The sequence below is a fragment of the Mauremys mutica genome, chromosome 3 (genome assembly GCF_020497125.1).
Source record: "Mauremys mutica isolate MM-2020 ecotype Southern chromosome 3, ASM2049712v1, whole genome shotgun sequence".
Classification (NCBI taxonomy): domain Eukaryota; kingdom Metazoa; phylum Chordata; order Testudines; family Geoemydidae; genus Mauremys; species Mauremys mutica.
The window spans coordinates 211,374,653-211,498,634 of NC_059074.1; the positions used below are offsets into that span (position 1 = coordinate 211,374,653).

At 53.0% G+C, this 123,982-nt stretch overlaps 1 protein-coding gene and 9 long non-coding RNA genes across 17 annotated transcripts; all 10 read left to right on the plus strand.

The window, feature by feature from the left end:
• The first annotated feature begins 5,814 nt into the window (after nucleotides 1–5,814).
• On the plus strand, nucleotides 5,815–7,601 carry LOC123366464. Its single transcript, XR_006578088.1, has 3 exons — nucleotides 5,815–5,872; nucleotides 6,257–6,376; nucleotides 7,543–7,601. It is a non-coding gene; the product is annotated as an uncharacterized LOC123366464 (long non-coding RNA).
• Nucleotides 7,602–7,620: 19 nt separating this feature from the next.
• On the plus strand, nucleotides 7,621–9,473 carry LOC123366463. The gene is made up of 3 exons (XR_006578087.1): nucleotides 7,621–7,674; nucleotides 8,014–8,296; nucleotides 9,423–9,473. It is a non-coding gene; the product is annotated as an uncharacterized LOC123366463 (long non-coding RNA).
• Nucleotides 9,474–16,283: 6,810 nt separating this feature from the next.
• On the plus strand, nucleotides 16,284–18,576 carry LOC123366459. Its single transcript, XR_006578083.1, has 3 exons — nucleotides 16,284–16,386; nucleotides 16,698–16,809; nucleotides 18,120–18,576. It is a non-coding gene; the product is annotated as an uncharacterized LOC123366459 (long non-coding RNA).
• A 5,316-nt stretch (nucleotides 18,577–23,892) lies between these two features.
• On the plus strand, nucleotides 23,893–26,195 carry LOC123366460. Its single transcript, XR_006578084.1, has 4 exons — nucleotides 23,893–24,338; nucleotides 24,735–24,883; nucleotides 25,441–25,576; nucleotides 25,888–26,195. It is a non-coding gene; the product is annotated as an uncharacterized LOC123366460 (long non-coding RNA).
• Nucleotides 26,196–33,138: 6,943 nt separating this feature from the next.
• LOC123366453 lies at nucleotides 33,139–34,558 on the plus strand. Its single transcript, XR_006578075.1, has 3 exons — nucleotides 33,139–33,684; nucleotides 33,849–34,130; nucleotides 34,501–34,558. It is a non-coding gene; the product is annotated as an uncharacterized LOC123366453 (long non-coding RNA).
• A 48-nt stretch (nucleotides 34,559–34,606) lies between these two features.
• On the plus strand, nucleotides 34,607–36,825 carry LOC123366455. Of its 2 annotated transcripts, none has more exons than XR_006578077.1 (4): nucleotides 34,607–34,632; nucleotides 34,937–35,126; nucleotides 35,259–35,292; nucleotides 35,654–36,825. It is a non-coding gene; the product is annotated as an uncharacterized LOC123366455 (long non-coding RNA). The 2 variants fall into 2 exon arrangements; XR_006578076.1 differs by having other exon boundaries at nucleotides 34,618–34,643.
• An 8,687-nt stretch (nucleotides 36,826–45,512) lies between these two features.
• LOC123366461 lies at nucleotides 45,513–61,809 on the plus strand. The gene is made up of 3 exons (XR_006578085.1): nucleotides 45,513–45,834; nucleotides 59,480–59,786; nucleotides 61,798–61,809. It is a non-coding gene; the product is annotated as an uncharacterized LOC123366461 (long non-coding RNA).
• Nucleotides 61,810–76,397: 14,588 nt separating this feature from the next.
• Nucleotides 76,398–80,733, plus strand: LOC123366462. Its single transcript, XR_006578086.1, has 3 exons — nucleotides 76,398–76,771; nucleotides 77,597–78,462; nucleotides 80,410–80,733. It is a non-coding gene; the product is annotated as an uncharacterized LOC123366462 (long non-coding RNA).
• Nucleotides 80,734–83,311: 2,578 nt separating this feature from the next.
• Nucleotides 83,312–84,676, plus strand: LOC123366465. Its single transcript, XR_006578089.1, has 3 exons — nucleotides 83,312–83,417; nucleotides 83,491–83,649; nucleotides 84,548–84,676. It is a non-coding gene; the product is annotated as an uncharacterized LOC123366465 (long non-coding RNA).
• A 7,994-nt stretch (nucleotides 84,677–92,670) lies between these two features.
• LOC123366452 (complement C3-like) lies at nucleotides 92,671–111,475 on the plus strand. Of its 7 annotated transcripts, none has more exons than XM_045009960.1 (11): nucleotides 92,990–93,094; nucleotides 95,508–95,559; nucleotides 95,763–95,850; nucleotides 98,569–98,658; nucleotides 99,104–99,209; nucleotides 100,562–100,651; nucleotides 102,403–102,489; nucleotides 104,621–104,704; nucleotides 105,648–105,783; nucleotides 108,499–108,570; nucleotides 109,609–109,666. In XM_045009960.1, the coding sequence occupies exons 1-11, from the start codon at nucleotides 93,055–93,057 to the stop codon at nucleotides 109,649–109,651; spliced, it is 888 nt and encodes a 295-aa protein (XP_044865895.1). In that variant the 5' UTR covers nucleotides 92,990–93,054; the 3' UTR covers nucleotides 109,652–109,666. The 7 variants fall into 7 exon arrangements, with proteins under 7 accessions (XP_044865898.1, XP_044865894.1, XP_044865895.1 ...); XM_045009964.1 differs by lacking the exon at nucleotides 109,609–109,666 and adding an exon at nucleotides 109,904–109,958 and having other exon boundaries at nucleotides 92,991–93,094; XM_045009963.1 differs by lacking the exons at nucleotides 108,499–108,570; nucleotides 109,609–109,666 and adding an exon at nucleotides 107,045–107,322 and having other exon boundaries at nucleotides 92,671–93,105.
• The last annotated feature ends 12,507 nt before the right edge of the window (nucleotides 111,476–123,982 follow it).

Here is a 123,982-nt window from a genome sequence, read left to right on the forward strand (position 1 = left end):
ATATTCCTATGTCCAGGCTGTAGAGGTCCCAGGGGGCTTCGGGGGTTTGTGGGGGCACAGATACATGAGTCCAGGCTGGAGGGCTCTTGGGAGCCTTAGGGTATTTGTGGGGGGCACAGATACCTACATACAAACTGTAGGGATCCCTTGGGGGGAGTCCTAGGGAGTCTGTTAGGAGCACATATTCCTACGTCTAGGTTGTAGGGGTCGCAGGGGCTCTTAGGGGGTTCATGGGGGGCACAGATACCTACGGCCAGGCTGTAGGGGAAGCTGGGGGTCTTACGGGGGTAGTGCAGGCACAGATACCTACGTACAGAGAAGAGTGGTCCCAGGGGGCTTTGGGGGTTTATGTGGGGGACAGATAGCAACATCCAGGCTGTAGAGATCCTTGGGAGGCTTACGGGGTTTGTGTGGGGGCACAGATACCTACGTCCAGGCTGGAGGGATCCCGGGAAGGATTAGGGAGTTTCTGGGGGGCAGAGATATCTACGTCCAGGCTGTAGGGTTCCCTTGGTTTCTTAGGGGGTCGTGGGGGGCACAGATACCTACGTACAGTGGGGAGCCGGAGATGGTTCGCTGGAACAGGTTGCTAAATTTGAAGTGGGTTTAGAACCTGTTGTTAGGGTTACCATACAGCGAGCAGCTGGGGGTGCTGCTGGGAGACAGGACCCCTGGCTCGGTGCAGCTAGAGCCTCCTTTTCCCGAGCGCTCCCTTCCCCCGGTTTGCCTGGCAGCCCCCCGAGCCTCGTCACCCCCGGATTCCTGCCCTCCGAGTCTCCTCTTACCTTGGGCTCCGGCTGGCTGATTGAATCAGGCTGCAGCTCTCAGCCTGCCGGAGCCCAAGGTAAGACGAGACTGGGAGAAGAGACTCTGGGGGTGACGGGGCTCTGGGGGGGGGGGGAGAGGAATTGGGGGTGACGAGGCTCGGGGGGCTGCGGGGCAAACCGGGGGAAGGTAGCGCTGGTGCAAAGGACGCTGGGCTGTGCAGCTGCAGTCTCCCAGCAGCAGCCGCCGCCCCCGCTGCAGGGGAATCACACTGCGGCTGGCAGCCTGCGGAGCCCCAGGTGAGCCGGGGAGGGGGAATCAGAGAGTGACGGGGCTGGGCAGGGGGAAGGAATCGGGGGGTGACGTGGCTCGTGGGGGGAGGAATTGGGGGGTGACGAGGCTGTGGGGGGGGGAGGATGGGATCCCAGGGGGAGGGGGAGTAATTAATAGCAGCTGTTCCCCTCGCAAAACCCTCCCCGCTACGTTCCCTCCCCAGTGTTGCCCCCTTGGCCCCAGTCTGTAGCTCGGTGTTTAAAGCCGATAGGATCGATCCGGGTCCATCTCTCTCTCCGGCACTGGTGGGTTTTGCAGAGTTCTGCGCACGGCCCCAGTCTCCAGCTGTTCAATCCTTCACCCGGGGCGGGGGAGGGTTAATAGCGGGGATCCCAGCCAGAGCCCCCAGCCCCCGCTGCGGGGCGGGGCGCAGGGTGGGAGGACGCAGGGGCTTGTGGGAGTGGCAGTGCGCCCCGGCCTACAACTCCCATCAGCCCCCGCGGACCCAGCGGGCGGTGCTTTGGGCGCGACGGGCAGCGCTCGCAGGGCGGGGCCTGGAACGGAAGTGACGTCAGCGGTATGGAGACCGCCCGTGGTAACCAGGGGACGCTGCGGCGCCGGGACGTGGGTTCCCCCCGCGACCCCGCCCCTCCCGCGGAGTGTTTGGGACCGGCCCCCCTGCCCCCCAAGTGCTTCCACAGCCCCCCCGGCACCACCGCCTCCCCGCCCGGCACCTCCAGCCACAGCCCCCCCGGCGCATCTTTCCTCCCCCCACGGGCTCCCACAGCCCCCTCCCGCCCTGCCCAGCCTCAGCCCCCTCCCCCCTCCCCCCCGGCACCTCCAGCCACAGCCCCCCCGGCGCATCTTTCCTCCCCCACGGCACCCTCAGCCCCCTCCCGCCCTGCCCAGCCTCAGCCCCCTCCCCCCTCCCCCCCGGCACCTCCAGCCACAGCCCCCCCGGCGCCTCTTTCCTCCCCCCCCCCACGGGCTCCCACAGCCCCCCCCCGCCTCCGCCCTAGCCTTTCCTCCCCCCTAGCACCCCTCACCCAGCCACAGCCCCCCCCGGCGCCTCTTTCCTCCCCCCCCCACGGGCTCCCACAGCGCCTCTTTCCTCCCCCCCGGCACCCCCAGCGCGCCTCTCGCGTAGCCACAGCCCGCTCCCCACCCCCCTCTCCCCCCCGGCACCCCCATAATCCTCCAGCCACAGCCCCCCCCATCTCCACTGCTTCCCTCACCCAGCCACAGCCCCCCCGGCTTGTCTTTCCTCCCCCCCACGGGATCCCACAGTCCCCTCCCCACCCCCAGCACGACTCTCCTCCCCCTCGCCTAGCCACAGCCTCCCCCAGCTTCCCTCACCCAGCCACAGCCCCCCACCCTCCTAGCGCGCCTTTCCTCCCCCCCCGACTCCCACAGCCCCTGCGACCTTCCCCAACCCCCCATGTCCCCCCCCCCGTGCCCCCACATTGCTGTGAGCTTCCCCAGCTCCTCATGGGCCACCCCCTTCCCCACACACCTTCAGTGTGCCACAAGCTTCCCTCCCCCGATGGGCCCCCACGGTGCCCCCCGGCACCCCCATCACCCCCAGCGCGTCTTTCCTCCCGCCCAGCCACAGCCCCCCCATCTCCACCGCTTCCCTCACCCAGCCCCAGCCCCCCCCAGCGTGTTTTTCCTCCCCGCCCCCCCGGGCTCCCGCAGCGCGCCTTTCCTCCCCCCCGCCTAACCAGAGCCCCCCCATCCCCACAGCTTCTCTCACCCAGCCACGCCCCCCACCCTCCCAGCGTGCCCTTCTTCCCCCCACAGCCCCCCGCCCAGCCACAGCCCCTGCAACCTTCCCCAACCCCCCATGCCCTGCCCCCGCACTGCTGTGAGCTTCCCCAGCTCCTCATGGGCCACCCCCTTCCCCACACACCTTCAGTGTGCCACAAGCTTCCCTCCCCCCATGGTGCCCCCAGCACACTGTGAATTTCCCAAGCCTCTTTGGTGTCCCCAGCCCCCCTGCATCCCTAGTGCGCCGCGACCTTTCCCACCCCCAACCTCCCCAGCTCCCCGTGACATTCTCTAACCCCCCTCAGCCCCCCACAACCTTCCTCTTCCCTCCCGCACCCCCTAGCCCTCCCTGACTTTCCTTGTTCCCCCTCTTTAACCCCCAGCCCACCCCAACCTTCCCCAACCTGCTTCCCCGGTCCCCAACCCACCCACCCTGCCCCCTATGCCTGCAGCCTTCTCTAATCTGAACGCCCGTTCCTCTAGCCGAAACCAGCCCGTGGCTGTCTATCCCCCCATCCGTTGGGCCCCTCAGTCCTTTCTTCTCCCTTCAACACCTCCTAGGCCACCCCAACCTGCACCCCATCCCTACTTTCCCCCGTACATGCCTTCTCCCATAGCCCCCTTCCGCCCCCCTCCCTCCCCAACACCCCCGAGCCTGCAACAACTTTCCCCAACCTACACGTCTGTATCCCCCAGTTCATTCCTCCATTCAAGGGACTCCTCAGACCCCATCTCTCTCCAACATCCTCCCAGCTCACCACAACCTGCGCCTCCATCCATGCCTCCACCTGTAGGGACTGCTCAGTGCCCCTTCCTCCCCAACAGCCCCCCCAGTTCATTCCCCCATCCATTGGGCCCCTCAGTCCCCTTTTTTCCTCCCTCCCACCGCAACCTGCACCCCACTCTGTCCCTAGATCTGTGGGCCCCCCAGTGCCCTTTTCTCCTTTGTCCAACATTCCCCAACCTGCACCCCCATTCCTCCCTCCACCCATGGGGCCCCTCAGCCCTTCTCTCTCCTTCCTGCCCAACACTCACCCTTCATAGCACACGGGCAGGCGAGCTAGGGGACGAAACCCGTGGGGAGCAGTGGATTGTAGAGTGGAGCGGTGACTGATAGTGTGGGCTCAGTCTCTGTTCCTCGACTGGGGCGGCTGGAGATGGGATGGGAGAGGGAGGCAGGGATGAGGGTGTTAATAGAGCGCTGTGTAGTGATAGTTCCTGTTTGTCTTTATTAGTTTCCAGAGGAATTGTCCAGGAGCTGGAGCCGGAGGAGAAACTGGAAGAAGTGAACCTGAGCAGCCTGGATATCCTTGTAAGCAGAGATGAAGAGTCCTCAGCTTTCTGCCTTCTCCATGACTGGCTGTGAGTGAACAATTATGGCCTCTATCCCTCATCCGTACCACTCAAGTTTTCTTCAGAGGCCGTGAGCCTCCTTGTTGGCCATGGGACTCTGTGGGATTACGACCAAGGGAAGGGACAACAGTCTCCTCTGCTCAGTGACTGTCTTGGATGCAGGTGCAACAGGCTGCTTAACATATGAACGTAAGAATGGCCAGACTGGGTCAGATCAAAGGTCCATCTAGCCTAGTATGCTGTCTACCGACAGTGGCTAATGTCAGGTGCCCCAGAAGGAATGAACAGAACAGGGAATTACCAAGTGATCCATCCACTGTCACCCATTCCCAGCTCCTGGCAAACAGAGGCCAGGGACACGATCCCTGCTCATCCTGACTCATAGGCGTTGATGGACTCATCCTCCATGAATTGACAGTAACTCTCCACTTAACATCCTCTCGCTTAACATTGTTTCAATCTTAGGTCCCTGGTCAATTACAGAACATGCTGTATTTAAAGTTGTGCAATGCTTGGCTATAACGGCGTTTGGCTGCCTGCTTTGTCCACAGTCGGCAGCCCCCCATCAGCTCTCCTATGCCCCCCAGCACTTCCCGTCCACCAGCAGACCCTGCGGATCAGTGCCTTCCCCCATGGCCTCCTGCCTGTGGCAATCAGCTGGCTTGTGGCGTCCGGGGGCGGGGAGTGAAGACTCGTTGTGCAGGCTCCCCCTCCCTCCCCTGCTTCCAAACGTCGCAAGCCAGCTGATGGCTGCGGGCAGGAGCGAGGACCCGGTGTGTGAAGTAAAGGGGAAGGAGGGGGGAGGAAGAGGCAGGTTAAGGGTCGGGGCTTGGGGGAAGAGGTTGAGGCCCCCACCCTGGTGCTCGCAGAGAGGGGAAGCTGCCGCTGCTCCTGTGCAACATGCTTCTCCTAGCCTACAGCATCTTCAGCCTCCTTGCCTGCCTCATTGTCGCCAGTGCCAGTGGGCTGTGCCCGTGTGGGGTAAGGCGGGGGCACCCCCCAACTATAGTACTGTCCTGTATGGCAAAAAATAATTCCCTGTAGCGTAACCCCCCATTTACATTCATTCTTATGGGGAAATTGGACTTGCTTAACATCGTTTCACTTAAAGTCGCATTTTTCAAGAACATAACGAGAACGTTAAGTGAGGAGTTACTGTACTTAGTTCTTACTTGAACCCCATTATAGTCTTGGCTTTCACAGCATTCTCTGGCCAGGAGCTCCAAAGGCTGAGTGTGCGTTGCGTGCTTTTTAATTGTATCTATAAAGGTGTGATGGGAGATGAAGAACCTACACAACACTGCAGATTCTGATGATAAGTTCTGTTTTTCCCTCTTGTGTTGTGCTTAGTACCACGGAGAAAGAAGTGAAGGGTAAGAGCCCACCCCAACTGTGAGATGGAAGGCGCCCAAGAGCCGTGAGACAGTGAGCGTTGTTGATTCCAGGCTATGCAGATGCCATGAAGCTGGGAGTGGAGCAGATGTCACCATCAGTGAGATAAGTGTCTGGTTTCGTGAGGACTCTTGTAACGGTGTACCTGCCTCCAGGCCAGGACTTGTCGTTAGCTGGGGCTGAGTTTGTAGGAAAAGGTTCCTGAATAGCTGTAGTTACGAGGGAGACAAGGTCCCCATTTTCAGGGGCTGGTCATTTCTCTGTCCACAAGCAGTGTGTTCTCTGCAGCAGAAGGTTGGATCCAGGGGGATGACTCCAGCTGGTGAGTTTCTTGACTTCCTCCCACGTTTTTCTCTCTCTCTCTCTCTCTCTCTCTTCTAATGTGTTGGCCAACACACTCTCTGTCTGTCTCTGTCCTTGCCTCTCCTTGTCCTGTCTCCTTTCGTAGGACATGGATAGGTGTGGTAGCTGTGCGTCCCCACAGGCTAGGTCTTGGGAGCGGTGAACAAGTAGGAGGGGACCAAAATCACACAGGGTGGTGGGCACTAGAGTGCAGCGGTGACTGTGGGTGTTGACGGAGTCTCTGCTCTAGTGGGGCTGATGTGGATGGCGTGGGACGGGGAGGTAGGGATGAGGGCAAGATTTCATGCACCAGTTGAATTTTGTGTAGTGAGGCTTTTTCTTGGGTTACGTCCTGCATTTGCAGAGGAATCATCCAGGAGCAGCAGCCGGAGGAGAAATTGGCGGAAGTGGACCTGAGCCACCTGGAAATCCTTCTAAGCAGACATGAACAGTCTTCAGCTTTCTGACTCCCGCGTAACTGCCTGTGAGTAAGAGGTCAGGGCTTGTAATTCCTCTTCTGTACTCACTGCAATTTTCTTCACACTCTGTTTGCTTCCTCATTGTCTATGGGGCTCTGTGTGATTAAGGCTTGAAGGGACCAGAATCTCTGGATCTCTCCTGGCATCTGCAGTCTGGGACTGTGGTGGGCCCGCTGTGCACCCCTGACTCTCGCCCCCCTTTGCCTCTGCTTGCTGGAAGCAACAAGCTACAGAAAGCAATAAGTTACAAGCCAAATCATGCTTATCCCCACAGGTGTGGTGTGTGTGACCAGAGTGTGCTGTGCGGAGTGACTGTTTAAGGTGTCATTCCAAGGGCTGCTTTCTACTTGTAGTCCTAAAGGTCTGATGGGATGAGGGTTCAGGGCAGAGCCTCACTGTGTGGGAGAGGCAAAAAGTAGAGCCTCCCCAACATTGCCCACTGAGATGGTAACTTACTTGTTTTTCCCCTGGTGCTGGGTTTAGTACCAAGGGAAAAGAAGTCACGTGTCTCTGTCTACTGCCTTCATGTCATGGAAAGCGAGCGAGAGCGATGGGACCTCAAGAACTACTGATGCCAAGGAAAAGCTGTCCTACTGGGAGTGGAACAGTCACCACTCTCAATGGGATAAGTGTCTGTTTTGGTGATTGCTCTGCTCCCGGCCCACCTTGCTCCTGGTAGGGATGCTCCATTTGCTGGGGCTGTGTTTGTAAGAAAGTGTTTTTGACTAGCTGTGTTTATGAGGGAGACAAGGTCCCCATTTTCAGGGGCTGCTCAGTTCTATGGCCAGTAGCAGTGTGTCCTCTGCATCAGAAGGTGAGATCCAGGGGGATGACTCCAGGTGACGAGTTGCTTCCCTTCCTCCCATGTTTCTCTCTCTCTGTCTGTCTCTTCTCTAGTATGTTGGCCAACACTCTCTTTCTCTCTCTGTCTCTGTCCTTGCCTCTCCTTCTCCCTTCTCCCTTCATAGCACATGGGCAGGTGTGCTAGGTGTGCATCCCCACAGGCCAGGTCTTGGGAGCTATGAACAAGTAGGAGAGGATGAAAATCGTGCTGGACAGTGGGTGCGAGAGTGGAGCGGTGACTCAGTGTTTACTCGGTCTGTATTCACTGAGTGGATTTTACGCACCAATAGAGCTGTATGTAGTGATGTCTCATGCTTGGCTTTTGCAGCTGCGCTTCTAAAGGAAGCATGGAGGAGCAGCAGCTGAAGGAGAAGGTGGCAGACGTGGACCTGAGCAGCTTGGACATTGTTCTAAGCAGAGATTAACAGTCCTCAGCTTTCTGCCTTGCACATAACTGGCTGTGAGTAAGCGATACTATATTCAAAGCACTGAACTCCTCACTTAAAGTTGCCCCGGTTAACTTTGTAACGTTGTTACATTGCTGATCAATTAGGGAACATGCTCGTTTAACATTGCGCAATGCTCTCTGTAGTGAGTCGGTGTGGCTCCCCTCCTGCCCAGCAGAGGGAGTGCCCTCGCAGACACCTAAGTGGGCGGAGCCACCACCACCTGTCCCCGCCCCCTGGAAGTCAAGGGGCGGGACAGGAAGTAGAAAAGCCGGCCGCCAGAGCTCAGTCAGAGCCCGGCCGCCGCAGGGAGCAGACGTGCTGTCGGGAGCTCCTGACTGGGAACTCTCCAGGGCCCGAGGCAGCTGTCCTGATTGGCCGGAGCTTCCTCGCGCCCGCTACGAAGAGGAACCACCGGAGCTTCCCTGGGCCCGGTACTGGGAGGAGCCGCCGGAACTCCCCCGCGCCCACTACGAAGAGGAGCTGTCAGAGCCTCCCCGTCCCTGCTGTTACCCAGAGGAGCCGCCCGAGCACGCCTGGCCGGACTTCCCCGAGTAGCTGCCGGACCTGCCACCAAGCCCTGGCCTTGAGGAGCCTATGCTGATTGACTGGCCTGGACCCGGTGCCCTGGACGAGGTAAGCCCTGAGGGGGAAAGTGGAAGTAGCCTGGGGGTAGCCGACCCTTGTCAGGCTGCAGACGCAGAGGTCCCGATGTCAGTGTGTTGCGGTCAGGACCCCACTGACCAGCAGCGATGACAGCTGCTGCTAGGGCCCCGGGCTAGGACACAGTGGAGTGAGTGGGCCTGTGTCCCCCCTGGCACCCCACTCACGGGTGGCAGTTTTCCCCCTCACCCAATGCTCCGGTCTAGGGACCTGGGCCTATATGACTACCGTTTGTTTGCTGCTGAGCCCCTTGTGCTGTTTGCTGCTGAGCCCCTGCACCCGAGGGCCTGAGCTCCTTGTGCTGGTTGCTGCTGAGCCCCTGCAACCGAGGGCCTGAGCTTCCTAACCCTGTTTACTGTTGTTCAGCCGGTTCCACAGAAGACGTGGAGTGAGTCGGCGTGGCTCCCCTCCTGCCCTCAGGAGGGTCGAGCCCCGGCGCGATAGATTACACTCCCTTATTATGTTGCTTGGCAGCTGCCTGGTTTATCCAGTCCTTGCAGGAAGAGCAGCCCGTTTCAGCTAGCTGGTGGGGGCTTGGAACCAGGGTGGATGGGCTCCCCATCAGCTCCCCGCCCCCCTAAGTTCCCTGTGCTCCGTTAGCTGGGGCTGGGTTTGTAAGAAAAGGTTCCCGACTAGTAGTTATGAGGGAGACAAGGTCTCCATTTTCAGGGGCTGCTCAGTTCTCTGGCCAGGAGCAGTGTGTCCTCTGCAGCAGAAGGTTAAATCCAGGAGAATGGCTGCAGGTGGAGAGTTGCTTGCCTTCCTCCTGTGTTTCTCTGTTCTCTAGTACGTTGGCCAACACACACCCTCTCTATGCTTGCCTTTCCTTATGCTGTCTCTCTTCTTAGGACATGGGCAGGTGTGCTAGGTGTGCATCCCCACAGGTTAGGTCTTGGAAGCCCTGGAGGAGTAGGAGGGGACGAAAACCATGTTGGGCAGTAGGTGTTAAAGTGGAGCGGTGACTGTTGGTGTTAACTCGGTCTCTGTTCGTCGAGTGGGGCCGATGTAGATGGGATGGAAGAGGGAGGCAGGGATGAGGCCAAGATTTCAAGCACCAATAGAGCTGTGTGTAGTTATGGCTCATGCTTGGCTTTTGCAGCTGCGCTTGCAGAGGAATTGTCCAGGAGCCCCAGCCCAAGGAGAAACTGGCAGAAGTGGATCTGAGCAGCCTGGACATCCTTCTAAGGAGACATGAACAGTCCTCAGCTTTCTGCCTTCTGAACAACTGGCTGTGAGTAAGCGGTCAGTGCTTTCAATTCCTTATCTGTACTTGCTGTAGTTTTCTTCACAGGCCATGTGCTTCCTCGTTGGGTACCGGGCACAGTGGTATTAAGGCTGGGGAAGGGACAGGAGTCTCCTGAGCAAAGTGACCATTTTGGGTGCAGTTACAATGGGTCCCTTCTAGTTGCAGGTGTAAAGTAGTAACGGGAGATGGTTTGAGGGCGGAGCTGTGGGATACAGGAGATGTGAAATGAAGAGACTACGCGACATTGCAGACTGAGATGCTATTTTTTTTTTTTGCTTTTTCTCCCCTCTGCTGGGTTTAGTACTAAGGAAAAAGAAGTCACACGTCAGAGTCTACTGCCCTCATGCGATGGCAAGTGAGTGAGAGCAGCGAGCCTGTGAGCATTGTTCAGGCCAGGCAAGAGCCGTCCATCTGGGAGCCGAGGAGATGCTACTGTCACTGAGATAAGTGTCTGTTTTGCTGAGGGTTCTGCTCACGGCAGATCTGACTCCAGGTAGAGACACCCTGTTAGCTGGGGCTGGGTTTGTAAGAAAAGGTTCCTGACTAGCTGTGGATACGAGGGAGACAAGGTCCCCGTTTTCAGGGGCTGGTCATTTTTCTATCCACAAGCAGTGTGTCCTCCGCAAGAGAAGGTTGGATCCAGGGGGATGCCTCGAGCTGGCGAGTTCCTTCCCCTCCTCCTGTGTTTTTCTCCCTCCCTCCCTCTCTCTTTTCTGTACTGTGTTGGCCAACACACACTCTCTTTCCCTCTGTCTGTGTCCTTGCCTCTCCCTGTGCTTTCTCCCTTTATAGGACACGGGTAGGTGTGGATCCCCACAGGCTGGGTCTCGGGAGCCAGGAAGAAGTAGGAGGGGATGAAAATTATGTGGGGTCATGGGTGCGAGAGTGGAGGCAGGTATTGTAAAATATCTAGCATGGTAGCATGTTGGATAGTGATGGCTCTTCCATAGGTGGTTTGCTGTTCTTGCAGAGGCCCGCTCAAGGCCAATGGAGCCGCCCCAGACAGAGGAGAAGCATCTGGAGGAACCAGACCTGCACAATCTAGATGTTTTTCACTTGGCAGTGGAGCTAAGAAGTGCTCTCGTGATATTGGAGGAGCAGGTGTGTGTTTTTGTGAAATCTCTCTCTATCCAGTATCTGCTGTGATAGACCCAGGCCAGTTGGGAACAGCAGAGTAGTAGAAGGGAGATAAACCTGCCACTGGATAAGTAGTTTTCTGTTCCCTGGGTGACCAGAGCAGGGGCTGCTCCAGGCTAATGAGAACACCTGACTCCAATTAACCTGCTAAGAGTCAGGTGAGGCTGTTAAGCATGTGACTCTAATTAAGCAGTCGGTGTTTGGAATCCCTCATCTGTACTCGCTTCAGTTTTGTTCAGAGGCTGTGAATTTCCTCGTTGAACACAGTGCTTTGTGGGTTTAGTACCAAGGGAAAAGAAGTGGAGGGTCAGAGTCTGCTCCCCTCATGCGATGGAAAGCAAGTAAGAGCGGGGAGACAGTGAACATTACTGATGCCAGGCAAGAGCCGTCCAGCTTGGAGCTGAGTAGCCGTCACTGTCAGTGAGATAAGTGTCTTGTTAGGTGAGGGCTCTGCTCACTTCCCGCTTGGCTTCAGGTACGGATGCCCAGTTAGCTATGGCTCGGTGTGTAACAAAATGAGCTGTGGATATGTGGGAGACAAGGTCCCCATTTTCAGCATCAGCTCATTTCTCTGTTCACAAGCGGTGTGTCCTCTGCAGAAAAGCTTGGATCCAGGAGGATGATTCCAGGTGAGGAGTTGCTTGCCTTCCTCCCGTGTTAATCTCTCTCTCTCTCTTTTCTCTGTGTGTTGGCCAACACACTTTCTCTAAATCTGTCCTTGCCTCATTTTGCGTTGTCTTGCTTCATGGCACATGGGCAGGTGTGCTAGGTGTGCTCCCCACAGGCTTGGGTCTCTGGAGTAATGAAGAAGTAGGAGGGGACAAAAATTATGTGGGGTAGAAGGGATGAGAGTGGATTGGAGACTGTCGGTTTTGAGTCGATCTGTGTTCATCAGGTGGGGCTGATGTAAATGGAATGGCAGAGGGAGCGAGAGATGAGGGCAAGATTTCACACACCTTCACAACTGTGTAATGCTGGATCATGCATGGCTTTTGCAGCTGCGCTGGTACAGGAATTGTCCAGGAACCCTACCCGGAGGAGAGACTCTCAGAAGTGAACCTGATCAGCCTGAACATTCTTCTAAGCAGACATGAACAGTCCTCAGCTTTCTGCCTCCTGCATAAATGGCTGTGAGTAAGTGCTGTACTTTTATTCACAGGCTGTGTGCTTCCTCGTTGGGTACAAGGCTCTGTGGGATTAAGGCTAGGGAGTGGCCAGAGTCTCCTGAGAAAGTGACTATTTTGGGTGCTGTTACAATGGGTATCTTCGACTTGCAGTTGTAAAGCAGTAATGGGAGATGGGTTGAGGGTGAAGCCCTGGGATACGGGAGATGGGAAATGAAGAGACTATGCGACATTGCAGATGGAGATGCTATTTTTTTTTGTTTTTCCCTCCTCTGCTGGATTTGATACCAAGAAAAAGAAGTCATTTGCCAGTCTACTGCCCTCATGTGATGGAAAGCGAGCGAGAGCGATGAGACCGTGAGCATGGCTGATGCCACGCAAAAGCCATCCATCTGGCAGCAGAAGAGCCGTCGCTGTCAGTGAGATAAGTGTCTGTTTTGGTGAGGGCTCTGCTCATGGCCCACGTTGATGCTGGTAGGGATGCCCTGTTAGCTAGGGCTGGGTTTGTAAGAAAAGGTTCCTGACTAGCTGTGGTTGTAAGAGAGACAAGGTTCCCAATTTCAGGGGCTGATGATTCCTCTGGTCAGGAGCAGTGTGACCTATGCAGCAGAAGGTAGCATCTAGAGGATGACTCCAGGTGTCGAGTTACTTGCCTTCCTCCCATGTTTCTCTGTCTTCTCTATTGTGTTGGCCAACACTCTCGCTCTTCCATTCTCCCTTCCTTGCCTTTCCTGGTGCCGTCTCCCTACGTAGGACGCGGGAAAAGGGTGCTCGGTGTGCATCCGCACAGTCTACGTCTTTGGGACCCATGAAAAATTAGGCAGGTATGAAAATCATGCATATTAGTGGGTGCCACAGTGGAGCAGTGCCTGTGGGTGTTGACTTGGTCTTTAATCATTGCCTGGGGCTGATGTAGACCAAATGAGAGAGGGAGGCAGAGATTAGGGCAAGATTTCACATACCTTCAGAGCTTTGTGTAATGCTGACTCACCCTTGGCTTTTGCAACTGCACTGGCAGAGGAATTGTCCAGGAGCGCTGTCTGGAGGAGAGACTCTCAAAAGTGGACCTGAACATCCTTCTAAGCAGACATGAACAGTCCTCAGCTTTCTGCCTCCTGCATAACTGGCTGTGAGTAAGCGGTCGGTGCCAGTGGAATACCTCATCTATACTCGGTGTAGTATTCTTCACAGGCCGTGTGTCTCCTTGTTGGGTGCAGGGCTCTGTGGTATTAAGGCTGGGGAGGGGCCAGAGTCTGGTACGCAGAGTGACTATGTCGGGTGCTGTTGCAAGGGCTGCTTTTTGGTTGTAATGCTAAAGGTGTAATGGGAAGAGTGTTGAGGGCGGAGCTCCCCCGTGTGGGAGAGGGGAAAAGAAGAGCCAATGTGACATTTGCCTACTGAGATGGTAACTTGCTTGGTTTTTCTCCTTGTGCAGGGTTTAGTACCAAGCGAAAAGAAGTCACGTATCAGTCTACTGTCCTCATGTGAAGGAAAGCGAGACCGACGAGACCGCGATCATTGTCGAAATCAGGCATTAGCTGTACATCTGGGAGCGGAGCAGTCACCGCTGTCAGTGAGATAAATGTCTGGTTTGGTGAGGGATCTGCTCATGGTCCACCTGGCTCCAGGTAGGGATGCCCCATTAGCTGGGGCTGGGTTTGTAAGAAAAGATTCCTGACTAGCTGCTGTTATGAGGGAGACAAGGTCCCCATTTTCAGGGGCTGGTTATTGGTCTGTTGACAAGCAGTGTGTCCTTTGCAGCAGAAGGTTGGATCCAGGGGGATGAATCCAGCTGGTGAGTTTCTTGCCTTGCTCTTTCTCTCTCTGTCTCTTCTCTAGTGTGTTGGCCAACACTTTTTCTCTCTCTGTCTATGTCCTTGCATCTCCTTGTGCTGTCTCCCCTCAAAGCACACGGGCAGGTGTGTTACGTGTGCATCCCCACAGGCTAGGTCTCGGGAGCTATGAACAAGTAAGAGGGGATGAAAATCATGCAGAGTAGTGGGCACTAGAGTGGAGTGTAGACTGTCGATGTTGACTTGGTTACTGTTCATCAAGTGGGGCTGATGTAGATGGGATGGGAGAGGGAGGTGGGCATGAGGGCAAGATTAAATGCACTAATAGAGCTCTGTGTAGTGATGATGGTACTTACTTGACTTTATTAGTTTGCAGAGGAATCATCCAGGAGCCCTCGCCGGACGAGAATATGCAGAAGTGGACCTCAGCAGCATGGACATCCTTCTAAGGAGACATGAAAATTCCTCATCATTCTGCCTTTTGCATAACTGCTTGTGAGTAAGAGATGAGCACTTTCAATTCCTCACCTCTGCTCGCTGTAGTTTTCTTCACAGGCCGTGTGCTTCCTCGTTTGTTATGAGACTCTGGGATTAAGGCTGGGGAAGGGACAAGAATCTCCGGGACAAAGTGTACTTAGATTTCCAGAAAGCCTTTGATAAGGTCCTTCACCAAAGGCTCTTATGAAAATAAAGTTATCACTGGAAAAGAGTGAAGATCCTTTCATGGATTGAGAACTGCTTAAGGGAACAAAGTGTAGGAATTAATGGTAAATTTTCAGAATGGAGAGAGGTAACTAGTTGTGTTCCCCAAGGGTCAATGCTAGGACAAATCCTATTCAATTTATTCATAAATAATCTGGAGAAAGGTGAGGTGGCAAAGATTGCAGATGATACTAAATTGCTCAAGATAGTTAAATCCAATGAACACTGTGAAGAACTTCAAAAAGTTCCCATAAACTAAGTGATTGGGCAACAAAATGGCAAATGAAATTTCATGTGGATAAATGTGAAGCAATGCACATTGGAAAAAACAACCCCAACTATACATAAAATATGATGGGGGCTAATTTAGCTACAACTAATCAGGAAAGAGATCTTAGGGTCATCGTGGATAGTTTTCCGAAGATGTCCACACAGTGTGCAGCGGCAGTCAAAAAAGCAAACAGGATGTTTGGAATCATTAAAAGAGGAATAGAGAATAAGGCAGAGAATATCTTACTGTCCTTGTATAAATCCATGGTACTCCCACATCTTGAATACTGGGTACAGATGTGGTCTCCTCATCTCAAAAAAGATATACTGGCATTAGAAAAGGTTCAGAGAAGGGCAACTAAAATGATTAGGGGTTCAGAATGGATCCCATATGAGGAGAGATTAAAGAGGCTAGGACTTTGCAGCTTGGAAAAGAGGAGATTAAGGGGGCATATGATAGAGGTATATAAAATCACGAGAGGTGTGGAAAAAGTGAATAAGGAAAAATAAGTTTACTTCCTATAATATAAGAACTAGGGGCCACCAAATGAAATTAATGGGCAGCAGGTTTAAAATAAATACAAGGAAGTTCTTCTTCACGCAGCGCACAGTCAACCTGTGGAACTCGTGAAGGCCAGGACTATAACAGGGTTTAAAAGAGAACTGGATAAATTCATAGAGGTTAGGTCCATTAATGGCTATTAGCCAGGATGGGTAAGGAATGATGTCCCTAGCCTCTGTTTTTCACAGGGTGGAGATGAATGGCAGGAGAGAGATCACTTGATCATTACCCGTTGGGTTAATTCCCTCTGGGGCACCTGGCAATGGCCAGGATACTGGGCTGGATGGATCTTTTGGTCTGAGCCAGTTTGGCCATTCTTATGTTTTTATGGGTGCCTTTACAATGGGTGCCTTCCAGTTGCAATTGTAAAGTAGTAAAGGGAGATGGGTTGAGGGCTGGGATACGGGAGACGTGAAATGAAGAGACTATGTGACATTGCAGTTGGAGATGCTAATTTTTTTTGGTTTCCCTCCCTCTGCTGAGATTAGTACCAAGGAAAAAGAAGTCACGGTCAGAGTCTACTGTCCTCATGCGATGGAAAGTGAGTGAGAGTGACGAGACCACGAGCATTGTCAAAATCAAGCATTAGGCATGCATCTGGGAGCGGAGCAGCTACTGCTGTCAGTGAGATAAGTGTCTGTTCTGGTGAGAGCTCTGCTCACGGCCCACCTGGCTCCAGGTAGGGACGTCTTGTTAGTTGGGCCTGGGTTTGTAACAAAATGTTCATGACTAGCTGTGGTTATGAGGGAGACTGGGTCCCCATTTTCAGGGTCTGCTCATTTCTCTGCTGACAAGCGATGTGTCCTCTGCAGAAAAGGTAGGTTCCAGGTGGCGAGTTGCTTGCCTTCCTCCCGTGTTTCTCTCTCTCTCTCTCTCTTCTCTAGTGTTGGCCAACACACTCTGTCAGTCTGTCCTTGCCTCTTTTTCTGCTGTTTCACTTCATTGCACACAGGCAGGTGAGTTAGCTGTGTATCCCCAGAGGCCAGTTCTCGGGAAGCATGGCGAAGTAGAGGAGGACGAAAATAATGCAGGGAAGTGGGTGTGAGAGTGGAGGCAGGTACTGGAAGGTCTTGTGCACCTGTAGTGTTTTTGGCAGTGATGGCTTTTCCATAGAGGTTTGCTGTTCTTGCAGAGGGCAGCGGAGCATCTGCAGGAAGCGGACCTGCACAATCTAGCTGTTTCGCTTTGCAGTGCAGACGAGGAGCGCTCTTGTAATGTTGGAGGAGCAGGTGCGTGTTTTTGTGAAATGATATTTCTCTATCCAGTATCTGCAGAGTGAGGTGCCTCATGGAGAGCAGAGAGATGCTTCTCCTATCCATGGGATGGGTCCTGGGGAAGGTCCAGCTCTGCCTGTGGCTGGCAGTGGTCTGGGATTGTCCCTTTCCTGGAGGGCTGTAGCTCCTTAGGAGTGGTGAGTATTTTAGGCCCTGGGTAAGCTGAAAAAGAATAAAGGAGGGAGCAGCAGCCAGTGACGTGTGTCTCCGTTGTTCTTCGATGCACAAGTGGTGACCTAGCTTACAAGTGTTCTCTCTCTCTTCAGTCATACTGAGATTGGTCAGATGAGAGATCGGCCAACCTGTGGCAGAGACCAAGGAAGGAACAGCCACCCAGAGCCCATCCCTAGGGATGGAAGCCAGACAATGATCTGCAGAGTAAGAGCAAATGGAAACTTGCTGAAGTTCAGTATTGAGGGAGGGCTACAAATACTCTTGTCAGTGGAGAGAATTTGTGAGTATGGGGAGGGCCCCTGAGGAAAGGTCTCAGCATCTCACAGGGGCACGATAATCTTGGGGGAATCCTTTGTGCCCTCTCAAGGAATTGTCAGGTGCTATGGAGTCTTCCCAAAGTGCGATAACTCTTTGTGGAGAGCCAGGAAGGTGACTAGAGGTGCTGAGTTTGCCTCCTTCCTGTACGTGTATCTCTGCTCTCATAGTTGGCCAACATGTGCGCGCTCTCTCTTTCTGTCTCTCCTTGCATAGAACATGGGCAATGGTGGATGCTCACAGTCTAGGGCTGGAGAGCCTGCATCCCACTGGGGCATTGGGAGGGGGAAGAGAAGCATGATGGGTACTAGATCCTCCATTGGTAGTGGTGGGGGTGAGTGTAGGAGTTGACTCTGACTCTGTTCATCAAGTGGGGCTGATGTACGGTGGGTGGGAGAGGGAGGGCGGCATCTCACACACCAATAGAACTTGGGGCAGTGACGGCCCCTGTGACGGGTTGGATCACAGACACCCCCCTGGGAGCTGCCAACTGATGTGCCAAGTCTACCTCTGCCCCTGCTTTCCCTGCTAGCTCAGGACTCTAGCACCCTCTCTTGCTGAGCCAGATACTCCCATCTGCTCCAACATAGACCCAGGGTCTGAATTACTTGCCCCAAAGCTGCAGGTTTACCTGAAAACAGCTCACAGAAGTGTGCTTCTCTTTAGCACTCAGATGCCCAACTTTAGCACTCAGATGTACAAACACAAATAAGTCCGTTTTACCCTGCATAAAGCTTATACGGAGTAAACTCATAAATTGTTCATCCTCTAACACTGATAGAGAGAGATGCACAGCTGTTTGCCCCCCCTCCAGATTAACTCTGGGTTAATTAATAAGTAAAAAGTGATTTTATCAATACGGAAAGTAGTATTTAAGTGGTTCCAAATAGTAACAGACAGAACAAAGTGAGTCACCAAGCGAATTAAAAAGCGCAAATCTATGTCTAGTCAAACTGAACACAGATAATCTCACCCTCAGAGATGCTTCAGTAAGTTTTTTCCTCAAACTGGACCCCATCCAGGCTTGGGCACAATTCTTTCCCTGGTACAGCTCTTGTTCCAGCTCAGGTGGTAGCTAGGGGATTCTTCATGACTCCATGGAGCTATAAAGGTGTAATGGGAGATGGGAGAACAACCACCTACACAACACTGCAGATTCCGATGATAACTTTTGTTTTTCCCTCTTCTGTTGTGCTTAGTACCACGGAGAAAGAAGTGAAGGGTAAGAGCCCACCCCCGTCGTGAGATGGAAAGCACCAAGAGCCGTGAGACCACAAGCGTTGTCGATGCCAGCCTATGGTGATGCCATCGATCTGGAAGTGGAGCAGCCGTCACCATCAGTGAGATAAGTGTCTGGTTTGGGGAGGACTCCGGTAACGGCCCACCTGCCTCCAGGCTGAGACTTGTCATTAGCTGGGGCTCGGTTTGTAGGGAAAGATTCCTGACCTGCTGTGGTTACGAGGGAGACAAGGTCCCCATTTTCAGGGGCAGGTCTTTTCTCTGTCCACAAACAGTGTGTCCTACGCAGCCGAAGGTTGGATCGAGGAGGATGACTCCAGCTGTTGAGTTTCTTGACTCCATCCCACATTTTTCTCTCTCTCTCCCCTAATGTGTTGGCCAACACACACTGTCTCTCTCTCTCTCTCTCTGTCCTTGCCTCTCCTTGTGCTGTCTCCCTTCGTAGGACACGGGCAGGTGTGTTAGGTGTGCATCCCCACAGGCTAGGTCTTGTGAGCTATGAACAAGTAGGGGACTGAAATGATGCAGGGCAGTGGGCGCTAGAGTGGAGCGGTGACTGTGGGTGTTGACTGAGTCTCTGCTCTAGTGGGGCTGATGTGGATGGGATGGGAGAGGGAGGCAGGGATGAGGGCAAGATTTCACGCATCAATTGTATTTTGTGTAGCGATGGCTCTTGCTTGGCTTATTTGCTGCACTTGCAGAGAAATCTTCGGGAGCAGCAGCAGGAGGAGAAACTAGCAGACGCGGACCTGAGCAGCCTGGACATCCTTCTAAGCACAGATTAACAGTCCTCAGCTTTCTGCCTTCCACGTAACTGGCTGTGAGTAAGCAGTCGGTGCTTCGAATTCCTCATCTGTTGTCGCTCCAGTTTTGTTCCTGGTCGGGTACATGGCTCTGTGGGGTTAAGAGGAGAGAGAGGCACAGGTCTCCTGTGCAGAGTGGCTGTTTTGAGTGTAAGTGCAACAGGCTGCTTTCTAGTTGTGGTCCTGAAGGTGTAACGGAAGAAGGGTTATGGGTGGAGGTCTGGGGTGCGGTAAATGGGAGAAGAACTTATGTGATGTTGCCAACTGAGATGCTAACTCGTTTGTTTCTCCTCCACCCCCTTGTGCTGGGTTCAGGACCAAGAGAAAAGAAGTGGAGGGTCAGCGTCGGCTCATCTCATGATACGGAAAGCGAGTGAGAGCAGCGAGCCTGTGAGCATTGTTCATGCCAGGCAAGAGCCGTCCAGCTGGGAGTTGAGCAGAGGCCACTGTCACTGAGATAAGTGTCTGGTTTGGTGATTGCTCTGCTCACGGCTCAGCTCCTGGTAGGGACGCCCCATTAACAAGATCTGGGTTTGTAAGAAAAGGTTCCTAACTAGTGGTTCTGAAGGAGACAAGGTCCCCATTTTCAGGGGCTGGTAATTTCTCTGGCCAGGAGGGGTGTGTCCTCTGCAGCAGAAGGTTGGATCCAGGGGGATGACTCCAGCTCGTGAGTTTCTTGACTCCCTCCCATGTTTTTTTTTCTCTCTCTCTCTCTCTCTCTCTCTCTCTCTCTCTCATGTGTTGGCCAACACACTGTCTGTCTGTCTTTCTCACTCTGTCTCTGTCCTTGCTTCTTCTTGTGCTGTCTTCCTTCATAGGACATGGATAGGAGTGCTAGGTATGCATCCCCACAGGCTAGATCTCAGGAGCTATGAACAAATAGGAGGAGATGAAAATCATGCGGGGCAGTGGGCGCTAGAGTGGAGCGGTGTCTGTGGATGTTGACTCAGTCTCTGTTCATCGAGTCGAGCGGATGTAGATGGGATGGGAGAGGGAGGCAGGGATGAGGGCAAGATTAAATGCACCAGTAGTGCTGTGTGTAGTGATGGTACTTGCTTGGCTTTATTAGTTTCCAGAGGAATCATCCAGGAGCCCTCGCTGGACGAGAATATGCAGAAGTGGATGTGAGCAGCCTGGGCATCCTTCTAAGGAGACATGAATAGTCCTCCGGTTCCTGCCTCCCGCTTAACTGGCTGTGAGTAAGAGGTCAGTGCTTTGAAATCCTCATCTGTACTCACTGTAGTATTCTTCACAGCACGTGTGCTTCCTCATTGGGTATGGGGCTCCGTGGTATTGAGGCTGGGGAGGGGCCAGAGTCTGCTGTGCAGAGTGACTATGTCGGGTGCCGTTGCAATGCTAAAGGTATAACGGGAAGAGGGTTGAGGGCAGAGCCGTGCCATGCGGGAGAGTTGAAAGGAAGAGCCTAGAAGACATTATGAACTAAGGTGGTAACTGATCTGTTTTCTCCCCTTGTGCTGGGTTTAGTACCAAGGGAAAATAAGTCACGTGCCAGAATCTACTGCCCTCATGTGATGGAAAGCGAAGGAGAGCGATGACACTGCGAGTATTGTCGATGCCACGCAAAAGCCGTCCAACTGGGAGCGGAACAGCTGCCACTCTCAATGCGATAAGTGTCTGTTTTGGTGATTGCTCTGCTCACGGCCCTCCCTGCTCCTGGTAGGGACGCCACATTAGCTGGGGCTGGATTTGTAAGAAAATGTTCTTGACTAGCTGTAGCCATTTTCAGAGGCTGCTCAGTTCTCTGGCCAGGAGCGGCGAGTTCTCTGCAGCAGAAGGTTGGATCCAGGAGGATGAGTGCAGGTGGTGAGTTGCTTGCCTTCCTCCTGTGTTTTTCTTTCTCTTCTAATGTGTTGGTGAACACTCTCTCCCTGTGTGTGTGTCTCTCTCTGTCCTTGCCTCTCCTTGTGCCGTTTCCCTTCATAGGACACGGACAGTGGTGCTAGCTGTGCATCCCCGCAGGCTAGGTCTCAGGAACCATGAAGAAGTAGGAGGGGATGACAATCATGCTGGACAGTGGGTGCAAGAGTGGAGCGGTGACTGTCAGTGTGTACTCGGTCTGTATTCATTGAGTGGATTTCACACAGCAATAGAGCTGTATGTAGTGATGTCTCATGCTTGGCTTTTGCAGCTGCGCTTCTAAAGGAAGCATGGAGGAGCAGCAGCTGAAGGAGAAGGTGGCAGAGGTGGACCTGAGCAGCTTGGGCATTCTTCTAAGCAGAGATTAACAGTCCTCAGCTTTCTGCCTTGCACATAACTGGCTGTGAGTAAGCGATACTGTATTCAAAGCACTGAACTCCTCACTTAGTCGCCCCGGTTAACGTTGTTACGTTGCTGATCAGTTAGGGAACATGCTTGTGTAACATTGCGCAATGCTCCCTTATAACGTTGCTTGTCAGCTGCCTGGTTTATCCAGTCCTTGCAGGAAGAGCAGCCCGTTTCAGCTAGCTGGTGGGGGCTTGGAACCAGGGTGGACCGGCAGCCCCCCATCAGCTCCCCGCCCCCCTAAGTTCCCTGTGCGGCAGCCACCCAGCAGGCTATCAATTGCCGGCAGTTCCTCCCCCCACTGCCATGTGCTGCTCCTGCCCTCTGCCTTGGAGCTGCTCCCCGGAGCCTCCTGCTTGCTGTGCAGGGGAGAGGGGAAAGGGGGGCTAATGTCAGGGTGTCCCCCTCCCCCTACTCCTGCCCCCCACTTATCCCTTCTCCATCTAGAGCAGGGTGGGGACAGGACAGGGCTCAGGGTGGAGAGAGTCTGTTGCCTGCAGCTGCTGTCTCAACTTCCTGACCTACTTAAAAAGGCAATGTCCTTAAAGTGGTGTCAGCGCACTTGAAGGGGCAATGTGCATCTCTCGCTCTTCCCCCCCCCCCCACACACACAGGGTGTATCTCTGTCTCTCTCTGCCATGCTGTCTGCCCTCCCTCCCTCCATTCGTGCTGCCTTGTAGAGTGTGAGGTTACATTAACAAAAATGCGTTAACCCTTGAGGGCTCAGCTGAGTGCTAGTTCATCATTTAGCAGTAAGGCATTCCCTGGGAAATATCCCACCCTCTGACTGCACCACCTCAACCAAGCTTCACAATCATCATTACTGGTTACAGTATTAAATTGTTTGTTTAAAACTTACACTTTTAATTTCTCCTCTTTACTTGCTCTAGTATTGTTCACAGGCCGTGTGCTTCCTCGTTGGGTACAGGACTCTGTGGTATTAAGGCTGGGGAGTGGCCAGAGTCTGCTGTTCAGAGTGACTGTCGGATGCTGTTGCAAGGGCTGCTTTTTGGCTGAAATGCTAAAGGTGTCATGGGAAGAGGGTGGAGCGCTGCCGTGTGGGAGAGGTGAAAAGAAGAGCTAATGCGATGTTGCCTGCTTAGATGGTAAGTTATTTTTTCCCCTTGTGCTGGCTTTAGTACCAAGGGAAAAGAAATCAGGCATCAGAGTCTACTCCCTTCATACGTTGGAAAGTGATCGGACCGCGAGAACTATTGATGCTATGGAAAAGCCGTCCAACTGGGAGTGGGAACAGCTGCTACTCTCAATGATAAGTGTCTGTTTTGGTGATTGCTCTGCTCATGGCCCCCTTGCTTCTGGTAGCGATGCTCCGTTAGCTGGGGCTGGGTTTGTAAGAAAAGGTTCCCAACTAGTGGTTATGAGGGAGACAAGGTCCCCATTTCCAGGGGCTGCTCAGTTCTCTGGCCAGGAGCAGTGTGTCCTCTGCAGCAGAAGGTTAGATCCAGGAGACTGGCTGGCTGCAGGTGGAGAGTTGCTTGCCTTCCTCCTGTGTTTATCTCTCTCTCTCTCTGTTCTCTAGTATGTTGGCCAACACACACCCTGTCTATATCCTTACCTTTCCTTATGCTGTCTCCCTTCTTAGGACACAGGCAGGCCTGTGAGGTGTGCATCCCCACAGGTTAGGTCTTGAAAGCCCTGGAGTAGTAGGAAGGGATGAAAACCATGTTGGGCAGTAGGTGCTAAAGTGGAGCGGTGACTGTTGGTGTTAACTCGGTCTCTGTTCGTCGAGTGGGGCCGATGCAGATGGGATGGAAGAGGGAGGCAGGGATGAGGCCAAGATTTCAAGCACCAATAGAGCTGTGTGTAGTTATGGCTCATGCTTGGCTTTTGCAGCTGTGCTTGCAGAGGAATTGTCCAGGAGTCCCAGCCCAAGGAGAAATTGGCAGAAGTGGATCTGAGCAGCCTGGACATCCTTCTAAGGAGACATGAACAGTCCTCAGCTTTCTGCCTTCTGAACAACTGGCTGTGAGTAAGCGGTCAGTGCTTTCAATTTCTTATCTGTACTTGCTGTAGTTTTCTTCACAGGCCATGTGCTTCCTCGTTGGGTACCGGGCACAGTGGTATTAAGGCTGGGGAAGGGACAGGAGTCTCCTGAGCAAAGTTGACCATTTTGGTTGCAGTTACAATGGGTCCCTTCTAGTTGCAGGTGTAAAGTAGTAACGGGAGATGGGTTGAGGGCAGAGCTGTGGGATACAGGAGATGTGAAATGAAGAGACTACGTGACATTGCAGACCGAGATGCTGCTATTTTTTTTCTTTTTCTCCCCTCTGCTGGGTTTAGTACCAAGGAAAAAGAAGTCACACGTCAGAGTCTACTGCCCTCATGCGATGGCAAGTGAGTGAGAGCAGCGAGCCTGTGAGCATTGTTCAGGCCAGGCAAGAGCCGTCCATCTGGGAGCCGAGGAGATGCTACTGTCAGTGAGATAAGTGTCTGTTTTGCTGAGGGTTCTGCTCACGGCCGATCTGACTCCAGGTAGAGACACTCTGTTAGCTGGGGCTGGGTTTGTAAGAAAAGGTTCCTGACTAGCTGTGCATACGAGGGAGACAAGGTCCCCATTTTCAGGGGCTGCTCATTTTTCCATCCACAAGCAGTGTGTCCTCCGCAAGAGAAGGTTGGATCCAGGGGGATGCCTCGAGCTGGCGAGTTCTTTCCCCTCCTCCTGCGTTTCTCTTTCTCTCTCTTTTCTGTACTGTGTTGGCCAACACACACTCTCTTTCTCTCTGTCTGTGCTCTTGCCTCTCCCTGTGCTTTCTCCCTTTATAGGACACGGGTAGGTGTGGATCCCCACAGGCTAGGTCTCGGGAGCCAGGAAGAAGTAGGAGGGGATGAAAATTATGTGGGGTTGTGGGTGCGAGAGTGGAGACAGATATTGTAAAATATCTAGCATGGTAGCATGTTGGACAGTGATGGCTCTTCCATAGGTGGTTTGCTGTTCTTGCAGAGGCCCGCTCAAGGCCAATGGAGCCGCCCCAGACAGAGGAGAAGCATCTGGAGGAACCAGACCTGCACAATCTAGATGTTTTTCACTTGGCAGTGGAGCTAAGAAGTGCTCTCGTGATATTGGAGGAGCAGGTGTGTGTTTTTGTGAAATCTCTCTCTATCCAGTATCTGCTGTGATAGACCCAGGCCAGGGAACAGCAGAGTAGTAGAAGGGAGATAAACCTGCCTCTGGATAAGTAGTTTTCTGTTCCCTGAGTGACCAGAGCAGGGGCTGCTCCAGGCTAATGAGAACACCTGACTCCAATTAACCTGCTAAGAGTCAGGTGAGGCTGTTAAGCATGTGACTCTAATTAAGCAGTCGGTGTTTGGAATCCCTCATCTGTAGTCGCTTCAGTTTGTGCTAAAGCTGTAATTGGAGGAGGGTTGAGGATGGAGCCCTGGGGTGCAGTAGATGCGAGAAGAAGAAACTATGCGTGTTGCTGACTGAGATGGTAACTGATTTGTTTTCCCCCCTTGTGCTGGGTTTAGTACCAAGGGAAAAGAAGTGGAGGGTCAGAGCTCGTGCGATGGAAAGCAAGTAAGAGCGGAGAGACAGCGAACGTTACTGATGCCAGGCAAGAGCTGTCCAGCTTGGAGCCGAGCAGCCGTCACCGTCAGTGAGATAAGTGTCTTGTTAGGTGAGGGCTCTGCTCACTTCCCACTTGGCTTCAGGTACGGATGCCCAGTTAGCTACGGCTGGGTGTGTAACAAAATGTTCCTGACGAGCTGTGGATATGTGGGAGACAAGGTCCCCATTTTCAGCATCAGCTCATTTCTCTGTTCACAAGCGGTGTGTCCTCTGCAGAAAAGCTTGGATCCAGGAGCATGATTCCAGGTGGCGAGTTGCTTGCCTTCCTCCCGTGTTAATCTCTCTCTCTCTTCTCTAGTGTTGGCCAACACACTCTCTCTGTCCTTGCCTCTCCTTCTGCTGTCTCCCTTCATGGCACACAGGCAGGTGAGCTAGCTGTGCGTCCCCAGAGGCCAGGTTTCGGTAAGCCTGGCGAAGTAGGAGGGGATGAAAATAATGCAGGGCAGTGGGTGTGAGAGTGGAGCGGTGATTGTCGCTATTAACTCGGTCTCTGTTCATCAAGGGGGGCCGATGCAGACGGAATGGAAGAGGGAGGCAGGGATGAGGGCAAGATTTCAAGCATCAACAGAGCTTTGTGTAGTGATTGCTCATGCTTGGTATTTGCAGCTGCTCTTGCAGAGGAATTGTCCAGGAGCCCTAGCTGGAGGAGGAAGAGGCAGAAGTGGACCTGAGCAGCTTGGACATCCTTTTAAGCAGACACGAACAGTCATCAGCTTTCTGTCTCCTACATAACTGGCTATGAGTACGTGGTCTGTACTTTGAATTCCTTCTCTGTACTTGCTGTCATAAGGCCATGTGCTTCCTCGTTGGGTACGTGACTATTTTAAGTGTAGGTGCAACAGGCTCTTTTTTCGCTGTAGTGCTAAAGGTGTGATGGAAAGAGTTGAGGGCGGAGCAACAGGCTGCTTTCTAGTTGTGCTCCTGAAGGTGTAACGGAAGAAGGGTTATGGGTGGAGGTCTGGGGTGCAGTAAATGGGAGAAGAACTTATGTGATGTTGCCAACTGAGATGCTAACTCGTTTGTTTCTCCTCCACCCCCTTGTGCTGGGTTCAGGACCAAGAGAAAAGAAGTGGAGGGTCAGCGTCGGCTCACCTCACATTACGGAAAGCGAGTGAGAGCGACGAGATCGCAAGCATTTTGGATGCCAGGCAAGAGCCGTCCAGCTGGGAGTGGAGCAGCCGCCACTGTCAATGAGATAAGTATCTGTTTTGGTGATTGCTCTGCTCACTGCCCACCTGAATCCAGATACAAACGCCCCATTAGCTGGGACTGGGTTTGTAACAAAATATTCCTGACAATGTGTGGGTTCTGAAGGAGACAAGGTCCCCATTTTCAGGGGCTGCTCATTTCTTTGTTCACAAGAGCTGTGTCCTCTGCAGAAAAAGTTGGATCCAGGAGGTTGATTCCAGGTGGCGAGTTGCTTGCCTTCCTCCTGTGTTTTTTTTCTCTCTCCCTTCTCCAGTACGTTGGCCAACACACACACTTTCTCTTTCTGTCCTTGCTTTTCCTTGTGCTGTCTCCCTTCGTACGACACGAGCACGTGTGCTCGGTGTGCACCCCCACAGGGTAGGTCTCGGGAGCCATGATGAAGTAGGAGGGGACGAAAATTGTGCAAGGTAGCGGGCGCGGGAGTGGAGGGGTGACTGTCAGTGTAAACTTGGTCTCTGTTCATCAATTGGGGCAGATATAGATGGGCTGGAAGAGGGAGGCAGGGATGAGGGCAAGATTTCAAGCATCAATAGAGATGTGTGTAGTGATGGCTCATGCTTGGCTTTTGCAGATCCATTTCCAGTTGAATTTCCCAGGAGCCGTAGCCGGAGGAGAGGTTGGCAGATGTGGACATGAGGAAACTGAACATCCTTCTGAGCAGACACGAACAGTCCTTGGCTTTCTGCTTCCCACATAACTGGCTGTGAGTTAGCTGTCGGTGCTTTGAATTCCTCATCTGTTCTTGCTGTACTTTTCTTCACATGCCATGTGCTTCCTTGTTGGGCATGAGGCTCTTTGGCATTAAGGTGGGGGAAGGGCCAAGAGTCTCCTGAGCAAAGTGACTATTTTGGGTGCAGTTACAATGGGTCCCTTCTAGTTGCAGGTGTAAAGTAGTGATGGGAGATGGGTTGAGGGCAGAACCGTGGGATACAGGAGCTGTGAAATGAAGAGACTACGCGACATTGCAGATGGAGATGCTGTTTTCTTTTTTTGCTTTTCTCCCCTCTGCTGGGTTTAGTACCAAGGAAAAAGAAGTCACACGTCGGAGTCTACTGCCCTCATGCAACGGACAGTGAGTGAGAGCAGCGAGCCTGTGAGCATTGTTCATGCCAGGCAAGAGCCGTCCATCTGGGAGGCGAGCAGAGGCCACTGTCACTGAGATAAGTGTCTGGTTTGGTGATTGCTCTGCTCACAGCTCAGCTCCTGGTAGGGACACCCCATTAGCAAGGTCTGGGTTTGTAAGAAAAGGTTCCTAAATAGTGGTTATGAAGGAGACAAGGTCCCCCATTTTCAGGGGCTGGTCATTTCTCTGGCCAGGAGGGGAGTGTCCTCTGCAGCAGAAGGTTGGATCCAGGGGGAAGACTCCAGCTCTTGAGTTTCTTGACTCCCTCCCTTGTTTTTTTCTCTCTCTCTCTCCTCTAATGTGTTGGCCAACACACACTCTGTCTCTCTCTCACTCTGTCTCTGTCCTTGCTTCTTCTTGTGCTGTCTCCCTTCATAGGACACGGATAGGAGTGCTAGGTGTGCATCCCCACAGGCTAGATCTCGGGAGCTATGAACAAATAGGAGGAGATGAAAATCATGCAGGGTATTGGGCACTAGAGTGGAGCGGTGTCTGTGGATGTTGACTCAGACTCTGTTCATTGAGCGGATGTAGATGGGATGGGAGAGGGAAGCAGGGATGAGGGCAAGATTAAATGCACCAGTAGTGCTGTGTGTAGTGATGGTACTTACTTGACTTCATTAGTTTGCAGAGGAATCATCCAGGAGCCCTCACCGAACGAGAATATGCAGAAGTGGATGTGAGCAGCCTGGACATCCTTCTAAGGAGACCTCAACAGTCCTCAGGTTTCTGCCTTCTGCCTAACTGGCTGTGAGTAAGCAGTGAGTGCTTGGAATTTTTGTACTCACTGTAATTTTCTTCATAGGCCATTTCCTTCCTTGTTTGGTATGGGGCACTGTGGGATTAAGGCTGGGGAAGAGACCGGAGTCATACTTGCCAACTTTCACTGGGTAGATAAGAACCCTGAATTCACAATATTCCAAAAATCAAGCTAATCCTATTTCAAATAAGGCCAAAAAAGCCAATTCCTAAGAACCCCAGCACTCAATGACTAGATCTCTCCTGGCGTGCAGTCTGGGACTGTGGTGGGTCCGCTGTGCTCCCCTGACTCTCTCTCCCCCCTTTGCCCCTGCTTGCCGGAAGTAGCAAGCTACAACGAGCAATAAGCTACAGGCCAAAACCAAGCCCGATTTGTATGTTTTATTTTCCCCCTTGAGATTTGGTGTGTGTGACCAGAGTCTGCTGTGCAAAGTGACTATTTCGGGCGTTGTTGCAAGGGGTGCTTTCTACTTGCAGTCCTACCCAGGGGCGGCTCTATAAAATACGGCGCCCCAAGCAGGGCGCCGCGCTGCGCCGCCTTTCCCCAGTCCCGCGGCCGGGGCAGAAGTGTCTGCGGCGGGTGTGGTGGTCCCGCGGCTCCGGTGGAGCATCCGCAGTCATGCCTGCGGGAGCTCAAGCAGAGCCGCGGGAAGAGGGGACCCGCCGCAGTCATGCCTGCGGCAGGTCCGCTCGTCCCGGGCTCCGGTGGACCTCCCGCAGGCATGACTGCGGAAGGTCCGCTGGAGCAAAATGCCGCCCTGCCCCGACAACGCCGCCCCACGCGCCTGCTTGGCGCGCTGGGCTCTGGAGCTGGCCCTGGTCCTACCGGTGTAATGGGAATAGGGTTGAGGGCGGAGCCCCACTGTGTGCGGGAGGGGAAAATAAGAGCCTACCCAAAGTTGCTGACTGAAAGGGTAACTGATTTGTTTTTCCCCCTTGTGCTGGGTTTAGTAGCAAGAGAAAAGAAGTCACAGGCCAGAGTCTACTGCCCTCGTGCAATGGAAAGAGAGCAAGAGCGATGAGTCTGCAAGCGTTGTTGATGCGACACAGAAGGCGTCCATCTGGGAGCGGAACCGCCACCACTCTCAATGAGATAAGTGTCTTCTTTGGTGATCGCTCTGCTCAAGGCCCATCTTGCTCCTGGTAGGGGCGCCCCGTTAGCTGGGGCTGGGTTTGTAAGAAAAGGTTCCTGACTAGTTGTGGTTACAAGGGAGACGATGTCCCCATTTTCAGGGGCTGCTCATGTCTCTGGCTAGGACCAGTGTGTCCTCCGCAGCATATTAGATCCAGGGGGATGACTCCAGCTGGTGAGTTTCTTGACTCCCTCCCACGTTTTTCTCTCTCTCTCCTCTAATGTGTTGGCCAACACACACTCTGTCTGTCTGTCTCTCACTCTCTCTCTGTCCTTGCCTCTTCTTGTGCTGTCTTCCTTCGTAGGACACGGGCAGGTGTGTTAGGTGTGCATCCCCACAGGCTAGGTCTTGTGAGCTATGAACAAGTAGGGGACCGAAATGAGCAGGGCAGTGGGCGCTAGAGTGAAGCGGTGACTGTGGGTGTTGACTGGGTCTCTGCTCTAGTAGGGCTGATGTGGGAGGCAGGGATGAGGGCAAGATTTCACGCACCAATTGAATTTTTTGTAGTGAGGGCTCTTGCTTGGCTTATTTGCTGCATTTGTAGAGGAATTGTCCAGGAGCAGCAGCCGGAGGAGAAATTGGCAGACGTGGGCCTGAGGAGCCTGGACATTCTTCTAAGGAGACATGAACAGTCCTCAGCTTTCTGCCTCATGCATAACTGGCTGTGGATAAGTGGTCAGTGCTTGGAATTCCTCATCTGTACTTGCTGTGATTTTCTTCACACTTCGTTTGCTTCCTTGTTGGGTGTGGGGCTCTTTGGGATTAAGGCTGGGGAAGGGACCAGAGTCACAATTGCTAACTTTCACTGGGGAAATAAGCACCCCGACTTTGACAATAAGCCAAAAATCAAGATAAACCCATTTGAAAACAAGGCTGAAACAAGCCAATCCCTAAGAACCCCAACATTCAATGACTAGATCTCCCCTGGCGTGCAGTCTGGGACTGTGGTGGGCCCGCTGTGCACCTCAACTAGCCGTCCCCTTTGCTCCTCCTTGTCCGTGCTTGCTGGAAGCAAAAAGCTACAAGAAGCAATAAGTTACAAGCCAAAAAGAAGCACAATTCTTCTTCGAGTGATTGCTCCTATGCATTCCATGTAGGTGTGCGCGCCGCGCACACCTACATGGAATGGATAGGAGCAACACATCTCGAAGAACACCAGTTACTACAGTGAGTAACCGCCTTTTTCTACGTGTTTTCCCCACAGGTTTGGTGTGTCTGACCAGAGTCATCTGTGCAGAGTGACTATTTCAGGTGTCGTAGCAAGGGGTGCTTTCTACTTGTAGTCATAAAGGCGTGATGGGAGGAGAGTTCAGGGCAGAATCCCACCATGTGGGAGAGGCAAAAAGAAGCGGCTACCCAACATTGCCAATTGAGATGGTGACTGACTTGTTTTTCCGCTGGATTTAGTACCAAGGGAAAAGAAGTGACAAGTCAGAGTCTACTGCCCTCATGCGATGGAAAGCGAGCGAGAGTGATGGGACTGCGAGAATTATTGATGCCTTGAAAAAGCCGTCCAACTGGGAATGGAACAGTCATCACTGTCAATGAGATAAGTGTCTGTTTTGGTGATAGCTCTGCTCACGGCCCACCTTGGTCCTGAAAGGGATGCCCCGTTTGCTGAGGCTGTTTGTAAGAAAAGGTTCCTGACTAGCTGTGGTTTTGAGAGAGAGAGAGAGAAGATCCCCATTTTTAGGGGCTGCTCAGTTTTCTGGCCAGGAGCGTGTGTCCTACGCAGCAGAAGGTTGCATCTAGGAGAATGAGTCCAGGTGGTGAATTGCTTGCCTTTCCCTCGTGTTTCTCTCTCTCTTCTCTAGTGTGTTGGCCAACACTCTTTCTCAATCTGTCCTTGCTTTTCCTTGTGCTGTCTCCCTTCTTAGGATATTGGCAGGCGAGCTAGGTGTACACCCCCACAGGTTGTGTCTTGGGAGCCATAAAGAAGTAGGAGGGGATGAAAATCATGCGGGGCAGTCGGTGCGAGACTGGAGCGATGACTGTTGGTGTTGTGGGGCTAAGACAGATCGAAAGCGAAGCAGGGAAGAGGGGCTTAATTGGGCTCTATGTAGTGCAGGAGTTCTCAAACTGGGGTTTAGGTCCTGTCAGGGGGCCGCAAGGTTGTTATTTGGGGGGTTGTGAAATGTCATCCTCCATCCTAAACATCACTTTGCTTCCAGCATTTATAATGGTGTTGAATATACAAAAAGTGTTTTTAATTTATAAGGGGAGGGTCACACTCAGAAGCTTGCTATGTAAAAGGGATCATCAGTACAAAAGGTTGAGAACCACTGGTGTAGTGATAGTTCTTGCTTGCCTTTATTAGTTTGCAGAGGAATTGTCCAGGAGTCTCAGCTGGAGAAGAAGCTGTCAGAAGTGGACCTGAGCTGCCTGGACATCCTTCTAAGGAGACAGAAAGTCCTCAGCTTTCTGCATTCTGGATAACTGGCTGTGAGTAAGAAGTCAGTGTTTGCAATTCCTTGTCTGTACTCACTCTTGTTTCCTTCATAGGCCATGTGCTTCCTCGTTGGGATTAAGGCTGGGGAAGGGACAAGAGTCTCCTGAGCAAAGTGACTATTTTGGGTGCAGTTAAAATGGGTCTCTTCTAGTTGCAGCTGTAAAGTAGTAATGGGAGATGGGTTGAGGGCGGAGCTGTGGGATACGGGAGATGTGAAATGAAGAGACTACGTGATATTGCAGACGGAGATGGTAATTTTATTTTTTTTTCTTCCTTTTACTTCTTCCTTGGTACTAAACCCAGCAGTCACACATCAGAGTCTACTGCCGTCATGCGATGGAAAGTGAGTGAGAGCAGCGAGCCTGTGAGCATTGTTCATGCCAGGCAACAGCCGTCAATGTGGGGGTCGAGCAGACGCCACTGTCAGAGAGATAAGTGTCTGTTTTGCTGAGGGTTCTGCTCACGGACCATATCAGTTTCTTGCCTTTCTCTGTGTTTCTCTTACTCTCTTCTCTAGTGTGTTGGCCAACACTCTCTGTCTCTGTCCTTGCCTCTCCTTGTGCTGTCTCCCTTCATAGGACACGGGCAGGAGTGCTAGGTGTGCATCCCCACAGGCTAGGTCTCAGGAGCTATGAAGAAGTAGGAGGGGATGAAAATAATGCAGGGTAGTGGGCGCTAGAGTGGAGCGGTGACCGTCAGTGTTGACTCAGTCTCTGTTCATCTAGTCGGGCTGATGTAGATGAGATGGGAGAGGGAGGCAGGGATGAGGGCATTCATAGAGCTCTGTGTAGTGACAGTTCTTGTTTGGCTTTATTAGTTTGCAGAGGAATCGTCCAGGAGCCCCAGCCGGATGAGAATGTCAGAAGTGGACCTGAGCAGCCTGGACATCCTTCTAAGGAAACAAGAATAGTTCTCAGGTTTCTGCCTTCTGCATAACTGGCTGTGAGTAAGGGCTCAGTGCTTTGAACTCAGTCATCTGTACTCACTGTAGTATTCTTCACTGACCGTGTGGTTTCTTGTTGGGTACAGGGCTCTGTGGGATTAAGGGTGAGGAGGGGCCAGAGTCTGCTGTGCAGAGTGACTGTGTTGGGTGGTGTTGTAAGAGGTGCTTTGTACTTTTAGTCCTAAAGGTGTAATGGGTAGAGGGCGGAACCCCGCCGTGCGTGAGAGGGGAAAAGAAGAGCCTAAGAGACATTTCTGACTGAGACGGTAGCTTACTTGTTTTATCCCCTGGTTTTAGTACCAAGCAAAAAGACGTCGCATGTCAAAGTCTACTGCCCTTATGAGTGAGAGTGACGAGACTGCGAGCGTTGTTGGTGCCAGGCAGGAGCCGTCCATCTGGGAGCGGAACAGCTGCTACTATCACTGAGATAAGTATCTGTTTTGCTGAGGGTTCTGCTCACGGCCCACCTGGCTACAGGTAGAGACACCCCGTTAGGTGGAGTGGGTTTGTAAGAAAAGGTTCCTGACTAGCTGTGGTTTTGAGGGAGACACAGTCCCCATTTTCAGGGGCTGATGATTTCTCTGGCCAGGATCGGTGTGTCCTCGGCAGGAGAAGGTTAGATCCATAAGGGATGACTCCAGGTGGTGAGTTGCTTGCCTTCCTCCTCTGTTTCTCTCTGTCTTCTCTACTCTACTGTGTTGGCCAACACACTCTCTCTTGGCTGTCTCCCTTCATAGGGCACGGGCAGGAGTGCTATGTGTGCATCCCCTCAGGCTAGGTCTCGGGAGCTATGAACAAGTAGGAGGGGACGGAAATCATGCATCGTAGTGGGTGCTAGAGTGGAGGGGTGACTGTGGATGTTGACTGTCTCTCTTCAAGTGGGCCTGATGTAGATAGGCAGGGATGAGGGCAAGATTACCTGCACCAATTGAATTTTGTGTAGTGATGGCTCATGCTTCGCTCATTTCCTGGGCTTGCAGAGGAATTGTCCAGGAGCAGCAGCTGAAGGAGAAAGTGGCAGACGCGGATCTGAGGAGCCTGGACATCCTTCTAAGCAGACATGAATGGTCCTCAGATTTCTGCCTCCCGCACAACTGGCTGTGAGTAAGCGGTCAGTGCTTGGAATCCCTCATCTGTTCTGGCTCCGGTTTTGTTCAGAGGCTCTGAATTTCTTCATTGGACACGGTGCTCTGTGGGATTCAGATGAGGCAAAGGCACAAGTCTCCTGTGCAGAGTGAGTATCTTGGATGTAGGTGCAGTGGGGTGCTTTTTAGTTGTAGTGCTAAAGCTGTAAGGGGAGGAGGGTTGAGGGCGGAGCCCTGAGGTGTGGTAGATGCGAGAAGAAGAACCTATGCACGTTGCAGACTGAGATGCTAACTGATTTGTTTTTCCCCCTAGTGCTGGGTTTAGTACCAAGTGCAGAGTCAGAGTCCACTCCGCACATGCCATGGAAAGGGAGCGAGAACTGGGAGATTCTAAGCATTGTTGATGCCAGGGAAGAGCCATCCAGCTGGGAGTGGAGCAAGGACCACTGTCCGTGAGATAAGTGTCTTGTTAGGTGAAGGCTCTGCTGTGGTTATGAGGGAGACAAGGTCCCTATTTTCAGGGGCTGCTCAGTCCTCTGGCCAGTACCGGTGAGTCCTCTGCAGCGGAAGGTTGGACCCAGGAGGATGACTCCAGGTGACAAGTTGCTTGCCTTCCTCCCGTGTTTCTCATTTTCTCGCTCTGTCTCTTTAGTGTGTTGGCCAACGCTCTCTCTTAATCTGTCCTTTCCTTTCCTTGTGCCATCTCCCTTCTTAGGACACAGGCAGGCCTGCGAGGTGTGCATCTCCACAGGTTAGGTCTTGAGAGCCCTGGAGTAGTAGGAGGGGATGAAAACCATGTGGGGTAGTGGGTGCGAGAGTGGAGCAGTGACTGTCAGTGTTGAATCGGTCTCTGTTCAAGTGGGGCTGATGTAGATGGGTGGAAGAGGGAGAGGGAGAGGGTGAGGGCAACATTTCAAGCACCGTTAGAACTGTGTGTAGAGATGGCGCATGCTTGGCTTTTGCAGCTGCATTTCCAGAGGAATTGTCCAGGAGCTCGAGCCGGAGGAGAAACTGGCAGAGGTGGATCTGAGCAGCTTGGACACGGTTCTAACCAGACAGGAACAGTCCTCAGCTTTCTGCCTTCTGAACAACTGGCTGTGAGTAAGCGGTCAGTGCTTTCAATTCCTTCTCTGTACTCGCTGTAGTTTACTTCACAGGCCTTGTGCTTCCTCGCTGGGTACAGGGCACTGTGGTATTAAGGCTGGGGAAGGGACAAGAGTCTCCCGAGCAAAGTGACTATTTTGGGTGCAGTTACAATGGATCCCTTCTAGTTGCAGATGTAAAGTAGTAATAGGAGATGGTTTGATGGCGGAGCCGTGGGATATGTGAGATGAAGAGACTACGTGACATTGCCGATGGAGATGCTAATTTGTTTGTTTTTCTCTCCTCTGCTGGGTTTAGTACCAAGGAAAAATAAGTCACATGTCAGAGTCTACTGCCCTCATGCAATGGAAAGTGAGTGAGAGCAGCAAGTCTGTGAGCATTGTTCATGCCAGGCAAGAGCCGTTCATTTGGGAGCCAAGCAGATGCCACTGTCAGTGAGAAGTGTCTGTTTTGCTGAGGGTTCTGTGAACAGCCCATCTGACTCCAGGTACAGACACCCTGTTAGCTGGGGCTGGTTTGTCAGAAGAGTTTCCTGACTAGCTGGGGATACAAGGGAGACAAGGTCCCCATTTTCAGGGGCTTGTCATTGCTCTGTTCACAAGCAGTGTGTCCTCCGCAGGAGAAGGTTGGATCGAGGAGGATGACTCCAGATGGTGAGTTACTTGCCTTTCTCCTGTGTTTTTCTCTCTCTCTCTCTTCTCTAGTGTGTTGGCCAACACTCTCTTTCTCTCTCTGTCTCTGTCCTTGCCTCTCCTTGTGTCTTCTCCCTTCATAGAACAGGGGCAGGAGTGCTAGGTGTGCATCCCCACAGGCTTGGTCTCGGGAGCTATGAACAAGTAGGAGGGGATGAAAATCATGCAGGATAGTGGGCGCTAGAGTGGGGCAGTGTCTGTGGATGTTGACTCAGTCTCTGTTCATTGAGTCGGGCGGATATAGATGGAATGGGAGAGGGAGGCAGGGATGAAGACATTAATAGAGCTCTGTGTAATGATGGTCCTTGCTTGGCTTTATTAGTTTGCAGAGGAATTGTCCAGGAGCCCTCGCCGGAGGAGAATATGTAGAAGTGGATCTGAGAAGCCTGGACATCCGTCTAAGGAGACATGAATAGTCCTCGGATTTCTGCATAACAGGCTGTTCCTCATCTGTACTTGCTGTAGTTTTCTTCATAGGCCGTGTGCTTCCTCCTTGGGTACGGGGCTCTGTGGCTGCGGAGGGGCCAGAATCTGCTCTGCAGAGTGACTATGTTGGGTGCCATTAAGAGGGCCAATGCAGAGAGGAGAAAAGGGGCCTGAACCCTGATTACAGGGTGGTCACCCTTTCTTTAGTAAAATATTCCTCCTTTAAACTCGCTGTGTGCAGGGGGCGGGAAGTCCCCAATGTGAAAAGATCTGGAAATGAACAGGTAAGGGAGGGATCCTCCTGAGTGTCTCCTTTCCGATCAATCCTCCATCTCTCAGCGACACTCTTCCGGACTTACCTTCCTATCTCACCAAGAAAATAACTTGGTGCTCCCTAACCTTTACCAGAAAAGACCCCTCGTCCTTGTGACGCAGTCCTGTTAGTAGGGTTAGGTGCACCCACGTGCTGGCTCTGAATACCACCGCATGTGATTACAACACCTGAACATCAACACATTTCAGAAAGGACCGCCACATCCCTTCGGACGTAGCCCTAGGAATCTCCTCTGTCTATCTCCAAAGAGACACAAGGCCTGGAATTTGGACACAGCTGAGGGAGCTGTCCGAATGTCTACAGTTGAACACTCATCAGTGCGATGGTGTCTTTCTTGTGCACAAGAAAACAAAGGGTCAAAGTTGTGGTTGGTTGAGCGGTGTAAATTGGGCAGGGCAAAAGGACTTGAGGAAGGATGAGGTGGAAGTGAGGGTCTGAAAGAAGCCCCCCACCTCACCTGTTCATTTCCAGACGGTGTGACATTTGCATGGTTGGGCCATTTCTTGGCTTTTTTGAGAAAAGGGGCAAATTTTCCCACGGCTTGCACCATCCTCCACAGCTGCCCCTTCGCCACACTATGTTGCATCTGACCTGGATAGGTCGCAAGTAAGATTTCACTTCAAATCTCAAAGTCCAGTAGAAATAATTGTGGGGGAATTTCCTGTCACTAAGAGAAACGGAAGCTCAAGCCTTCTCAAGGGGTGGGGTGTCGCTCAGCCACAGGCACAAAAAGGCTCCCCTAGTTTAAGCGTGCGAGGGATAAGACCTTACAGCCTGGTTACAGGGCAGTCATTTTGCCGGGCGTGTCAAAGTGACCTGTGGTTTAATTTGCTTGGCAAAGGAGACCCAAACCTTCCTTTCAGGGTGGTCCTTAAGCCAGGGGCGTTCGAATGGGGCAGAGAGAAAAGCGCTGTAAAGGAGAGACCTCCGTTCCCTCAGGAGAGCGTGGTCTCATTGCCCAGCAAGTGCCAGCGGCCCAAGAGGAGCTAGAAAGGGGAGACCTGCACCCTTCTCACAGGGATTGGTCAGAGGCAAAGAGCGTTTTAAAGGCTAGGTCCTAAGGAGCTCAAAGCCACAGAGACCTGGTGGTGATCTGCGTGTAATGTAATATCTCATTGTAAGGTGACGGGGCCTGCAAGAGTTAATTAACTCACAAACTGACCTTGACCCATGGCCGAACTTTAAAGACTGGTTAGGAAGATCTGTAAAGGAATAGAGGTTTGAAATGCAGCCTGCATTGTTAGAGATAGAAGGGTAAATGTTAGCTCGGGTCTTGTCTATTGCTATAGCTGTGATTCAAAGATCAAAAAAGCAATATTAATATTTAGAAAGACACTGGAGTGAGATCGCGTTATTGTCTATATCGGGGACGGCAACCTTTCACAAGTGGTGTGCTGAGTCTTGATTTATTCACTCTAAAATGTATTACTGGCACGCAAAACCTTAATGTTTTTCAGAAGGGCTCTTTACTGTCTATCTCTATATATTATATAACTAGTGTTGTATTGTAAAATAAACAAGGTTTTCAAAATGTTTAAGTAGCTTCATTTAAAATTAAATTAAAATGTTGATCTTACACCACTGGCCTGCTCCACCCACTGCTGGTCTGGGGTTCTGTTCCATTAGGCCGCCAGCAGGTTGGGCGGGGCCCTGCCCACATACAGCGGGTAGCTACCTTCTCCCTGGTTCTGGCCCATTCTCTTCCTCTCTCTGCACTGAGCTGAGGGTGGGAGTGGACCAAGCACAAGGCTGGGGCTGAAGGGTCTGGCCCAGGAGCTAGAATGAGGGAGGGGGCTCAGGGTTGGGGCAGGAGGTCCGGGTGTGGGAGCACTTACCTGGGCAGCTCCCATTTGATGTGAGGGGTGCAGGTGGGAATGTGAGTGGGGGTGCAGGGGTGCCCGTTTGGTGCTCGGGGGGGGGGATGTGCAGGGGTGCAAGATTAGGGCAGAGGACTGGGGCCATGTGAGGGGGGTGCAGGTGTCAGGGCGGGAGGGCTGGGTATGTGTGGGGGTGCCACAGTCAGGGCTGGGGTCGGTGGGGGGTGAAGGAGTCAACAGAGGGCTGGGTGTGTATGAGGGAGCTACAGGGCTCAGGGCAGGGGCCTGGGTGTGTGTGTGTGGGGGGGGGCGGTGTCAGGGCTCAGGGCAGAGGGCTGGGTGACTGCCCCCCTCAGAACCTCCAACCCCCTCTGCTCCTTGTCCCCTGACTACCCCCTCCTGGGACCTCTGCCCCTAACTGCCCCCCAGAACCCTATCCCCTATCTAAGCCTCCCTGTTCTTGTCCCCTGACTGCCCTCCTAGGAGCCTACCCCCTACCTGTCCCCTGACTGCCCCAATCCTTATCCACACCCCGAGACAGACCTCCGGACTCCCACACCCCATCCAACCACTCCCCACCCCCGACAGGACCCCCAGCACTCCCGACCTGTACAACCCTCCCCCTGCTTCCTGCCTGCTGCAACCCCCTCCACACCCCTGCCTCCTGACAGCCCCCCTCAAAACTCCTGACTCATCCAAACCCCCCAGCTCCTTGTCCCCTGACCACCTCCTCCAGAGACCCCCCACCCTAACTGTCCCCTGACCCCTATCCAGCTCCCACCTCCTGACAAACCCTGGACTTACCATGCCCCATCCACCCCCCTGTTCCCTGCCTGCTGCCTTCAGAGACCCCCACCCCCCCAGGATCCCACCCCCTATCCAACCAACCCTGCTCCCTATTCCCTGACTGCCCCCACCCCTTACCAAAGCCCCCCAGCCCCAGATCCCCTTACCATGAGCCTCCAAGCAGAGCCAGCCTATGCTGCCCCATGGGAGTGCAGAGCCCCGCCCCTCAGAGTGCTGTGCGCACAGGGGCAGGGCTCTCGATGAGTGGGGAGCGTCTTTGCCTCCCTGCAGAGCCAAACGCTGCCCCACAGGAGCACGCAGCCCCGGCCCCAGAGCTCTGCGCGTGGTGGCAGGGATCCGGGGGAGGGGGCGGTGGCTTGCTGCGCTGGGCCCTGTGCTCCAGCCTGCGAGCACGGACCCTGCGGCTGGCTGTGCTGGCAGGATTTTTAATGGCACCCTGGAATCTGGGCAGGCAGCCGCGTGCCATTGAAAATCGGCTCCCGTGACGTCTTTGGCACGCGGCTGCCGGAGGTTGCTGACCCCTGACCTAGTGTCTCTGTGGCTCCATGAGGGAAATCACTAATGAGAACGTGTGGCCATGTGGGGTAATGCGCAGAGCAGTTCCTGCATGGAGCAACAGTGACACCGTGTGGCCACGCAGGATAATGCACAGACCATTTCTCACGGAGCAACAGTGACACCGTGTGGCCACGCAGGGAAATGCAAAGAGCAGTTTCTGCATGGAGCAACAGTGACACCATGTGGCCACGCAGGGTATTGCACAGAAAACTTCTCTCAGAGGAACAGTGACACCATTACCCTGCGTGGCCACACGATGTCACTGTGGCTCCATGCAGGAACTGCTCTGTGCGTTACCGTGCGTGGCCACACGGTGTCAATGTTGCTTTGTGAAAAGTGCTTTGTGCATTACCCTGCGTGGCCAAACGATGTCACGGTTCCTCTGAGAGAAATGCTCTGTGCATTACCCTGCGTGGCCACACAATGTCACTGGAGCTGCATGCAGGAACTGTTCTGTGCATTACCCTGCGTGGCCACACAATGTCACTGTTCCTCAGAGAGAAATAATCTGTGCATTACCCTGCGTGGCCACATGGTGTCATTGTTCCTCTGAGAGAAATACTCTGTGCATTACCCTGCGTGGCCACATGGTGTCACTGTTGCTGAACGCAGGAACTGTTCTATGCATTACCCTTCTTGGCCACACGGTGTCACTATTCCTCGGAGAGAAATGCTCTGTGCATTACCCTGCGTGGCCACATGGTGTCACTGTTGCTACACGCAGGAACCTTTCTATGCATTACCCTTCTTGGCCACATGGTGTCACTGTTCCTCTGAGAGGAATGCTCTGTGCATTACACTGCGTGGCCACACAGTGTCACTGTTCCTCTGAGAGAAATACACTGTTCACTACCCTGCATGGCAACATGGTGTCACTGTAGCTGCATGCAGGAACTGCTCTGTGCATTACCCTGCGTGGCCACATGGTGTCACTGTAGCTGCACGCAGGAACTGTTCTATGCATTACCATTCTTGGCCACACGGTGTCACTGTTCCTCTGAGATAAATGCTCTGTGCATTACCCTGCGTGGCCACACGGTGTCACTGTGGCTCCATGCAGGAACTGCTCTGTGCGTTACCGTGCGTGGCCACACGGTGTCAATGTTGCTTTGTGAAAAGTGCTTTGTGCATTACCCTGCGTGGCCACACGATGTCACGGTTCCTCTGAGAGAAATGCTCTGTGCATTACCCTGCGTGGCCACACGATGTCACGGTTCCTCTGAGAGAAATGCTCTGTGCATTACCCTGCGTGGCCACACGATGTCACTGGAGCTGCATGCAGGAACTGTTCTGTGCATTACCCTGCGTGGCCACACAATGTCACTGTTCCTCAGAGAGAAATAATCTGTGCATTACCCTGCGTGGCCACATGGTGTCATTGTTCCTCTGAGAGAAATACTCTGTGCATTACCCTGCGTGGCCACATGGTGTCACTGTTGCTGAACGCAGGAACTGTTCTATGCATTACCCTTCTTGGCCACACGGTGTCACTATTCCTCGGAGAGAAATGCTCTGTGCATTACCCTGCGTGGCCACATGGTGTCACTGTTGCTACACGCAGGAACCTTTCTATGCATTACCCTTCTTGGCCACATGGTGTCACTGTTCCTCTGAGAGGAATGCTCTGTGCATTACACTGCGTGGCCACACAGTGTCACTGTTCCTCTGAGAGAAATACACTGTTCACTACCCTGCATGGCAACATGGTGTCACTGTAGCTGCATGCAGGAACTGCTCTGTGCATTACCCTGCGTGGCCACATGGTGTCACTGTAGCTGCACGCAGGAACTGTTCTATGCATTACCATTCTTGGCCACACGGTGTCACTGTTCCTCTGAGATAAATGCTCTGTGCATTACCCTGCGTGGCCACACGGTGTCACTGTAGCTGCACGCAGGAACTGCTCTGTGCATTACCCTGCGTGGCCACATGGTGTCACTGTAGATGCACGCAGGAACTGCTCTGTGCATTACCCTGCGTGGCCACATGGTGTCACTGTTCCTCTGAGAGAAATGCTCTGTGCATTACCCTGCGTGGCCACACGGTGTCACTGTAACTGCACGCAGGAACTGCTCTGTTCATTACCCTTCGTAGAACCACGATGTCACTGTAGCTCATGCAGGAACGGTTCTCTGCATTACCCTGCATTGCCACATGGTGTCACTGTTCCTCTGAGAGAAATGCTCTGTGCATTACCCTGTGTGGCCACATGGTGTCACTGTAGTTGCACGCAGGAACTGCTCTGTGCATTACCCTGTGTGGCCACACTGTGTCACTGTAGCTCCATGCAGGAACTGCTCTGAGCATTACCTTGCGTGGTCACATGGTGTCACTGTTCCTCTGAGAGAAATGCTCTGTGCATTACCCTGCGTGGCCACACGGTGTCACTGTAGCTGCACGCAGGAACTGCTCTGTGCATTACCCTGCGTGGCCACACGGTGTCACTGTTCCTCTGAGAGAAATTGTCTGTGCATTACCCTGCGTGGCCATACGGTGTCACTGTTCCTCTGAGAGAAATGCTCTGTGCATTACCCTTCGTGGCCACACGGTGTCACTGTAGCTGCACGCAGGAACTGCTCTGTGCATTACCCTGAGTGGCCACACTGTGTCACTGTAGCTGCACGCAGGAACTGCTCTGTCCATTACCCTTCGTGGCCACACGGTGTCACTATTCCTCTGTGAAAAATGCTCTGTGCATTACCCGTCATGGCCACACGGTGTCACTGTTGCTCCATGCAGGAACTGTTCTGTGCATTACCCCTCATGGCCACATGATGTCACTGTTGCTCCATGCAGGAACTGTTCTGTGCGTTACCCTTCGTAGCCACCTGGTGTCACTGTGGCTCCATGCAGGAACTGCTCTGTGCATTACCCGTCGTGGCCACACGGTGTCACTGTTGCTCCATGCAGGAACTGTTCTGTGCATTACTCTGGGTGGCCATATGGTGTCACTTTTCCTCTGAGAGAAATGCTCTGTGCATTACCCGTCGTGGCCACACGATGTCACTGTTGGCTCCATGCAGGAACTCCTCTGTGCATGACCCTTCATGGCCACCTGGTGTCACTGTTCCTCTGAGAGAAATGCAATGTGCATTACCCTGCGTGGCCACACGGTGTCACTGTAGCTGCACGCAGGAACTGCTCTGTGCATTACCCTTCATGGCCACACGATGTCACTGTTGCTCCATGAGGAATGCTCTGTGCATTACCCTTCGTGGCCACCTGGTGTCACTGTGGCTCCATGCAGGAACTGCTCTGTGCATTACCCTGCGTGGCCACATGGTGTAACTGTTCCTCTGAGAGAAATGCTCTGTGCATTACCCTGCGTGGCCACATGGTGTCACTGTAGCTGCACGCAGGAACTGCTCTGTGCATTACCCTGCGTGGACACATGGTGTCACTGTTCCTCTGAGAGAAATGCTCTGTGCATTACCCTGCGTGGCCACACGGTGTCACTGTAGCTGTACGCAGGAACTGCTCTGTGCATTACCCGTCGTGGCCACACGGTGTCACTGTTGCTCCATGCAGGAACTGTTCTGTGCATTACCCTGCGTGGCCACATGGTGTCACTGTAGCTGCATGCAGGAACTGCTCTGTGCATTACAATGCATGGCCACATGGTGTCACTGTTGCTCCATGCAGGAACTGTTCTGTGCATTACTCTGGGTGGCCATATGGTGTCACTGTGGCTCCATGCAGGAACTCCTCTGTGCATTACCCTGCGTCGCCACATGGTGTAACTGTTCCTCTGAGAGAAATGCTCTGTGCATTACTCGTCGTGGCCACACGATGTCACTGTTGCTCCATGCAGGAACTGCTCTGTGCATTACCCTTCATGGCCACATGGTGTCACTGTTCCTCTGAGAGAAATGCTCTGTGAATTACAATGCATGGCCACATGGTGTCACTGTTGCTCCATGAGAAATGCTCTGTGCATTACCCTGCGTGGCCACACGGTGTCACTGTAGCTGCATGCAGGAACTGCTCTGTGCATTACCCTGCGTGGCCATACAGAGTCACTATTCCTCTGTGAGAAATGCTCTGTGCATTACCCTGCGTGGCCACACGGTGTCAGTGTAGCTGCACGCTGGAACTGCTCTGTGCATTACCCTTCGTGACCACACTGTGTCACTATTCCTCAGTGAGAAATGCTCTGTGCATTACCCTGCGTGGCCACATGGTGTCACTGTTCCGCTGAGAGAAATGCTCTGTGCATTACAATGCATGGCCACATGGTGTCACTGTTGCTCCATGCAGGAACAGCTCTGTGCATTACCCTTCGTGGCCACACGGTGTCACTGCAGCCGTTACTGGGGCTTAGGAGGTTCCAGGGGCCCTCCCAGCCCTGTTTCCAGAATGTAGGCATCCCGATGGGGCTTAGGTGGTTTGGAGGGGCCCCCCAGCACTCTCTCCCTGCTGCAAGTGTCCCGGGGGGCCTTAGGGGGTTCCAGAGGGGCCCCCCAGGCCTCTCTCCAGGCTGTAGGTGTCCCAGGGGTCTTAGGGGTTTCCAGGACGCCCCTAGCCCTCTCTCCAGGCTCTTGGGGTTCCAGGGGGTATTATGGGGTTCTGGGGGGGCCTCCAGCCCACTCTCTAGGCTGTAGGGGTCCCTGGGGTGCTTTCAGGGTTCGGGGGGACCCCCCAGGCCTCTCTGCATGCTGTAGGGGTCCCTGGGGGGCTTAGGGGCTTGCGGGGGGACCCCCTAGGCTTCTGTAGGCTGTTGGGGTACAAGGGGGCTTACGGGGTTTGGGGGGAACCCCCCAGGCCTCTCTGCAGTCTGTAGGGGTCCCTGGGGGACTTACTGGGTTTGGAGAGACCCCCCAGGCTTCTGTAGGCTGTTGGGGTACAAGGGGGGTTAAGGGGTTTGGGGAGACCCCCCAGGCCTCTCTGTAGGCTGTTGGGGTCCCAGGGGGGTTAAGGGGTTCGGGCGGACCCCTCAGGCCTCTCTGCAGGCTGTAGGGGTCCCAGGGAGGCTTAGGGGCTTCTGGGGGACCCCGCAGGCCTTTCTGAGGCTGTAGGTGTCTCATGGGGGCTTACGGGGTTCGGGGGGACCCCCCCAGGCCTCTCTGCAGGCTGTAGGGCTCCCTAGGGGTCTTAAGGGGTTTGGGGGAACCCCCCAGGCATCTCTGCAGGCTATTGGGGTCCCAGGGGGGTTAAGGGGTTTGGGCAGACCCCTCAGGCCTCTCTGCAGGCTGTAGGGCTCCCTAGGGGGCTTAAGGGGTTTGGGGGGACCCCCCAGGCATCTCTGCAGGCTGTTGGGGTCCCAGGGGGGTTAAGGGGTTCGGGCAGACCCCTCAGGCCTCTCTGCAGGCTGTAGTGTTCCCGGGGGGGGGGCTTACGGTGTTCGTGGGGATTCCCCAGGCCTCTTTGCAGGCTGTAGGGGTCCCAGGGGGGCTTTGGGGTTTCGGGGGGACCCCCCAGATCTTTCTTCAGGCTGTAGGTGTCCAGGGGGAATTAGGGGTTTTGTGGGAGGCACAGATACCTATGTAAGCAGAGTCAGGATGTGCTCTACCCTGACATCTTAAGGGGTTCTGCCCCCCCCAGCCCTCTCTCCACGCTTTAGGTGTTCCAGGGGGGCAGGGGGATTTTGGTGGACCCCCAGCTCTCTCTCCAGGCTGTAGGGTTCCTGGGGGGGCTTAGGGGGTTCCGTGGGCTCCCCAGCCCTCTCTCCAAGGTGTAGGAGTTGCAGGGGGCTTAGGGGGATTCGGGGGGCCCCCGAGACCTCTCTCTAGGCTGTAGGGCTCCCGGGTGGACTTAGGGGTTCAGGGGAACCCCCAGACCTCTCTCCAGGCTGTAGGAGTCCCGGGGTGGCTTAGGGAGTTCCTCGGGGCCCCCTAGCCCTGTCTACAGGCTGTAGGCATCCCAGGGGGGGCTTGGGGGGTTCAGGTGGACCCTCCAGCCCTCTCTTCATTCTGTACGGTTCCTGGGGGGGCTTAGGGGGCTTGGGGGGGCTTTAGGGTTCCCACGTGTTCTGAGGGGATTTGTGGGGTGCAGAGATATCTATGTACAGGCTGGAGGGGTTCCAAGGGGATTAGTGGATTTGGGGCTGGGCACAGATACCTATATCCAGGCTGTAGCGGCCGGGGGGAATTAGGGGTTTCGTGGGAGGCACAGATACCTATGTAAGCAGAGTCAGGATGAGCTCTACCCTGACATCTGGTGGTTAATTATGGCGAGTGCGGAAAATAATTTCAGAGGCTGATCGTGTTTGCATAGGCACAGCCCACGGCATCCTGGGATGGTTGCTTTGGCAACTGTGGGATTCCCAGTTTCTTTGTTGTTAGGGTGGCAGAAGGGGAGTGTTGTCACCCTGAGTGTGGATGAGGAACTGTGAAACTGCTTTATGACAGGGAATCTCACCACGAATTGAGTGGCACTCGCTAGACAAGGGAGTGGGCTCCTTGGGTGAGCCAGAAACTCTGATTGCACCTGCTTTTCTTTCCAGTCTTGAATAGCAGAGCTCATTTATGGATTCTGACCTGAGCTGTTTTAAGTAGTGGGGGAGCCTGAAGCTATATTGCAGAGCAGAGCGGAGCAGTTTGTGGGACCGCTGGTGGAGCAGAGGTAAGTTCGTGGGGAAGGCGGAAGTAGAATCCCAGGGAGAGGTAGGCCAGTCAGCCCTGGACCACGTAAGGTTCCCCTTTCTACCCAGGCTGGCAGGGGGAAAACACTTGCAGAGAGACTCTGGGGCTGTGGGACTGTGGTTGATTTTTGGGTTGCTGGACTCGGGATATTTGAGGCATTGGACTTTGGAGTCTTGGGGTGATTTGGGGGTTGCTGGACTCAAGAGCCCAGGGAAAAGGACTCGGCCTAGTTGAGGTGTTTTCCCAATTTAATGCTATGTTGTTTATCTCATGTTATTAAACATTTTCTGCTACACCGAGACTCTGTGCTTGTGGGAGGGGAACTATTGCCTCTTTGCGGCGCCCAGAGGGGTGTGTGTGTAAGATTTTCCAGGTCACTGGTGTCGGAGAAAAACTCAGTTCTCGCTTTTTTGTTTGGGTGCAGCAAAATCAAATACTTTATTATTTCTCCAGTAATTACAATGGAGGGAGAGAGTGCCATAGGACACAGGGTCACCCCAGTCCCGGACAGGTCTCTCAACTGGTAAACAATTACAGCAAGCTTTATACCTTTGTTACAGACAATTTCTAGCAATAATACAGACGGTAAAAAGCAACAAATACATTTTGTTTATACATAAGCTTTTCTGCTATCTTATTTGTCTCACTCCTAAGAAAAAGCAAGACTGCATATTCGGTTATCTGAATTGCAAGGTCGTAATAACTTTTCACACAGTTCACTCTGTCTCACATTATCTTGCTTCTAGAAATCTCACGTCATTAGAGTCACAGCTAGCCTAACTCATGCTAAGTAACTGACATTCATTAAGATCCCTTCAAATCCTTGTTAATTATTTCCTGGCTTCCACACTCCCCCCTTTTGTACTTCTAGTACAACAAATATTTCAAATCCCAATTTGCATTAAACCATGGATTTCAGATTCTACAGCAGATATGTCAACCTTAGGGGTTTTCATGGGATGTAATGACAATGCATGATTAGCATGAACATGAAAGGTATTATTACTATCATTACATCTTTTACAACAACAACAACAACAACATAATCCTAAACTAACTAACAACACTACAAACAATAACATTCCCATAGAAATAAAATAATGGGGTTGTTATACAGTTTTGGTTACAAAGCACAATACATCATACGTAGTACATAAAGTAGACACTCTATAAGCTGTATGAAAGGCATTCTGTTCAGCATGATATATATTCTGAAGCATATGAATTTGCCATTGCAATTCAGAGATTCTTCGAACCTCTGGTAACAATGAAAGCAAATTTTGAAACCGATCAGGCACTACTCTAATCCAATTCAAATATACCTGAAATCTAAGAGCTACTTGCAACATTCTATCTGCAGGCCAGTAAATGATATGATCGCCTGCAGCAGTGGTAAGATTAATATGTATATCTTGTAATGTGGTGGCATTAACGTACACACAGCGATCATTAGCTTGAAAAAGTGGGTGTCCTGTAAGGGTAGTTCCTTGACCTCTACCCTCCCAGCAAATATCGTCATAAACAGTGACAACTTCCCCTGGCTTCAGTTTCCGTACACACTGAAGCTGTGGTGGTTCTAACGGCCAAAATGTCCATTGACTCTCTATTCTTATCCAAAATGTCAGGTGTTATTCTAGGGGTACTGTCTAGAAATCAGTTAGGTATACCAGGTGGTTTAATTTCCCAGATGTCTCGGTAAATAATTACAGTCCCACATGCATCCTCCCCATGGACCCGGCAGGATTCGGTATGTGGGAGCCCACACCCCCACTAACCGGTCCAAATGCTTGGAAGGAGCACTGTAAATGTTCACACTGCCATCCAGAAAGTGTCCAAGTATGTTTCCATGACCATAAATCAGATGGTACTCCTGATGTGTCTGTAAGGGCAGTGGGCCAAGTCTGGTCTAGATCCCACTGCAATGCCTTCCCAGCCTCAGTGATATTCAATACCATCTCTGTCAGCAACTTCTGGGTCATAGAACTAAGGGTGGAAATGACATGTAACTCACCAACTCCAGCCTGTACTTAAGATAGCTGAGCTTCAAAAATAAGGCTAGTGGCCTTTTCTAGTTGGCCCAATTTCTTATCACATTCTTGGCTTTTAAGATATTGGCCCTAGCCCACAGGGATCTGCTCAATTCTCTTCCTTTCCAGAGGAAATAACCCAGGCCCTCTGTTGTGCTAATCTAATGGCAGCCCCTTGTGAGCAATCTGGGTATGTAGAAGTGATCCGAAAACTGGATAAGGGCAATGTCATTTAAAATCCAATTAGGGAGGGCAATACATCCTGAAGGATTTATCCAAAACACAGGGCGCAGCCTGTAGATCAAACCCCAAAATCCAATTAATACCACATCCCCAAGCATGGGTCCCATAAATTTCTTCCTGCCAGTGTACAATTCTTTGTTTCTTCACCAGGGTCAGTTCTCAATTTCCTTTTTAGTCAGGAATTCCTGGACTTTGGCAATGTCAGTGGAGTGAGTGTTTCTTCTTCTTTCCCAAAACAATTGTGGTTTAGCATCCTACAGGGGAGAGGTTGACAGCACATATCACCCTGTAATGGCTTTGCTTCTTCTTGAAAAGTCTAAAGGCACAGTTGGTCTGTCAGTGGACAAGGGAGAGGTTGCCAGTACGTCACCTTGTCCTTTTTCCCTGCTGTCCAGAAGCACAGTAGAGCTAGAAGAAGAATAGGCTAATCATCAGTAGGAACATTCTTCTGATATGGAGGGGTCTTTTTGCAGTGAGAATCCTGGGTCCAGGCAGTCAGTCCTTGGCACTTCACAGCGGTGTTGGTAGACAGCAGGACTTGGAAAGGGCCTTTCCAGCGTGGAGCCAAGGCAGTCTTTCGTTGATGGATCTTTATGTAGAGCCAGTCTCCTGGTTTCAAGGAGTGGCAAGGTTGCACAGGATCCTTCGGTAGTGCTTCCTTCACCTGTGTATAAAAAGACTTAACACATTTCATTAGTGCCTGACAATACTTAAGCATTATGTTATCCATCAAATGAATGTCCATCTGAGCTGGGGTTAGTGGGGGTGCAGCTGGTAGTCACATTGGGCGTCCTGTCAAAATTGCATGAGGGCTGAGTCCAGTCTTTCGATTGGGAATGGCTCTCATACTCATCAGTGCCAAAGGAAGGGCATCTGGCCACTTTAAGTTTGTTTCAGCACAAATCTTAGCCAGTTTATTTTTTAAAATCCCGTTCTGGTGTTCCACTGTCCCAGCAGACTGTGGGTGGTGAGGGCAGTGAGCTGCACATAACTCCTTTACAATCTGTCCAGTAAAATGAGTTCCACGATCACTGTTGATACTCACAGGGATGCCAAAACGTGGCACAAATCTTTAAGCAAAATTTCACAACAGTCCTGACATCTGCTTTCCTGCAGGGAAAAGCTTCAACCCAAATGGTAAATACATCAACTAAAACTAATACATATCCATAACCACAACATTTAGACATTGAAATAAAATCAATCTGAATATTTACAAAAGGTCCCCAAGGAGGAGGGTGGGCTGCCCGCTGCACACCAACCTCGTTTAACTGCAGCAACCATCCCCCCTTTCCTAGACTGAGCATGTTAGCTATTCTCTTTTTCCTCCCTTCTTGGCTTTTTTTTTCGTTAACATACAAAGGAAACTTTTACTCTTTACTTATACACCTTCTTTTATACCATGAACACATAAACATTACTGTTATACAGTACATTAGTCTTATTATTCAATGTATGCCACATATACCCTTTCACTAAAATAACCTTATTACAGAACTTTGGAACAACAAGCCAGGACAAGCACACCCACTGTGAGAAGTTCACTTAATATAACCTCTAGTCCAATAGCTTTCCACCATCCCCAGCCCTCTGGCTAAAAGTCTGAGGTAGCCAGAAGGATCCCTTGTACAATATGGGGAGTGGGTTAACTTTTCATGTCCTTGCTTCCAAAGACTGTCAGTATGCAAATTTTAACAACAATTCTCAATTAAAAGATTTGGCCAATGTAGTTTCTTTCTCTTACTTAAGAAAATGTATTAGACTTTGGTATATCACATTTTTCTGATGTAACCAAACACTTTGTATTCTAAGTTGAACAAAACAAGTATCTGCATTTCAATCCAACACTTCCGCTTGATTTCAAATCAGACCATCTCATGAAAATATTAAACACAACAATTCTGGCCACGAGACAAACACCACAAGACAGAACATAGAACACACAACATAATTTTGACTGTGCCAGTAAATCATGGTACATTGAATGCTGTGCAGCTGGCATTAGTTTTCTTTGATTATCTGAAAGACAAAAACAGAGGTCCACCCCTTCTGGGCAGTTAAATACTTAAAATATACAAATACTCTTGTTGATTCTAGGCAAAACAGAGGAATTACCCCATATTTTCTCGTATGTGTTTCTTAGACAGCCCTGGTTCAGCGGCCTCTACCTTATCAGTTAGTTAATTTGCATTAATGCAGATGCTTTCTGGCTTGCTTTTTTTACTTTTAACTCCTGCTTTTAAACACTGAAAGAAAACATCACCACTTATAGTGCGTTTAGAGCCTAATAAAATTTTCATTACATAGCACTGTATACATTCTTCAACCGATTTAACAAAATTGTTCATAGTCAAACGATTGCAATCTAATAATTTCTTTGCCTGAATTTATCTACAAACATTTCAAAGACACCAAAAACTTTTCTCATTAGCATTTTTACAAAGTTCAACTGCCGTCCCCTCCAGCAACTACAGAGTCAACTTTTCACTTTCCTTAAAAATCACTTGCTTGTCTCCCAACAGTCACTTTTATCAACTCAAATCACCATTCCAAATATCCTCCTGAGTATTTGAAATCCTCATGCTTATATTCACTTACTCCTTCTTTCCACTACACCCTCAAAAGTTTCCAACCTGTTCTCCAATCTCTCTGTCTGTTGCCTGCCCGCCTGGGCCTGATCCTTTTTTTCTTGCTGAGCCGTCCCTTCCATTGGCACCAATTTGCTCCACTACCAGTTTAGCTAGGATGATGAGCTTCTCAACTAGCCCCACCCTTCTGGTCTTTTCCCCAAAACATTTCTACTCACAAGACTACCCGAGTCCTCCCTTGTAAGGCTTGCCACCTGGGCAAAAATACATGGCCATTGCGTAAAGGCCATTTACTCAACACACAATCCAAACCCCTTTAGGGGGTCTACCCAGAGACCCACCCATTTGTCTGCTGACACTTAAACAGAAAAGAAAATTACACAGAAAGCAGAGAAAATTACAGTCTAAGCCAGATTTTTCTACTTCTATTACATTGTCCGTTACAGGGGGCGGGACAGAAAGATCTCAATACAACCTCAGAGCTTCATCGCACAAATGGCTTCCACTCTGAGGAATTACTAACGAGAAGTTCAGTTCCGCTCACACACCCAACACCCAAATGAACAGAGCAGAAAAACAACAGTAACCGGTTAAACAAAACAGAACAAAACCAGATAGTGTTTCCTTATTCTATTAGGGCTTACCTTTAATCATGCTATTCTTAACATATAACACCAACAGCACCAAACAAAACAAACATAAAATAACAAGGGTAAAAGAGATAGATGGTGTACATTCTGCAGGGCTCCCCCATACATAATTGCTCACCAAACTGAGACAAATTCCTGTTACTAATTTATCCCTCATGTCAGGTGATCAGACTGACACTGCAGGAGGTTGAGGGAAGAAAACACACCATATAACCAAAGTTTAAAGCTTCATTAAAAATAATAAAACAACAATGGAGAGTGTTGGGAATGCTCCCACCTCACTCAGGAAAAATATGAATGCCCCAAGCCTTAAGCCACTTTAATACTCACACATGTCTCACTGGAAAGCTAAGCTTTGCAAATATAATTCCAATTCTGTAACTTGTACTGCCTTTGGTTTGCCTCTGTCTCTATTTTTCCACATCAGCTGAGGCTGAAAGCAGTTTTTCTTTGCACTTAGCATAGTCCGCGCTGATTCTTGACCTTGAACACAAAACAACTTCTCCTTTATCTCTGGGCTAAGCTGAATTTCAAATTAACCCGTTCCTAGACAAATTGCTCACACTGTGTCAGAGGCTTTTCTTTGGTGATTAACGGCTCCTCTGAGATATATGATCTTATCTAGATTGAAGGTACCTTCTAATGGGCATTGTTTAGATGGATTTTCACGCGTGTGAAGATTCCAATTCTCTAAATACCTGCAGGTTTTAGGACCATAATGTACGTACATGTAATATGCTGGGGTACCCTTAGGGGGTAAGGTGGAATGTTTAGACTGTCCCTTACCCATTTTCCACTTACACACACAGAGAGGGTGCCCTGTCCGCGCTAGCGGCTCAGAAACTAAGGATCTTTCCCTACAGGGCACTCACACAGGAGAGACTCACAAGGAAGACTACGACTCTCCTACATCTCCCTTCAGCAAAGAGTGTCGGCTAGTCTCTGGGAGACGGCGCCGCTTACTCTAATTGCATCCAGTGAGATGATCAGATTGTCAGTAGCCCACACGGAAGGGAAAGGGAGGGAAGATGGGGTCACACACGCCTAGACCCAGGCAGTTTCCTCGCCGGACTATGCCAGGCTGAGTCAGCCCACCGTGGGTCGGATCTCCTAAAGATCCACTAGTTACCGGGCTTGCGTTAGAGCAGTCCTGATCATGAGCTTCCGCTTCACAGGGTACTCTGGGCGTCTTCCGATAACGATCACTCACACTGGTGTACACACACACACACACACCAAGGCCTCTTTTTTTTATTTTTTTTTTAACCACGATGCATCTTTACCTGGTCCGGACCAATACCATGAGGCGGTATGACAACCCCTCTTGAGGCGGTAAAAACCCCTCAGCACCGGTGCATTCTAATGCATTTACCTATGCATTACCTTATGCATTTACCTATGCATTTACCTTGGCCAACTCAGCAGTTCCCAGTACTGCTATAAACTAACCTTATTGGGGCCTCTCCCCAATACCACTTTGCATCTGATCCTGCTGCACAGTCAATAAGTTCAGATGGCGTGAGCCCAACAGAGACAGACGTCCTCACGGAAAGTCCTCCTCCGATACCCCAATAGAGATTTCAAAAGGTCTCATACCTCTCATGTGGTGCCATGGGGTTCGAAGGGGAATGATCCGTAGTAGCCGTCTGTGGGTCCGTGGGCGTTGCCATCCCGGACGAGCCCCCAAATTGTCGGAGAAAAACTCAGTTCTCGCTTTTTTGTTTGGGTGCAGCAAAATCAAATACTTTATTATTTCTCCAGTAATTACAATGGAGGGAGAGAGTGCCATAGGACACAGGGTCACCCCAGTCCCGGACAGGTCTCTCAACTGGTAAACAATTACAGCAAGCTTTATACCTTTGTTACAGACAATTTCTAGCAATAATACAGACGGTAAAAAGCAACAAATACATTTTGTTTATACATAAGCTTTTCTGCTGTCTTATTTGTCTCACTCCTAAGAAAAAGCAAGACTGCATATTCGGTTATCTGAATTGCAAGGTCGTAATAACTTTTCACACAGTTCACTCTGTCTCACATTATCTTGCTTCTACAAATCTCACGTCATTAGGGTCACAGCTAGCCTAACTCATGCTAAGTAACTGACATTCATTAAGATCCCTTCAAATCCTTGTTAATTATTTCCTGGCTTCCACACTGGGTGGGAGCTCGAGCTGGTTTGCATTACGTTGTAAGGAAGGGACCCCTATGTATTGAACCCGGCCCTTGCTGCTCTCAGTTCAGCCTGGCAGAAGGGTTACAACTACATCCAGGCTGGAGGGTCCTAGGGGCGCTTATGGGGTTTGGGGTGGCACAGATACCTACGTCCCAGGCTGTAGGGGTCCCGGGTGGGCTTAGGAGGTTCGGGGGTGCACAGGTACCTCTGTCCAGGCTGTAGGGGTCCCAGAGCGGGGGCTTAGGGCAGGGCCGCCCAGAGGATTCTGGGGGCCCGGGGTCTTCGGTGGCGGGGGGCCCTTCCGTTCTGGGACCCGCCGCCGAAGTGCCCCAAAGACCCGCGGTGGGAGCCCCCCTCCGCCGAATTACCACCGAAGCGGGACCCGGCGCCCAAGTGCGGTGGGGGGGGTCCTCACCGCGGGTCTTCGGGGCACTTCAGTGGCGGGTCCCGGAACGGAAGGGCCCCCCGCCGCCGAAGACCAGGCTGCGCTTCGGCGGCGGGTCCCTCTTCCCCCCCACCCCGGCCCCAGCCCCAGCCTCTTACCCCCGGCTCCCTCCTCACCCGGAGCCTCAGCGCCTCGCTGGAACAGCCGCAGCGTGCCTCCGGCGGGGCCTGAGCTCCGTCCCGCTCAGAGCCGTGTGGTGAGGGGGCGGGGCTGGGAGCTCCATGCCGAGCGGAGGGAGCAGAGCTCAGCCCGGAGGGGCCAGCCTCGCCCCCTCACCACGTGGCTCTGAGCAGGGCGGGGCTCAGGGCCTCCGCCGGAGACATCAAGCGCTGAGGCTCCAGGAGAGGGGCGGAGGCGGGAGCCTCCGCTGTTCTCTTGGGGGCCCCTGCGGAGCCCGGAGCCCGGGGCAAATTGCCCCCTTTGCCCCCCCCTCTGGGCGGCCCTGGCTTAGGGTTTCGGGAGGAGGCACAGATTCCTATCTCCGAGCTGTAGGGTTTCCTCTGGGGTTTAGGGTTGTCGTAAACAGTTAGTTAAGGGTTAAGGTCTCTTTTACCTGTACTGGGTTAACAAGCAGTACCTGTGAACACCTGACCAGAGGACCAATCAGGGACAAGATAATTTAAAATCCCTGTGGAGGGAAGTTTTTTTTCCTGTATCCTTTGTTTTAGAGAGTCTCTCTTGGGAGTTAAGGGAGTCCAGACATCTTAATCAAGTCCTCCCAGGTTTCTGCAATAAATTCTTCTATTCAAGCTAGTGAGTATTAGCAAGGAACTAGTATTCTTATACTTTTATTTCTGTATTTGCAATTCTGTGTTTTGCTGTAAAATTTCTTTAATTCTATACTGTTGTTGCTTTTACTGAGAAAGAAAGGAGGGGGGATTCTCTCCAGAGATTGATAAGTTTAGACCCTGTGTATTGTTCCATCTTGGTATTACAGAGACAGTTACTTTCTTTTTATTCTTTAATAAATCTCTTCTGTTAAGGACTTGGTTGATCTTTCCTTGGGTGAATTCTCAGGGAAAGGGGAGGAGGGAGGAAGAAGGCATCCCTCTGTAGTTGGATCCCGGTATCTCTCCTAGGAAAAGGGAGGGGGAGGAAGCAGGGGGGAATGGTTTATTTCTCCTAGGTGTAAGAACTCTATGGATTTGGGGCTCTTGGGATCCCCAAGGATTTTGGGGAAGGACTGTGTCCCAATACACGTACATTATTGGGTGGTGGCAGCTTTTACCAGATCTAAACTAGGATTTTAGTTTAGGGGAGTCCATGCAGGTCCCCATATTGGAACCCAACAGCTCTAAATGGGGGTGAGACCTATGACAAGGGTGTTGGTGGGGAGCACATATTCCTACGTCCAGTCTGTAGGGGCCCCTGGAGGGCTTAGAATCTTTTTGGGGGGCACAGATAGCAACTTCTAGGGTTTAGGCAACCCTGGGGGACTTTGGGAAGGGCAGGGGTGGCTCTAGGAATTTGGTCGCCCCAAGCAGTCATGCCTGCAGGCGGTGCACCGGAGCCGCGGGACTAGAGGACCTCCCACATGACTGCGTAGGGTCCGCTGGTCCCCCAGCTCTAGTGGACCTCCCGCAGCTGGTGCGGCAGCTCCGGTGGAGTATCCACAGGCATGACTGCGGAAGGTCCGCCGGGCCCGCCTGCCGCCCTCCAGGGAAAATGCCGCCCCACGCGTGCGCTTGGCGCGCTTGGGTCTGGAGCCGGCCCTGGTAGGGGGCAGAAATACCTATGTCCAGGCTGTAGGGTTCCCTTTGGGGGTTCATGGGGAGCACATATTCCTATGTCCAGGCTGTAGAGGTCCCAGGGGGCTTCGGGAGTTTGTGGGGGCACACATACATGAGTCCAGGCTGGAGGGCTCTTGGGAGCCTTAGGGTATTTGTGGGGGGCACAGATACCTACGTCAAGGCTCTGGGGTCCTGGGGTGGGGCTTAGGGGCTCGTGGGGGGCACATATACCTGTATACAAACTGTAGGGATCCCTTGGGGGGAGTCCTAGGGGGTCCGTTAGGAGCACAAATTCCTACGTCTAGGTTGTAGAGGTCGCAGGGGCTCTTAGGGGGTTCATGGGGGGCACAGATACCTATGTCTAGGCTGTAGGGGAAGCTGGGGGTCTTATGGGGGTAGTGCAGGCACAGATACCTACGTACAGAGAAGAGGGGCCCCAGGGGGCTTACGGGGTTTGTGTGGGGGCACAGATACCTACGTCCAGGCTGGAGGGATCCCGGGAAGGATTAGGGAGTTTCTGGGGGGCAGAGATATCTACGTCCAGGCTGTAGGGTTCCCTTGGTTTCTTAGGGGGTCGTGGGGGGCACAGATACCTATGTACAGTGGTGAGCAGGAGACGGTTCGCTGGAACAGGTTGCTAAATTTGAAGTGGGTTTAGAACCTGTTGTTAGGGTTACCATACAGCGAGCAGCTGGGGGTGCTGCTGGGAGACAGGAGCCCTGGCTCTGTGCAGCTAGAGCCTCCTTTTCCTGAGCGCTGCCTTCCCCCGGTTTGCCTGGCAGCCCCCCGAGCCTTGTCACCCCCGGATTCCTGCCCTCCGAGTCTCCTGTTACCTTGGGCTCCGGCTGGCTGTTTGAATCAGACTGCAGCTCTCAGCCTGCCGGAGCCCAAGGTAAGACGAGACTGGGAGGAGAGACTCTGGGGTTGACGGGGCTCTGGGGGGGGGAGAGGAATTGGGGGTGACGAGGTTCGGGGGGCTGAGGGGCAAACCGGGGGAAGGTAGCGCTGGTGCAAAGGACGCTGGGCTGTGCAGCTGCAGTCTCCCAGCAGCAGCCGCCGCCCCCGCTGCAGGGGAATCACACTGCGGCTGGCAGCCTGCGGAGCCCCAGGTGAGACGGGGAGGGGGAATCAGAGAGTGACGGGGCTGGGGAGGGGGAAGGAATCGGGGGGTGACGTGGCTCGTGGGGGGAGGAATTGGGGGGTGACGAGGCGGGGGGGGAGAGGGAGGGGATCCCGGGGGGAGGGGGAGTAATTAATAGCAGCTGTTCCCCTAGCAAAACCCTCCCCGCTACGTTCCCTCCCCAGCGTTGCCCCCTTGGCTCCAGTCTGTAGCTCGGGGTTTAAAGCCGATAGGATCGAGCCGGGTCCAGCTCTCTCGGGCACCGGTGGGTTTTGCAGAGTTCTGCGCACGGCCCCGGTCTCCAGCTGTTCAACCCTTCACCGGGGCGGGGGAGGGTTAATAGCGGGGGTCCCAGCCAGAGCCCCCAGCCCCCGCTGCGGGGAGGGGCGCAGGGCGGGAGGACGCAGGGGCTTGTGGGAGTGGCAGTGCGCCCCGGCCTACAACTCCCATCAGCCCCCGCGGACCCAGCGGGCGGTGCTTTGGGCGCGACGGGCTGCGCTCGCAGGGCGGGGCCTGGAACGGAAGTGACGTCAGCGGTCTGGAGGCCGCCCGTGGTAACCGGGGGACGCTAGTGCGGTGGGCGGGAGGCGCCGGGACGTGGGGCCCCCCCCAGCGACCCCGCCCCCCCGCGGGGTGTTTGGGACCGGTCCCCCCGCCCCCCGAACTGCTCCCACAGCCCCCCCGGCGCGTCTTTCCCCCCCCGGCCTCCCACAGCCCCCTCCCCACCTCCCCCCCCGGCACCGCCGGCCACAGCCCCCCCGGCGCCTCTCCTCGCCTAGCCACAGCTCCCTCCTCCCCGGCACCCCCATAACCCTCCAGCCACAGCCCCCCCCCCGCATCTCCACCGCTTCCCTCACCCAGCCACAGCCCCCCCAGCGCGCCTCTCCCCCCCCCCCGGCACCCCCAGCGCACCTCTCCCCCCCCCCGGCACCCCCAGCGCACCTCTCCCCCCCCCCAGCGCGCCTTTCCTCCTTCTTGCCTAGCCACAGCCTCCCCCATCCCCACAGCTTCCTTTACCCAGCCACAGCCCCCCACCCTCCTAGCGCACCTTTCCTCCCCCCCAGGCTGCCACAGCCCCTGCGACCTTCCCCAACCCCCCATGTCTCCCCCCCGTGCCCCCGCACTGCTGTGAGCTTCCCCAGCTCCTCATGGGCCACCCCCTTCCCCACACACCTTCAGTGTGCCACAAGCTTCCCTCCCCCGACGGGCCCCCAGAGTGCCCCCCGGCACTCCCCAGCGCGTCTTTCCTCCCCCCCCCCTCCCAGCCACAGCCCCCCATCTCCACCGCTTCCCTCACCCAGCCACAGCCCCCCCGCGCGTCTTTCCTCCCCCCAGCGCGCCTTTCCTTCTCTCCGCCTGACCACAGCCCCCCCATCCCCACAGCTTCCCTCACCCAGCCACAGCCCCCTACCCTCCCAGCGTGCCTTTCCTGCCCCCCCAGGCTCCCCCTGCCCAGCCACAGCCCCTGCAATCTTCCCCAACCCCCCATGCCCTGCCCCCGCACTGCTGTGAGCTTCCCCAGCTCCTCATGGGCCACCCCCTTCCCCACACATCTGCAGTGTGCCGCAAGCTTCCCTCCCCCCATGGTGCCCCCAGCACACTGTGAATTTCCCAAGCCCCCTTGGTGCCCCCAGCCCCCCTGCATCCCTAGTGCGCTGCGACCTTCCCCACCCCCAACCTCCCCAGCTCCCCGTGACATTCTCTAATCCCCCTCAGCCCCCCACAACCTTCCTCTTCCCTCCCACACCCCCTAGCCCTCCCTGACTTTCCTTGTTCCCCCTCTTTAACCCCCAGCCCACCCCAACCTTCCCCAACCTGCTTCCCTGGTCCCCAACCCACCCACCCCGCCCCCTATGCCTGCAGCCTTCTCTAATCTGAACGCCCGTTCCTCTAGCCGAAACCAGCCCGTGCCTGTCTATCCCCCCATCCGTTGGGCCCCTCAGTCCTTTCTTCTCCCTTCAACACCTCCTAGGCCACCCCAACCTGCACCCCATCCCTACTTTCCCCCGTACATGCCTTCTCCCATAGCCCCCTTCCGCCCCCCTCCCTCCCCAACACCCCCGAGCCTGCAACAACTTTCCCCAACCTACACGTCTGTATCCCCCAGTTCATTCCTCCATTCAAGGGACTCCTCAGACCCCATCTCTCTCCAACATCCTCCCAGCTCACCACAACCTGCGCCTCCATCCATACCCCCACCTGTAGGGACTGCTCAGCGCCCATTCCTCCCCAACAGCCCCCCCAGTTCATTCCCCCATCCATTGGGCCCCTCAGTCCCCTTTTTTCCTCCCTCCCACCGCAACCTGCACCCCACTCTGTCCCTAGATCTGTGGGCCCCCCAGTGCCCTTTTCTCCTTTGTCCAACATTCCCCAACCTGCACCCCCATTCCTCCCTCCACCCATGGGGCCCCTCAGCCCTTCTCTCTCCTTCCTGCCCAACACTCACCCTTCATAGCACACGGGCAGGCGAGCTAGGGGACGAAACCCGTGGGGAGCAGTGGATTGTAGAGTGGAGCGGTGACTGATAGTGTGGGCTCAGTCTCTGTTCCTCGACTGGGGCGGCTGGAGATGGGATGGGAGAGGGAGGCAGGGATGAGGGTGTTAATAGAGCGCTGTGTAGTGATAGTTCCTGCTTGTCTTTATTAGTTTCCAGAGGAATTGTCCAGGAGCTGGAGCCGGAGGAGAAACTGGAAGAAGTGAACCTGAGCAGCCTGGATATCCTTGTAAGCAGAGATGAAGAGTCCTCAGCTTTCTGCCTTCTCCATGACTGGCTGTGAGTGAACAATTATGGCCTCTATCCCTCATCCGTACCACTCAAGTTTTCTTCAGAGGCCGTGAGCCTCCTTGTTGGCCATGGGGCTCTGTGGGATTACGACCAAGGGAAGGGACAACAGTCTCCTCTGCTCAGTGACTGTCTTGGATGCAGGTGCAACAGGCTGCTTAACATATGAACGTAAGAATGGCCAGACTGGGTCAGATCAAAGGTCCATCTAGCCTAGTATGCTGTCTACCGACAGTGGCTAATGTCAGGTGCCCCAGAAGGAATGATCAGAACAGGGAATTACCAAGTGATCCCCACCCCCCACCCCGGCCCTCACCGGCCTCCCTGGCCGCGTCCCCCCCGCGTTCCCGGCTGCGACCCTGCCCGGCCACCCACCCCCCCCCCGTCCCCGGGTCCCCCCCCCCGCGTTCCCGGCCCCGCGGTCCCGGCCCTGCGCGGCCCCCCCCCCCGTCCCCGGGTCCCCGCCCGACCCTCCCAGGCCGCATCCCCCCCCTCGCGGCCCTGCCCGGGTCCCCGCCCGACCCTCCCTGGCCGCTTCCCCCTCCCCGCGGTCCCGGCCACCCGTCCCCGGGTCCCCGCCCGCCCCGCCCGGGCCGCATCCCCCCCCCCCCGGCCCGGCCCGCCCCCCCCCCCGGGTCCCCGCCCCTCTCTGGCCGCGTCCCCCCCCCCCCCGTTCCCGGCCGGGACCCTGCCCGGCCACCCGTCCCCGCCCGACCCTCCCTGGCCGCGTCCCCCCACCGCGTTCCCGGCCCCGCCCGACCCTCACCGGCTGCGGCACGGCCCCGCGTCCCCGACCCCCCCCAACCCCTCCCCGGCCACCCGGCTCCGGCCGCACCCCCCCGGCCCTGCCGTGCCCCCACCTACCGGGATGCTCGGCTCTGGACACGGCCCCCCACCTCCAGCCCGGCCTGGCCCCGTGGCTCCAGCCGCCCCTGCTGTTTTGCCAGGGGGCCAGGCTCTGGCAGCGCGGGTCTGGGCGTGGCGGCGGCCCCGGCTGCCCCGCTCCAGCTCTGGCAGCAGCCCTCCCTGGCTCCACCCGGCCAGCCACCTGGCTCCGGCCGCTGGGCTCCCGCCGCATCCTCCGGCTCCGGCCGCGCAACTCCTGTCCTGGCCCAGCCACGTCCAGGCAGCGCGGTAAGGGGGCAGGGAGGGGGTGTTGGAGAGAGGGTAGGGGAGTTTGGGGGTGGGGGGGTCAGAGGGCAGGGAACAGGGGGATTGAATGGGGGCAAGGGTCCGGGGGAGCAGTCAGGAAAGAGCAGGGTTGGATGAGGTGGTGGGGGCACTCAGGGACAGAGAGAAGGGGTAATTGTATGGGGTAGGGGTTCGGGGGGGCCATTGAGAATGAGAGGAGGGGTTGGGTGGGGCGGCAAGGGGCAGTCAGGGGACAGGGAAGGGGGGGATGGGTCAGGGGTCTCGGAGTGTGTGTGTCAAGGAACATGAGGGGTTGGATGGGGCATGACCCCCCCCCCGGAGGGGGGGGAAGGAGGGAACCCATTGTTAAAGTTTTGGAGGGAGGAGGGAACCCGTTGTTAAAAATTTGGCAGCTCATCACTGGCCGCAAGCCAGCTGATGGCTGCGGGCAGGAGCGAGGACGCGGTGTATGAAGTAAAGGGGGAGGAAGAGGCAGGTTAAGGGTGGGGGCTTGGGGGAAGAGGCGGCCGAGGGTTGAGGCCCCCCGACCCTGGTGCTTGCAGAGAGGGGAAGCTGCCGCTGCTCCTGTGCAACGTGCTTCTGCTAGCCTACAGCACCTTCAGCCTCCTTGCCTGCCTCATTGTCGCCAGTGCCAGTGGGCTGTGCCCGTGTGGGGTAAGGCGGGGGCACCCCCCAACTATAGTACTGTCCTGTATGGCAAAAAATAATTCCCTGCAGCGTAACCCCCCATTTACATTCATTCTTATGGGGAAATTGGACTTGCTTAACATCGTTTCACTTAAAGTCGCATTTTTCAAGAACATAACGAGAACGTTAAGTGAGGAGTTACTGTACCTAGTTCTTACTTGGACCCCATTATAGTCTTGGCTTTCACAGCATTCTCTGGCCAGGAGCTCCAAAGGCTGAGTGTGCGTTGCGTGCTTTTTAATTGTATCTATAAAGGTGTAATGGGAGATGGGAGAAGAAGAACCTACAGAACACTGCAGATTCTGATAATAAGTTCTGTTTTTCCCTCTTGTGTTGTGCTTAGTACCACGGAGAAAGAAGTGAAGGGTAAGAGCCCACCCCAACTGTGAGATGGAAGGCGCCCAAGAGCCGTGAGACAGTGAGCATTGTTGATTCATGGCTATGCAGATGCCATGAAGCTGGGAGTGGAGCAGACGTCACCATCAGTGAGATAAGTGTCTGGTTTCGTGAGGACTCTTGTAACGGTCCACCTGCCTCCAAACCAGGACTTGTCGTTAGCTGGGGCTGAATTTGTAGGAAAAGGTTCCTGAATAGCTGTAGTTACGAGGGAGACAAGGTCCCCATTTTCAGGGGCTGGTCATTTCTCTGTCCACAAGCAGTGTGTTCTCTGCAGCAGAAGGTTGGATCCAGGGGGATGACTCCAGCTGGTGAGTTTCTTGACTTCCTCCCACGTTTTTCTCTCTCTCTCTCTCTCTCCTCTAATGTGTTGGCCAACACACTCTGTCTGTCTCTGTCCTTGCCTCTCCTTGTCCTGTCTCCTTTCGTAGGACATGGGCAGGTGTGGTAGCTGTGCGTCCCCACAGGCTAGGTCTTGGGAGCGATGAACAAGTAGGAGGGGACCAAAATCACACAGGGTGGTGGGCGCTAGAGTGCAGCGGTGACTGTGGGTGTTGACGGAGTCTCTGCTCTAGTGGGGCTGATGTGGATGGCGTGGGACAGGGAGGTAGGGATGAGGGCAAGATTTCATGTACCAGTTGAGTTTTGTGTAGTGATGGCTTTTTCTTGGGTTACTTCCTGCGTTTGCAGAGGAATCATCCAGGAGCAGCAGCCGGAGGAGAAATTGGCGGAAGTGGACCTGAGCCGCCTGGAAATCCTTCTAAGCAGACATTAACAGTCTTCAGCTTTCTGACTCCCGCGTAACTGCCTGTGAGTAAGAGGTCAGGGCTTGTAATTCCTCATCTGTACTCACTGCAATTTTCTTCACTCTCTGTTTGCTTCCTCATTTTCTATGGGGCTCTGTGTGATTAAGGCTTGAAGGGACCAGAGTCTCTGGATCTCTCCTGGCATCTGCAGTCTGGGACTGTGGTGGGCCCACTGTGCACCCCTGACTCTCGCCCCCCCCTTTGCCTCTGCTTGCTGGAAGCAACAAGCTACAGAAAGCAATAAGTTACAAGCCAAATCATGCTTATCACAGGTGTGGTGTGTGTGACCAGAGTGTGCTGTGCAGAGTGACTGTTTTAAGGTGTCATTCCAAGGGTTGCTTTCTACTTGTAGTCCTAAAGGTCTGATGGGATGAGGGTTCAGGGCAGAGCCTCACTGTGTGGGAGAGGCGAAAAGTAGAGCCTCCCCAACATTGCCCACTGAGATGGTAACTTATTTGTTTTTTCCCCTCATGCTGGGTTTAGTACTAAGGGAAAAGAAGTCACGTGTCAGTGTCTACTGCCTTCATGTCATGGAAAGCGAGCGAGAGCGATGGGATCTTAAGAACTACTGATGCCAAGGAAAAGCTGTCCTACTGGGAGTGGAACAGTCACCACTCTCAATGAGATAACTATCTGTTTTGGTGATTGCTCTGCTCACGGCCCACCTTGCTCCTGGTAGGGACGCTCCATTTGCTGGGGCTGTTTGTGAGAAAGTGTTTGTTTATGAGGGAGACAAGGTCCCCATTTTCAGGGGCTGCTCAGTTCTATGGCCAGTAGCAGTGTGTCCTCTGCATCAGAAGGTGAGATCCAGGGGGATGACTCCAGGTGACGAGTTGCTTCCCTTCCTCTCGTGTTTCTCTCTCTGTCTGTCTCTTCTCTAGTATGTTGGCCAACACTCTCTTTCTCTCTGTCTGTCTCTGTCCTTGCCTCTCCTTATCCCATCTCCCTTCATAGCACACGGGCAGGCGTGCTAGGTGTGTATCCCCACAGGCTAGGTCTTGGGAGCTATGAACAAGTCGGAGGGGATGAAAATCATGCTGGACAATGGGTGCGAGAGTGGAGCGGTGACGCAGTGTTTACTCGGTCTGTATTCATTTAGTGGATTTCACACACCAGTACAGCTGTATGTAGTGATGTCTCATGCTTGGCTTTTGCAGCTGCGCTTCTAGAGGAATCATGGAGGAGCAGCAGCCGAAGGAGAAGGTGGCAGATGTGGACCTGAGCAGCTTGGACATTGTTCTAAGCAGAGATTAACAGTCCTCAGCTTTCTGCCTTGCACATAACTGGCTGTGAGTAAGCGATACTGTATTCAAAGCACTGAACTCCTCACTTAAAGTTGCCCCGGTTAAAGTTGTTACGTTGCTGATCAATTAGGGAACATGCTTGTGTAACATTGCGCAATGCTTCCTTATAACGTTGCTTGGCAGCTGCCTGGTTTATCCAGTCCTTGCAGGAAGAGCAGCCCGTTTCAGCTAGCTGGTGGGGGCTTGGAACCAGGGTGGACCGGCAGCCCCCCATCAGCTCCCCGCCCCCCTAAGTTCCCTGTGCGGCAGCCACCCAGCAGGCTATCAGTTGCCGGCAGTTCAGCTGTCCCTTCCCCCCCACTGCCATGTGCTGCTCCTGCCCTCTGCCTTGGAGCTGCTCCCCGGAGGCTCCTGCTTGCTGTGCAGGGGAGAGGGGAAAGGGGGGCTAATGTCAGGGTGTCCTCCTGCCCCCCACTTACCCCTTCATCTAGAGCAAGGTGGGGACAGGACAGGGCTCAGGGTGGAGAGAGTCTGCTGCCTGTAGCTGCTGTCTCAACTTCCTGACCTACTTAAAAAGGCAATGTCCTTAAAGTGGTGTCAGCGCACTTGAAGGGGCAATGTGCATCACTCACTCTCTTCCCCCCCACACACACAGGGTGTGTCTCTGTCTCTCTCTGCCATGCTGTCTGCCCTCCCTCCCTCCATTCGTGCTGCCTTGTAGAGTGTGAGGTTACATTAACAACAGTGCGTTAACTCTTGAGGGCTCAGCTGAGTGCTAGTTCATCATTTAGCAGTAAGGCATTCCCTGGGAAATATCCCACCCTCTGACTGCACCACCTCAACCAAGCTTCACAATCATCATTACTGGTTACAGTATTAAATTGTTTGTTTAAAACTGATACTTTTAATTCCTCATCTTTACTTGCTCTAGTATTGTTCACAGGCCGTGTGCTTCCCTGTTGGGTACAGGACTCTGTGGTATTAAGGCTGGAGAGCGGCCAGAGTCTGCTGTTCAGAGTGACTGTCGGGTGCTGTTGCAAGGGCTGCTTTTTGGCTGAAATGCTAAAGGTGTCATGGGAAGAGTGTTGAGGGCAGAGCGCCGCCGTGTGGGAGAGGTGAAAAGAAGAGCTAATGTGACGTTGCCTGCTTAGATGGTAACTTATTTTTTCCCCTTGTGCTGGCTTTAGTACCAAGGGAAAAGAAATCAGGCGTCAGTGTCTACTCCCTTCATACGCTGGAAAGTGAGCAAAAGTGATCGGACTGCGAGAACTATTGATGCTACGGAAAAGCCATCCAACTGGGAGTGGAACAGCTGCTACTCTCAATGATAAGTGTCTGTTTTGGTGATTGCTCTGCTCATGGCCCCCTTGTTTCTGGTATTGATGCTCCGTTAGCTGGGGCTGGGTTTGTAAGAACAGGTTCCCGACTAGTAGTTATGAGGGAGACAAGGTCCCCGTTTTCAGGGGCTGCTCAATTCTCTGGCCAGGAGCAGTGTGTCCTCTGCAGCAGAAGGTTAGATCCAGGAGAATGGCTGCAGGTGGAGAGTTGCTTGCCTTCCTCCTGTGTTTCTCTCTCTCTCTCTGTTCTTTAGTATGTTGGCCAACACACACCCTCTCTCTATCCTTACCTTTCCTTATGCTGTCTCCCTTCTTAGGACATGGGCATGTGTGCTAGGTGTGCATCCCCACAGGTTAGGTCTTGGAAGCCCTGGAGTAGTAGGAGGGGACGAAAACCATGTTGGGCAGTAGGCGCTAAAGTGGAGCGGTGACTGTTGGTGTTAACTCGGTCTCTGTTCGTCGAGTGGGGCTGATGTAGGTGGGATGGAAGAGGGAGGCAGGGATGAGGCCAAGATTTCAAGCACCAATAGAGCTGCGTGTAGTTATGGCTCATGCTTAGCTTTTGCAGCTGCGCTTGCAAAGGAATTGTCCAGGAGCCCCAGCCCAAGGAAAAACTGGCAGAAGTGGATCTGAGCAGCCTGGACATCCTTCTAAGGAGACATGAACAGTCCTTAGCTTCCTGCCTTCTGAACAACTGCCTGTGAGTAAGCGTCTGTACTTGCTATAGTTTTCTTCACAGGCCATGTGCTTCCTCGTTGGGTACAGGGCACAGTGGTATTAAGACTGGGGAAGGGACAGGAGTGTCCTGAGCAAAGCGACCATTTTGGGTGCAGTTACAATGGGTCCTGTCTAGTTGCAGGTGTAAAGTAGTAAGGGGAGTTGGTTTGAGGGCGGAGCTGTGGGATACAGGAGATGTGAAATGAAGAGACTATGCGACATTGCAGACCGAGATGCTATTTTTTTTTTCTTTTTCTCCCCTCTGCTGGGTTTAGTACCAAGGAAAAAGAAGTCACACGTCAGAGTCTACTGCCCTCATGCCATGGCAAGTGAGTGAGAGCAGCGAGCCTGTGAGCATTGTTCAGGCCAGGCAAGAGCCGTCGATCTGGGAGCGGAGCAGAGGCCACTGTCACTGAGATAAGTGTCTGGTTTGGTGATTGCTCTGCTCACGGCTCAGCTCCTGGTAGGGACGCCCCATTAGCAAGGTCTGGGTTTGTAAGAAAAGGTTCCTAACTAGTGGTTATGAAGGAGACAAGGTCCCCATTTTCAGGGGCTGGTAATTTCTCTGGCCAGGAGGGGTGTGTCCTCTGCAGCAGAAGGTTGGATCCAGGGGGATGACTCCAGCTTACGAGTTTCTTGACTCCCTCCCGTGTTTTTTACTCTCTCTCTCTCTCTCCTCTAATGTGTTGACCAACACACTGTCTGTCTGTCTGTCTGACTCTGTCTCTGTCCTTGCTGCTTCTTGTGCCGTCTCCCTTCATAGGACACGGATAGGAGTGCTAGGTGTGCATCCCCACAGGCTAGATCTCAGGAACTATGAACAAATAGGAGGGGATGAAAATCATGCGGGGCAGTGGGCGCTAGAGTGGAGCGGTGTCTGTGGATGTTGACTCAGTGTCTGTTCATTGAGTCGAGCGGATGTAGATGGGATGGGAGAGGGAGGCAGGGATGAGGGCAAGATTAAATGCGCCAGTAGTGCTATGTGTAGTGATTGTATTTGCTTGACTTTATTAGTTTGCAGATGAATCATCCAGGAGCCCTTGCCGGACGAGAATATGCAGAAGTGGACGTGAGCAGCCTGGACATCCTTCTGAGGAGACCTCAACAGTCTTCAGGTTTCTGCCTTCTGCCTAACTGGCTGTGAGTAAGCGGTGAGTGCTTGGAATTCCTCATCTGTACTCACTGTAATTTTCTTCATAGGACGTTTCCTTCCTTGTTTGGTATGGGGCACTGTGGGATTAAGGCTGGGGAAGAGACCAGAGTCATACTTGCCAACTTTCACTGGGTAGATAAGAACCCTGAATTCACAGTATTCCAAAAATCAAGCTAATCCTATTTCCAATAAGGCCAAAATAAGCCGATTCCTAAGAACCCCAACACTCAATGACTAGATCTCTCCTGGCGTGCAGTCTGGGACTGTGGTGGGTCCGCTGTGCACCCCTGACTCTCTCCCCCCTTTGCCCCTGCTTCCTGGAAGCAGCAAGCTACAACGAGCAATAAGGTACAGGTCAAAAACAAGCCCAATTTCTATGTTTTATTTTCCCCTTTGAGATTTGGTTTCTGTGACCAAAGTCTGCTGTGCAAAGTGACTATTTCGGGTGTCATTGCAAGGGGTGCTTTCTACTTGTAGTCCTACCGGTGTAATGGGAATAGGGTTGAGGGCGGAGCCCCACTGTGTGCGGGAGGGGAAAATAAGAGCCTACCCAAAGTTGCTGACTGAAAGGGTAACTGATTTGTTTTTCCCCCTTGTGCTGGGTTTAGTAGCAAGAGAAAAGAAGTCACAGGCCAGAGTCTACTGCCCTCGTGCAATGGAAAGAGAGCAAGAGCGATGAGTCTGCAAGCGTTGTTGATGCGAGGCAGAAGGCGTCCATCTGGGAGCGGAACCGCCACCACTCTCAATGAGATAAGTGTCGTCTTTGGTGATCGTTCTGCTCAAAGCCCATCTTGCTCCCGGTAGGGACGCCCCGTTAGCTGGGGCTGGGTTTGTAAGAAAAGGTTCCTGACTAGTTGCGGTTACAAGGGAGACGATGGCCCCATTTTCAGGGGCTGCTCATGTCTCTGGCCAGGACCAGTGTGTCCTCCGCAGCATATTAGATCCAGCGGGATAACTCCAGCTGGTGAGTTTCTTGACTCCCTCCCACGTTTTTTTCTCTCTCTCTCTCTCCTCTAATGTGTTGGCCAACACACACTCTGTCTGTCTGCCTTTCTTTCTCTCTCTCTCTCTCCTTGCCTCCTCTTGTGCTGTCTTCCTTCGTAGGACACGGGCAGGTGTGTTACGTGTGCATCCCCACAGGCTAGGTCTTGTGAGCTATGAACAAGTAGGGGCCGAAATGATGCAGGGCAGTGGGCACTAGAGTGGAGCGGTGACTGTGGGTGTTGTGGGGCTAAGACAGATCGAAAGTGACGCAGGGAAAAGGGCCTTAATTGGGCTCTATGTAGTGCAGGAGTTCTCAAACTGGGGTTTAGGTCCTGTCAGGGGGCCGCAAGGTTGTTGTTTGGGGGTTGTGAAATGTCATCCTCCATCCTAAACATCACTTTGCTTCCAGCATTTATAATGGTGTTGAATATACAAAAAGTGTTTTTAATTTATAAGGGGAGGGTCACACTCAGAAGCTTGCTATGTAAAAGGGATCATCAGTACAAAAGGTTGAGAACCACTGGTGTAGTGATAGTTCTTGCTTGCCTCTATTAGTTTGCAGAGGAATTGTCCAGGAGTCTCAGCTGGAGAAGAAGCTAGCAGAAGTGGACCTGAACTGCCTGGACATCCTTCTAAGGAGACATGAAGAGTCCTCAGCTTTCTGCATTCTGGATAACTGGCTATGAGTAAGAAGTCAGTGTTTTCAATTCCTTATCTGTACTCACTCTTGTTTCCTTCATAGGCCGTGTGCTTCCTCGTTGGGTACGAGGCTCTTTGGGATTAAGGCTGGGGAAGGGACAAGAGTCTCCTGAGCAAAGTGACTGTTTTGGGTGCAGTTAAAATGGGTCTCTTCTAGTTGCAGCTGTAAAGAAGTAATGGGAGATGGGTTGAGGGCAGAGCTGTGGGATACGGGAGATGTGAAATGAAGAGACTATGGGACATTGCAGACGGAGATGGTAATTTTATTTTATTTTTTTCTTCCTTTTACTTCTTCCTTGGTACTAAACCCAGCAGTCACACATCAGAGTCTACTGCCCTCGTGCGATGGAAAGTGAGTGAGAGCAGCGAGCCTGTGAGCATTGTTCATGCCAGGCAACAGCCGTCAATGTGGGGGTCGAGCAGACGCCACTGTCAGTGAGATAAGTGTCTGTTTTGCTGAGGGTTCTGCTCACGGCCCATATCAGTTTCTTGCCTTTCTTTCTCTCTCTCTCTCTCTCTCTCTCTCTCTAGTGTGTTGGCCAACACTCTCTGTCTCTGTCCTTGCCTCTCCTTGTGCTGTCTCCCTTCATAGGACACAGGCAGGAGGACTAGGTGTGCATCCCCACAGGCTAGGTCTCAGGCAGGAGCTGTCCATCTGGGAGCAGAACAGCTGCTACTATCACTGAGATAAGTATCTGTTTTGCTGAGGGTTCTGCTCACGGCCCACCTGGCTACCTACAGGTAGAGACACCCCGTTAGGTGGGGCTGGGTTTGTAAGAAAAGGTTCCTGACTAGCTGTGGTTTTGAGGGAGACATGGTCCCCATTTTCAGGGGCTGATCATTTCTCTGGCCAGGATCGGTGTGTCCTCGGCAGGAGAAGGTTAGATCCATGAGGATGACTCCAGGTGGTGAGTTGCTTGCCTTCCTCCTCTGTTTCTCTCTCTGTCTTCTCTACTCTACTCTACTGTTTTGGCCAACACACTCTCTCTCTCTTTGCTGTCTCCCTTCATAGGGCACGTGCAGGAGTGCTACGTGTGCATCCCCTCAGGCTAGGTCTCGGGAGCTACGAACAAGTAGGAGGGGATGAAAATCATGCATTGTAGTGGGCGGGTGACTGTGGATGTTGATTGTCTCTCTCCAAGTGGGCTTGGTGTAGATAGGATGGGAGAGGGAGGCAGGGATGAGGGCAAGATTACCTGCACCAATTGAATTTTGTGTAGTGATGGCCCTTGCTACGCTCATTTCCTGCACTTGCAGAGGAATTATCCAGGAGCAGCAGCTGAAGGAGAAAGTGGCAGACACAGACCTGAGGCGCCTGGACATCCTTTTAAGGAGACATGAATAGTCCTCGGGTTTCTGCATAACTGGCTGTTCCTCATCTGTACTTGCTGTAGTTTTCTTCATAGGCCGTGTGTTTCCTCCTTGGGTATGGGGCTCTGTGGCTGGGGAGGGGCCAGAATCTGCTCTGCAGAGTGACTATGTTGGGTGCCATTAAGAGGGCCAATGTAGACAGGAGAAAAGGGGCCTGAACCCTGATTACAGGGCGGTCACCCTTTCTTTAGTAAAATATGCCTCCTTTAAACTCAGTGTGTGCGGGGGGTGGGGGGAAGTCCCCAATGTGAAAAGATCTGCAAATGAACAGGTAAGGGAGGGATCCTGCTGAGTGTCTCCTTTCCGATCAATCCTCCATCTCTCAGCAACACCCTGCCGGACTTACCTTCCTACCTCACCAAGAAAATAACTTGGTGCTCCCTAACCTTTACCAGAAAAGACCCCTCGTCCTTGTGACGCAGTCCTGTTAGTAGTGTTAGGTGCACCCACGTGCTGGCTCTGAATACCACCACATGTGCTTACAACACCTGAACATCAACACATTTCAGAAAGGATAGCCATATCAATCCCTTCAGACGTAGCCCTAGGAATCTCCTCTGTCTATCTCCAAAGAGACACAAGGCCTGGAATTTGGACACAGCTGAGGGAGCTGTCCGAATGTCTACAGTTGAACACTCAGCAGTGCAACGGTGTGTTTCTTGTGCACAAGAAAACACAGGGTCAAAGTTGTGGTTGGTTGAGCGGTGTAAGTTGGGCAGGGCAAAAGGACTTGAGGAAGGATGAGGTGGAAGTGAGGGTGTGATAGGAGCCCCCCACCTCACCTGTTCGTTTCCAGACGGTGTGACATTTGCATGGGTTGGGCCATTTCTTGGCTTTTTTGAGAAAAGGGGCGAATTTTTCCACGGCTTCCACCATCCCCCACAGCTGCCCCTTCGCCACACCATGTTGCGACCTATCCAGGTCAGATGCAAGTAAGATTTCACTTCAAATCTCAAAAAAGTCCAGTAGAAATAATTGTGGGGGAATTTCCTGTCACTAAGAGAAACGGAAGCTCAAGCCTTCTCAAGGGGTGGGGTGTCGCTCAGCCACAGGCACAAAAAGGCTCCCCTAGTTTAAGCGTTGGAGGGATAAGACCTTACACCCTGGTTACAGGGCAGTCATTTTGCCGGGCGTATCAATGTGACCTGTGGTTTAATTTGCTTGGCAAAGGAGACCCAAACCTTCCTTTCAGGGTGGTCCTTAAGCCAGGGGCGTTCGAATGGGGCAGAGAGAAAAGCGCTGTAAAGGAGAGACCTCCGTTCCCTCAGGAGAGCGTGGTCTCATTGCCCAGCAAGTGCCAGCGGCCCAAGAGGAGCTAGAAAGGGGAGACCTGCACCCTTCTCACAGGGCTTGGTCAGTGGCAAAGAGCATTTTAAAGGCTAGATCCCAAGGAACTCAAACCCACAGAGACCTTGTGGTGATCTGCGTGTAATGTAATAATATCTCATTGTAAGGTGACGGGGCCTGCAAGAGTTAGTTAACTCACAAACTGACCTTGACCCATGGCCGAACTTTAAAGACTGGTTAGGAAGATCTGTAAAGGAATAGAGGTTTGAAATGCAGCCTGCATTGTTAGAAGGGTAAATGTTAGCTCAGGTCTTGTCTATTGCTATAGCTGTGATTCAAAGATCAAAAAAGCACTATTAACATTTAGGAAGACACTGGAGTGAAATAGCGTTATTGTCTATATCAGGGGTTGGCAACCTTTCACAAGCGGTGGGCCGAGTCTTCATTTATTCACTCTAAAATGTATTACTGGCATGCGAAACCTTAATGTTGTTCAGAAGGTCTCTTTAGTTCTATAATATATAGACATAGAAACCAGTGTTGTATGGTAAAATAAATAAAGTTTTCAAAATGTTTAAGTAACTTCATTTAAAATTAAATTAAAATGTTGATCTTACACCACTGGCCTGCTCAACCTGCTGCTGGTCTGGGGTTCTGTTCTACTAGGCCGCCAGCAGGCTCGGCGGGGCCCTGCCCACATACAGTGGGTAGCTACCTTCTTCCTGGTTCTGGCCCTTTCTCTTCCTCTCTCTGCACTGAGCTGAGGGTGGGAGTGGACCGAGCACAGGGCTGAAGGGTCTGGCCCAGGAGCTAGAATGAGGGAGGGAGCTCAGGGTTGGGGCAGGAAGTCTGGGTGTGGGGGCACTTACCTGGGCAGCTCCCATTTGGTGTGAGAGGTGCAGGTGGGAATGTGAGTGGGGGTGCAGGAGCTCCCCTCTGGTGCTCCGGGTGGGGGTGGGGATGTGCAGGGGTGCAAGAGTCAGGGCAGAGGACTGGGGCCATGTGAGGGGGGTGCAGGTGTCAGGGTGGGGGGGGGCTGGATATGTGTGGGGGGTACCAGAGTCAGGGTTGGGGTCAGGGGGGGTGAAGGAGTCAACAGAGGGCTGGGTGTGTATGAGGGAGGTACAGGGCTCAGGGCAGGGGCCTGTGTGTGTGTGTGGGGGGGCGGTCAGGGCTCAGGGCAGAGGGCGGGATGACTGCTCCACTCCCCCAACCCCCTGCCGCTCCTTGTCCCCTGCCCCCCCCTCCTGGGACCCCTGCCCCTAACTGGCCCCCAGAACCCTATCCCCTATCTAAGCCTCCCTGTTCTTGTCCCCTGACTGCCCCAACCCTTGTCCACACCCCCACCCCCTGACAGGACCCCTAGAACTCCTGAGCCATACAACCTGCCTCCTGACAGCCCCCCCCAAACTCCTGACTCATCCAACCGCCGCAGCTCCTTGTCCCCTAACCATCTCCTCCAGAGAGCCCCCCACCCTAAGTGTCCCCTGACCCCTATCCAGCCCCCACCCCCTGACAGACCCCAGAATTCCCATGCCCCATCCACGCCCCTGTTCCTTGTCTGCCGCCTCCAGCGACCTCGGCCCCTAGCCACCACCCCAGGATCCCACCCCCTATCCAACCAACCCTGCTCCCTGTCCCCTGACTGCCGCCACCCCTTACCCAACCTGCCCGGCCCCAGATCCCCTTACCATGAGCCTCCAAGCAGAGCCAGCCTATGCTGCCCTGCGGGAGCGCACAGCCCCACCCCTCAGAGCGCTGCGCGTGCGGGGACAGGGCTCCGGACAAGCGGGGAGCGTCTTTGCCTCCCTGCAGAGCCAAACGGTGCCCACGGGAGCGCGCAGCCCCGGCCCCAGAGCTCTGCGCGTGGTGGCAGGGATCCGGGGGAGGGGCCGGTGGCTTGCTGCGCTCAACCCAGTGCTCCAGCCCGGGAGTGCGGACCCTGTGGCTTGCCATGCTGGCAGGATTTTTAATGGCACCCTGGAGTCCCGGCAGGCAGCCGCGTGCCATTGAAAATCGGCTCCTGTGACGTCTTTGGCACGTGGCTGCCGGAGGTTGCTGACCCCTGACCTAGTGTCTCTGTGGCTCCATGAGGGAAATAACTAGTGACACCGTGTGGCCATGTGGGGTAATGCGCAGAGCAGTTCCTGCATGGAGCTACAGTGACACCGTGTGGCCACGCAGGGTATGGCAGAGACCATTTATTGCGTGGAGCAACAGTGACACCGTGTGGCCACGCAGGGTATTGCAGAGAGCAGTTCCTGCGTGGAGCAACAGTGACACCGTGTGGCCACGCAGGGTATTGCAGAGAGCAGTTCCTGCATGGAGCTACAGTGACACCGTGTGGCCACGCAGGGTATTGCAGAGAGCAGTTCCTGCGTGGAGCTACAGTGACACCGTGTGGCCACGCAGGGTAATGCACAAAGCATTTTGCGCGTGGAGCAACAGAGACACCGTGTGGCCACGCAGGGTAATGCACAGAGTAGTTCCTGCGTGGACCTACAGTGACACCGTGTGGCCATGCAGGGTAATGCACAGAGCATTTCACGCATGGAGCAACAGTGACACCGTGTGGCCACGCAGGGTAATGCACAGACCATTTGGCGCATGGAGCAACAGTGACACCGTGTGGTCATGCAGGGTATTGCACAGAGCATTTCCTGCGTGGAGCAACAGTGACACCGTGTGGCCATGCAGGGTGATGCACAGTTGCTCCATGAAGGAAATGCTTTGTCCAGTAGTCAGAGTGCCCACCCCAGGGGCGGCTCTAACAATTTTGCCACCCCAAGCACGGCGGCATGCCGCGGGGGGGGGGCGCGCTGGCGGTCACCGGTCCCACGGCTCCGGTGGAGCATCTGCAGGCATGCCTGCAGGAGGTCCACCAGAGTCGCCTGCTGCCCTCCCAGCGACAGGCAGAGCACCCCCCGTGGAAGGCCGCCCCAAGCACACGCTTGGCGCGCTGAGGTCTGGAGCCAGCCCTGGCCCACCCGGTGTCTGTCTTGCGCCATGAGATAAATGCTCTCTGCATTCTCCCAAGAGGCCACCCACTGACACTGCTGTTCCATGAGGGAAATACTTTGTGCATTAACCCTGAGTGGTCCCTCGTTGTCACTGTCCCTTGATGAGGGGAAATGGTTTGTGAATTATCTGGACTGGCCACCCGGTTTCACTCTTGCTCTGGGAGGAAAATACTTAGTGACACCAGGTGGCCACTCGAGGTAATGCACCCAGCATCTCCTTCAGTGCATTCCAGCTTGCCCCCCACCGGGACCCATTCAACCTCCTCCAACCTGCTCCGGCATCCCCAGACTTGCCAGCACTCCGCTCACCCCACCCCAATCTGCCCCCTGCACATGGCCCTCCAATCCACCCCATCTGTTCCCCATCTCAGGGCACCCCAACATTCTCCATGACACCCAATCCATACACCTCAACCCCAATTGGCTCCAACCTATTTCTCCTTTGCTGGGCCCCACTTCCCCAGCACTGCATTTCCCCATGCCACCCACAGCCAGCCAGGCTTTCCTCTCCAACTCCTGTTACCTTTCCCAGCCACACTGGGGCCTTTCAATCCCCTCCACCCTGCCCTTACTCTCCAAGGCTTATGAATCCCACATTCCCTCAGTACAGCTTGGGAACCCTAAACCCCTCTACCTCACAGTGCAGTCCCCACCCCCAAATATCATACAACTAAGCCACTGATGCACGGACCCCAAATTCCTACTGAACGTGTCCATTGATCAGCCCCATGGACTCTCTCCTTTCCACTCCTTGTGCTGTCTCCCTTCCTAGGACACGGGCAGGCGTGCTAGATGTGCAGCCCCAAAAGCTGTGTATCGGGAGCTATGAAGAAGTAGGAGGGGACAAAAATCCTGCAGGGTAGTGGATAGTGGAGTAGAGCGGTATCTGTTGGCATTGACTCAGTCTCTGTTCATTGAGTGGGGCAGATGTAGATGGGAGTGCAGAGGGAGGCAGGGATGAGGGTAAGATTAAACCCCGCTATAGAGCTCTGTGTAGTGATAGTTCTTGCTTAGCTTTATTAGTTTGCAGAGGAATCATCCAGGAGCCCTCACCAGTCGAGAATATGGCAGAAGTGGACCTGAGAAGCCTGGACAGCCTTCTAAGGAGACATGAATAGATCTCAGCTTTCTGCCTCCCGCTTAAGTGGCTATGAGTAAGCAGTCAGTGCTTTCAATTCCTCATCTGTACTTACTGTAGTTTTCTTCACAGACCATGTGGTTCCTTGTTGGGTACGGGGCTCTGTGGGATTAAGGCTGGGGAGTGTGCAGAGTCTGCTGTGCAGAGCGACCCTGTCGGGTGTAGTTGCAAGGTGTGCTTTCTACTTGTAGTCCTAAAGGTGTAGTGGGAAGAGGGTTGAGGGTGGAGCCCCACTGTGCAGGAGAGGCGAAAAGAAGAGCCTACGAGACGTTGCTGACTGAGCTGGTAACTTACTTGTTTTATCCCCTGGTTTTAGTGTGAAGGAAAAAGACTTCACGTGTGAGAGTCTACAGCCCTCGTGATGGAAAACGAGTGAGAGTGACGAGACGGCGAGCGTTGTTGGTGCCAGGCAGCAGCCGTCCATCTGGGAGCAGAACAGCCGCTATTATCACTGAGATAAGTATCTCTTTTGCAGAGGGTTCTGCTCCTCCAGGTAGGGACACCCTGTTAGCTGGGGCTGGGTTTGTAAGAAAAGGTTCCTGAGTAGCTGTCATTATGAGGGAGACAAGGTCCTCATTTTCAGGGGCTGGTCAGTTCTCTGGCCAGTAGCAGTGTGTCCTCTGCAGCGGAAGTTAGATCCGGGAGGATGACTGCAGTTGGAAAGTTGCTTGCCATTCTCTCATGTTTCTCTCTTTCTTTTCTACTGTGTTGGCCAACATTCTCTGTCTGTCTGTCTGTCCTTGTCTTTCCTTGTGCTGTCTTCCTTCATAGCACACGGGCAGGCATGCTCGGATTGCATCCCCACGGCCTATGTATTAGGAGCCATGAAGAAGTAGAAGGGGATGAAAATAATGCAGAGTAATGGGCACGGGAGTGGAGTGGTGACTGTCGGTGTTAACTCGGTCTCTGTTCATCGAGTGGGGCTGATGTAGATGGGATGGAAGAGGGAGGCGGGGATGAGGGCAAGATTTCAAGCACCAATAGAGATGTGTGTAGTAATGGCTAATGCATGGCTTTTCCAGCTGCTCTTCCAGAGGAATTGTCCAGAAGCCCTCAACGGAGAAGAAGCTGGCAGAGGTGGACCTGCTCAGCCTGAACATCCTTCTAAGCAAACATGAACAGTCCTCAGCTTTCTGCCTCCCGCTTTACTGGCTGTGAGTAAGAGGTCAGTGCTTTCAATTCCTTATCTGTACTCGCTGTAGTTTTCTTCACAGGCCATGTGCTTCCTCATTGGTGTCACGGAGTTTGGGGGAGACAAGGCCCTGTACCCCCGGCTTCCTGCGATTCATGATGACTGTCAGCCAGCCAGTAAAACAGAAGGCTTATTTAGATGACAGGAACACAGTCCAAGACAGGTCTTGCAAGTACAGATCACAGGACCCTTTCAGGTAGGTCCATCTTGGGGGGCCCCAGGGAGGCCAGAGCCCCGTCTGGGCTCCCCTCCATTTTCCCAGCCAGCTCAAATCGGAGACTCTCCAGCCCCTCCTTTCTGGCCTTTGTCTCTTTCCCGGGCCAGGAGGTCACCGGATCTCTTTGCAAAGGGGCCAACTGAAGGTGTCAGAGAACAGAGGAGGGGCCCAGGCCATTAGTTGCCAGGAGAGAGTGCCGGCCATTCTCTATGCAGACAGTATCACAGGGGCCCTCTAAGGATCTGCAAATATCATACACCCTGATCCCCCACACCTAGATATTTAAGAAAGGCATAGGGGAAACTGAGGCACCCACACAGTATTCCGAGAAAACATTGCGAACATTCCCACTTGGTCACAGTTGGGTACGAGGCTCTTTGGGATTAAGGCTGGGGAAGGGACAAGAGTCTACTGAGCAAAGTGACTATTTTGGGTGCAGTTACAATGGGTCCCTTCTAGTTGCAGGTGTGAAGTAGTTGAGGGCGGAGCCATGGGATACGTGAGCTGTGAAATGAAGACTACTCAACATTGCAGACAGAGATGCTAATTTACTTTGTTCTTCTCCTCTCTGCTGTGTTTAGTGCCGAGGGAAATGAAGTCACACGTCAGATTCTATTGCCCTCATGCGATGGAAAGTGAGTGAGAGCAGCGAGCCTGTGAGCATTGTTCATGCCAGGCAAGAGCCGTCCATTTGGGAGCCAAGCCGACGCCACCGACACTGAGATAAGTTTCTGTTTTGTTGAGGGTTCTGCTCACGCTCCATCTGACTCCAGGTAGAGATGCACCATCGGCTGGGGCAGGGTTGGTAAGAAAAGATTCCTGACTAGCTGTGGTTTTGAGGGAGACAAGGTCTCCATTTTCAGGGGCTGCTCATGTCTTTAGCCAGGACTGGTGTGTCCTCCTCAGCGTATTAGATCCAGGAGGATGACTCCAGTTGGTGAGTTTCTTGATTCTATCCCACCGTTTTCTCTCTCTCTCCTCTAATGTGTTGGCCAACACACACACTGTCTCTGTCTCTCTCTCTCTATCTGTCCTTGCCTCACCTTGTACTGTATCCCTTCACATGACATGGGCAGGTGTGGTAGGTGTGCATCCCCACAGGCTAGGTCTTGTTAGCTGTGAACAAGTAGGGGACCGAAATAGTACAGGGCAGTGGGCACTAGAGTGCAGCAGTGACTGTGGGTGTTGACTGAGTCTCTGCCCTTGTGGGGTGATGTAGATGGGATGAGAGAGGGAGGCGGGGATGAGGGCAAGATTAAATGCACCAATAGAGCTCTGTGTAGTGACGGTACTTGCTTGCCTTTATTAGTTTGCAGAGGAATCATCCAGGAGCCCTCGCCGGACGAGAATATGCAGAACTGGACCTAAGCAGCCTGGACATCCTTCTAAGGAGACTTGAATAGTCCTCAGATTTCTTCCTTCTGCATAACTGGGCTGTGAGTAAGAGGTGAGTGCTTTCAATTCCTCACTTGTATTCACTGTAGTTTTCTTCAGAGGCCGTGTGCTTCCTCGTTTGGTACGAGGCTCTGGGATTAAGGCTGGGAAAGGGACAAGAGGCTCCTGAACAAAGTGATTGTTTTGGGACATAGTGTACTTAGATTTCCAGAAAGCCTTTGATAAGAGCCTTTGGTGAAGGACCTTAGGTAAATAAAATAGCCATTGGAAAAGAGGGAAGATCCTTTCATGGATTAAGAACTGGATGAAAGACAGGGAACATAAGGTAGGAATAAATGGTAAATTTTCAGAATGGAGAGGAGTAACTAGTTGTGTTCCCCAAGGGTCAATCCTAGGACCACTCCTATTCAATTTATTCATAAATAATCTGGAGAAAGGTGAGGTGGCAAAGATTGCAGATGATACTAAACTGCTCAAGATAGTTAAACCCAAAGAAGACTGTGAAGAACTTCAAAAACATCTCACAAACTAAGTGTTTGGTCAGCAAAATGGCAAATGAAATGTAATGGGGATAAATGTAAAGTAATGCATATTGGAAAAAATATCCCCAACTATACCCACAATATGATGGGGGATAATTTAACTACAGCTTATCAGGAAAGACATATTGGAGTCATCATGGATAGTTTTCTGAAGATGTCCACGCAGTGTGCAGCGGCAGTCAAAAAAGCAGACAGGATGTTTGGAATCATTAAAAAAGTGATAGAGAATAAGGCAGAGAATATCTTATTGCCCTTATATAAATCCATGGCCCACCCACATCTCGAATACTTTGTACAGATGTGGTCTCCTCATCTAAAAAAAAGATATACTGGTACTAGAAAAAGTTCAGAGATGGACAACTCAAATGATTAGGAGTTTGGAACGTTGCCCATATGAGGAGAGCTGAAAGAGGCCAGGACTTTTCATCTTGGAAAAGAGGAGATTAAGGGGGGATATGATAAAAGTACATAAAATCACTAGTGGTGTGGAGAAAGTGAATTAGGAAAAATTTATTTACTTTGTTCCCCTAATATAAGAATTAGGGGCCACCAAATGAAATTAATGGGCAACTGGTTGAAAATAAATACAAGGAAGTTCTTCTTCATGCAGCGCACAGTCAACCTGTGGAACTCCTTGCCTGAGGAGGTTGTGAAGGCTAGGACTAACAACCTGCATGAATTGATCCAGTTCTCTTTTAAATGCTAAGTCCATTAGCCAGGATAGGTAAGGAATGGTGTCCCTAGCCTCTGTTTGTCAGAGGGTGGAATGGATGGCAGGAGAGAGATCACTTGATCATATACCTGTTAGCTGCCCCAGAGGGAGTGAACCTGGCATTGGTCACTGTCAGTAGGCAGGATACTGGGCTGGATGGACCTTTGGTCTGACCCACTATGGCCATTCTTACGTTCTCTCTTCTCCATGACTGGCTGTGAGTGAACAATTAAGGCACTCTATTCCTCATCCGTACAACTCTAGATTTCTTCAGAGGTTGTGAGCCTCCTCGTTGGGCATGGGGCTCTGTGGCATTATGACTAGGGGAAGGGACAATAGTATCCTCTGCACAGTGGCTCTCTCTTGGATGCAGGTGCAACGGGCTACTTTCTTCAGACAGTGGCTAATGCCAGGTGCCCCAGAGGGAACAAACAGAACAGGGAATAAGCAAGTGATCCATCTGCTGTCACTCATTCCCAGCTCCTGGCAAACAAAGGATAAAGGCACCAGCCCTGCTCATCTTGACAAATAGCTGATGGATCTCCATGAACTTCTCTAGTTATTATTTGAACTCCATTAAGCTTGACCTTCACATAATTCTCTGGCGAGGAGTTCCACAGGCTGAGTGTGCGTTGTGTGCTTTTAATTGTATCTGTAAAGGTGTAATGGGAGATGAGAGAAGAAGAACCTACACAACACTGCAGATTCTGATGATACCCTTTACTTCTTTCTTGTTGCTACAAAGCACAACCAGGAGGGAAAATCAAAGGTTAAGAGCCCACCCCCGTTGTGAGATGGAAAGCGCGCAAGAGCCATGAGACAGCGAGCGTTGTTGATTCCAGGCTATGCAGATGACGTCGAGCTGGGAGTGGAGCAGCCGTCACCATCAGTGAGATAAGTGTCTGGTTTGGGGAGGACTCTGGTAACTGCCTGCGTGCCTCCAGGCTGGGAATTAACATTAGCTGGAGCTCAGTTTGTTGGAAAAGAGTCCTGACTCGGGAGACAAGATTTTCAAGATCTGGTTATTTCTGTGGCTAGGAGTGTGTCTCTTCTGCAGCAGAAGGTTGGATCCAGGGGGATGACTCCAGCTCATGAGTTTCTTGCCTTCCTCCCATGGTTTTTCTCTCTCTCTTTCTCTGTACTGTAGTGTGTTGGCCAACACACACTCTCTCTCTCTCTCCTCTCCTCTCCTCTCCTTGTGCTGTTTCCCTTCACAGGACACGGGTAGGCATGCTACTTTGCATCCCCACAGGCTGTGTCTCGGGAGCTAGGAAGAAGTAGGAGGTGACAAAAATCATGCGGGGCAGTGGGCGCGAGAGTGGAGCGGTGACTGTCGGTGTTAACTTGGTCTCTATTCATTGAGTGGCGCCGATGTAGATGGGATGGGAGAGGGAGGCAGGGATGAGGGCAAGATTTCAACCACCAATAGAGCTTTGTGTAGTGATGGCTCATGCTTGGCTTTTGCAGCTGCGCTTCCAGAGGAGCTGTCCAGGAGCCCCAGCCAGAGAAGAAAGTTGCAGAAGGGAACCTGAGCAGCCTGGACATCCTAAGCAGACATGAACAGTCCTCAGCTTTCTGCCTCCTGCATAACTGGCTGTGAGTAAGGGGTCAGTGTTTGGAATTCCTCATCTCTACTCGCTTCAGTTTTGTTCAGAGACTGTGAACTTCCTCGTTGAACATAGTGCTGTGTGGGATTCAGACTAGGAAAAGGCACAAGTCTCCTGTGCAGAGTGAGTATTTTGGATGTAGGTGCAGTGGGCTGCTTTTTAGTTGTAGTGCTAAAGCTGTAATGGGAGTAACAGTTGAGGGTGGAGCCCTGAGGTGCGGTAGATGCGAGAAGAACCTATGCATGTTGCAGACTGAGATGGTAACTGATTTGTTTTCCCCCTTGTGCTGGGTTCAGTACCAAGGGAAAAGAAGTGGAGGGTCAGAGTCCGCTCTCCTCCTTTCATAAGGTTTGATGCGTCTGACCAGCGTCTGCTGTGCAGAGTGAGTATTTCAGGTGTTGTTTCAAGGGATGCTTTTTGGTTGTAATGCAAAAGGTGTGATGGGAGGAGGGTTCAGGGCAGATCACCACTGTGTAGGAGAGGCAGAAAGAAGAGCCTCCCCAACATTGTCAACAGAGATGGTAACTTGTTTGTTTTTTCCCCTTCTGCTGGATTTAGTACCAAGGGAAAAAAGAGCTCGCATCAGCGTCAACTGCCCTCATGCGATGGAAATCAAGCGAGAGCAATGGGACCACGAGAATTATTGCTGCCACGAACAAGCCGTCCAACTGGGAGATCAGTCGCCCCTCTCAATGAGATAAGTGTCTGTCTTGGTGATTGTTCTGTTTTTTGAGTAGCTGTGCTTATGAGGGAGACAGGGTCCCCATTTTCAGGGTCTGCTCAGTTCTCTGGCCAGTAGCGCTGTGTCCTCTGCAGCAGAAGGTTAGATCCAGGAGGATGACTGCAGGTGGAGAGTTGCTTGCCTTCTTCCCGTGTGTGTGTGTGTGTGTCTCTCTCTCTCTCTGTTCCCTACTATATTGGCCAACACACACCCGTTCTCTATCTTTGCACTATCTGCTTTGTAGGACATGGGCAGGCATGCTAGGTGTGCATCGCCACAGGTTAGGTCTTGGGAGCCCTGGAGTCGTAGGAGGGGATGAAAGTCATGTGGGGCTGTGGGTGCTAAAGTGGAGCAATGACTCTTGGTGTTAACTCGGTCTCTGTTCATCGAGTGGGGCCGATGTAGATGGGATGGAAGAGGGAGGAAGGGATGAGTTCAAGATTGCAAGCACCAGTAGTGCTGTGTACAGTGATAGTTCTTGTTTGGCTTCATTAGTTTGCAGAGGAATCATCTAGGAGACTTAGCTGGATGAGAATATATCAGAAGTGGATCTGAGCAGCTTGGGCATCCTTCTAAAGATACATGAATAATCCTCATGTTTCTGACTGGGCAAGAGGCTCTGGTATTAAGGCTGGGGAAAGGACAAGAATCTCCTGAACAAAGTGACTATTTTGCGTGCCGTTACAATGGGTTCTATAGTAGTAATGGGAGATGGGTTGCGAGCGGAGCCGTGGGATATGGGAGATGTGAAATGAAAAGACAACAACACATTGCAGGCGGTGATGCTAATTTTTTGGGTTTTTCCCCTTTGTCCTGGGTTTAGTACCAAGAGAAAAGAAGTCAAGCATCAGTCTACTGCCATGACATGGCGGAAAGTGAGTGAGAACAGCGAGACTGCGATCATTGTTGAGCCCAGACAAGCACCATCCATCTGGGAGCTGAGTAGAGGCCACTGTCAGTGACATAAGTGTCTGGTTTGGGGAGGGCTCTGCTCACACCCCGCCTGAGTTGAAGTTGGGAAGCCCGGTAATGTAGGGCTCGGTGTGTAGGAAAAGGTTCCCCACTAGCTGTGGGTTATGAGGGAGAAAAGGTCCCATTTTCAGAGGTGGCTCACTTCTCTGGTCAGGAACAGTTTCTACTCCGCAGCAGAAGCTTGTATCGAGGAGGATGACTCCAGGTGATGAGTTGCTTGACTTCCTCCCATGTTTCTCTCTCGCTCTCTACTCTAGTGTGTTGGCCAACACGCTCTCTCTCTTCGCCCCCCTTCTTGTGCCGTCTCCTTTTATAGAACACTGGCACGTGTGTATTGCATGTCTCGTGAGCCATGGAGGAGTAGGAGGGGACGAAAATCATGGAGGGCTGTCGGTGCGAGTGGAGCGGTGACTGTCAGAGTTAGCTTGGTCTCATCGTGGGGGGCTGATGAAGGTAGGATGGAAGAGGGAGGCAGGGATGAGGGCAAGAGCTCTGTGTAATGACGGCTCATGCCTGGCTTTTTTAGCTGTTCTTACAGAGGAATTGTTGTTCTGGAGCCGTAGCTGGAGGAGAAACTGCATCTGAGCGGCTTGGACATCGTTCTAAGCAAACATGAACAGTCCTCACTTTCTGCCTCCTGCATAAATACACTTCATGACTTCTAGCATCACAGCTGAAGCCTAAGGTAAATGCATGGTAGAGGCTGAGTACAGGCAGCTGCTTCCCTTTAGGTGGGTTTGGTTTCTCATAAAAGTTTTCCTCCTTGTTCTGGGTGTGGGAGGAGAATTTCGCTATTGTGGGAGTAGCTGTGGGATTACGATGAGGGGAAGAGACAATAGTCTCCTTTAGTGTGACTCTATTGCAGGAGTCCCCAATGCGGTGCCTGTGGGTGCCATGGTGTCTGCCAAGACAGCTATGTACACCTGCCTACTAATTGCCAAACAAGCAGTCGCTGAAATACCACCCGGAACCAGCGTCATCAAGAAGCGTTGCTGCCAAAATGTTGCTGATTTTCGGCGGCGGTGCCTCTCAATAACGCTGGTTCTTGGTGGCTGCTTGTTTGGTGACCACGCTCCTCGGTGGCTAGTTGTCCGGCGCCTGCCACACTAAAAGGTTGGGGATCCCTGCTCTATTGGGTGCAGGTGCAACAGACTGACCAAGCACTGCTATTCTTACGTTCATATGTTATGCAGACCAAGGGTCCATCTACCCCAGTATGCTGTCTTCTGACTGGCTAATGCCAGGTGCTTCAGAGGGAATGAACAGAACAGGGAATCGAGAAGTGATCCATCCTGTGTCGCCCATTCCCAGCTTCTGGCAAACAGAGGTTAAGGGCACCATCTCTGCCCATCCTCACCAATAGCCATTGATGCACGTTTCCTCCATGAATTTACCTAGTTCTTTTTTGAATCCTGTTATAGTCTTGGCTTTCACAGCATTCTCTGGCAAGGAGCTCCACATGTTGAGTGTTGGTTGTGTGCTTTTTAATTGTATCTATAAAGGTGTAATGAGAGATGAACCACCTACACAACACTGCAGATTCCGATGATAACTTTTGTTTTTCCCTCTTGTGTTGTGCTTAGTACCACAGAGAGAGAAGTCAAGGTCCCCGTTGTGAGATGGAAAGCACAGAAGAGCCGTGAGACAGCGAGCGTTGTTGATGCCAGGCTATGGCGATGCCGTTGAGCTGGGAGCAGAGCAGCCATCACCACCAGTGAGATAAGTGTCTAGTTTGCTGAAGACTCTGGTAATGGCCCGCCTGCCTCCAGGGTTGGACTGGTCATTAGCTGTGGCTCGGTTTGTAGGAAAAGATTCCTGACTAGCTGTGGTTACGAGGGAGACAAGGTCCTCGTTTTCAGGGGCTGGTCATTTCTCTGTCCACAAGCAGTGTGTCCTACGCAGCAGAGGGTTGGACCCAGGGGGATGACTCCAGCTAGTGAGTTTCTTGACTTCCTCCCACGTTTTTCTGTCTCTCTCCTCTAATGTGTTGGCCAACACACACTCTGTCTGTCACTCTCTCTCTGTCTTTGCCTTTTCCTTGTGCTGTCTCCTTTCTTAGGACATGGGCAGGTGTGGATCCCCACAGGCTTGGTCTTGGGAGCTATGAACAAGTAGGAGGGGACCGAAATCATGCAGGGTAGTGGACACTAGATTGCAACGGTGACTGTGGGTGTTGACTGAATCTCTGCTCTAGTGGAGCTGAAGTGGATGGGAGAGGGAGGCAGGGATGAGGGCAAGATTTCATGCACCAATTGAATTTTGTGTAGTGATGGCTTTTGCTTGGGTTACTTGCTGCATTTGCAGAGGAATCATCCAGGAGCAGCAGCCAGAGGAGAAATTGGCAGACATGGACCTGAGCAGCCTGGACATCCTTCTAAGCACAGATTAACAGACCTCAACTTTCTACCTTCCACATAACAGGGTGTGAGTAAGTGGTCAGTGCTTGGAATTCCTCCTCTGTTGTCACTCCAGTTTTGTTCCTCGTTGGGTATGTGGCTCTGTGGGATTCAGACAAGGGAAAGGCACAAGTCTCCTGTTCAGAGTGGCTGTTTTGGGTGTAGTTGGAACAGGCTTCTTTCTAGTTGTGGTCCTGAAGGTGTAACAGAAGAAGGGTTACGGGTGGAGGTCTGGGGTGTGGAAAATGGGAGAAGAACCTATGTAACGTTGCTGACTGAGATGCTAACCTGTTTGTTTTCCCCCCTTTGTGCTGGGTCAGTACCAATAGAAAAGAAGTGGAGGGTCAGTGTCCGCTCCCCTCCTGCGATGGAAAGCGAGTGAGAGCGATGAGATACCTGGCATCAGTAATGCTTGCTAAGAGCCGTCCAGCTGGGAGTGGAGCAGCCACCACTCTCAATGAGATAAGTGTCTGTTTTGGTGATTGCTCTGCTCACTGCCCACTTGGCTCCAGGAAATGCTCTCTGCATTGCCCTATGTGGCCACACAGTGTCACTGTTGCTCCGTGAGAAATGCTCTGTGCATTATCTGGCGTAGCCACACGGTGTCACTGTTGCTCCGTGAGAAATGCTCTGTGCATTATCCTGCGCGGCCACACGGTGTCACTGTTGTTCCATGCAGGAACTGTTCTGTGCATTACTCTTCATGGCCACCTGGTGTCACTATTCCTCAGTGAGAAATGCTGTGTGCATTACCCTGTGTGGCCACATGGTGTCACTGTTCCTCTGAGAGAAATGCTCTGTGCATTACAATGCATGGCCACACGGTGTCACTGTTGCTCCATGCAGGAACTGCTCTGTGCAATACCCTGCGTGGCCACACGGTGTCACTGTTGCTCCACGCAGGAACTGCTCTGTGCATTACCCTGCGTGGCCACACGGTGTCACTGTTGCTCCATGCAGGAACTTCTCTGTGCATTACCCTGCGTGGCCACACGGTGTCACTGTTGCTCCGTGAGAAATGCTCTGTGCATTACCCTGCGTGGCCACATGGTGTCACTGTTGCTCCATGAGAAATGCTCTGTGCATTACCCTGTGTGGCCACACGGTGTCACTATAGCGCCATGCAGCAAATGCTCTGTGTATTTCCCTGCGTGGCCACACGGTGTCACTGTTGCACCATGCAGGAAATGCTCTGTGCATTACCCTTCGTGGCCACATGGTGTCACTGTTCCTCTGAGAGAAATGCTCTGTGCATTACCCTGCGTGGCCACATGGTGTCACTGTTGCTCCATGAGAAATGCTCTGTGCATTACCCTGTGTGGCCACACGGTGTCACTATAGCGCCATGCAGCAAATGCTCTGTGTATTTCCCTGCGTGGCCACACGGTGTCACTGTTGCACCATGCAGGAAATGCTCTGTGCATTACCCTTCGTGGCCACATGGTGTCACTGTTCCTCTGAGAGAAATGCTCTGTGCATTACCCTTCGTGGCCACACGGTGTCACTGTAGCGCCATGCAGCAAATGGTCTGTGTATTTCCCTGCGTGGCCGCACGGTGTCACTGTTGCTCCATGCAGGAACTGCTCTTTGTATTATCCTTCATGTCCACACTGTGTCACTGCAGCCGTCACTGGGGCTTAGGAGGTTCCGGGGGCCCTCCCAGCCCTCTCTCCAGAATGTTGCGGTCTCGATGGGGGTTCGGGGGGCCCCCCAGCCCTCTCTCCCATGCTGCAAGGGTCCCGGGGGGGCTTAGGGGGTTCCGGAGGTGCCCCCAGGCCTCTCTCCAGGCTGTAGGGATCCCGGGGGTGCCTATGGGGCTCGGGGGAACCCCCCAGCTTCTATCCAGACTATAGGGTACTGGGGGGGTTTAGGGGGTTCCGGGCCCCCCCAGCCCTCTCTCCAAGATGTAGGGGTCCCTGGGGGGCTTAGGGGGTTTGGGGGCCCCCCAGCCCTCTCTCCAGGCTGTAGGGGTCCTGGGGTGGTTTAGGGGGTTCTGGGAGTCTCCCCAGACCTCTCTCCAAGCTGTAGGGGCCCTAGGGGGCTTCTGGGGGACACAGATACCTATGTCCAGGCTGTAGGGGTTCCGAGAGTCGTGGGGGGCACAGATACCTAGGTCCAGGCTGGAGGGGTCGCTGGGGGGATTAGGAGGTTCATGGGGAGACAGATACCTACGTCCAGGGTATGGGGTCTTGAGGGGGATTAGGGGGTTCTGGCGGGGCACAGATACCTATCCAGGCTGGAGGGGTCCGGGGGGGCTTGTGGGGCTCGGGGGGGCACAGATACCTAGGTCCAGGCTGGAGGGGTCCTGGGGGGCTTAGGGGTTTTGTGGGGGGCACAAATACCTATGTCCAGGCTGGAGGGGTCCCGTGGGGCCTTAGGGGGTTCATGGGGGGCACAGATACCTATGTACAGTGGTGAGCTGGAGCTGGTTCGCTGGAACTGGTTGCTAAATTTGAAGCCGGTTTAGAACCTGTTGTTAGGGTTACCATACAGCGAGCGGCTGGGGTTGCTGCTGGGAGACAGGACCCCTCGCTCTGTGCAGCTAGAGTCTCCTTTTCCCAAGCACTACCTTCCCCCGGTTTGCCTGGCAGCCCCCCGAGCCTTGTCACCCCCAGATTCCTCCCCTCCGAGTCTCGTCTTACCTTGGGCTCTGGCCGGCTAATTGAATCAGACTGCAGCTCTCAGCCTGCCGGAGCTGATTCAATCAGCCGGCCAGAGCCCAGGGTAGGACAAGACTGGGAGGGGAGACTCTGGGGGTGACGAGGCTTGTGGGGGGGAGAGGAATTGGGGGTGACGAGGTTCGGGGGGCTGCGGGGTAAACAGGGGGAAGGTAGTGCTGGGGCAAAGGACTCTGGACTCTGCAGCTGCACAGCTGTCTCCCAGCAGCAGCCGCTGCCCCCGCTGCAGGGGAATCAGACCTGGCAGCCTGCGGAGCCCAAGATAAGATGGGGAGGGGAGTGTCTGGGTTGGGGAGGGGGCAGGGCCGGCTCCAGACCCCAGCCGCGCAGGCGGGTCCGGCGGGATGACCGGACCTCCAGCAGGCATGACTGTGGCGGGTGCGCTGGTCCCGCGGCTCGTGTGGACCTCCCGCAGGCATGCCTGCAGAAGCTCCACCGTAGGCGCGGGACCAGCGGCACGTCTGCGGGAGGTCCCGCGGAGGTGCGGGACCGGCGCCTGGCAGCTCGAGCGGTGGGGCGGCGGAATTCGGAGAGCCGCCCCTGGGAGCGGGAATGAATTGGGGGATGATGAGGCTGGGAGAGGGGGGAGAGGGATGGGATCCTGCGGGAGGTGGGGGCAGTGAGTTGCCTGTCTGTATGTTCTCAGTAATAGCAGCTGTTCCTGTAGCAAAACCCTTCCCTCCACATTCCCTTTCTAGTTTTGCCTCATTTGCTCCAGTCTCTAGTTCTGTTTGACATGGATCGATAATATCGGCTTTAAAATCTCTCCGCCATCGGTGGTTTTTACACAGTTCTGCATCTGTTCTGCAGATGGCCCCAGTCTCCAGCTGTTCAATCCTTCACCGGGGCGGGAGAGGATTAATAGTGGGGGGGGGTGTCCCAGAGCCCCCAGCCCCCGCTGCGGGGCGGGGCGCAGGGCGGGAGGACGCAGGGGCTTGTAGGAGTTGTAGTGCGCCACGGCCTACAACTCCCATCAGCCCCCGCGGACCCAGCGGGCGGTGCTTTGGGCGCGACAGGCTCTGCTTGCAGGGCGGGGCCTGGAGCGGAAGTGACGTCAGCGGTCTGGAGGCCGCCCGTGATAAGCGGGGGACTTGGGTGTGTTGGGCGCGAGCCGCTGCGTCCCCGGGACGTGGCCCCCCCCGCGCCCAGCGACCCCGCCCCTCCTCGCGGGGTGTTTGGGACCGGCCCCCCGACCCCCTAACTGCTCCCACAGCCCCCCCGCCTCCCCCCAGTGCCTTGCCTCCCCCCCCGTCCAGCCACAGCCCCCCCTGCCTCCCCCCACCCAGCTACAGCCCCCCCGGTGCGCTTTTCCGCCCCCCCGCCTACCCCGGCCACAGCCCCCCCCGGCACCCCCAGCACCTTCCTCCCCCCGGTACCCCCCGCATCCCTCACCCAGCCACAGCCCCACTGGCGCATCTTTCCTCCCTCCCCTGCCCAGCCACAACCCCCCCCATTCCCACCCCCACCTCCCCCCCCGGCACCCACAGCGCGCCTTCCCCCCCACCCAGCCACAGCCCCCCCCCATCCCCATAGCTTCCCTCTCCCAGCCACAGCTCCCCCCCCTCCCAGCGTGCCTTTCCTCCCCCCCAGCTCCCACAGCCCCCTGCCCAGCCACACCCCCCACAACCTCCCCCATGCCCCCCCGTGCCCCCGCACTGCTGTGAGCTTCCCCAACTCCTCATGGGCCACCAACCTTCCCCACACACCTGCAGTGTACCGCAAGCTTCCCTCCCCCCACGGGCCCCCACGGTGCCTCCAGCACACTGTGAATTTCCCAAGCCCCCTTGGTGCCCCCAGCCCCCCCGCATCCCTAGTGCGCGCTGCATCCCTACCTCCCCCACCCCCAACCTCCCCAGCTCCCCGTGACATTCTCTAAGCCCCCTCAGCCCCCCACAACCTTCCTCTTCCCTCCCACACCCCCCAGCCCGCCCCAACTTTCCTCATCCCCCCCTTGAACCCCCAACCTGCTTCCCCAGTCCCCAACCTACCCACCCACCCCGCCCCCTATGCCTGCAGCCTTCTCCAATCTGAATGCCCGTTCCTCTAGCCGAAACCAACCCACCCCCGTCTATCCCCCCATCCGTTGGGCCCCTCAGTCCTTTCCTTTCCCTCCAATACCTCCTAGGCCACCCCAACCTGCACCCCATCCCTACTTTCCCCCATACATGCCTTCTCCCATAGCCCCCTTCCGAACCCTACCTCCCTCCCCACCACTCGCCAGCCTGCAACAACTTTCCCCAACCTACACACCTGTATCCCCGAGTTCATTCCTCCATTCAAGGGACTCCTCTGACCCCATCTCTCTCCAACATCCTCCCAGCTCACCACAACCTGCGCCTCCACCTGTAGGGACTGATCAGCGCCCCTTCCTCCCCAACAGCCCCCCCAGTTCATTTCCCCCATCCATTGGGCCCCTCAGTCCCCTTTTTTCTTTCCTCCCACCGCAACTTGCACCACACTCTGTCCCTAGATCTGTGGGCCCCCCAGTGCCCTTTTCTCCTTTGTCCAACATTCCCCAACCTGCACCCCCATTCCTCCCTCCACCCATGGGGCCCCTCAGCCCTTCTCTCTCCTTCCTGCCCAACACTCACCCTTCATAGCACACGGGCAGGCGAGCTAGGGGACGAAACCCGTGGGGAGCAGTGGATTGTAGAGTGGAGCGGTGACTGATAGTGTGGGCTCAGTCTCTGTTCCTCGACTGGGGCGGCTGGAGATGGGATGGGAGAGGGAGGCAGGGATGAGGGTGTTAATAGAGCTCTGTGTAGTGATAGCTCCTGCTTGTCTTTATTAGTTTGCAGAGGAATTGTCCAGGAGCTGGAGCCGGAGGAGAAACTGGAAGAAGTGAACCTGAGCAGGCTGGACATCCTTGTAAGCAGAGATGAAGAGTCCTCAGCTTTCTGCCTTCTCCATGATTGGCTGTGAGTGAACAATTATGGCCTCTATCCCTCATCCGTACCACTCAAGTTTTCTTCAGAGGCCGTGAGCCTCCTTGTTGGCCATGGGGCTCTGTGGGATTACGACCAAGGGAAGGGACAACAGTCTTCTCTGCTCAGTGACTGTCTTGGATGCAGGTGCAACAGGCTGCTTAACATATGAACGTAAGAATGGCCAGACTGGGTCAGATCAAAGGTCCATCTAGCCTAGTATCCTGTCTACCGACAGTGGCTAATGTCAGGTGCCCCAGAAGGAATGAACAGAACAGGGAATTACCAAGTGATCCATCCACTGTCACCCATTCTCAGCTTCTGGCAAACAGAGGCCAGGGACACGATCCCTGCTCATCGTGACTCATAGCCGTTGATGGATTCATCCTCCATGAATTGACAGTAACTCTCCACTTAACATCCTCTCGCTTAACATTGTTTCAATCTTAGGTCCCTGCTCAATTACAAAACATGCTGTTTTTAAAGTTGTGCAATGCTTCGCTATAACAGCGTTTGGCTGCCTGCTTTGTCCACAGTCGACAGCCCCCCATCAGCTCTCCTATGCCCCCCCCAGCACTTCCCGCCCGCCAGCAGACCCCGCGGATCAGTGCCTTCCCCCATCGCCTTCTGCCTGTGGCAATCAGCTGGCTTGTGGCATTCGGGGACGGGGAGTGAAGACTCGTTGTGTAGGCTCCCCCTCCCTCCCCTGCTTCCAAATGCCGCAAGCCAGCTGATTGCTGCGGGCAGGAGCGAGGACGCGGTGTATGAAGTAAAGGGGAAGGAGGGGGGAGGAAGAGGCAGGTTAAGGGTGGGGGCTTGGGTGGCCGAGGGTTGAGGCGCCCGACCCTGGTGCTTGCAGAGAGGGGAAGCTGCCGCTGCTCCTGTGCAACGTGCTTCTGCTAGCCTACAGCACCTTCAGCCTCCTTGCCTGCCTCATTGTCGCCAGTGCCAGTGGGCTGTGCCCGTGTGGGGTAAGGCGGGGGCACCCCCCCAACTATAGTACTGTATTGTATGGCAAAAAATAATTCCCTGCAGCGTAACCCCCCATTTACATTCATTCTTATGGGGAAATTGGACTTGCTTAACATCGTTTCACTTAAAGTCACATTCTTCAGGAACATAACGGGAACGTTAAGTGAGGAGTTACTGTACCTAGTTCTTACTTGAACCCCATTATAGTCTTGGCTTTCACAGCATTTTCTGGCCAGGAGCTCCAAAGGCTGAGTGTGTGTTGCGTGCTTTTTAATTGTATCTATAAAGGTGTAATGGGAGAAGAAGAACCTACACAACACTGCAGATTCTGATAACTTCTGTTTTTCCCTCTTGTGTTGTGCTTATTACCACGGAGAAAGAAGTGAAGGGTAAGAGCCCACCCCAATTGTGAGATGGAAGGCGCCCAATAGCCGTGAGACAGTGAGCGTTGTTGATTCCAGGCTATGCAGATGCCATGAAGCTGGGAGTGGAGCAGACGTCACCATCAGTGAGATAAGTGTCTGGTTTCGTGAGGACTCTTGTAACGGCCCACCTGCCTCCAGGCCAGGACTTGTCGTTAGTTGGGGCTGAGTTTGTAGGAAAAGGTTCCTGAATAGCTGTAGTTACGAGGGAGACAAGGTCCCCATTTTCAGGGGCTGGTCATTTCTCTGTCCACAAGCAGTGTGTTCTCTGCAGCAGAAGGTTGGATCCAGGGGGATGACTCCAGCTGGTGAGTTTCTTGACTTCCTCCCATGTTTTTCTCTCTCTCTCTCCTCTAATGTGTTGGCCAACACACTCTCTGTCTGTCTGTCTCTCTCTCTCTCTGTCCTTGCCTCTCCTTGTCCTGTCTCCTTTCGTAGGACATGGTCAGGTGTGGTAGCTGTGCGTCCCCACAGGCTAGGTCTTATGAGCTATGAACAAGTAGGGGACCAAAATCATGCAGGGTAGCGGGCGCAAGAGTGGAGTGGATACTTGATGTTGACTCTCTGTTTGAGTGTGTAATGCTGTCTGATGCATGGCTTTTGCAGCTGCGCTGGCAGAGGAATTGTCCAGGAGCCCTACCCGGAGGAGAGAGACTCAGAAGTGGACCTGATCACCCTGAACATCCTTCTAAGCAGACATGAACAGTCCTCAGCTTTCTCCCTCCTGCATAACTGGCTGTGAGTAAATGGTCAGTGCTTGGAATTCCTTATCTGTACTTGCTGTAATTTTCTTCAGACACCATGTGCATCCTGGTTGGGTACGGGGCTCTGTGGGATTAAGGCTGGGGAAGGGACCAGAGTTGCAGTTGCCTGGGCTACTATGGTGATCCGAGGAATGGAAAACCTGTCTTATGAAAGGAGACTCAAAGAGCTTGGCTTGTTTAGCCTAACCAAAAGCAGGTTGAGGGGGATCTGATTGCTCTTTATAAATATATCAGAGGGATAAATATTAGGGAGGGAGAGGAATTATTTAAGCTTAGTACCAATGTGGACTCAAGAACAAATAGATATAAACTGGACACTAGGAAGTTTAGACTTGAAATTAGACGAAGTTTTCTAACCATTAGAGGAGTGAAGTTCTGGAACAGCCTTCAAAGGGGAGTAGTGGGCGCAAAAGACATCTCTGGCTTCAAGACTAAGCTTGATAAGTTTATGGAGGGGATGGTATGATGGGCTAGTCTAATTTTGGCAACTAATTGATCTTTGATTATTAGCAGGTAAATATGCCCAATGGTTTGTGATGCGATGTTAGATGGGGTGGGATCTGAGTGACTACAGAGAATTTTTTCCTGGGTGCTGGCTGGTGAGTCTTGCCCACATGCTCAGGGTTTAACTGATCGCCATATTTGGGGTCGGGAAGGAGTTTTCCCCCAGAGCAGATTGGCAGAGGCCCTGGAGGTTTTTCGCATTCCTCTGCAGCATGGGGCACGGGTCACTTGCTGGAGGATTCTCTGCAGCTTGAGGTCTTCAAACCGTGATTTGGGGACTTTAATAACTCAGACATAGGCTAGGGGTTTGTTATAGAAGTGGATGGGTGGGATTCTGTGGCCTGCGTTGTGCAGGAGGTCAGACTAGATGATCATAATGGTCCCTTCTGACCTTAAAGTCTATGAACAGGGAATTACCAAGTGATCCATCCACTGTCTCCCATTCCCAGCTCCTGGCAAACAAAGGCCAGGGACACGATCCCTGCTCATCCTGACTCATAGCCGTTGATGGACTCATCCTCCATGAATTGACAGTAACTCTCCACTTAACATCCTCTCGCTTAACATTGTTTCAATCTTAGGTCCCTGCTCAATTACAGAACATGCTGTATTTAAAGTTGTGCAATGCTTCGCTATAACGGCGTTTGGCTGCCTGCTTTGTCCACAGTCGGCAGCCCCCCATCAGCTCTCCTATGCCCCCCCCCAGCACTTCCCGTCCGCCAGCAGACCCCGCGGATCAGTGCCTTCCCCCACGGCCTCCTGCCTGTGCCAATCAGCTGGCTTGTGGTGTCCGGGGATGGGGAGTGAAGACTCGTGCAGGCTCCCCCTCCCTCCCCTGCTTCCAAATGCCGCAAGCCAGCTGATTGCTGCAGGCAGGAGCGAGGACCCGGTGTGTGAAGTAAACGGGAAGGAGCGGGGAGGAAGAGGCAGGTTAAGGGTGGGGGCTTGGGGGAAGAGGCGGCAGAGGGTTGAGGCCACCGACCCTGGTGCTTGCAGAGAGGGGAAGCTGCTGTTGCTGCTCCTGTGCAACGTGCTTCTCCTAGCCTACAGCACCTTCAGCCTTCTTGCCTGCCTCATCTCCAGTGCCAGGATCTTCAGCACCCAAAACACAAGCCTCTGTGGCTTGGTCTAAAGGAGCAACTTCCTTTACCTGGGAGTAGCTGATTGTTATAATTGCTAGGGCTGGCCAGTAGCGGGAGATATGCTGGTCTAATGCCTGGTCATATGATAGAGGGATCCAGGATTTTGGCACTGCTTTTACAGAAATGGGAGCCAGCTGTAAATTGTTCTTAACTTTCCCAGCTGTCCAAATTCACACCCACGAGTTCTCATTGTTTCAGTCTCCTCTTTCTGCTAACCCTAGACCGAAGGCAGCACATGAGCTGATATTCAGTGGCACTCACACCACACACCTCCTGGCCACTGGTCCAGGGACTCTGCATTTTAATTTAATTTTAATTGAAGCATCTTAAACATTTTAAAAACCTTATTTACTTTACATACAATAGTTTAGTTATATGTTACAGAAAGAGACCTTCTGAAAACGTTAAAATGTATGACTGGCACGCCAAACCTTAAATTATAGACAATAAATGAATACTTGGCCCACCACTTCTGAAAGGTTGCTAACCCCTGCCCTAGACTGTATTTCATTTGTGCCACTCAGCTGGGAGAGGCTTTTTAGTTTGCATGCCAGGGATGGGAAGAATTTTTTATGGATTGCTGGAGGGGAGGGGAGGTTTATTGAGGGATTTTTCACGTCTACTCTAGGACCTGTTTGATTACTAAGCCATATTAGTACACCTAAAAAACAAAAGAGGGTTTATCTGGCATGAAATTTACACTGAGATATTAATTTCTTTTGTCTTCTGCAATGTTTCCAGTTAAGAAGCCGGATGGAGCGATGCGTTCAGTCTATATTAAAATCTGCATCAGGTGAGAACAATGCCCTTTAATGATAGATGATAAATAGATGGACCGATGCAGGGGGTAGCTGGAGAATCCTGGGCTATGATTTTTTTCTATGGAATGGGCAAAAAAGTTATAATTAAGCAACAGGAACTGGTGGAGCGATCGCAAAAATCAATGTTCAAGTGATGAATTCTGATCAAAAGGGTATTTTCTCTTCTCCTCGTTAGGTTCCTCGGTGTGGTTGATGCCACAATGTCTATCATCGATGTCTCCATGCTCACTGGCTTCTCACCGGACATGGAGGATCTTAAGAGAGTACGTCAGTGTAATCTGAGAACAGGGAACGTAATAAACAATGCAGTGGCTCGACTGGGGCTTTCAGATAAGAAAATCCAATGCAGCAGATGAATAGTCAGACTCCAGAGTTAAACCTGGAGGGAGACCAGACAGCTCTAAGGATTGGTAACAGCTTTAGGAAACCACAACCAGTTGTCTCCAGGTCGGGGATGGCAGTTTTGGGGCATTCATAGAGGAGATTCCAGGGGATGAATAAGCCATGAGCGCAATGTCCAAATTCACAGAAACAAACAGGGCCCTGGGCAAATTTTGCAGGTTGCACAGGCTACTTTGAAAATCTGGCCATACAAGTTCAGGTCAGTTCAATCCTGCTTTATTGGATAGCAAATTGAGAGGCTGCTGTCATTTGACTGTGCATGCCAGAGCAGAATGCATTTGATACAGTCTCTTGTACAGTGAGGTCACAGTTTAAAAAAAAAAAATGATTTCCCTTTAGATCCTCTGACCTACATAGTGCAGTTATTTGGGCCTGAAGAACTGTGGATACAAAAAAAAAAAAGAGAGGCTGCACAAAAAAATCCAGGTCCTGAAGGAATCATTGCAGTGAATTGCTGCCTGGGTATAAAATGAAGGTGAAGTTTAGCAAACAAACCCAGGGATGTTTCCAGCATTGGTGCTGGTGAACAGGGGCCGCTAACAGAGGAGTTTTGAGAGGGAGTTTGGAAAGGGAGTGATGTACAGTCGCCATTCTTGTTGGGCAAAAGTCAACATGGTTTCTGTAAAGGGAAATCTTGTTTTACTAATCTATTAGAGTTCTTTGAAGGGTCAAGAAACATGTTGACAAGGGAGATCCAGTGGACATAGTGTACTTAGATTTCCACAAAGCCTTTGACAAGGTCCCTCGCCAAAGGCTCTTACATAAATAAATTGTCATTGGATTAGAGGGAAGATCCTTTCATGGATTGAGAACTGGTTAAAAAAATAGGGAACAAAGGGTAGGACTTAATGGTAAATTCTCAGAATGGAGAGGAGTAACTGGTGGTGTTCCTCCAGGGTCAGTCCTAGGACCAATCCTTTTCAACTTATTCATAAATGATCTGGAGAAAGGGTAAAAAGTGAAGTGGCAAAGTTTGCAGATGATACTAAACTGCTCAAGATAGTTAAGACCAAAGCAGACTGTGAAGAACTTTAAAAGGATCTCACAAAACTAAGTGATTGGGCAACAAATTAGCAAATGAAATGTAATGTGGATAAATGTAAAGTAACGCACATTGGAAAAAATAACCCCAACTATACATACAATATGATGGGGGCTAATTTAGCTACAACGAGTCAGGAAAAAGATCTTGGCGTCATCATGGATAGTTTTCTGAAGATGTCCACGCAGTGTGCAGAGGCGATCAAAAAAGCAAACAGGATGTTAGGAATCATTAAAAAGGGGATAGAGAACAAGACGGAGAATATAGTATTGCCCTTATATAAATCCATGGTACGGCCACATCTCGAATACTGTGTACAGATGTGGTCTCCTCATCTCAAAAGAAGATATACTGGCATTGAAAAAGGTTCAGAGAAGGGCAACTAAAATGATTAGGGGTTTGGAACGGGTCCCCTATGAGGAGAGATTAAAGAGGCTAGGCCTTTTCAGCTTGGAAAAGAGGAATCTAAGGGGGGGGATATGATAGAGGTATAGAAAATCATGAGTGGTATGGAGAAAGTGAATAAGAAAAAGTTATTTACTTGTTCCCATAATATAAGAACTAGGGGCCACCAAATGAAGTTAATGGACAGCAGGTTTAAAACAAATAAAAGGAAGTTCTTCTTCATGCAGCGCACAGTCAACCTGTGGAACTCCTTGCCTGAGAAAGTTGTGAACGCTAGGACTATAAGAGGGTTTAAAAGAGAACTGGGGCCAAGGGCTCTGGCTGGGGGTGCCAGATCTGGGGTGGGCCCACAAATGAAGCCTGCAGGGTGCAGGAGGAGGTTCCAGGCTGGGGCATGAGGTTGGGGTGCAGGGAGCAGGTTAGGGCTCTGGCTGGGGATGTGGGCTCTAGGGTGGGGCCAGGGATGAGGATTTTGGGGTACAGGAGGGAGTTCTGGGCTGGGGCTACGGGTTGACATTCGGGAGGGGGTAAGGGGTGCGGGTTCTGTTAGGGAGTTAGGCTGTGTGAGGGGGTTCTGACCTGGGGCAGGAGCTTGGGATGCAGGAGGGGGGGTCATGATGCAGGCTCCAGCCAGGCAGCACTTATCTCAGGTGGCTCCTAGAAGTGGTGACATGTCCCTCCGGCTCCTAGGCAGAGGGAGCAGGGGGCTCTGTGCGCTGCTCACGCCCGCAGGCACGGCCCATGCAGCTCCCATTGGCTGCAGTTCCTGGCCAATGGGAGCTGCGGAGCTGTCGCTCAGGGCGGGATCAGTGCGCAGAGCCCCTGTGGCCACTCCTGTGCCTAGGAGTTGGACATACTGGCCGCTTCCGGGACCTGTGCAGAGCCAGGACAGGCAGGGAGCCTGCCTTAGCTGCGCTGTGCTGCTGACTGGAGTTGTCAGGGTCCCTTTTCAACCAGGTGTTCCGCTCAAAAACCAATCTCCTGGGAACCCTAGGTGTGGAGTAAGTAGCAGGCTAGTATCTTTCATGATACAATCTGCATGGGAGATGTGATCACAAGCATGAGCTGCAGGACTTTCATAGAGACGCTGCCTTACCCACAATGCCTCTTGCTTTTTCTTATTCACATTTAGCTTTCCCAAGGGGTCAACAGATACATTTCCAAGTTTGAAATCAACAAAGCCCCATCCGACAGAAGCAACCTCATAATCTATGTGGACAAGGTAAAGACTCAACAAGCGGCTTCTCTGATCTTGTGTTAATTTCATGGGCTCCTGCTGAGCCAAACTGCACTCTGAGATACACCCTGGCATCCCCACAGACGTCAGCAAGTTGACAAACTGCAACCCATGGCCAAATTTGATTCACTGGTCCAGATTCAGTCTTTCCACTAAGAGTAACTGAATGGGCCAGATCCTCAGCTGGTGTATGTGGATGTAGGTCCATTGACTTTAATGGGAAATGCAACATCTGATATTAAGGTTGAATTTGCTTCTCTGTGCCATTCACTTCTTCTTTCCTTGTTCCTTTCACTTCTCTAGTTCTTCTTTCCCGCACCTGCCTCACTTTTCTTTCCCCAACATCTCCCTTTCTTTTATTCTTTTTCATTCTCTCTTCCATCCAGCCATCCTTCAACCTAAGCAATCCTATTATTTCCCCCGCACCCAGGTTTCTCACAGAGAGGAGGAATGCCTGCAGTTTAAAGCTCACCAGTTTTTCGAAGTGGGGCTCATTCAGCCGGCATCCGTCACAGTCTACGACTATTACAGCATAGGTAACAGATCGCAGCTCTCCTCACCATTCAAGGCACCTGGCTTCAAATTCTGCTCTGGGTCACATTGGTATCATTGCCTCTTGCAGTCTTTTGCTGCAGTACTTAGGTATTATTGCCCCGTGTAACAGAGGGGATGCACTGGAAATAGAACCTAGGTGTCCTGAATCCCAGTCTCCTGCTCTACACTAGCTCACTCTCCCTTCAACTTTTCCAGATTACTGCGCCCCTTTCAGGAGTCTGATTTGTCGTGCATGCCCCAAGTTTACCTCACTTAAAAACGACTTGCTTACAATATCAGACATAAAAATACAAAAGTGTCCCAGCCACACTAGTACTGGCAATTTGCCGACTTCCTCATTTTTTAACATGTAACTATAAAATAAATCAATTAGAATATAAATATTGGACTTACATTTCAGTGCGAGCCATGAGCCTGTTTTCACTTATGAGTCGTGTCATTCAGTGGCTGGAGAGCGGCAGCTGCTGGCCAGGTTCCCAGCTCTCAAGGCAGCACCCCGCCAGCAGCAGCGCAGGAGTTAAGGTGGCATGAGCTGCTGCTGGTAAGAGCGCTGCCTTCAGAGCTGAGAGGCCAGAGAGCGGGGGTTGCTGGCTGGAGCGTTCATATTTTTGGCGGCGAATGAGGACTATTTTTTTCAATCCTGCTCCCATCCCGACCCACAATATCTACTCCCACCTGCTCCTGCATTGTTTGTTGAATTTTTATCCCACTATTATAGCAATGGGCCCTGCTGGATCCCAGTCCCACTGCAGGGCTCTAGAATCTTTTGTAGAACTAGGCAAATATCTACATAAGTTAACATACCCCCTGGGTATCCCTAGGGTATGTGTCCCCCTGGTTGAGAACTACTGGATTAGAACACAGGGGGTTTAGACTCAGACTTTAAGGCCAGATGGGACCATCCTGATCATCTAGTCTGGTTTACTGCCCACCTCCCAGTTCCTCCTGTTCCAACATTATTCCATGCTGGAAATATATGGTCCCACTCATCACCTTAACACACCCAAGCAAAGGTAGACAAAATAATAAGGGGAACCTCTGACTACAGGCAATAATTATCCTACTTGCCCTCTCCCCCTGTTTTACCTCCAGATGTGAATTTGCTGCTAGCATGATTAAGAGAGTGTCTCCAACAAGCACCAGCCCGTCATTTCAAGCTGATGGTTTCCTATAGCTAAGAAAGTCATTCCCACAGACTGCTGCTCCCTTCCCCAGGGTCACCCAGTGAGGCTTCTGCTTGAGTAAGGGCTTCAGGGTTGTCTCCTAGGTGCTGTAAACCGTGGCCGTTGTTCTACAGGAGGGGGAATGATCTGTGTCTCTGATCTTTCTCTAGATGACCGGTGCACCAAGTTCTACCACCCGTCTAACCAGAGCGGGCTCTTCAATATGATCTGTCATGGGGGCATCTGCCGGTGTGCAGAAGGTAAGGAGAGTCCTGTCTCTGCTTACATCTCGGGTGAGGGCTCCCCTGTCAGCTTTACCAGCAAACATGCAGTCCCAGGCACCCCCTAGCAACCAATCAGGGCCTTCTTTCCCTGTGGTGTCTGGGTGATTTTCACGTGCGATACAGGCTCATGGCAGCTGGAGACAGGATGGTCCCTGGGTCTGTCCCCCAGCCTGGAACTCTGACTCTTGGCCGGCTGTGTCCCTGCTACACACCACCACATACAGCAATAGGGGAATGAGGGTTGGGATGAGGGTACCCTCAGTGGGAATATGTGAGGGATGCACCCCCACATGAACTCATGCACGCCTGGGGAGCGGAGGCAAAAGAAGATCCAGAAGGGACTGCAGGGCCTGGGATTGGGCCAGGGAACGGAACCTAGAGGGGCTGGAATGGGCCTTCGAGGAGGTAGTAACTCCCAGAACCCACCCCTCGCCCCCGCAGAGGTCTCAATATCTTCCTTCACTCCCTCTCTGGTCCCTCCTCCCCTGCAGTCATAGAGGGTTTCCATTCTCCCTGACCACCTGCCCTCACCTGGGTTCCCTCCCTTCTCCAATGGCACCCCCACCCACCAATCACAGGAGAGCTGGCAGCAGGACATAGAAGCAGAATTTCTCTAACCAGCTGGGTCACCAGGAGGGAGGAGGTATAGGAAACATCAGTTCCTCCTCTCTGCCCATCAGGGCCTTGGGGGCTGGACCAAGCCAGCTGATCCATGGAGTCCAGTTGAGCGGGGGGAGGTGACACAAAGTCAGGCACTTCTTTACAATATCTGGGTCCTCTCATTCCAAGATGCCCACAGCTGGCACCCCTCAGCCCCCCACTGTCAGTTTCAGCCCAGCGGCCAAGTATTGAATGAGCCATGGAGGCTCCACTCCCCGCTCTCTAAGAAAAGTATCCTCTAGAAAAGGGTGGAGACCCATTAGTGGGGCCGTTGTTCAGTGGGGAACTTGCTGTAGCCCTGCTGTCTGCCGGAGATACAGAGAGGCGCTCAGTCTCCGGATCTGTCCTTCCCATCACCTTTGATTCCCCATCTGCTGCTCCACTAAGTCCTGTGACCAGGCTCCTCCTGGCGCTGACCCAGGCAGAGATCCATCAGTGCAGAGAGGGAAGTTAGCTAGGATTGCCAGGCCTGTTTATGGTCCTTGGTTATTTCATACACCCAGGCAGAGTTCCTCTGGGCAACATCTACCGATTCCTTTGCAGAGCTGTCTGAGTCTGTCTGCTCAGGATCATTTAGACCCTGCAACCTACCCCTCCATCCCTTGTTTTCTTCTTTTACTGTGTCCCATAACATAGGCGCTGACTTTTATTTTTCCTGGTGGCTGCTCCACCCCGACTCCACCCCTTCCCCTGAGACCCCACCCTTGCTCTGCCACTTCCTGTACCCGATCTGCCCCCTCCCCAGAGGCCCCCGCCACCTGCACTCCACCAAATGCCTCCTGCCAGCCGCCAAACAGCTGTGGCTGGTAGGTGCTGAGCACCCCCTATTTTTTTTCCCCATGGGTGCTTGAGCCCTGGAGCACCCATGGTATCAGCACCTATGTCCTATAATGTGATGGGTGGTTGGCTTCATGGCCACTCCCTTGTCAGAGGAGATGGGCCTGTCACCGTGTGGGTTAACGCGGCTCACCCATGATTCAAAGAGGTGGGCACCTGTGTGTCACTAATAACACAGCTGAAACTATGGTCTCCCTTGGTGATTCTCTACCCATCTTCCTTCCCCATAGAAAGCTGCTTCATGCAGCAGAAGATAGAGGGTCCCATCACCCTGAACAGACGAATGGAGGAAGCCTGCAAACCTGGAGTGGATTATGGTAAATCTGTGATTTGGATCTGCTGATTCTTTTTCCATGAGGAGAGCGCAGAGACAGGGTTCAGAATTCGATTTGGATTGTAAAGTTTGCCTTTGAGGCTGAATTGGGGTAAGGTCTGGATCTGCTGGGACAGAAACCTGATGAGATTTTGGGGCCATAAGTGCCCAGAAATGAACAAGATCAGATGACTGTTTAAGATTCAATCTAACCCTAAGAATTTATCTACCCCCCTGTCACGGTGCACAACTCACCCCTGTGGCACCTCCTGCTGGTTATCTCAGGAAATTAGTGTTTCCAGCCTCCGGAGCGCCCTCTGCAGGCTGGTGTCCTGCCTGCTTGGCCCAAGTCCCTCCTGGACCCCAGTGCCCTTTTCAGGCCAGGGTGCTGCCTCCTTGCAATACCGCCACAATCTCAGGGTCTCCCCACCCAGGGGAACCCACAACGCTCTAGCCCCACCATGCTTCAGTCATGGGCTACTGCCAGTCACCATCTAGCCCCCATTCACTGGGGTAGACTGCAGTACAAAAGCCACTCATCATAGGCAAGGGGGGTTTGGACCTGCTGCCCCTGCAACCCCAGTACCTAATTCGCCTTCCACTAGGCCACAGCCTGGGGGATTTCCAGGCCGGAGCACCCCAGCTCCCTTGGCCTTCCCCCAGCCCTGCTCCAGACTAGGTACCGTGTCTCAGCTCCCTGCAGCCAGATCCCTCCCTCTCAAAGCTAGAGAGAGTCTATCTTGGTTTCTGGCCCCCAGCCCTCTTATAAGGGCCAGCTGGGCCTTTATTAAGCCAGCCACAGCTGTGGCTGCTTTTCAATCAGCAGGAGTGGGGTAACTATCCGGCTATGCCCCCATTCACGAGTGGCAGGTTTGTAGAAATTTTGGTGGTGTCCACAACCTACCCACTCTCAAACTCTGCCCCCCACCTGCCTATGGCTATGGGAGAGAGTTTGGGTGGGGGGAGGAGGTCTGGGGTGCAGACCCTGGGCTGGGGATTAGGGTGCAAGAGGGGTGCAGGCTCTGGGAGGGAGTTTGGGTGCTGGGTGCAGGCTCTGGGCTGGGACAGGGGGTGGGTGTGCAGGAGGGGGTGAGGGGTGAAGGCTCTGGGATGGAGTTTGGGTGCAGGCTCTGGACTGGGGGTGGGAGTGCAGGAGGGGGTGAGGGGTGTAGGCTCTGGGAGGGAGTTTGGGGGTTGGAGGGGGTGCAGAGGGAGGGAGTTTGGGGGCAGGGGGAGATGTGCGTGAAGGGGGAGGGGGTGCATGCTCTGGGAGGGAGTTTGGGGATAGGAGGGAGGGAGTTTGGGGGCAGGGGAGGTGTGTGTGTGAAGGGGAGGGGGTGCATGCAGGGGTGAGGGCTGTGGGGCTAAGGATGAAGGGTTTGGGGTGTGTGAGGGGGCTCAGGGCTAGGGCAGAGGGTTGGGGTGTGGGGTGCGGGCTCTGCCTGGGACTGAGGGGTTCATGAGGCAGGAGGGGGCTCAGGGCTGGGGCAGAGGATTGGGGGGGGATGAGGGCTGGGGTTGAGGGGTTTGGGGTGTTGGAGAGGCTCAGGGCTAGGGCAGAAGGGCAGCCTGCCCTGCCAACAGTGGATGGAGGGCACTCGGACCCTGTGGCAGCAGTTGATGCCAGGAGCCGGCAGAGCAGACTCAATGTGAGCTGCGGGCTCTGGGGCCCAGGGGAGGTGAGCAGGGGCAGCAAGTGGGGGCCAGGGGAAACCGGGGGAGAGCCCCGGCCCCAAACATTGGTGGAGCCGAGCCCCCGGGCCCTGAATATTGCTGGAGCCCAGGCACCATGAGTGTATATAACTCGCCGCCCCTGCCCCCTTTTCCCTAGTATCTGAGCACTTCACAATCTTTAACATGTTTATACTCACAACCTCCTGTGAGGCAGGGCAGTGCTATTATCCCCACGGTACAAAAGGGGAAACTGAGGCATGGAGTGACTAAGTGACTTGCCCAAGGTCATGCAGCAAGTCTGTGGTGGAGCAGGGAAATGAACCCCGGTCTCCAGCTATTGCCCTCACCATGGCACCAGCTTTCTCACAGCCAGTTTGGGGAGTCAGTTACACAGTGAATTCTCTACAGAAAAATACTGCAGACCTTCAACTGGTGTTTTGTATGTCTTCCTTTTTTTAAAGTGTATAAAACCAGGCTTGTTAGAATTCAAGAAGTGGATAGTTCTGACTACTACATCATGGAAATTGTGGAACTCATTAAGGCAGGTAAGAGCTCCCCTTCTACAATCAGGGTGCAATTTCTCTGAATGGCCTTTGGGATAAAGGCCGGCATAAGAGCTATTTCTCTTAGCCAGAGGAAGTGCTAAAGCCCCAAGGCTAATCTAGTCTCATGCTCCAGAGCATTAATTTATCGCCACAAGGGGACAAGAAAGAATTTCCTCAACCCACCTAGGCAGCCATGCCACGAAGAGGCAGACAAAATAACAGGGGCAACCTCTCCCTGTGGTCAGCCTGGCACAATTGGTCAGTCTCATTATGAGCTTTTTCAAGCTTCCTCTGAAGCAGTTGGCATTGGCCATTGTGGGAGTCAAGATCCCAGACTTGGTGGCCCTTTGGCCCAAGCTGCTATAGGGGAGATGGAGTCTCTCTTCCTCAGTGCTGACTTTTATAAATCAATATAAAGGCAAAGGAAGCAGGGATCTAACTGAGCTCAAAGCGGCTTCACTCACTGGGAGCTGATTTGACTGTTCTAATTATTTGAATTACCTGAGATTAGGGGCCCCTTGTGCTAAGCACTGGACATATCCAGATACAACCCCTGCCTTGACGAGGTTACAATCTAAATCGACACTGGGTGGCTTTATTAGCCCCGTTTCACAGGTGGGGAATTGAGTCCCAGGGAGATCGAGTGACTTGTGCAAGGTCACACCAGGAGTCTGTGGCAGAAACATGAGCTGAGGCCTGAACTCTTCAGGCCCAACCCGGTGCCACAACCACAAGACGGTCCTTCCTGTCTCTAATGACTGCTGGAGCTTCAGTGATTGGTTATCGTAGCAGTCACACTAGGGCTGAATTTGTACTGAAATCGCAAGAGAACACCTAGGAGTCTCCTCTTCTCTGTTCCTTTCATCTTCATCTGTCTCCACCCCGTACTATCTCCTCCTCACTCTGCTCTTATGTGTGACATCTTTTTTCACCCCCGCTGTAGGGACTGATGAAGATCCACAAGGAAAAACCCGCCCATTCATCAGCCACATAAAATGCAGGGAGTCTCTGAGGCTGGAGCGTAACAAAGACTACTTGATCTGGGGACTCAGCACCGACTTGTGGCCCAGGAAAGCTGAGTAAGTAGTCTCCTGTGGTTACCCTGCGATAGTCACTTTCAAGCAGACACGCCCTTAACTAATTACCCTATGTATTTTAGGTACCTATCAGGCCCCCATTACTGTACTTTCTGAGAGCCTCACAATATCAAATGGTTTTTATTCTCACTACGGGAGGCAGGGCAGCGTTATTACCCTCATTTAACGGATTGGTAAACTGAGGCACAGACAGCCTACGGTCCAGGTCCTCAATGGTATTGAGGCTCCTAACTCCCACTGACCGGCCTTAGGTGACATCTTCAAAGTACCAAAAGGAAGTTTCTGGAGTTGCCGGGAATTGAATCCAGATTCGCCTCGTAGTCTAACCCTGGACCACCATTCCTCACAGGGGCTACCCAACTATTTCACCAGCACAAATCACTTTGTCAGTGCAATTTCATGGTCCCTGCATCCAGCCACAGTTGTTCCTAAATCACTTTGGTTTCAACTGGGTGGAACTATAATTAATTAGAATAAAAACAACACCTAAAAATGAGCTTTACCAAAAAGATGCAGCTCACAGAGGCTAAAAGTTCCATCCTCATGCTGTATCTGGAGCATTGCATGCTGGGATCTGTAGTCTCTCTGGACCTATGAGACGGGAGGCAACCCACTGTTTCTCTGCAAGTCAGATGTGGCTCTTAGGCATGGGTGGAGTGTGAGCCACCTATTTGGGGAGGCTAGACCCCAGCCCTGCCTGTCTCCCTTTCCCACCAGAGCCCCGAGCCCACCACCGTGGCTGCCAGCCCCCCGGCCCCAGTTCTGGGCCGCTCCAGCTGGCCAACCTGAGCCCCCCCAGCCCTGAAGCATTGGGTGCTGCAGCCCCAGTGCCCTCAGCCCCGGAGCACCAGGTGCCGCAGCCCAAGTGCCCCCAGCCCTGGAGCGCTGTGTGCTCAGTCCCCAGCGCCTCAAGCGCCACTAGCTCCGGAGCGCCAGGGAGCACCAGAGCTGGGGGGCCCCAGCACCAGGGGCACCCAACTGCCTCAAGTCCTGAGCCGCAGGCCAGCCTGTGCTAGCCCTAGCCCTAGCCCTATGTGGGCTGTGGCCAGGGGGAAGCAGGATAGGGCTCGGGGAGGAGTATGAGTGGGGCCACGCCTGGCTGTTTGAGGACGCTCAGCCTCCCCTGGCCTGCCATACCCGCTGCCCATGCCCTTAGGCAAACCCGGCTGCCCTTGAGGAACTGAGCAAACAAATTGAACACATTTTGTGCTTCATTGCTCACCCTTCTGCCTGTCCATCCCCGGCTATCCTACATCATTGGCAAGGACACCTGGATCGAGAAGTGGCCCAACGAGGACGAATGCCGGAAGCCGGATTTCCAGAACCTCTGCCAGGAATTCCTTGAGTTCTCTCAAACCATGACCATGTTTGGCTGCCCAATCTAAACTTGGACCCAGCTTTCCCAGCAGCCCCAAGGGGACAGTTTGAGCTGAGATGGAGCATAACCCTCAGGGTGGAGACATCTCCAGTCAGAGTCCCAGTGCTGCTGACACTCGCCACTAGCCCTGTCCTCTTCGGGGGTTTCACTCTCTTTTCTTATTTTTTTTTCATATATATATAAATAAATAAAAGGCTGATTTCTTACCCTGGCCTGCTGTGTGACTTTTTACCAATCTTTACATAGTCTGCAATAGAGCTGTATAAGTAACCAGCTACTAGGATCATGGGTGCATGAGAAACACCTTAAATTAGATTAGGATGGACAAGCATGAATGGGTGGCTAGATACGCATGGATGGATATTTGGGAGAGAGTCTTCTGTACCACTGTGTGCCTAGGGTGACCACACAACCGGTTTTGGCCGGGACAGTCCCTTTTTTCAGCCCTGTCCTGGCCATCCCAACTTTTTGTCAAAAAAGGGGGGTTTTGAAGAATGTGCAGGGAGAGGAGAGCGGCGATGTCACTCTTCAGTCTAGAAGATACCATCAGAGATGCTTAGTTTTGCAGGTCTCAAACTGTGGATTTGTGTCTCCAGAGATAATATGCTTGTTAACAGTAAAGATGTTTTTAAATAAATACATAAATATATAAAAGTGAGAAATAACAGGCCTCAACCCTATTGTCCCTCTGCAAATTTGTGTACACAGAGTCAATCCCTAACGTCTCTCTAAAAATGCAAAGTTTCAAAAAGTTCAGTGAATAGAACAGGGGTTGGCAACCTTTCAGAAGTGCTGTGCCGAGTCTTCATTTATTCACTCTGATTTAAGGTTCCACATGCCAGTAATACATTTTAACGTTTTTAGAAAGTCTCTTTCTAGAAGTCTATAATATATAACTAAACTATTGTTTTATGTAAGGCAAATAAGGTTTTTAAAATGTTTAAGAATTTTCATTTAAAATTAAATTTAAAATGGAGAGCCCCCCAGACTGGTGGCCAGGACCCGGGCAGTGTGAGTGCCGCTGAAAATCATCTCGCGTGCTGCCTTCGGCACCCATGCCATAGGTTGCCTACCCCTGGAATAGAAGATTCTTGGCGGCAGAATAGATCTGGACAAGGAGAAGTCTGAGACAGGCAGTAGAAACAAAAGTGAAACTGTTTGAGCAGCATATTCCGGAAGTCTTGAGGACTTTGAGTGTAGCCTTCACTGATTTGAGATCTACCATACCATTCTCGTACTAGAAGGGAATACCGTATTTTCCGGCATATAAGACGACTGGGCGTATAAGACGACCCCCTAATTTTCCACTTAAAACATAGGTTCTTGGCCTATACTCGCTGTATAAGACTACCCCCCCTTCCGAGGCTGAAGGACCCACCACCGAAGACCCGGTAGGGAACCGTCCAGTGAATACACCCCCCACCCACGTCCTGCCCCCCCCTCAGAAACCACAACCCATAACCCGCCCTGCCCTGCTCCTTGTCCCCTGACCACTTCTTCCCAAGACCCCCAACCCTAACTCCCCCCCAGGACCCCACCCTCTGCCAAACTTGCCCCGCTCCCTGTCCCCTGACTGCCCCGACTCCATCCACCACCATCCCAACAGACCCCAGAAATTCCCCCGCGGCGCCTACCCAACCCCCCCTTCCCCATCCCCTGTCTGCCCCCCCCAGAACCTCTGCCCGATCCAACCCCTCCTCCCCCGCCCAAGTCCCAGCCCTGGCCCTGGCCTCTTACCCCTGCCGGGGGCCAGGGTCGGAGCCGCAGCCGCGGGGCCCGACTCCCCGGGCCCGTCCAACACCGGAGCCGGAGCCGCAGCCGCGGGGCCCGGCTGACACCGGAGCCGCAGCCACGGGGCCCAGCTCCCCGGGCCCAGCCGACACCGGAGCTGGCGCCGCAGCCGTGGGGCTGGCTCCCCGGGCCGACACCGGAGCCGGCGCCGCAGCCGTGGGGCCGGCTCCCCGGGCCGACACTGGAGCCGGAGCCGCAGCCGCGGGGCCCGACTCCCCGGCCCGGCTGACACCGGAGCCGGAGCCGGCGCTGCAGCCGCGGGGCCCGGCTCCCCAGGCCGACACTGGGACCGGCGCCGCAGGTAAGCCGTCCCACCCCCTCCCCCACATCCACACCCACACGCCCGGCTTACCTGCCCACTCCTTTTTTCAGGCTTCCCGCGAACATTTGATTCGCGGGAAGCCGGGGAAGGGGAGGAGAAGGAGGGCGGAGCGTTCCGGGAGCGGTGTCATCTCTTAAGCCTGCTCGGATTGGCTGAGTCAGAGAGGCAGGCTATTACAACCTTTGCCAATCCGAGCAGGCTTTGTATGCATTAATGGCATACACAAGAGAGACGCCTCCCAGGATTGGCTCAGCTGAAGCCCTGTTTATACCCGGCGTGTAAGACGACCCCCGATTTTTGGGTTTTTTTTTTTAAGTTTCAAAAGTCGTCTTATACGCCGGAAAATACGGTATGTATAATAGCAGCAGGCTGTAACAAAGATCCAGTTTGGGAATAAGAACCATTCAAGAAATATGTTTGTGGATGTTTTAAAGAAAGTCATACCAGTGAACTGGTGGGAGTCACTTAAGCACTTGGATTCAGAGACTGTTGAGGTGATACTCTCACTTTTAACAGAAATAGGTATATTTTCTTCCTTTGGATTAATTCATTCAAAATTGAGAAATTGTTTGGGACCTGAGAAAGAAGGAAAGCTTGTTTTTCTTTTCCAGATTATGAAGAAACAGGCAAATGAAGGTGAAGACAACTGAGTTAGCTGCAGAAGCCAATATTTTAATTTTCTCATGTTGACCTGGCTGACATAGTTGATTTAATTTTTTTTATAATATTTCATTTAACTATTTTAGTTAAACAATTTTAACAAAAACCTTATTTTAAAAAATGTGAATGTTTAACTAAATTCAAAAATTCATATGCTGTTTTGTTAAAATATTATATGTTTGTTGTTGAAGAAAAAAATCCAGAATACGTAATGTTGTTGTTGTTTTAGTTAAATAAAACAATTTAAATGTCTGTCTGGTGATGTTCTCCTAATACAGCACAGCAAGAAAATCCTCCAACTATTAATGATTAACCTGTCGAATTGGAGATAGTTCACCTCCCAATGACTTCATTAACATCTGCTTCAATTACCTTTGGTAAATGAAATAACCAAACAGTCATTCATTTTCTGATATAGCTGTAAAACTAATCTGAAAAGTTTTCAAAATAAATCACTTAAAAAATGTATAGTGTGTACCTTCTAAAAATGAAACCTACATCTATCTCTGAGTTGTGAAGAATATGTATTAAGGTTATAACAACCAACAAGAATACAGTGTTATGTAGAAAACCATGATTAAATTGAGTCTGGCTCCTGGCATGACACTATCCTGCCCAGACTCTGGTAAGTTCAGCCCTTAAAGGTCTGTTTCCCCATACATAGGGTGACCAGACATCCCATTTTTAAAGGGACAGGCCTGTATTTAAGCCCTCCTGCAGGTGTCCTGACTTTTTCTTTAAACTGGGCAAATTGTCACATATTTTATGGTAATATGGTAAAGTGAAAATATGTGTTTTACAGGTCGAGGGCTGCAAACCAATCCCCCTGTTCCAGTGCTGGAATGATTGTAGCTAACATAACCCTCCTGAATCGTTGAGTTCTGACAAATGTGTTCAGTTTCCTGAGATCAAGGATGGGTCTCCATCCTGCAGGTTTCTTCTGCGTTAGAAAATAATGGGAATAGAAACCCTTCCCTCTCTGACATACTGGCTCTACCGCTCCCAGTTGTAGGACATGTTCCACTTCCTGTCTCAGGAAGGGCTCCTGAGAGGGATCCCTGAAGAGGGATGGGGGGTAGATGGGATGGAGAGAAACTGGATAGTGTAGCCAGTCCTGATGATTTCCAGAACCCATCTGTCAGAACTGATAGTTTGCCAGATTGGATAGAACAGCATCAGGCGGTTGGTGAAGAGATGGTTGGTGGGATCTATTGTTGGCAGCAATAGTTGGGGGAGATTTGACAAGCCCTCGACCTTGAGGCATGGTGGAATGGGAGTTTGGTCCGCGTCTGGTCAGCGTCTGTCTATGTCGCTGCTTAGCATATTGTCTCAGTTGCTTTGTGTATGGGATTTGTCTGGGTCACTCTGATGTATAATACTTGCCTTATTTGCATTTTGCTGTAGGTGTATAAATGCCAAGAGATCTGAGAGTGGCTCTCTAGTCTTTCAACAAGTGGAGTGACGCATTAGTCTTGTCGGCGAACAGTTTTAGACTCTCGAATGGAAGGTCCTCTACCGTGGCTTGGACTTCCTTGGGGAATCCTGAGAGGTGAAGCCAGGAGGCCTGGCGCATTACTATGGCGGTAGTGATGGTCCTTGCCGCTGTGTCAGCAGAGTCCAAAGATGTCTGGAGGGCTGTCCTAGCCAAGAGGTGACCCTCAGAGATGAGCGATGTAAACTGTTCTCTTTTGTCCTCTGGTAGTCAGTCGAAAAAGTCAGAAAATTTGGAATAGTTTATGTAGTCGTACTTCGCCATGGGGGCTTCATAACTGGCGATGCAGCAGTGAAGTGTTGCTGATGAGCAGGCCTTGCGGCCAAGTAAGTCTAGTCTTTTCCATTCCTTATCAGAAGGGCTGGTTCTGGATACGTGTTGTTTGCCCTTTTTGTTAACTGCATCAACTACCAGTGAATTTGGCTGAGGGTGTGTGAATAGAAATTCCATCCCTTTTGGAGGGATGTAGCATTTTTTGTCCGCCGCTTTAGATGTGGGCGGAATGGTAGCTCGGGTCAGCCATATGTTCTTGGCAGGTTCCGTGAGTGCTGAGTTAATTGGAAGGACAATCTCGGAGCAGGTGGACATGTGGGGTTTGTCCAAGAGAGAGACTTCCTCCCAGGTGATCTGGAGCATGTCAGCAATTTGTTTGAAGAGATCCTGGAAGTTCCTGAGATCTTCCCCAGCAGTGGGTAGAGGGGGCATAACATTCTTCTCTGGCGAGGAGTTACAGATAGCAGGAGCTGCCTCCTGATCTAAGATTTCTTCTGCCTCCTCAGAATTCTGTTTGGCAGGGGCGTCTGGTGGCACTGTGCATTTTGGTGGAGAGCGTCTGTGTACCTCCATGGTGCCAGTTCTGGTGTTAGAGCAGAACTGTGTATAAGCTGCCTGTGGGTGCCAGAATGACCGCTGAGGTGGGAAGGGAATAGGTGGGGAGGTGACCAGACCACCCTTGAAATTCAGACCCTAGAGAAGGTGTGGGACGCTCCTGATGTGCAGACCAAACACTGCCTTGCATCAGTGAAGAGTGCTGGGAGAAAAAAGCCTCCCCTTCCTCATCTTCATCCTCCTCACGAGAGGAAGGAGGAGCGGCTGTAGCTGGTGGAGTGAATGGAAGTGAAAGTGCTGAAACAGTGTCCCTACCGAGGAGAGGTGAGCAAGGAACTGTGGATGCTGGGGTGCCAGGGAGGAGGTTTTCTGCCCGCTCTCCTTAGCACCTGCCTGCTTAGGGTCTGCGGCTTTGACGTTACCGCCAGTAAGTTGGGGAACGTTTCCACTTGGACGTGGTCTTGGCAGGGGCAGTGTTAGCTCTCCTCTTCCCACATCCTCTAGGGGACAGGTTCCTTCCCTTCAGGGGCGGGGGTGGGGGAGGGAGGTCTGTAGGAAGCTGCCTGTGGCCACAGGGCAGCAGCAGAAGTTTGCCAGCCCAGGTGTGAAGTGCCACTGAGGGACGTCTCCATGAGGATGAGCTTCAGTTGAGGGGCCTGGGCTTTCCTAGTCCAGGCCTCAAGAGATTTTGGCACATGAGTTTTGCCGCAAGCCCCAACCACTGGCCAAATTGTGCACGTCCCTCAGAAAGTGGAATGGCCTCGCAGCGTTTAATGCCAGATGCCCCCGGCATTCTGAGGAAAACAAATGAACCAGCAAATACTGGACTGTGCCTGTATTTGCATCTTAAAGGTAGGCACATCTGGGCTGCCTGTCCACACTCCCACCCACTACTTACCACGGCGCGGGGTAGCCACTTACAGGTAGGAGGTGGTGACGGCTGTTTCCCCCTCTCCCTGCCCCCGGTTGGGAGGGGACAAGCTTGCAAGCTCTGAGTCCGGGAAAGAAACTGAGCAGTGCGTCCCACTGGGTAGACAGAAAAATTAACCTAAATAATCTATTGTCTATTGCCCCAGCCTGTTCCAAACACATTACACAAGGCCAATTTCACTCTCTTCCTGGAAGCTGGCTTTATTAGCAAACCAATAACCAGATACCAGGCTTCCCAGGGCAGTTTCCGTTTCCCAGGGTTGGCTGTTTCTCAGGTTCCCCGGTAGGATCGCTGTGTCCCAGGTCGCGCCAATAATGGGCTCTGTGGATGCTGAGTCCCTGTGAAACTCAGGCCTTCATAGCTCACACTGGGCACCCCCAAAATCAGAGGCATTCAGAATTAAAGGCTGCTTTTGCTATTTTGGTTCTGAGCATCTTGGCTAATGTCACATAGCAAGCCCATGACAGGAAGAGAACCAGGTGTCCTGCCCCCTCCCCTTCTTCTCTAACCATACTCCCCTAGCGAGGAGTAGAGCCCCAACCACTCAATCTACTCTCCAGCAGCTCTGCCTTGCCATTTTCTGAGCTGCGGGACAGAGGGTTCCTGCTGCCCTGACCTCTCGGGGCAGACCGGCCGCAGGAGCACATGCCAGCATGCAGCGGTCACACACAATGAAGCAACGAAGGACAGCACCGCAAAGACACATTAGTGCCCTAGCTGTTCTGCCATCCCACCCCACCTCCACCTGGCCATACCATCAGGTCACTATCGTGAGGGGAGGATTGAAATTGGAAAGGAGGTGACGGGAACCACCACCCCATGCACGGGGCTTGGGCCTTCCCCCACGCAGAATACAGCATGGGCTGTTTGTGCGCCAGGAAATCACCCCCATGCGCAGTGAGGGGCAGATGCTGTGTCTCCCCCTCTGATGGAGGGGGAATGGTCGGGCCTCCACCCGCAGCTGCTCTGAGGGGAAGTGTGTGCACAAGGCTTGTGTTGTGCAAACCTTGCCCCGTGTAAATACACTCAGAGTCAACCTATGATCCAGCTCTTGTAAAATGCAGCCAATTAACACCACAGTGACCATGGGTGTAAAGCTGTGGCCTCCTTTTAAGGGTCTACTATTGCCCAAGATCTAAGTCAAGCTGAGGCAGTGTTTGTGTGATGTGCTAATTTTCGAGCTCCTTGATGCCTGCACAGTGTTTGTCATGGCTTCGCCACACATAATGTTGTTCTGTTATTGATCTTAATTTGTTCTGTGGCATTTAATAGTTTATGGTGTTACTTGTCACATGCATGAACACTCTTCCTATCACTGGTCCATCTGTAGTGGACCTATATGTGGATGCCTTGCCCTGATGTTAACAGCTGCAATGAACAAGTGTTATTACAATTACCCGTGCTACACAATGCTGCATTCTTGAAAGGCCGAAGTTTATGGAGCCAGGTGTAGACACTGAGGGGTGCATAACATCAGCACAGAGACAGGCAAATTCTCTGTGCTGACAATGCCCTTAGCTTCTTACGGAGTGGCCTCCTGTTTATGTACTAAAAATGGAGTAGGCCTCGACTGTGTGCCACTGTATACCTTCCATCTTGTACAAGTCCCCAGTTTACACAATGGTATGGAACAGGGGCTTAGTCAGATCAGACCCTGAATCAGGGAGAAAGTTCCCTAAATATGTAGCATTCTATTAGTTACATGCTGGTACCTGGTTCAAAGGGGATTTGTTTGCTTGCTTTATTATCCTCTTGTCTGTTTATTGTGCTGTTACTATGTCTTAATTAATGATAGTTAAGGACTATTTTGTTCTTCTTCGAGTGATTGCTCCTATGCATTCCAGTTAGGTGTGCGCGCCGTGCGTGCACGGCATCTCGGAACTTTTTACCCTAGCAACCCCGGCGGGCTGGCTAGCGCCCCCTGGAATGGCGCCGCTATGGCGCCCATTATATACCTCAGCCGGCCCGTCCGCTCCTCAGTTCCTTCTTACCGCCCGTGACGGCCAGTTGGAACTGTGGCGTGCTCTCTGTCCTCCACAACCCTAGCTCTCGCTACTTCTTGTTGTACATAGTTTGTTTAGTGTTAGTATAGTTAGTTTAGTAGTTAGTTAGTTAGTATTTTAGGTAAGGATAAGGGGGGTATTTCCTCCCTTCCCTTCCCCGGTGCGGGCTCATGCCCAAGGCACCGGGCTTTAAGCCCTGCGCAGCGTGCCAGAGGCCTATGCCGGTTGGTGACCCTCACGGCTCCTGCCTCCGTTGCCTGGGCGAAGGACACCGCACGGACAAGTGTGCTATCTGTTCAGCATTCAAGCCGCGGACCCGTAAGGAGCGAGACATTCGCCTAAAACAGCTCCTTATGGAGGCGTCCCTCCAACCCCCGGCACCGTCTGCGCCAGCACCGAGGGCTTCATCGGTGCAGAGTGCACCCGCGGCACCGAGCCGTTCCGGCACCGCGGCCCCGGTACCTAAGCCGGCGGCTAAGAAGACCCGGCACCGCTCGCTTTCGCCTTCCGCCAAGCAACAGCTGGTGAAAGCAGTGGCAAAGGCCCGCACGGAGGATGCCGCGAGAGTGGCTGCGGCCGTGCGTAAAGCGTGCCCTGGGCCCTCGACTCCGGCACCGCAAGGCTGCCATCGACGCCGGAGACATTCTCCTCCGCGCGTGAGCTGATCCGGCTCATAGAGGCACCGAGCCTCCGGCCCTCGGCACCGCCGGTGCGGGCTGTCGTCTCAGTGGGGAAACCGGCCAGAATGACACGGCCGCCCTCTCTGGACGAACGGCACGGAATGCGCTCCCGGTCCTGGTCCCGTTCCCGGTCCCGGCGCAGGTCGCCGTCCCGTCGTTCGGGATCTCGACGCCGCTCCTCATCACGGCACCGAGCACCATCCCGACGCCGGTCTGAGTCCCGGTACCGCTCTCAATCTCGGTACCGGTCGCACTCCCGGCACCGATCCAGGTCCCGGTCACCGTACCGTCGGTACCGCCGGAGGTCTCCATCCCGGCACCGTTCACGGCACCGCGACTCTCGTAGTCATTCCCGGCACCGCAGATCCCGGTCCCGGTCGAGCTCCCGGCACCGGTCGAGCTCCCGGCACCGCGGTAGCCGACGGTCACGATCGCCGTCCCGCCGGCGATACACGTATCGACCCTCGGCGCCGTCGGCGGAGGGACTCCCGTCTTCAGCGGTTCAATCCCTCGGCGCCTCGGCACCGCCTTGGCCATCCCGCCCAGCATCGGTGGCCTCCGGTGCGGATGATACCGCCCACCGGTTGCCGACCCCGCAAGGACTCCATCATGAACAGTGGGGCTACTGGGTCCCCTGGGCGCATCATGAGGCGCAGGGCATCCCATTTCCTCTGCGGGATGTGACCACCGGGACCAGGGTCCCCGAGGCGACAGTTAGCCGGCCGCCTCCCTCTCCTCCGCATGAGCCCTCCGCTCCTCCGGACCGCCAATCAGCCACACCGCACGACTCAGCGGAGGCTCAACCAACAGCCCCGGCACCTGAGCCAATTGTGCAGAGCATATCTTCATCGTCCTCGCTGGACGAGGCGGTGGCAGGTGCTGCAGCCAACGAACCCCTGCCCATTGACCTTCGGGCCTTCCAGGACCTGCTTCGCCGAGTGGCGATGGCCATGGGTCTCCCCGTCGCGGAGGTCCAAGAGGACGAGGACCCGATCACCAATGTGGTGGGCGCGGACGCTCCCGTCCGAGTGGCGTTGCCCTTTGTACGGACAATTCAGAAAAACGCCACTACGCTCTGGCAGACCCCCGCTTCCATTCAACCCACAGCACGCGGGGTCGAGCGTAAGTACTCAGCCCCCCCAACGGGCTATGAGTACCTCTACTCCCACCCAACCCCGGACTCCCTGGTCGTTCAATCCGTCAACGACCGTGAGAGGCACAGCCAACCTGCCCCTGCGCCCAAGTCCAAGGACGCCCGACGCATGGACCTGCTCGGCCGTAAGGTCTACTCCGCAGGGGGCTTACAAATGCGGATTGCAAACATCATGGTCCTTCTCGCCAGGTACGTCTTTGATATTCTGACGTCCCTGGCGAAGTTCACGGAGCTCCTGCCATCAACATCCCGCCAGGAGTTCTCGGCCTTGTTGGACGAGGGAAAGAAGTCCTCCAGGTCCTCTATCACGGCCGCCCTCGACGCCGCGGACTCCGGGGCTCGGACCTTGGCATCTGGCGTGACGATGAGGCGCATCTCCTGGCTGCAGTCCTCCACCTTGCCGCCGGAGGTGCAGTATACCCTCCAGGACCTCCCCTTCGACACCCAGGGTCTGTTTTCCGAAAAGACGGATTCTCGGATCCAGACCCTGAAGGACGGTCGCATTGCCATCCGTACGCTTGGGATGCACACGCCGGCGACGCAGCGCAGGCCCTTCTGGCCGCAACCCTCCCGCTACCAACAGCGCTATCGGCCGTATGTTAGCCGGCGACCGGCCCAGAACCGCCGTCGTCCGTCAGGCAATCGGCGGAACCAGGGGCAGGCCTCGTCCAAGGCCCCCCAGGGGGCCAAGCCTGCTTTTTGATGGGACGCTCGAGGACGGCCCATCTCTCTCCCTACTGGATCCTACCCCCTTATTTTACAACCGCCTTTCCCATTTCTTTTCGGCGTGGTCCCAATTAACAACGGACAACTGGGTGCTGCAAACAGTCCAGTCGGGATACCGCCTTCAATTTGTTTCGCCCCCGCCTTCCCACCCACCCTCCCTGTCCCTCTTCAGGGACCCCTCTCACGAGCAAGTCCTCTTACAAGAGGTCCAGACTCTGTTGAGCGTGGGTGCCATAGAAGCAGTGCCTCAAGACAGGCGGGGCAGGGGATTCTACTCCCGTTATTTCCTTATCCCTAAAGCGAAAGGCGGGCTACGTCCTATCCTGGACCTTCGCGAGCTGAACAAGTACCTGCTCAAGCCCAAGTTTCGCATGGTCACCTTGGGGACCATCATTCCCTCTCTGGATCCGGGAGATTGGTTTGCCGCCCTCGACATGAAGGACGCTTACTTCCATGTCGCCATCTATCCTCCTCATCGACGTTACCTCCGATTTGTGGTCGGCAACACCCACTACCAGTTTGCTGTGTTGCCGTTCGGTCTCTCCACCGCACCGAGGGTCTTTACCAAATGCATGGCGGTGGTCGCCGCAGCCCTCCGCCGTCGTCAGATCCACGTATACCCGTATCTAGACGACTGGCTGGTTCGCAGACAATCTCGACAACTCGTGATGGGCCAGATGGCGGAGATCCGGTCCCTCTTCCGGCGGCTCGGCCTCCTCATCAACGCCGAGAAGTCCACTTTGATTCCTTCTCAGCGCGTGGAGTTCATCGGAGCGGTCCTCGACTCCACCATAGCCAGGGCCTGTCTCCCTCGCGCCCGCCACCAGACGATGGTCGCCTTCATCATGGACCTAGTCACCTTCCCGACCACGACGGTGCGCTCCTGCCTCCGCCTCCTGGGCCACATGGCGGCATGCACGTATGTGACCGCGTACGCGCGGCTCCACCTCCGCCCGTTCCAGTCCTGGCTCGCGTCGGTGTACCGGCCGCATCGAGACCCGATCGATATGGTGGTGACGGTCTCCAGAGCGACCCTCGAGTCCCTCCGATGGTGGCTCGATCCGGAGATCGTGTGTGCCGGGGTCCCGTTCCACCCTCCGCACCCGTCCGCCACGCTCACCACGGACGCCTCGGCGCTCGGTTGGGGGGCTCACCTAGGCGATCTCCACACCCAAGGCCTCTGGTCGACCCAGGAGCTCGCCCTGCATATCAATGTCCGCGAGCTGCGAGCGATCCATCTAGCCTGCCGAACTTTCTGCCCCCACCTGCAAGGCCGATGTGTGACAGTGTTCACGGACAATACAACAGCAATGTTCTACGTGAACAAGCAGGGCGGAGCACGCTCCTCCCCCCTCTGCAGGGAGGCGATGCTCCTGTGGGACTTCTGCGTGACCCACTCCATTCACCTGCAAGCGTCCTTTCTTCCGGGAGTGCAGAACACGCTGGCCGACCGTCTCAGCAGGTCGTTCCTCTCCCACGAGTGGTCCCTCCGTCCAGATGTCGTCCACACAATCTTCCGGAGGTGGGGGTTTCCCCAGATAGACCTATTCGCCTCCAGGGAGAACAGGAAGTGCCACCTGTTTTGTTCATTCCAGGGTCGCTCACCAGGCTCCCTGTCCGACGCCTTCCTCTACCCCTGGACGGATCGCCTCCTCTACGCCTTCCCTCCGTTCCCGCTCGTGCACCGAGTGCTCCTGAAGCTTCGGAGGGACAGAGCCCACGTCATATTCATAGCGCCGGCCTGGCCGAGGCAGCACTGGTACACCCTGCTGCTCGAGCTCTCCGTTCGGGATCCCATCCCCCTCCCGTCGTGGCCGGACCTCATCACCCAGGACTTCGGCAGACTCCGCCATCCGAACCTGCAGTCCCTCCATCTTACAGCTTGGTACCTGAGTGGTTGACCCTTGCGGAGAGGGACTGTTCCGCGGCAGTTCAGCAAGTCCTGCTTGAGAGTCGAAAGCCTTCCACTCGCTCCACTTACCTCGCGAAATGGAAGAGGTTCGCGCTTTGGTGCGATCAGCGAAGTTTGAATCCATTCGTAGTTCCGGTACCTACCATCCTCGACTACCTTTGGTACCTTAAGGAGCAAGGTCTTGCAGTCTCCTCATTGAGGGTTCACCTGGCAGCAGTGTCCGCCTTTCGTCCATCGCTGGAAGGTCGGTCCATCTTCTCCAACCAGATGGTTTCCCGCTTCCTTAAAGGCCTGGACCGCTTGTACCCGCCGGTGCGGCGTCCTGCCCCGACCTGGGATTTGAACCTCGTCCTGGCCAAGCTGATGGGTCCCCCCTTCGAGCCCTTGGCCACGTGCTCCCTGCTCTACCTCTCCTGGAAGACAGCTTTCCTCGTCGCCATTACATCCGCGAGACGAGTCTCTGAGCTTCGCGCACTAACGGTGGGTCCACCTTACACCGTCTTCCATGCAGACAAGGTACAGCTTCGACCGCATCCGGCCTTCCTCCCCAAGGTGGTATCGGCCTTCCACCTCAACCAGGAGATCTTCCTCCCGGTCTTCTTCCCGAAGCCGCATACCTCGCCTCGGGAACAACAGCTTCACACCCTGGACGTCCGCAGGGCGCTTGCCTTTTACATCGAGCGGACGAAGCCTTTCCGGCGTTCGACCCAGCTGTTTGTGGCAGTCGCCGACCGCATGAAGGGTGAGCCGGTCTCCTCCCAGAGAATTTCCTCCTGGGTCACTGCGTGTATTCGGACCTGCTACGAGCTTGCTCGCGTGCCGCCATGCCGCCTCACCGCTCACTCGACAAGGGCGCACGCCTCGTCGGCCGCCTTCCTGGCCAATGTTCCACTCCAGGACATCTGTCGAGCGGCCACCTGGTCTTCGGTCCACACCTTCGCCTCCCACTACGCGTTGGTGCAACAGTCTCGAGACGACGTAGCCTTCGGCTCCGCGGTATTATACTCCGCCACGTCTCACTCCGACCCAACCGCCTAGGTAAGGCTTGGGAATCACCTAACTGGAATGCATAGGAGCAATCACTCGAAGAAGAAAAGACGGTTACTCACCTGTAGTAACTGTTGTTTTTCGAGATGTGTTGCTCCTATCCATTCCAGACCCGCCCTCCTTCCCCACTGTCGGAGTAGCCGGCAAGAAGGAACTGAGGAGCGGACGGGCCGGCTGAGGTATATAATGGGTGCCATAGCGGCGCCACTCCAGGGGGCGCTAGCCGGCCCGCCGGGGTTGCTAGGGTAAAAAGTTCCGAGATGCCGTGCACGCGCGGCGCGCACACCTAACTGGAATGGATAGGAGCAACACATCTCGAAGAACAACAGTTACTACAGGTGAGTAACCGTCTTTTCTATGTCTGTACAGGTCCTAGCGCAATGGGATCCTGGTCTGTGACTGGGACTATGAGGCAGTGCTGCAATACAAATAATCACATGCTGATCTACAGAAATACTTTTTTTTACTGTAGCCATTCCCTCTGGTTTAAGAGATTAGTCACTGAAAATGGAAGTACCGTATTTATCGGCGTATAACACGCACAGGCGTATAACACGCACCTTCATTTTAAGGGGGAAATTTCAGGAAAAAAACTTAAATTTCAAATAAAGGACTTTGAAGCAAAATAAGGGTAGCTCAGAACTTGTTTTATTAATATTATTACCACTTATAAGGAAATGAGTGGGCCAAAGATCCCGTACCATGCTCCAGCCCCCTCAGCCTGGGCTGGCTAGGACACACTGGCGAAGGCGGTTGGCCCTGAGGGACCTGTGGCTCGGCCCTGAATTCCCATGTCGGCTTGTTTCTTTTGGGGCTGACTGACCCACCCTGCCTGTTCCTTTGGGGCCTGACCCTCCTGCAGGAAGTACCTCCCTTTCCTCCGGAAGTTCCCCGCTGAGTACATCTATGAGCCCTGGAAGGCGCCGCGAAGCGTGCAGGAGCAGGCAGGCTGCGTGATTGGCCGTTCGCGGGGAGGGGGCTCGGGCCGGGCCGCTCGGGAGGGGGACGGGGGCTCGGGCCGGGTCGGGCCACGCCGCTCGGGAGGGGGGCAGGGGCTAGGGCCGCTCGGGGGGGGGCTAGGGCCGCTCGGGGGGGGGCTAGGGCCGGGCCGCGCCGCTCGGGAGGTGGGGGCTCGCGCAGGCCGGGGCTCGGGGCTCAGGCCCCGCCGCTGGGGGGGGGGAGAGGGCGGGGGCTCGGGCCGCTGGGGGGGGGGGGCTAGGGCCGCGCTGCTCGGGAGTGGGGCAGGGGCTAGGGCGCCGCTCCGCGCCGCTGGGGGGGGGCGGTGCTTTTCTTTTCTGCCTGGGGCAGAAATCCTAGAGCCGGCCCTGTTATACGCCGGTTATATCGGCGTATAACACGCACACATCATTTGCCCCCTATTTTCAGGGGAAAAAAGTGCGTGTTATACGCCGATAAATACGGTATGTGAATTTGACATCTGCAGTTTAACTCAGTCCCTTCATCTCCTGCAGTGAGTGTGCTTTCTGCTCAATACACACTCAATGGATCCACATAATAGGGTTATGAAGATGGGTCTATGGGAGGGTTTGACTTCCTCTACCATGGGCTGCTATTGCAGGAAGGAGGTTTGCTTGGAAGAGATGAGGTCCATCTGACCAAGAAGGAGAAGAACATCTTCATGCGCTGACTCACCAACCTTATGAGAAGAGCTTAAAACTAAGTTCAGAGGGGGCGGGTGAAAAAAGCCACCAGGTAAAAAAAGGTGACCTTAATAGAGGACTAGATGTTTGGGGAAAAGCAGATGTGGAAAATTGTAGTAGAATTATAGGAGTAACAAAAGGGAAATCCATGGGGGGTATCTGCTTAACATCTTAGATGTCTATACACAAATGGAAGGAGTAATAATAATGAGGAATAAACAGTAAAATCTGGGAGTTTTAGTACATATGTCATAACTGAGCTTAACTGGCATCGCAGATACTTGATAGACTAAATCTCATAACTGGAATATTGATATAGAGAGCTATAGCTTGGTCAGGAAGGACAGGCAGGAAAAAAAACCAGAGGACATATTGCATTGTACACTTGTTCTGAGGTCCAGAAGGAGGTGAGAAGCAGACCAGTTGAAAGTCTCTGAGTAAAGATAAAAGAAGGAAAAAACAGGGGTGATGTCCTGGTAGGGGTCTATTACAGACCACCCAATCAGGAAGAGGAGGGAGATGAGGCATTTCTAGAACAAAAACCAGAAATATTCAAAAATCAAATCCTGATGATAATAATGGGGGATTTTACCTACCTAGACAGCTGTTAAAAAAGAAATATGGCAAAAAACAAAATTATCCAGTAAATTCCTGGAATGTACTGGGGACAATGCTTTGTTTCAGAAAATGGTGTTTTTCTGAAGGACAACCATTTTAGACTTGATTTTGACCAACAGGGAGGAGCTGGTTGTGAATGTGAAGGTGGAAGGTGATTTGGGTGAAAGTGATCATGAATGATAGATTTCATGATTCTAAGGAAAGGAAGGAGTGAGAATGACAGAAGGAGGACTACAAAAAGCACATTTCAATATACTCAGAGAATTGGTAGGTAGCCACCCATAAGGAAAATATCTAAGGCATAAAGGAGTTCAGGAAGTTTCTCATGGAGACAATATTAAAGGCACAACTGCCAATACAAAGGAAAGATAGGAAGAATAGTAAGTTTTTTAATGACCTGAAAATCAAAAAGAAATCCTACAAAATGTGAAACATGGACGAATTACTAAGGAGAAGTACAAAAGAATAGCATATACGTGTAAGGATATGAAAATCAGAAAGGATAAGGCACAAAATCGGTTATACATAGCAAGGGACAAATGTAATTGGAATTCTTTTTCCATATGGTTTACTGCAAAGAGTGTCATCACTCTGAATGCTTTAAAGGCAACATAACTTCCAAAATCAAGAGTTGGCTCTATATATGGCCCTACATATGACACCACACTGTATCAAACACAATAAAAATTAATGTAGTTGATTTGTCTGGCAGGACATGGAAATTAAGTATAAATTTCAATTCATTGTAAAAGAATATAAAATCAATATTTGTAATACAGTTCAATAAGGTTTCATCAGGCTTTTTGATCAACCAAATTAAAAAGCAGAGGGAAACCAACCAACCACACTCAAGGGTCACTGTGCATTCTCCAAGGCAGTTTCTTCTCTTTCTTTGTTTGATGCTTTTATTTATATAAATTCAACCAGGAGCAGATTTTCAGGTAAAACCAATACTGGAAAGTGTGGTAAACAGAGAGGG

Coding starts and splice junctions, on each gene's coding strand:
- LOC123366452 (XM_045009959.1), top strand. CDS start 93,055: ATGAACAGTCCTCAGCTTTCTCCCTCCTGCATAACTGGCT. Junction 95,851..98,568: donor ACATGGAGGATCTTAAGAGA/GTACGTCAGTGT, acceptor ATTCACATTTAG/CTTTCCCAAGGGGTCAACAG. Junction 98,659..99,103: donor TCATAATCTATGTGGACAAG/GTAAAGACTCAA, acceptor CCCCGCACCCAG/GTTTCTCACAGAGAGGAGGA.